General features: G+C 40.4%; 10 protein-coding genes, 1 non-coding gene and 1 pseudogene across 20 annotated transcripts; 5 read left to right on the top strand and 7 right to left on the bottom strand.

Moving 5' to 3' along the window:
• Positions 1 to 43535: 43535 nt before the first annotated feature.
• Positions 43536 to 48618, top strand: LOC115680852 (protein TIC 22, chloroplastic). Of its 3 annotated transcripts, none has more exons than XM_056311981.1 (9): positions 43541 to 44046; positions 44125 to 44187; positions 45977 to 46051; positions 46472 to 46516; positions 47051 to 47110; positions 47221 to 47292; positions 48012 to 48047; positions 48141 to 48314; positions 48411 to 48618. In XM_056311981.1, exons 1-8 carry the CDS (start codon positions 43624 to 43626, stop codon positions 48231 to 48233), a joined length of 867 nt encoding a protein of 288 aa, XP_056167956.1. In that variant the 5' UTR covers positions 43541 to 43623; the 3' UTR covers positions 48234 to 48314; positions 48411 to 48618. The 3 variants fall into 3 exon arrangements, with proteins under 3 accessions (XP_056167958.1, XP_056167956.1, XP_056167957.1); XM_056311982.1 differs by having other exon boundaries at positions 48141 to 48318; XM_056311983.1 differs by lacking the exons at positions 47221 to 47292; positions 48012 to 48047; positions 48141 to 48314; positions 48411 to 48618 and having other exon boundaries at positions 43536 to 44046; positions 46892 to 47111.
• A 2402-nt stretch (positions 48619 to 51020) lies between these two features.
• On the bottom strand, positions 51021 to 51093 carry TRNAR-CCU (transfer RNA arginine (anticodon CCU)). Its single transcript has one exon. It is a non-coding gene; the product is annotated as a tRNA-Arg (tRNA).
• A 1208-nt stretch (positions 51094 to 52301) lies between these two features.
• On the top strand, positions 52302 to 57235 carry LOC115680822 (protein WEAK CHLOROPLAST MOVEMENT UNDER BLUE LIGHT 1-like). Of its 3 annotated transcripts, XM_056311393.1 has the most exons (4): positions 52302 to 52547; positions 52667 to 52711; positions 53839 to 54637; positions 55087 to 57235. In XM_056311393.1, the coding sequence occupies exons 3-4, from the start codon at positions 53870 to 53872 to the stop codon at positions 56947 to 56949; spliced, it is 2631 nt and encodes an 876-aa protein (XP_056167368.1). In that variant the 5' UTR covers positions 52302 to 52547; positions 52667 to 52711; positions 53839 to 53869; the 3' UTR covers positions 56950 to 57235. The 3 variants fall into 3 exon arrangements, with proteins under 3 accessions (XP_056167368.1, XP_030460525.1, XP_030460527.1); XM_030604665.2 differs by lacking the exon at positions 52667 to 52711; XM_030604667.2 differs by having other exon boundaries at positions 52302 to 52711.
• A 429-nt stretch (positions 57236 to 57664) lies between these two features.
• Positions 57665 to 61389, bottom strand: LOC115680823 (protein CYPRO4). 2 transcript variants are annotated; one of them, XM_056311394.1, is made up of 3 exons: positions 59629 to 61389; positions 59283 to 59367; positions 57665 to 58221 (listed from the first exon to the last, which is right to left on the bottom strand). In XM_056311394.1, the coding sequence occupies exons 1-3, from the start codon at positions 61302 to 61304 to the stop codon at positions 57940 to 57942; spliced, it is 2043 nt and encodes a 680-aa protein (XP_056167369.1). In that variant the 5' UTR covers positions 61305 to 61389; the 3' UTR covers positions 57665 to 57939. The 2 variants fall into 2 exon arrangements, with proteins under 2 accessions (XP_056167369.1, XP_030460528.1); XM_030604668.2 differs by lacking the exon at positions 59283 to 59367 and having other exon boundaries at positions 59628 to 61387.
• Positions 61390 to 64787: 3398 nt separating this feature from the next.
• LOC115680807 (BRI1 kinase inhibitor 1-like) lies at positions 64788 to 66466 on the bottom strand. The gene has a single exon (XM_030604646.2). It carries the CDS (start codon positions 65953 to 65955, stop codon positions 65104 to 65106), a length of 852 nt encoding a protein of 283 aa, XP_030460506.1. The 5' UTR covers positions 65956 to 66466; the 3' UTR covers positions 64788 to 65103.
• Positions 66467 to 68932: 2466 nt separating this feature from the next.
• Positions 68933 to 75441, bottom strand: LOC115680881 (probable protein phosphatase 2C 12). 3 transcript variants are annotated; one of them, XM_030604719.2, is made up of 10 exons: positions 75290 to 75441; positions 74502 to 74822; positions 73612 to 73783; positions 73193 to 73346; positions 73001 to 73064; positions 72615 to 72722; positions 71382 to 71507; positions 70036 to 70271; positions 69668 to 69870; positions 68933 to 69563 (listed from the first exon to the last, which is right to left on the bottom strand). In XM_030604719.2, the coding sequence occupies exons 2-10, from the start codon at positions 74697 to 74699 to the stop codon at positions 69529 to 69531; spliced, it is 1296 nt and encodes a 431-aa protein (XP_030460579.1). In that variant the 5' UTR covers positions 74700 to 74822; positions 75290 to 75441; the 3' UTR covers positions 68933 to 69528. The 3 variants fall into 3 exon arrangements, with proteins under 3 accessions (XP_030460579.1, XP_056167747.1, XP_056167746.1); XM_056311772.1 differs by having other exon boundaries at positions 73304 to 73346; XM_056311771.1 differs by lacking the exon at positions 75290 to 75441 and having other exon boundaries at positions 74502 to 75060.
• Positions 75442 to 82630: 7189 nt separating this feature from the next.
• LOC115680804 (B3 domain-containing protein At5g42700) lies at positions 82631 to 85982 on the bottom strand. Its single transcript, XM_030604640.2, has 7 exons — positions 85707 to 85982; positions 85505 to 85600; positions 85040 to 85071; positions 84758 to 84920; positions 84349 to 84555; positions 83791 to 83887; positions 82631 to 82895 (listed from the first exon to the last, which is right to left on the bottom strand). The coding sequence occupies exons 1-6, from the start codon at positions 85845 to 85847 to the stop codon at positions 83840 to 83842; spliced, it is 687 nt and encodes a 228-aa protein (XP_030460500.1). The 5' UTR covers positions 85848 to 85982; the 3' UTR covers positions 82631 to 82895; positions 83791 to 83839.
• A 2521-nt stretch (positions 85983 to 88503) lies between these two features.
• On the bottom strand, positions 88504 to 91348 carry LOC115680897 (uncharacterized). The gene is made up of 5 exons (XM_030604737.2): positions 90941 to 91348; positions 90720 to 90848; positions 90441 to 90605; positions 89659 to 89964; positions 88504 to 89104 (listed from the first exon to the last, which is right to left on the bottom strand). The coding sequence occupies exons 1-5, from the start codon at positions 91214 to 91216 to the stop codon at positions 88964 to 88966; spliced, it is 1017 nt and encodes a 338-aa protein (XP_030460597.1). The 5' UTR covers positions 91217 to 91348; the 3' UTR covers positions 88504 to 88963.
• Positions 91349 to 114540: 23192 nt separating this feature from the next.
• On the top strand, positions 114541 to 117848 carry LOC115680793 (patatin-like protein 2). 2 transcript variants are annotated; one of them, XM_030604629.2, is made up of 7 exons: positions 114541 to 114723; positions 115068 to 115249; positions 115379 to 115571; positions 115707 to 115868; positions 116586 to 116891; positions 117080 to 117252; positions 117383 to 117848. In XM_030604629.2, the coding sequence occupies exons 1-7, from the start codon at positions 114613 to 114615 to the stop codon at positions 117441 to 117443; spliced, it is 1188 nt and encodes a 395-aa protein (XP_030460489.1). In that variant the 5' UTR covers positions 114541 to 114612; the 3' UTR covers positions 117444 to 117848. The 2 variants fall into 2 exon arrangements, with proteins under 2 accessions (XP_030460489.1, XP_030460487.1); XM_030604627.2 differs by lacking the exon at positions 117383 to 117848 and having other exon boundaries at positions 117080 to 117369.
• A 2152-nt stretch (positions 117849 to 120000) lies between these two features.
• LOC115680794 (patatin-like protein 2) lies at positions 120001 to 122555 on the bottom strand. 2 transcript variants are annotated; one of them, XM_056311205.1, is made up of 7 exons: positions 122251 to 122555; positions 121827 to 122014; positions 121519 to 121705; positions 121266 to 121427; positions 120874 to 121176; positions 120530 to 120702; positions 120001 to 120387 (listed from the first exon to the last, which is right to left on the bottom strand). In XM_056311205.1, the coding sequence occupies exons 1-7, from the start codon at positions 122380 to 122382 to the stop codon at positions 120309 to 120311; spliced, it is 1224 nt and encodes a 407-aa protein (XP_056167180.1). In that variant the 5' UTR covers positions 122383 to 122555; the 3' UTR covers positions 120001 to 120308. The 2 variants fall into 2 exon arrangements, with proteins under 2 accessions (XP_056167180.1, XP_030460490.1); XM_030604630.2 differs by having other exon boundaries at positions 121833 to 122014.
• Positions 122556 to 128017: 5462 nt separating this feature from the next.
• On the top strand, positions 128018 to 129886 carry LOC115664262 (GDSL esterase/lipase At3g27950-like; annotated as a pseudogene).
• Positions 129887 to 138599: 8713 nt separating this feature from the next.
• LOC130138162 (uncharacterized) lies at positions 138600 to 139505 on the top strand. Its single transcript, XM_056311336.1, has one exon. The coding sequence runs from the start codon at positions 138600 to 138602 to the stop codon at positions 139503 to 139505; it is 906 nt and encodes a 301-aa protein (XP_056167311.1).
• The last annotated feature ends 2865 nt before the right edge of the window (positions 139506 to 142370 follow it).

The raw sequence follows: 142370 nt of genomic DNA, 5'->3' as shown, positions 1-142370 counted from the left end.
CATTATGTACTATTTAACTTCTTCTTGAGTCGTACCAACTAGTGTCAAGCTCCATTGACGGTGACCAACTTGATGCCGTGTATTAAGCTACAATTGAAGCTCTTGATGGCTATATTTGATGTCAAACTTGACGATAACCAGATGCTGAATTTGACATTGAGATCTAAGGAGTTGTATAGTGATGGTCCAAGACTTAGATTAGGTTGTCGATGTTAAATATTTATGTATTAAACCAAGCTTTCATCCAACAGTTTAAATTTTTAAAGCGTTGGGCAGTGGTCCCCAAAAATCTTACATAATATCATAGCAGAAGATCCTAAACTTTAAATTTTTCTAGACCCCTTATTTGCCTCCCAATTATATATTTCCATGTCATAGTCTTAGGCCAAAATCCATGGGGTCAAAGTTCAACCTATGGGAAAGGGGGTGTTAAAGTATTTAAATATTAAAGGCTGCGGTAGGGACAATTGTGCTAGGCTAATTTTCTCGTCACTGAGGTAGTGGTATCAACGAAGCAGCGTGCACTAATAGGCGATGTTAGCAGCACGTCAAATGCGACGGCTAGGAGAGGTAGAGAGCTGGAAGAGACAAAAGGAGGGGAAATTATTGGGCGAGTATAGTAAATATATTAAATTAAATCTGGACCGTTAAAGATGGTGGATCTTATATGATTTCCACGTAGATCCAATAGATCAGATGGTTTAGATTCAGTTTAGGATGTGTACTAGATTTATGGAATACTTACTTCGAAAACTAGTTAGAGGTTTGATTGTGGGTCATTGATGGAGGAGGCTAGGATTTGTATGACCGCTTCCCCTGCTGCCGAACCTGCTCAAGGCACAGATGGTAATGCTGGAACAGAACAGAGGGGGAAAATGCCTTCCCTTTCTATTCCCCCTTCTGGACAGAGTCGAAGCCGTAGTAGAGGCCGTTCTAAGATTAGGAGCAGGTCCCTCAGGCGTGCCCATTTTCGAGAGTCCTCTGATCGGCCTCAACCTGACAATGCTGGAATGTCCAATGCGGTTGGACAGTTGCCCAACAAATCCCAAGGGCAGCAACCTCCTGCACCTAAAACCAGAACTTGGGCAAATGTTGCTAGAGTTTTAACCAAAGGGTATAGCCTAACTTATATACCTCCAAGGGTGGTGGATGGTGAAGAGATCGTGGATATCACTCCAGATATAGCAGCTGCTGAGAATCCCATATGGCTGGAATGTGTTGTAGGTCAGTTTATAGGGAAGAAAGTCCCCTTCAAGCTGACTGAAGAGGCTATAAGGAAGGCATGGGGGGATAAAGTTGCTGAGATCAAACTACATGAGAATGGGTTTTATTTTTTCCGTGTTCCTGATAATGAATTCCGCAGAAAGATCATTGACTCGGGGCCGGTGTCCATCTTCAGCTGTACTATGTTATTACAACAATGGCACTCCAAGCTTAAGCTCAAGAAGGGAGCTCTGGATACTATCCCGGTTTGGGTAAGACTTAGAGACATTCCTTTGGCCTTATGGTCTCCTGTTGGCATTGGTAGCATAGCCAGTGCTATTGGCAAACCATTGTATGTGGATATTCAAACTGAACAGATGACCAGGATCTCATTTGCGCGAGTATGTGTTGTAATCAAAGCCACCAAACCAAGAGCTAAACATGTTAAATTCTGATGGGATGGTGAGGTGAATACTATCAATATTGAATATGAGTGGAAACCTATGGCTTGCGCCTCTTGCGGTATTTTTGGGCATAAAGAGGGAGCCAATGGGTTTGATTGTGGTCATGTTCAGTCCACTAATAAGACTGCTACGCCAGGCCCTTCACACTCTGTTCGTAAGTCTGGTCAGGATGTGCACCTCCAAAGGGCTGAAGGGTGGGTTCAAGTCCATTCCAGGAAAGGTAAAACTCCGGCTACTGAGCATGCCCCTGCTCCCAGCCTTTGCCCTCCAGCGACTACTGAAGATCACGATCAGCCCCCTCCAGATTTACTGGTGCCACAGAACTCGGTAAACACAGAATCAGTCTTCGCTCCTGATCCTGTTCAGCTCCCCCCCTTGAAGGCTACTGTATCCGACCATGTACCTCTGTCTCTCCGGCCAGCACAGAATTCTGAACGGACAGATTGCAGGGCTGTTGATCCGTATTGCTCTATGGAACCCGAGAGAGAAGCCAATGAGATGGGGCCATCCCAAGAAGTTGAGGCGGGCCAGAGTCAAACCAATGCTCGAAAACCATCTGGATGTGCGATCGGCGGTCTGGATCCTCTACCCACGCCACAGGATTCCACTGAAGACTCCTCTGGTTCCCGAGTAGAACTAGAGGCATCTAGTGCCTCAGAAGACAGACTGGAAATGGAAGCTGCTGCTATGTCCCCCCCCCCCCAACACTAGATCTCGCACGTTTGCATCCAGTGTCTCTGAGGATGTGCCCAAACCCTCTCCCGGTTCTACACATAGCTCGAAATGCCCTATGAGTGTTCCTAGCCCGTCCTCCTCAAAAAAGGAATCTAAAAGGAGGAGGCCAAGGAAAGCTCAGAGATAGTTTTTTCCCTTTCTTCCTATATGTTTTTTGGAATATGGAATATCAGGGGGCTAGTTGGACCCCTTAGGCAAGCAGAAATTCGCTCCTTTATTAGGAAGAATCATCTTTGTTGTATTGGTATAATAGAAACTAAAATCAAGGCTTCTCGGTTTATTGAGATATCTAAAGCCCTTTTTGCTAACTGGAATTGGATGTCCAATTATGAATTCTCTCCCCTTGGAAGAATATGGCTTGGTTGGGACCCAAATGAGATTGAGATGGACCTCCATTTCTCCTCTTCTCAACTAATTCATGCTCAAACAAGGTTGCTGCACATTAATGAAACTTGTATGCTCACAGTAGTATATGGAGAACACACCTTCATGAATCAAAGACAATTGTGGGCTGACCTTATTCAGCTCTCCTCATGTGATCTCCCATGGCTTGTTGCTGGGGATTTTAATGCGATTAGAGATCCAGACGATAGAGTGGGCAGTTCCACCCCGTGGATTCCAGCTTTTGATGAATTTAAGGAATGTCTCGATCATGCGGGACTGGAGGATCTCCGTTATGTTGGTTGTAGATACACGTGGTCGCACTCCTCAGGTGCCAACCGGAAAATGCGTAAAATTGACCGAGTACTTACCAATGCTAGTTGGTCTCAAATCTTCTCCTACTCGGAAGCTAACTTCCCTCCACCCGGTATTTCGGACCATTCTCCTATGGTGATCAAGATTGTTCCACCGTCTACTTCGAACAAGCCTTTCAAGTTTTTCAACTTTTGGGCTTCTCATCCAACGTTTCTGGATCTAGTCACTCAAGTTTGGGATATGCATATTGAGGGTACACCTATGTTCAATGTTTGCTGCAAACTTAAAGCTCTTAAGTCTAAGCTGAAACATTTGAACCGTTGTTCCTTCTCGGATATTTCCACAAGAACAGAACAGGCTAGATCGGACCTATTCATTGTTCAGACGGCCTTGGACTCGAACCCCTTCGACCAGAGCCTTCTTGCAAGAGAAATGGAGCTTCAAAGAATATTTTCCGACCTAAGACTTCAAGAAGAATCCTTTTATAGGCAAAAATCCAGAATCCGTTGGATTAAGGAAGGGGATATGAATACCAAGTTCTTTCACCACCATGTCAATCATAGACGTCTTCATAATAGAATTTTGTCCGTTTCATCAGACGATGAGGAGTTTATTACAGAACCATTGGCGGTTAGAAATCATATAGTATCTCACTTTCATCAACTACTCACCGGCAGCTCTTCCACTGTTCAGACCTCAGTCCGGGAGGTGAGTGGTTTTATTGACAAGACCTTAGATGAAAATCAGCAGCTATTCTTGTCACAACCAGTAACTGATGAGGAAATTAAAGCCACACTTTTTTCACTTGCCAAAGGCAAGGCTCCTGGGCCAGATGGATTCAATGTTGAATTTTTCAAACTCACATGGGAGATTACTGGCCCTTCAATCTTGAGGGCGATCAAGAACTTCTTTGAAACCGGCCGCATGCTCAAAGAGATTAACAATACCATATTAACATTGGTACCGAAAACCCCCAATGCGTCGAGTATGACTGATTTCCGACCAATTGCGTGTTGTAACACCCTTTATAAATGCATATCCAAAATTCTTGCAAAGCGTATCGCGCAGGTCTTACCTTCGATAATTGGACCGCCCCAAACGGCATTCGTCCGAGGTCGTAGAATAAGTGACAACATTATGATCGCCCAGGAGCTGTTTGCGGACTTCCACCATGAGGCTTACCTTCCTAAGTGCGCCATCAAGGTGGACTTCCAAAAAGCATATGACACGATTGAGTGGAGCTTCATTCAAAAGGTGCTCGCAGCTTACAAGTTTCCGGAAAACTTTACTAAGCTAGTTTCGGCCTGTATTTCCACCGCCAAATTCTCAGTTGCTATAAATGGGGAGCTTCATGGATTTTTTGCTAGTACCCGGGGTATACGACAGGGAGATCCACTTTCGCCGTACTTATTTGTCTTAGCTATGGAAATCTTATCCGGTATGCTCAGAGATAAAACTCATAATCCGGACTTCAAATGGTTCTGGCGTTGCAAGAAAGTGCGAACCTCCCACGTCCTTATATTCGCACAAGCGCACTTGAGATCTATACAACTAATCAAGGAAGCAATTGATTTGTTCTCGAATTGGTCTGGTCTAAGACCAAATGCCAGGAAAAGCAATATTTACCTCTCGGGAGGGAACCCGGAGTTACATAGTGGCCTCCTACTTTGCCTTGGTTTTCAACAAGGATCTCTTCCCTTTCGATACCTAGGCGTGCCTGTCATATCCTCGAGGCTTCGTAAAGAGGATTGTAAATGCTTGATTGATTCCATAACGTCGCGTGTCCGATCTTGGACCCATCGGTTCTTGTCTTTTGCGGGCCGTCTACAACTTATTCGATCAGTCTTGCATTCTATCCAGGTGTATTGGGCCACCATCTTCTCTCTTCCTAAATCGGTGCTATATGGTATTGAGGCCATTTTGAGACAATTTCTTTGGAAGGGCCCTAAATTAGGTTCGGGTGGCGCTAAAGTCGCATGGGATACGGTATGCCTTCCTAAAGAAGAAGGAGGTCTTGGGATCCGCAGACTTACTGAATATAATAGAGCTATGATGCTCAAACACATATGGCTTCTTTTCACCGATAAGGAGTCCATGTGATGCAAGTGGATACACTTGAACTTCATAAAAAGCTCTAACTTCTGGATTGTTTCTAAGCCCACTTTTTGCTCCTGGACGTGGAAGAAAATCCTTGACCTACGAGACTCTGCTCGAACTATTTTTCGATGGAAAATTGGTCATGGTCGGTCGGTCTCATGGTGGTTTGATTGGTGGCACGACAAAGGCCCCCTATACCTTCTGTTCAGTGATGCGGACATTTATCAGTCTCGTATTCCCCGGGACACATCTGTTCGGGCCTTTTATGACTCAGTATGGAAGCAGTCACATACTTTGGATACTATATTGAATTGGACGGAACCTCCACCTATTTTTGAGGATGACATTGAAGATGAGCTGATCTGGGCTCCTCAACCATCCTCTACCTTCTCGGTGGCGATAGCTTGGAACCATATAAGAAGAAAGGGACTCCCCGCTCAGTGGCATTCCTTCATATGGGATCATCATTTTGCTCCACGCCACTCCTTTCTTCTATGGATAGTTTCCCTTGGTAGATTGCCTACACAGACTGCGCTTATTCATAATAGCAGGATTGATTCCGCTCTATGTGCGTTTTGTGGTACTACTCCGGACTCAATCAACCACCTCTTCTTTCAGTGCTCCATTACAAGAAGCTTGGCGTTTTTTTGGGCAACTAAATGCTATCTTCCATGGCGTAACCGACCATGGCATGAGCATATAACATGGGCAATGAAGGTTTGTGGAGGATCATCATTTGCTCATCGTCTCTCCAGGTTCTCATTTGGAGCCCTTTGTCATATAATATGGACTGAAAGAAACAACTCTATTTTCCGAAACAAGAGTACTTTCATCCCTGGTATACGCAATCATATGATCAAAGTGGTGAAGGATAAAGCCTCAACCCTTGGAAGAGTTGCAGACACACCATTGAATAGGAGATTACAAAGGAGTTGGGGGCTCTCACCATCCATTTTTTCTTAAATGGGCTGGGTTGGCTTTCCTTTGTATAGCTTTCCCTTGTCTCCTTTATGTTTTTGTGGTTGAGCTTTCCGTGTTCCTTTGGCTTGTACCTGCTTTGTTGTTTGTAGGTCTTTTGGTTAGCCTTGTTGGGTGACCTTCTTCCCCCTCTTGTTCATTCGGGGCCCTGGGGTGTCCCTTCTGTCTTGTATAGTCTTGCTGGACCTCTCTTGACCCTATATGGACAGGTTATGTCCTAATAGGGTCAGGACTTGGTTTGAGCTTTAGCTTGTATCTGGTGTTTGAGAAAGTTATATATACACTTACCTTTACCAAAAAAAAAAAAAAAGACAGGACATTTGATGGATCAGAATTGTGATTTCTATGAATGCGTGTTTTTATCACAAGTGGATGATAAGAAAACAACACAAATAGCCGCCATGCCATTGGTTAGAAGCCTTACTTGGCTACCTAACAGGAGCTTAATCATTAGTCACTCAAAAATCTAAAATACTATTTACACATGCATGGATTAGACTGTCATAACATATCATATACAAAAGAAAATTTACATTCTCTCAAGTTATCCTTCGGACTTGTTTTTCCTGAGATAGAGATCCTCCAAATATAAGAGCCGGAGTGGCATCACAACTGCACCCGACGGCTGGACAATTCCATGTATCTCTTTACTTAATCGAAGCTATTGTTTAACTTCTTCTTTTTGCCTTTAGGTAAAAGTTGAGACACGAGAGGGCCTCTAATAAGGGTGTATTTTTTTCACGTAATAAGAATGATTTGAAAAAAAAAATTAAATGATCGCTTGTATCACATACAAAAAATATGAACAAAAAATAGTTGGACCTAAATTACTATCAATAAAGAGAACATTTTTCATTGATTAATTATTTCAAGCGATCATTTTTAAGAAACAATTTTTCAAATCATTCATTTTCACGAAACAAATAAAACCAAAATGTTGGAATCCCTACCCAGCCACCCCTTCCAGGCCTAGCATCTTTTTGGTTTGTGGTACTTCTCTTAGATGGATAAACACGCTATAGTGGAGATTCCTTTGACAATAAATATTAATCGTGATCCTTGAAGAAATTATTACTATATATCACTTATATGCAAAATGATAATGCCATATCGTTAATCTATTCAAGCATACTTGCTAATCATGGTAAAGAGCTAAATATATTTTATGTGATCAGACACACATGGTAATGACACGTGGTATAATCAACCCATCAAAAGTGAGATACATACACATATTGCACCAAGTAGAATAAGATTCATAGCATGCCGGTCATGGTGATTAATCGGTACATCATATCGTCACTCTTACATAATGTATCCGTCACATAAAATACCTTTTTTTCTTTGATGACTCCCATTATTTGATCAGTCTTTCGCAGTAACTCATCAATCCTCACCCATATCAGGTGGACTTACTTGACACCTAGGATTTCCTACTTAGTAGATGTCATTCTTGTTTGGACTAGACATGCATTTGAGTTTTACCATTTTCATCTTTTTAATCTTTGTATACCAGAAGGAAAGTGTATATAGTCAATGACAAATTGCATGTATAAGGTGAGTGAAAAATAAATTTGTCCATCAAATATCTTCTATTACTGTCCTTTAAAAGAGAGATTTCTCCTTTCATTGTCACTTGAATATATAGAATAAAGTTGTATAATTTGAAGGCTAAAAATTGTGTGGCCGTCGAGTTTAAACTACCCACTATCTTTTAAATTTAAAAAAAAATTATCCACTAACTAAACAAATAAAATTTCTCGTATTACTTTTTAATCCCCTCGATATTGGTATAATTGGTTGGAATAATATAGATAGATTTTCGGCTAAGGAATTGAAGGGCACAGTTCAAATCCAATCAACAGCGTGCAAAACTGTCTATGTCAGGCCCCCCACATGGGTTAAAGGCCAGAAATAAAACGTTCATAAGACTTGTAGGGTTATCTAGCCAAAACCTAGGCTAGCCGCACCTCTGCATTTGTCCACCTAAAAACAATGTGTGGGGTGAGCATAACGCGCCTTCATTCTTGAGTTAAAAGGGAGATATTGACATGTCTAATTATTGCATATCACATTGACTCAAGCTTTTATTCTGTAATGTACTATAAAAATAACAGTTGCGATGCACATGAAGAGAAATGGGGAAGAAAATTAAGTTAGTAAAGAATAAAATAATATCTAAGGATCTTGATCTATTTATTTAATCTAATTTTAATTTCCGTAAAAGAAACAATAAGTACTTTTGAAATGCTCAAACAACATTTTGAATTCAAATATAGAAAGTAAAAGATTCAACGATTTCTTGCCGAAAATTTTGATTATGATAAATTATGATTTTGTTCATCTATAGTTATGTGTGGTCACCAAGCATTTTAAATTTGCATGGATCTCTCACGGAAATCTTTTTAGTAAATGTTTGCGGTTGAAGTGGCCATTAATTTGATTAATTAATAGTGTAGATATGTTGATGAGCTCAGTTTGCAATCCCTTCTGGTGAAAATTTTATTATTTATTGTTAGGCCTCTTTCTCAATTCTACCAATTCATATCAAATCATTTGGTTTGAATATATATCCTAGCGTGTATTGACGTTAATAAGACTGCATAGATACACATGATTTGTGCTATCGTCACATAATAAATACGAAGAGGAATTCCAGATAGTTCCCTCAAGTTCAATCCCATCGATTATCCTCCGAAGTTTTCTTTCCGTATCTAATGACCTTCCACTCCGGTGGTGTCTGAATTTCCAGCCGGTTTTGATATGGTTGATAATATGTCTCGAATTTAAGTCCATAAAAAGAAAACCTGATCTTAGGAGGTTTCCTACTTGAGTACTTTCCTTATTTGAATAAGTTTCCTAAAAGTGGTTTCCTATTTTGGAATTAAAATGAGAGCAAAAGAAAGAAGTATTAGCCTTTTAGCTCTGTGAATTTTTTGAGTGGGTTCCTTGTGAGAAATTGTGATATAACACTTGTGGTTTGTTTTGGATGTTAGTTAGGGCAGTGAAACACTTGAGCGATTGAGCAAGTGTAAACTCTGTATTCATAGTGAATTTCTTGGCAATTGGCTCTTTCCGTGGATTAGGTATTGACACTCAAAACAAGCCATGAAAATCTCCGGTGTCCTTATTCTTACTCGTAGATTTCTCTAATAATTTCTTTTGCTCGCGTTATTCTTGAATTGCAGAATCTGTTGATCTCCGCATTGCTTCGCATTAGATTGTAACTGGGGAACATCAACCGAAACACACCCTTTCTAGCATCAAACAAACCAAAAAAACAAACAAAAAATTCTCACGAAAGAGAACACCTCCACTTATCATAGTCGAGTGAGAATTAAAATGCAGTTTCACGTAATATAGCCGAACCAAAAGGAAACAAAGAAAGATGGGCACGAGATTATTTCGTTCACAAAAAGTTGAGTTGTACATGAGGGTTGAGCAGCTTCTTATGAGGGGAAGCTTTTGATACAGTTAGGACTCGACTACTTTGCTGATTTTTCTCTACTACACATGAAAAAACTGCAGGACCCTCGAAAAACCAGAGACCAAACCAAAGCTGAAAAGCTCAACGTGAAAATAGCGTGGAAAAAAGAGGATTACCACATGTTACACATGATGAGACATCAAACGTTGTTCTCTAACACAACTTACGGGACACAACAACGATTCAACCATGCTCAAGACAGAACTGCAGGAGCAAGTCTAGCTCATGCTCACTTATACACCCATCTCCATTCTCATCGGCGCGGTGTAACGCGAGAATGGCCTGCTACCCAGGTGCCAGCACGCCGAGGTTCTGGAAGGCAGTCTTGAGCTTGGCCCAGTTGAGCCGACCATCTCCGTTGGCGTCGCAACGCCGAAAGAACTCCTTCAGCTTCTCGATGGAGTCAGCCAAAGGAGGATTTCTTTTCTTAGGCAGCTGCACTACTGCACGAGCCATATGACTTAGCATTCTTCTTTCTTTTTTGGTTTTTGGGTCTCTTTTTGGCTCAGGGTTTCTGGAAAGAGAAGTTGTTCTCTAAGTTTGGGATGAATATAGGGGACTTCGTTAAAGGGTCTCGCTTGTGAGGGCTTAAACAAGGATTAGGGAGCATTTATAGACAGGGGACGTGTCCTATAGGCGTCCTACTACAGTGCCTATTGCCTAACTTCATATGTACATGCCCTACAAGGTTTTTTCTTTTTCTATTTATTGGTAAAAGTGAGAAACAGAAAAATGTCCTGCAAGATTATGAGCGTCGAAGGCGCGAGCTGTTGCAAGAGAATAAATAATGCCATCAAGTTGACATGATTCATAAGTGCAAAGTAATTAGAAAAAAAAGTGTGAAGATTAGGTTGAAGAATGCAAAGTGTTGGTTCGCATTTTCTTTTTGCTACAGAAAAAGGTCAATTAAGAGAATCCTGAAAGTAATATGTAATCTCTTCTTTGTTGCATTGCCCATCATAGACATTAGCCAAGAGGAATCATCACGATCATATGAAGGCAAAAAGGAAATCTCATTTAAGAGATAAATTGATAGATTCAGAATGATCGTCTGAAATTTTGGATGAAATCTTCTTCTTTTTTCAAAAACGTAGGAACTGTTTGATACGGATAAATAATTAATCCGTGCAAACTTTCAAGGTGTAAGGTTTAGTAGCTAAGGATTTCCCAAAGTTTGATACTAGTTATTGATTAAGCACATGGCTTATTTAGGTACCATCAGTTAATGTATTTTTTCAATTAATCAATCTTCTGTTGGTGTGCACCTACTTAAGTACCAAAAAAGTCATAAACATATTGCATTGATATCAATTCAGCCTTAAACATTTCAATTGGACCGATTTAGTACTAAACATTTTTACATTGGTACCAATTCAGTTCATCCAGCTAATTTAGACCGGAAATCGCTAAAATGGACCAATTTAAATATTTTTTTGAATTTTTTTCTTTTCTTTTTTTTCTTCTTTCCTTCTTTTCTTTTTTTCTTTCCTTTCTCTTTTTTCTTCCTCTGCCAATCGCCAGCCACTAGCGAGGGTGAGGACGAGGGCCGAAGAGGGGACCCTTGCCTAGCCCTCACTGGCAGATTTTGCGAGGGGACCCTCGCCCAACCCTCACCCAGCCCTAGTCTACTGCATCTCACCAAGGGCTGACATCCACCGGCCTGGGACTAGCTGGGGGTAAAAGGGAAAAAAGAAAAAAGAGAGAAAAAAAAAAAGAAAAAAAAAAGGAAGGAAAAGAGAACAAAAAAAGCAAAAGAAGAATATTAATAAAAATATTAGAAAAATATTTAAAAATTAAATATATGTCCACGTCAGCACCGATCATGCCACGTAAAACGACCGGTGTCCACTTTAGTAATTTCCAGCCTAAATTGATTAGATGGATTGAACTGGTACTAAATGTGAAAAGGTTTATGACTAAATAGGTCCAATTGAAAGGTTTAGAACTGAACCGATACCAAATATGAAAAGGTTTATGACTAAATAGGTCCAATTGAAATATTTAGGACTAAACTAATACTAATGCAATAAGTTTATGACTTTTTTGGTACTTTTACCAAGATATTGTATATGAGTATTAAGGAATTAAAACTCCAAAGGGCACTTCAAAAGCAGTGTCAAATATTGTGGAAACTCATCGTGTAAGAGCAACTTGTGCAGTACGAGAATCTCTTCAAAAGCAATAGACGATTGATTCCTTGATTTTTCAAGTGGTGGCTTGTTACCACTTTATCTCAATTATTTTAGGTATTCGTTCCCTCGAACGGGGGCATGTTTCCTACTTATCTATTTCGACGATCGAATCTAAAGCGATATGTTAATACCTTTTTACTTTGTAATAGGAGGTTCGGAACTGTTATGGTGCAAAAACTCCATGTCCAAGGATAGCGGAAATGAGAATATATGCTAGTCGAGTAAATTCCTAAAGTCGATCAAAGTCCAAAAGTAAAACCTCATCTTTTGACTGAATTCGGCAAAGGGAATAATGACATGCACCCTTCACCTTCAAGTTCCAACATCTAGGGATAATCGGTTCCTGATCCGGTCCCCGGTTCTCGGTGGATTGGTCCTAGAACCAAGAACCGGACCGGACTGGTCCAATGGAACCGGTCAATTTTTTTTGTCCACTACTTGATGTCATCTCTTCGTGCCCCCCACCACTTTTTTAGAAAAAAATCTTAGTAAAAGAACCCTAACTTTTGCAAGCATGAATGATCAAACATCAGCAATAATCATCAAATTGAAAAGATGAACCAAAAAACGTATTTGACTTAGGGTTTAGTTCACATTTTACTAATTTTTTGAAGAAATAAAAAAATATATGTAGTCAGTCCGGTCCGAAAACAAGGTCGCCCGGACACTGGATCCACTTTTAAGAACTGGGAACCGGACCGACACTCTCGGAAACCGGACCACACCGGCCAGTTTAGTCCGGTCCGGATGGTTCTCGATTTGGGCGGTTAGTTTTGTACACCTTTATGAAGAACATATTAGTTTGCACTAAAAAAAATTCATTGATTCACAAATGAACGTACTCCAATTTTTTATTACTTTGAAAAGGTTTTTTAAGATTTTCGATGTTTATAATCTAAGGTGCTCGAGTATATTAATCATGAATAGATTTTGTTTATGACAATTAATCTCACTTTAAATTGGTAAGCCACGTAAAATATCCCATGAGCCGTATGTAAATCCAATGTTCTCATGTGTCCTCTCTAAAAAAAAATTACATGAAATTACCCTAGTACTTTTAGATGATCTGACATGTTCGTCTACCATGTTACATTTTGAACTTGTAAGGTCCTTGGAGATTATTGCAAAGAAAAAATAATCGAAAATAGATAGAACTTGAGGAGTTTATGTTGACCTACAGACACTTCGTGTAGTCAAGATCGTGCAATGCGGAAAATTTAACGACGATATTTTTCTCCATCCCTAATTAGAGAAAATATATGCAAACCATGCTTTCTATTGTTGGTTTACGGACATGGACATCATAGATCGCGAGGAATCCCTAGTTCAATCTTCTCTTGCACATTCAAGATCTCATAGGAACACGTGGCCAAGTCTTTAAGAATGATAACGATCATGTTAAAGTTCCCAAGAGATAAGGATTTTGAAGTGGGATTATTGATAACAAAACGACAAGGCAAAGGCAGCAGCATAGTGTAACTCTCAAGTTTATATGGTCCTAGCACTTATTGGTTAGTTACTCTAGAAGGGGAATGCCAAAGCATATTGTCGTTATAAATCATGAGTTCCTCTATTGATATTTTAATATATTGAAAACTATACTGTAAATATTTATTTTCTTTAGATCCTCTTTTTAACTTTACTTTTCCCGATGGCCACTTGGAGTGAATCTTACACATACAAGTTCTATCAACCGAAAGCAAGTAATTTCACCTTGGCTTTTGAGGTGGAATCGCATAAAGCATGGACACGAGGATCGGGCTCGTCCTCCCTAAGTAGCAAAATCTATCCCAATCCCTAAGTCCGGATGCCTACCTCCAAACGGATCACGGTTGCCGAGCAATCTACCATTATCATGCGTGCACACGTAAGATCTAATGCATCATCCATTACGCGATCAAAAGAAAAGTTATTCTGTTAATTTTTTTTCCAGTGGAGTCTGGGAATCAACTTGTCAAGAAGCAGTGAAATCCACTAATATAAATCCCACTCAAAACTACTAGTTTTCAAACGGTTTCCATATTTTGATCGGTTTTTTCCATGTTCAAAATATGTCTCGAGTTTGATCACGTAAAAGAAACAGAAAATTCGATCCAAGTAAGTTTTCTAGTATGAGTAGGTGTTCTAGTTTGAATAGGTTTCCTATGAAGGGGTTTTTTTTACTTTAGATATAAATCTTTTCTATATAAGAAGTGGGTTTTGTTGGCCACGAAAATGGCACGCCCTGGATCACCATAATCAAAAACCGAAACACGTAAATGGAGAAATTATCGATTTGTGCACCTAGTTTGGAATCCATCGAACTTGACGCGGAATTTGTAACGGTTTCTGAACACGAACTCAAGTACATCTCCCTTATACCCTTCGTCGGACACTGGCCTAATGAGATTGCCACTGACGAGAAGAAATTTCTCTCTAGATCCGTATGTAAGTTAGATTGTGCATCATGAGGTTAAGAGAGGGACTTGAGCGCTATTTATAGAGTTTTTTTACCACGGGCCCTCTCATTACTGGCCGGGCCGTATTCGGCTCACACTAGCCAGTCCCATATTAGACTTATTAAGAACCCACATATCTTACCTTTATTAGACCAAACTAATTCAGTTAATTTCAATTAATGAAGCCCACATTAGAAAATTCTTACATTCTCCCACTTGGGCGATATTAATTGAAACAGAACTGTGTGCAATCCCTTATGTTGGTCTAGAAATTATTCTTAATAGTCAATCCGATCCCATAAAGTCTCGAACATTGAATCATGGTGGTAACTGCATGTACTCACGCAGAGCCTTTCATGATCACAAGTGCTTTCAACTTTACTGATATGGATTCAATATGGTAATGTGGTAAATGAACAATACCTCAAATTAAGTGATACTTCATGTGTTGTCCATTTTGTCAGTCCAAATTCTCTCTCCTCAAGTGTCACAAAACCTAGTGTGTCACCAAAGAATATCCTTCATAGTTCCAATGAACCTACATATGTCTTACCCTTATAGTCAACTATTCATTATGTGTAACAAGACATATCGATAAGGCTAATACCAAGAATGCCCCTAGCCTGTACTCAAGGTTTACACACTGCCTCGAGATTTTCATCAAATATATATGTACTCAACGTGATAAAATTACATTCACAAATACCTCATTGAATGCAAAAAGTTGATACATATCCAAATGCTACAAAATGTGACAAAATCATATACCAATTTCATAAGAGCAACACAAAACTAAACAGCTCCCACTAATTAACAAAATCTCATGATACTCCTAAGCCCATGTTAATGACATGTCGATCAAATACACAAGGGCGAAGGCCTTTAGTTAGTGGATCTACAATCATATCATCTGTCGAAATGTGCTCTACTGCAATGTTACCATTTTGAACTGTTTCCTTTATGATCAGGAACTTGACCTCCATATGCTTAGACCTCTTGAGACATCTGTTATTGTTGACAAATAATACTGCAGCTTTATTGTCACAATACAACTGTATGGGCCTATCCACAAAATCAAATATGGTCAATTCTCTAATGAGGTTCCGGAGTCAAATAGCCTGAGTAGAGGCCGAAAAGCATGCTACGAACTCCGCTTGCATGGTAGAGGATGAAATGGATTTTTGTTTCTCGCTTTTCCATGATACTGCAACTCCCGCTAACAGAAAGATATATCCTGTTGTCGACTTATTGTCATCCTAACAGCCAGCAAAGTCTGCATCCGAATACCCTACTAGCTGCAGGTCCTGAACATGTTTATAAATCAGCATATAATTTCTTGTCCTCTTGAAGTACCTCAAAACCTTCTTGGCAGCAACCTAGTAATCGTGTCCTGGATTTGACTGATATCTGCATAGAAGTCCTGTTGCAAAAGCAATATATGGTCTAGTACATACTTGAGCATACATAATACTCCCAAGTACACTAACATAAGGTAAATTCTTCATTTGAGCTTTCTCAAAATCTGAATGAGGACACTATGACAGACTCAACTTATCACCCTTAATGACAGAGCAATTCTTGGCTTGCATTGCTGCATGTTGAATCTTTATAAGATATGATCAACATATGCCCTTTGAGATAAACTCAATAGTCGGCGAGAACAATTCCTATGAATCTCAATGCCAAGGACAAAAAACGCCTCACTAAGGTCCTTCATATCAAAGTTCTTTGACAATATCCGCTTTTGTCTCATGCGGTAAACCAAGGTCATTGCTCGCAAGCAGGATATCATCCACATAAAGTATAAGGAAAATGAATTTCTCCCACTGACCTTGCAGTATATACACTGATCTACTTTGTTCTCAACAAACCCAAATGAAGTGACAACACTATGAAACTTCAAGTACCATTGTCTAGAAGCTTGCTTGAGACCATAAATAGACTTTTTCAATTTACATACAAGCGTACCTGAATCATCTGCTGCAAAGCCTTCGGGTTGCATCATATAGACTTCTTCATTAAGGTCTCTATTGAGAAAGGCAGTTTTAACATCCATCTGGTGTAACTCCATATCGAAATGAGCTACCAATACCATGATCACTCTAAAAGAATCTTTAGAAGAGACTGAAGAAAAGGTTGCTTCATAGTCTACTCCTTCTCTCTGAGTGAAACCCTTAGCTACCAGTCTGGCTTTAAACTTCTCAATCTTTCCTTTGGAATCTCTTTTGGTCTTATATACCCATTTGCAGCCAATAGATCTATGACCTTCAGGTAATTCAGCAAGTTCCCAAACACCATTATGCTTTATAGACTGCATTTCATCTCTCATTGCATCTAACCACAGTTCTGATTGAGGATAAGAAACAGCTTCTGCATAAGTCACTGGATCAGTCACAAAATCGATATCGTAGTCTTACTCTCCTATATAGACTAAATAGTCCGGTGGTATAGCTGATTGTCTCTCCCTAATGGATCTCCTAACTGAAATAGCAACATTCTCATCTTGCACCTGAGAGGCTTGAGGAGCTTCATCAGGAGCTATCTCAGCAACAGGATCCTAAGCCTCAACAGGTTCAGTCTGTGGTGTGAAAGTCTCCATAATTATCTGTATGGGAGGAGAAAAAGATATAACATTACCCACCGTACTATTATCCTCAATAGTCTGTGAGCCGCTGCTTTCTTCAGCCACATTAAACTCCAGAAACTTCGCTATCCGTAATTCCACAATTCTTGTGCTTCCATTGGGATTATAGAACCGATATCCCTTTGAATGATCCGGATAAGATACAAAGTAACACCGAGTGGTTCTAGAGTCCAGCTTATTTAATGTTGGATTATATAACTTCACTTCTGCAAGACATCCCCCCAAACTTTAAGATGGTTTAAGCTAGGCTTATGTCCAGTCCATAACTCAAAAAGAGTCAATGGGACAACTTTAGTAGGTACACGATTTAGAATGTACAAAGCTATTTTCAAAGCTTCACCCCACAGAAAATTAGGTAAGTTTGTTCTACTAATCATACTCCTCACCATTTCCATAAGGGTGTGATTGCGCCTTTCGGCCACACCATTCTGCTCAGGACTTCCGAGCATAGTAAACTAAGCCACTATCCCAGAATCCTCCAAGTATTTGGCAAATGGCCCTTTAAGCTGTCCAGCATCGCCGTGCTTGCCATAATACTCTCCACCTCGATCAGATCTAACAACCTTCATGACCTTTCCCAACTGTTTCTCGACTTCAGTCCAAAAAATCTTGAACTTGTTAAGAGACTCAGACTTTTCCTTAATCAAGTACAGATAGCCATATCGGGAATAGTCATCAATAAATTTGATGAAATAAAAATTTCTACACAAGGTTGCCGTATAGGGTCCACAAATATCAGTGTGAATGACCTTCAACAGGTTAGAACTTCGGACTGCAGTTTTCTTCCTTATCTTGGTCATTTTACCTCTACAACAGTCTACGCATGTCTCTAGGTCATTTTTAAGAGTAGGTAGGATCTTAGTTTTTATCAGCCTTTTTACTCTATCCTTAGAGATGTGACCAAGTCGTTTATGCCACAATGCATAAGACTGTTCCTTAGGTAGAGGTCTTTTGGAAATAACTTTTTCAGCCGTATAAGCGACATATATGTTATTGGGAGACAAACACAATCTGTATAATCCATTGGACATATTGCGGTACCCAACCTTATTTGAATCATGAAACAAAGAAATAACATTGTTCTTGATTTCAAAAGAGTAGCCATACACGTCCAAACACGATACGGAAACTAAGTTCCGTCTAAAAGAAGGTACATAGAAAGTGTCTTTTAACATCAATCTAAAACCAGAATTTAGAATTAAAATGACATCTCCCACAAACACCACGTCGACTTTCTCGTTGTTTCCCACAGTGAGTCTTGATTCATCCTGATTTGGCGTCCTCCGGTTTATAAATCCCTATATGGTAACCGCAACATGATTAGTTGCACCGCTATCTAGCCACCAAGAACTGGATGGTGCTTCTGATAGGTTGGATTCACAAATAAGTGCTAAAGAATCATTACCTGCAAGCTCACGTTTAGATAACCAAGCCTTAAACTTTCCACAGTCCTTCTTTATGTGACCTTTCTTCTTAAAAAAAAAAAAGCAACGATCACCATCCTTCTTGAAGGATGTTTTCTTTGGACCTATATCGTTAGATTGACCAGTAGTTTCATGAGTACCTTTATGAGTACGATTTCTGAACTTCTTATTCTTCCTCTCGTGGGAACCAGAAACATATAAGGCTATATGCCTTTTTTCCTTCTTAAGTTTCTCTTCCTCTGCCACCACCCTAGCTATCAAGTCATTAATCGACCAAGTCTCATTTTGGGAATTGTAATTTGTCTTTATAATCCCAAAATCAGGTGGAAGGGTGTTCAGGGCTTGATGCACAATGCAAGCATCAGGAATGGAAACATTAAGAGATTGAAGCTTCGTCTTTAGGTCTACCATCCTAAGGACATAATCTCTAACCTCAGTAGTACCATCATATTTCATATTGAAGAGCCTTTGAAGAAGTGTACCAACCTCAGCATTAGATGAAATGTGGTTTCTAGCCTCTAAGACTGCCATCATTTCCTTAGCATTATAGTCAGCTGGCAAATCACTTTTCAAGTGTTCTTGAATGGGTTTCTTTATTGTCAATAAGCAAATTCGATTGCTCTTTTCCTAGGTAGCATAGTGCACTTTCTCAGCTTCAGTACTGGTGGCCGTGATATCTGCCGGCTTATCCTTTGTAAGAGCAATGTGAACATCTGCCAGCTCTATTCCAAATAGAAAATCTTCTTTCCATTTCTTAAAATTCAACCCAGTAAGGACCTCAATGGAAATGGAATTGCCATTTATAGAAAAGGTGACTGGAGAACAAACAAACAATACAATCAGCATCATGTGAGTACTTATATAGAGAGTTACATACATCATCACATAATCACCTTTGGGTAGAAAATATGACATGCAGTTGTACACTCTCCACATGACAGCGGCCATGAGAATATATTCTAATCTTTTGTGAAATCACCACCTTTGGGTGTATGAACTACTAAGATCAGTCATTCCTCAAGCACATGCCATACATGTATTCCTCTATGAACCAATACAAAATCACCTCCTTTGGAAGTATGACCACGCATTAGAACATGAGACATCCCACCACAACATGAGACCGATATTAATCCAGTCAAGTGTGCCACTTTGGTGGTCACTACCCAACTGAATCCTTGAAAATCTCTCATACCAGGGATATGAGCTTTATGTATCACATTCACTATATACAGGTAATGCTAGACGTAAAGACAGGGGCGTTTATCTCTGAAATTACATGTCATGCTAATTATATTATTCTATTCATTGATAGACAATGAATTACACTCTACACAGTCCTTATGTGGTGATATACATGTGAGCTACCATATGCATTTCCGAAACCACGGAGAAATACAAGAAAATACGCAAAAATACCCTAAAAACACGCATATATAGGGTTTTGTACATATTTTCACATATGTAAAAGCTTCAAACATGTAAAATAAATACACCCCAATGTAGAGAATCTCGATACGAGCGCGTCGGTACCAAGTACATCCCAAACGGACGTCGGACGCGCTGTCACGCGCCGCCAGAAAGCGCGGCGCGTGCGCGCATGTTCAGCTAGTCAACCGGTCCGACCGGTCAATGGTCAACGTATTGGTCCGACCGGTTGACCGATTGGGGTCAACAGTCGAGTTGGGTCGACATTCGGGTCGGATCATGATTCGGGTCGGGTCAAGATCCGGGTCAACCCAGATCCGCGCCCCCGCTGATGTCATGCTAACATCATGTCAGCGGTTACCGGCGGGCAAACATGCCGGTTCGTCACGGCCGCACGTGTCCATCACACGCCGCTGTGCCCACGGCGTATGTCGACGCGTGAAGGCCCGTGCGGAGTCGCCTGGTGATGTGCCGCCCGTCAATCTTCTCGTCTCGATGAGTAGATTCCAAATATGCAATAAAATTCAACTTTTATCCGACCAAAAATTCTGAAAAGTGGCAAAAACCTCTCAGCCAGGATGAAAACAGTCTTAATCTGCATGTTTCAGTTCTAATCTATGGTAGGCTCTGATACCACATGTTGGCCACGAAAATGGCACACCCAGGATCACCATAATCAGAAACCGAAACACGTAAATGGAGAAATTATCGATTCGCGTACCTGATTTGGAATCCATCGAACTTGACGCGGAATTTGCAATGGTTTCCGAACATGAACTCAAGTGCATCTCTCCTATACCCTTCATCGGACACTGACCTAATGAGATTGCCACTCACGAGAAGAAATTCCTCTATAGATCCATATGTAAGTTAGATTGTGCATCATAAGGTTAAGGGAGGGACTTGAGTGTTATTTATAGAGTTTTCAACCACGGGCCCTCTCGTTACAGGCCGGGCCATGCTCGGCCTACACTAGCCAGCCCCATATTAGACTTATTAAGAACCAACATATCTCACCTTTAGTAGACCAAACTAATTCAGTTAATTTCAATTAATGAAGCCCACATTAGGAAATTCTTATAGGTTTTCTTTGTGAATTGCATCGAAGAGGAGCTTTTGGAGTTCAAGTCGACAAATTTTATGGTAAGATTTGTAAATTCCCATTGTGGGGGCTTAACATTATGTGAGTTATTGGTGTAATTATGGCTAGAAAACACTGAGGGTGTTTGAGTGACTTGAGTATGGTTGCAATTTACATTATATCACTTGATCTATAATTGAATCCCATGCTCTCCCCTTGGAGTAGGTCATGCCGATGGAATCACATAATTTTAATGTCCAATTTATTTCGTAGTTTGTATTGTGTGATTGCTTGTTTTTCCTAGCAATTGATATCAGAGCTAGGCTCCATTGACTTAAAGTGAATGGATGGCAACAGCAAAAAGAAAAATGAAAATCGACTAATTTGATGGGAAGGATTTTGGTTAATAGAAGATGCCGTTTGAGCAATTTGTACCGAAGGAATTTACATTTATCCATGTCAAGTGAGAAGCTAAAGTCAATGAAGTGAGCTGATTGGGATTTGGTGGATAGACAAGCATTGGGCATTATTCAGCTGACATTGGCTCATAACGTCGCATTTACTATCGTGAAAGAAAAGACCACCGCGGGACTAAAGAATGTCTTATCGAGCATGTACGAAAAACCACATATGATCAACAAGGTCTACTTGACGTAAAGTTTGTTTCACTTAAAGATTAGCGAAGGTGTGTATGTTTCATTGAATTTAATATGGTCGTTAGTCAAATGGAAGATTGACCTAGATGATGAAATATGTGTTTTGATTATATTATTATCATTACCTAATGGTTGGAATATTGCTTTTACTACTATTCCTCTTGGCCAAAAAGCTTAATGTTAAATTAAACATGTTATTTGATCCTGAGTAATGACATATGTAAAAGAGAATCTTGTTAACTCATGCCTCTTGGTTCAGTAGGTGACAATAGAGAAAGAACTAGTATTTGTATTAGTAGGAGTGTAAATTTGAACATATGACGTTAATCTATGACTAATGGCGTTGTCTATTGGAATTGTGTCAAGAGGGGGCATCTTACAAAGGATTTCCTAAAGCTGAAGAACGAGAAGGTTAAGGAAATTAGAGTTGAGTCTACAAATGATATTGTAGTTGTAGTTGACAGTAACTTGGATAGTGTTGATTCCATTTTGCTACGTACACCAGACAAGAACTGATTTACTACTTATCATTGCATGAATAATGGTAAAATGCAGTTGGGGAACATGCTAAGTGCGATAATTTGAGTGTTATGATGTGAGAATCAGAATGCATGATGTTATCAGGAGGACACCTACTGGAGTTAGGCATGTTCTGCAATTGAAGAAGAACCTACTTTCCTTGAGTGCTTTGGATTTAGCTACGCGTGATTATACTTTGAAAAGGTGGAGTTCTGGAAGTTGTTTCACGTTCCCTAGTGATAATGAGAGGAGTTAAGCACATTGGTTTATATAAGCTTTAATAAGAATATGTGAGGAATTCTACCATGGAGACATTAGATGCATCTATTGGAGAGTCTGCATTGGCATATGCATTTCGAGCACATTGCCAAGAGGAGCCTAAAAGTTCTAAGTGAAAGATTGTGTAATTAGGAGGTTAAATAATTGAATGTATGCAAGTGCGGTGATTTATGCAAACGATGAAAAGTCTAGTTTAATATGACTACTTGATCAACTGCAGAGATTGCAGAGCTGATTCACCTAGATGCTCGCAAGGCGCCACAGTTTACTTTGAGAAAGAGTGTTAGATTTATGCTAATAGGTGTGGATGACTACTAGAGGAAGACCTGAGTGTTTGTGTTGAGGCACAACTTTGATGCCATTGCAAGGATCAAGTAGTTGAGCGCTTTGATTAAAACAGAGACTAGTAAGATAATCAAGCATGTTCAGACTGACAACGAGTTTTGCTCAAAGTTGTTAAATGTATTCTACATGAAAGTAGAAATGGTGAGGTGCCGCACTAGTGCTAGCAAACCACAATTGGTTGCAAAGTAAATAGAACGTTACTAGAGACAACCAATAAAAAAATTTTAGTATTGGTATGGCTAAAACTTCTAGCAGATGCGCTAAGTATGGCGAGCAACTTGGTGCATAGATCTTCCATGATTGCAGTAAGATGTTCGACAACCAAAGAAGTGTAGTCAAGTAATATTGTTGATTATTCCGTTCTTAAAACATTTGGCTGCGCTTATTATGTTTAAGTGGTCCCCAGAATTAAATTCACATGATGTCAGCAAAAAAATTATATTTGACCGTCTCCAATACCTCCGAGTAAATATGATTGTGACATTGTTTACATGGATTTGGACAGTATCCAGCTTAAGGTGAAGTTGCAACTAAAAACTCTTAAGTTATGAGTGCTTGTAAGGTAATTGACACAGATGGTGCACATAGAAAAATGGAGCCTATAGAGCCAACAGTTATTGTAATTATGGGTTTGATAAGGTGTGTGTTCAATTTCCTAGAAGATATAGATACAGCAATAGTTTTGCTTTTAATGTGGTAAAGGGGGTTGGATATGTGAATTCTTGTGGAGTTGTAAAAGGTATATATGAAATTGGTACTTTGATAAGATCCACGATTATGATGATGTTCAACCACGGGTTGGACTTGGAAGATGTGCGTGGCAGTTGAGACCATAAGGGGCTACGAGAGAGGTATAGAGAAGTTCAAATTCAAGCTTAACTATTGTAACTTTGATCAAAGATCGAGCGAAGGTGGAGATTTTGTTGAAAATGATGTCTCGACATAAAGCACATAAAGAAAGGGCTAATTCCAAAAAAAAGGCACAAACTTTAGGTCAAGTGATAATTATGGCCCCAACTTTTTTTTTGTCTTGTAAAAAAGCACCAACTTTAGGTCGAGTGACAATTCTAGCCCCAACTTTTTTTTTTGTCTCATAAAAAATCACCAACTTTCACACTTATACAAATATCCCCCCTCCCCCCAATTGACTCTCTCTGTGAAGTCATCCTTGTTTGAGAAAAAGGTTACAGTCGTGAGCTTGGCGGATCTCATCCATGGCATCTGTCGACGGGCGGTGGTCTACAACTTCAAATTATGACAAAATAACGAAGTCTAACCAAAGAGATTCAATCTAGAGATCTTTTTTACTTGCCGATGAAGTGAAGGAGACGAATAGTTTCGCCTTTATTCTTCAAGTTGTGGCTCAGAAAAGAAGACAATGAAAAGTGCTTCAAATCCAGTCAGCAAGCCATGTGGATTTATTGCTAAGATGGAATAGTCAAGTTCGATAATCAATGGTTCTAAGTCAAGGGGGGCCAGATTTGGGATAAGAGTGATAGTTTGCGATTTTTTATGAGATAAAAAAAAGTTTGAGCCAGAATTGTCATTATCATTCAACCTAAAGTTTGTGTTTTTTTACGAGACAAAAAAAAGGTGGGGCCAAAATTGTCACTCGACCTATAGTTGATGGGTTTTTTTGGAATTAGACCCATAAAGAAAACAAGAAACCCGATCCAAGTAGGTTTCTTGAAAAGGGGTTTCTTCCTTTGAATCAAAATCTTTTCCACATAAGAATTGGGCGTTATCGTGAAATGTATCTAAGAGAAGCATTTGGTGTTTATGCGATGAATCTTGTCATAAGATTTGTGAATTTCTTTATGAGATTGAGATATTTTTTTTCAAGGAATTACAATAGCTAAATACTATGCGAGTTTTTGAATGTAATTGGGGGCTAAGAAACATTTAGAGTGTATGAGAGACTCGAGTATGGTCATAATATTTATTGTATCGTTTGATGTATAAAAAATCATGTTCTCTCCCCGTGGACCTGGTCGAACCAACCGTGCCACCTAAAACAGTCGTCTAATTTATTTCGGCGATCTGTTTATTTTATTATCTGATCTCTTGTTTTCGCAGCAATCCGCCATAATATCCACGGAATCAATCTATCCAATATTTGTTTTTAGTCAAAAGTGAGACTCAAATAAAGCCAAATTGACAGAACAAAGGAATGAGCAAAGATGACTAACAAGAAGTTGATTATAATATATTCATTAGTCTACATATCATAGCAGATCAAAGTGATCATCGGTTAGAAAATTAGGGTTTTCCAGCTTCTTATGAGGAGAAGCTTGTAAGAGAGGAAATAGATTATTTTCCTCTTATCTCTCCACAACAAATAAGTGAGCTGCAACCCTAGAAAAACCCACCATAAAAAAAGTGCAAATTTAAAAAAAAAAGGAGAGAAGATTATCAGAAAAGGAGAACCTCACAGAACAAGGCATAGTATAGCACTACTTATCCATCACAACAACATAGCCACTTTCAACAGCATATTTCATGAGCCCGCCCAGCTCATGCTCACCAATGCATAGATCTCCGTTCTCATCGGCCCGGAGCACCGCGCGGAGGGCCGGCCAAATTGGCGCTGTCGCTCCAAGCTTTCTGAAAGCCCTAGTGAGCTCACTCCAGCTGAGTCGCCCGTCTCCGTTGACATCGAATTGACGAAAAAACTCCTTCAGGTTTTGGTCTGTATCGGCCTTTACGTTCTTGTGCATATGATTACCCATTGATTTCTAGCTGTGGGTCTTGGGAAACTTATTCAAGACAGCCTCTTTTGTACGAAGAGTTGATATCTATAGGAGATAATTTTTTTGTTTTTGTGATTCGCAGTGAGGAAGTAACAGAAGTTGGGTCTATATATAGTGAAGGACTTTGATCTGTAATAGAACAGTGGTTCGCTTTGTTCACCTTTACTCGGGAGTGATGAGTGCTTGTAGTTGAAGATAATGTGGTTGCCTTTACTAGGCACCCATTATCTAGAGAACTTTTCACTTTTCGGATTGATTCGGATAGGAATGAACAATGCCACGTTTTTTAAGATTCTCTGAGAGCAATAAGCTCCATCTTCATTAGCACCAGTTACTGTCATCGACTTATTCTTTTGGGAAATACAATGTAGATTGATTCGGGTTAATAGTAGATAAAATCAATCAAGAAAGATTTTATTTTCTTGAAGTGTAGGATCACCCCGATAATATCAAGGAGTTTTATCTGGTATACTGCTGTTGTCAAATACATTTTATATATTCACTATTGGATGGATGTCATCTTTACTTGGAAATGGTTGTGTAATCGGATTCGTCCATGTTTCTTAAAAATATTTATGTTACCTAATTCAAACATGCGTGGCCCCTTTCAATGATGAATGTGTAAAAGAACTTTTATAACAGGACCTAATAATAATTTATGAAATCAAAAAGTGAGACATAGATCTTTTCTTGGAAAAGGAGACCACAAGTGTCGTAACTTTCGCATGACGCTCACTTGAGAACCATTATTTTTTTTTTCAATTGTATGAGTGTCATAACTTATTTATGACAGTCACTTGAATACTATAACTTTTTTTCGATCATTTTAGTGTTATATAACTTTTCAGTTAATCACTTGAATACTATATGAATTTTAAATTGATTACTTTAGTGACAAATGATATGCCACGTCAAATTTTTAACACTTGGTTGAGCATTTTTGAAAATACGACACTCAAGTGATCAATTAAAAGTTATGAGACTCAAGTGAATTTTTTTAAGAAGCCATGACACTCAAGTGCACGCATGATAACCATTCTGTTTCTCTGTCTTTTTGTTTTTTTATTTTCGGGAATATGTTTGAAATAGAAATCCATTTGGTAATGCAATTTCATTTCTCTATTTCTAAAACAAATTTTGATTTCAAAAACAGGTTTGAAACAGAAATGAGAAGTAATAATTTTCTACTATTCTATTTTTGGAACAGAAATGAGAAATAAAAACACTTCTCATCGCTTGCCCTCGCTACTAACCAGCCGCCCACCCGCCGCCTGCCATCGCCCCCTGTCGATCACCGTTTACAGCCACCCGCCTCCTACCATCCGCCGCCGCCACCCAATGCCGACTGCCTCTCGCCTCCCGCCACCATCCGCCATGGCCCACCGACCGCCTCTTGTCGTCTACCTCCTGCCGTCCGCCACTACCCACCACCCGCCGTCCGCCTCCCGTCACCATCCGCCGGCCATCGTCCGTCGTCACGCACCGTCCTCCGCCTCTGGCCATCTCCCGCCGCTGCCCACCATCCTCCACCGCCCAATGCTTGCTGCCTCCAGGGGCCAGCCACCCGAAAGGAGAAATTTTGTATCGTTATCAAAAACGTATTTTTGCTCAGAAACTCGTCTAGGAAATAAAAACAAAAATAAAATGTATTTCTAGCTAGAAATTGATTTCTGGAACATAATGGTTATCATTCGCGCCCCAAGTGGCCAAAAAAAAAGTTATACCACTCAAATGAACGCGGTTCGAAAGTTATGACACTTGTGATGTCTTTATTCAAATCTTTTCAATACTTCTTAAAATAATTAATCTATTGTCTAGAAATATATTCTCGACTCATCTATGTAATCATATATCAGAACAAACCAGTTAAAATTGTTGTCATCGTTATTTGCCATGTGAGCTCCTAAAATGCAAGGAATGTGTTTCTTCCACTCATATTTTTGTGAAATGCGGTGAAGTTACTGCATTACAGTTTTGTGTATTGAGGAACAATCGCACTCGAATCCCGACGTTGCGGCTTGCAAATGCAGTGCAAATTGCCAGCTTCAATAATAATAACATGATTTAAACCAGACATAACATTCCATTGCTTAAACAAAAGATGCCTAACTTATTCATTTACATCAAAACAAAAGGCATTACTTCAATGGATGAGTTTTACATCAAAACACTTCCCCCTTCCCACAGTACGTAAACACCATCACAAAACCTAAACGTCCCAAGCTAAACCTACACTTCTCTAAACATAAACATCACAAACCCAACCCTAGAGACCACAGACCAAAGTGATCTTAAACCAGATCTAAACCTACAGATCTATCAACAATCTAGGCTCTTAAATGAGAAAAATCACTTAAGAGTGCACACAAAATACATCAATATCCAAGTGTTCAGATCGAGGCCAACTCGATTTCCATTTTTTCATTAGACAAGTGAGACCCACTCTGCACAACCTAGACCGGACAAAGAAGCCATGCACAACTTGAACCGCAGGAAAAGAGAAGCCGTTGTCCTAATACAAGGCAAGTAGGACTGACATTTAACCTTTCATCAGCTACACAAAAGATTTGCAAATTATCTTTAGAGATAAGTGCACTAGAAGTCCTAAAACTTATTACTTAAGTGCAATTGGGTCCTAAAACTTTCAAAAAGTGCAAACAAATTCTAAAACTTGTTAGGAAAGTGCACTTGAGTCCTAAAACTTTCAAAAAATGTAAACAAATCCTAAAACTTGTCACGAAAGTGCAAACAAGTGCTAAAACTTTCAAAATGTACAATCAATGGAAGGACTTGATTGAACCAATTTGACAAGTTTTAGGACTTGTTTGCACTTTCGTGATAAGTCTTAGGACTTGTTTACACTTTTTGAAAGTTTTAGGACTCAAGTGCACTTTCATAACAAGTTTTAGGACTTGATAGATGATGCACAGGTAATATGCATATCGTGTCCCAACAGGATCGTCGAAAGCAAGGAGCACTTGACCTCTACCAAGGATGAAAAAGATGTTGGGCACAAAAGGTGTCTATAAGCTAGAAGGACTTAAGTAGAAAGTGACCCAGTCATAGAACGGAAACTTCGTGATGACTTGGATGGACCAAGGAAAGTGAACAGCTGAAAAGAACCAGAGTTGTCATTATGCTCAGAACTCAGAAGGACCAGATTAGTCGGTGAGCGATCGTTTTCCAGTGAAAAGCGTGAAAGGATTGGAAGGACTGCTGGTAAAAGTAGCTCCTGCTATCGAAATAGTAGAAGACGGGTGACCTACTTCTACCACTTAGATAAGAAGACCTAGACCTCTTTTAAATTTATTATATATTCAAATATTAGGAGGCGCGCAATTGTTATGCTATCAGATCTCCATGTCCAAGAATAGTGGAAATGAGAATTTATGCTAGGCAAGTAGATTCCTAAAGTTGATCAAAGTACAAAAGTAAAACCTTATCTTTCAAGTGAATCTCGAAAATGTGATAATGGCATATCCATCGCCTTCAAGTTCCAAGAAAATATGTTAGTTTGATGTCAGAAAATTCATTCGTTCACACATAAACATATTTCTGTTTTTTGTTACTTTGAAAAGTTTTCTTAAGATTGTTAGCCCAATAGATCTTTATAATCTAAATTTCTCAAGCATATTAATCATGAATAGATTTTGTTTATGGCAAGTAAGCCCACTTTAAGTTGGTAAGCCACGTAACATATCGTGCTAACCTTATGAACTGGGTGAAATGTGAGGTAAAACCTGGGGGCGGGTAAACAGGAAATTATTTGCACTTGGTGATGTTAGAACCAAATATACATTGCATGGACAAGTTTCTTTTTTTTTCTAACTATTAATTAACACTCGCTTTTCAAGCAATCCATCGATTTTGGTCAGATTTTAGGTGGTGGCGGTCATGTCCAAGCCAAGAGCGACGGTGGCGGGAGGAGGCAATGGCAGCCATGGGCGGAGCGAGGATCTCCTTTGGTGAAGGAGGAAGATGAAGTAGAAGGGAGGAAAAGAAAAAATGAAAAAAACCAGAAATTCATTTTGAGCTTGTAACCAGAAATTAAGGTACTATTGTCATGCAGCTCCTTGGAGTTTACAGCAAACAAAAAAACCAAAGACTAAAATTATCGAAAATAGATGGACCGTATAGAGTTTATGTCGACCCACGGGCATTGCGTGTGGTCAAGATCGTGCCAAAAGAGAATCACGTAAAACTTTAAAGGTTAATATTTTTTCTCCATCTATGATTAGAGGAAACTTTCTCAAAACATTTATTTAATTGGTGGGTTACAAGCATGATCATTATAGAAAATTGATGATATTTTGTCGAGGAATCCCTAATTTAATCTTCTCTCGCACATTCAAGATTAACATCGAATTACATGGCGAAGTCTTTAAGAATAGTAACTATTTTTATTTCTCTTTGTTCCATTTTGTTACTCTATTGATGTTTTAAAATGTGGAAAACTATATTGCAGATATATAATATATAGGGAATCTTATCCATGCAAGTTTTATCAACAAACGAGCTTGGAGTAATTTCACCTTGGAGTAGGAGATGAGTCGCAGAAAGCGTGGACACGAGGATCGGCCTCGTCCTACCAAGGTGGGAATATATTCCAATCCCTAAGTCCGCGTGCAACCTCCAAACGAATCACGTTTGCTGAGCCATACATTATCATGCGTGCCCACGTAAGATTTAATGCATCATCCATTGCGTGATCAAAAAGAAAATGATTAATATCACGAAAAACCCCAACTGGTACACCTATAATAAATTTACCTCCAAACTAATTTTTTGACCACAAAAAACTCCAAACCAGTACACCTATGATAAAATTTACCCTTCGTTAGTTTCCATTAAATTATACCGTCAAATTTCTGAATTGGATGACACGTGGCAGTTGACGGGTGTACCAGTTTGGTTTTTACCGTCCGTTTGTCACAGGTGTACTAGTTTGTGATTTTTCATAGTATTAATCCAATTTAACAGAGACTAAAATAGAGTAAATTTATCCCAACTGTATCAGTTTGAGGTTTTTTGTGATCAAAAAATTAGTTTTTGGTAAATTTATCATAGAAGTACCAGTTTGGGGTTTTTCTTGGTCAAAAAATTAGTTTGAGGTAAATTTATCATAAGTATAATAATTTGAGATTTTTCGTGGTATTAACCAAAAAACAAGTTTGTTGTGTTAAACTTTTTTTTCCATTTGGCATGAGAATCATCATATAAGGAGAAATCCACAAATAAATCCCACTCAAAACCACAAGTTCTCACGCGTGTCTCTATCGTGATTGGCTTCATCCTTATTGTAAATATGTCTCGAGTTTGAACCCGTATAGGAAACATAAAATTCAATCTAAGTAGGTTTTCTAGTTTGAGTAGGTGTTAAAGTTTGAGTAGATTTCCTAAAAGGGTTTTTCTATTTTGGATCCATATCTTTTTCTAATAAAAAGTGGGTCTTCTTTGTAAATAGTATCTAAAAAGAGCTTTTGGTGTTCAAGCCGATAAATCGTATAGTAAGATTTGTGAATTTTCTTATGAGATTGAAACACTATATGAGTTATTGGGTGTGATTAAAGCTGAAAAACAATTAGAGTGTTAGAGTGACTCGAGTGTAGTTTTAATCTCCATTATATCACTAATCTATAGTAAAATCATATGCGTCCCCCTTGAAGGAGGTTACACCGACCAAACCACATAAATCCAGTGTCCGATTTATTTCGTCATTCTATTTATTTATTTATTTTGTTTGTTTGATTTTTTTTCCACAACAATGGATGTCAGAGTCATGTCAAGACCCTCTTAGAGGTGAACCACAAAAAAAAAGTTAATGAATTACTAAGTCAAAGCGCGGACTTTCCTAAGTCCCTACCAATCGCAACTTTAGAGTTTTGATGTAATTTATTAAACATGCAAATCAATTTAATTTGGAATCACCGCTAATCTATTAAGGCGATTAAAAATCCAAGTAAAATATGGGAGAATATTTTACTTTTGCGAACCAGAAATTCATTGATACAGAGACTTGGTACCGCTGGATAACGTTTTCAGTACCTTTTCTCTTTATTCAAAAATGTTTTGCAAACAATATCGACCAATTTTAATCTTAAACCACTAACATGTGAGGGTGATCATGTGGATGCGCAGACATTAATTTAGCCCCCAATAAATTAAAGTAATAAATAAATTGCTCAAGAAAATGAAAGAACATCAATGTGCTAAGCAAATCAAAAGTGGAGCTCCGTCATGTCCAATGCATGAAGTATTCTACAAGATGTTAACTACAGACCAAATAATGTATGCATGACCTAAACATAATTTCTAAATAAGGTGAATGTGAAGCTGAACGGTTCGACCCAAAAAAAAAGTAGAACGGTCTAAGAGAGTAGGAGTTTGGGAAAGTGAAAGGTGGGGAGAGTGAGTTCAATGAGTCCCAATGAGAAAGAGACTGTTTTTTTATGTGATTGACATGGATTTACATCAGAACATTAGTCTCTCTAGTTCTTCTCGCAGACAATGGCCTCTTCTGATATTTAACCTACTTCATGAAATAGAGTTGCTCAATCTTTTCTTAGACCTTTCTCTATCTAAGATTTGGTAAAGGGATAATGATACAAATGTTCATTGAACTTTGGCCTAATTGTTGGCCACGAAAATGGCATACCCAGGATCACCATAAACAGAAACCGAAACACGTAAATGGAGAAATTATCTATTCGCGTACCTGGTTTGAAATCTATCGAACTTGACACAGAATTGACGACGGTTTCCAAACACGAACTCAAGTGCATCTCCCCTATACCCTTTGTCGAATACTGACCTAATGAGATTGCCACTCACGAGAAGAAATTCCTCTCTAGATCAGTATGTGAGTCAGATTGTGCATCATCGGGTTAGGGGAGGGACTTGAGCACTATTTATAGAGTTTTCGACCACGGGCCCTCTTATTACAGGTCAGGGCCGTACTCGGCCCATACTAGCTAGCCCCATATTAGACTTTTTAAGAACCCATATATCTCACCTTTATTAGACCAAATTAATTCAGTTAATTTCAATTAATGAAGCCCACATTAGGAAATTCTTACTTTCTCCCACTTTGGCGATATTAATTGAAACAGAGCTGTGTGCGCACCCTTATGTTGGTCTAGAAATTATTCTTAATAGTCAATCCGATCCCATAAAGTCTCAAGCACCGAATCATGGCGGTAACTGCATGTACTCACGTAGAGCCTTCCATGGTCACGAGTGCTTTCAACTTTACTAATATGGATTTAATATGGTAATGTGGTAAATGAACAATACCTCATAATGAGCGATATTTCATGTATTGTCCATTTTGTCAGTCCAAATTCTCTCTCCTCAAGTGTCACAAAACCTAGTGTGTCACCAGAGAATATCCTTCATGGTTCCAACGAACCTACATATGTCTTACCCTTATAGTTAACTATTTCTTATGTGTAACAAGACATATCGATAAGACTAAGACCAAGAATGCCCCTAGCCTGTACTCAAGGTTTATACAATGCCTCGAGATTTTCATCAAATATATATATGTACTCAACATGATAAAATTACATTCATAAATACCTCATTGAATGCAAAAAGTTGATACATATCCAAATGTTACAAAATGTAATAAAATCATATACAAATTTCATAAGAGCAACACAAAACTAAACGGCTCCCACTAATTAACAATATCTCATGATACTCCTAAGCCCATGTTAATGACATGTCGATCAAATACACAAGGGCGAAGGCCTTTAGTTAGTGGATCTGTAATCATATCATCTGTCGAAATGTGCTCTACTGCAATGTCACCATTTTGAACTGTTTCTTTTATGGTCAGGAACTTGACCTCCATATGCTTAGACCCCTTGAGATCTCTGTTATTGTTGACAAATAATACTGCAGCTTTGTTGTCACAATACAACTGTATGGGCCAATCCATAAAATCAAATACGGTCAATTCTCTAATGAGGTTCCGGAGCCAAATAGCCTGAGTAGTGGCGGAAAAGCATGCTACGAACTTCGCTTGCATGGTAGAGAATGAAATGGATTTCTGTTTCTCGCTTTTCCATGATATTGCACCTCTCGCTAACAAAAAGATGTACCATGTTGTCAACTTCTTGTCATCCTGACAACCAGCAAAGTCTGCATCCGAATACCCTACTAGCTACAGGTCCTGAACATGTCTGTAAATCAGCATATAATTTCTTGTCCTCTTTAAGAAACCTCAAAACCTTCTTGGCGGCAACCCAATGATCGTATCCTAAATTTGACTGATATATGCCTAGAAGCCCTGTTGCAAAAGTAATATCTGATCTAGTACATACTTGAACATACATAATACTCCTAAGTGCATTAGCATAGGGTACATTCTTCATTCGGGCTCTCTCAAAATCTCAATAAGGACACTGTGACAGACTCAACTTATCACCCTTAATGACAGGAGCAATTCCTGGCTTGCATTGCTGCATGTTAAATCTTTCTAAGATACGGTCAACATATACCCTCTGAGATAAACCCAATAGTCGGCAAGAACGATTCCTATGAATCTCAATGCCAAGGACAAAAGATGCCTCACCAGGTCCTTCGTATCAAAGTTCTTTGACAACATCTGCTTTGTCTCATGCAGTAAACCAAGGTCACTGCTCGCAAGCAGGATATCATCCACATAGAGTATAAGGAAAATGAATTTCCTCCCACTGACCTTGCAGTATATACATTGATCTACTTTGTTCTTAACAAAACCAAATGAAGTGACAACACTATGAAACTTCAAGTACCATTGTCTAGAAGCTTGCTTGAGACCACAAATAGACTTTTTCATTTTACATACAAGCGTACCTAAATTATCTGCCGCAAAGCCTTCGGGTTGCATCATATAAACTTCTTCATTAAGGTCTCCATTGAGTAAGGAAGTTTTAATATCCATCTGGTGTAACTCCATATCGAAATAAGCTACCAATGTCATGATCACTCTGAAAGAATATTTAGAAGAGACTGGAGAAAAAGTTGCTTCATAGTATACTCCTTCTCTCTGAGTGAAACCCTTGGCTACTAGTCTAGCTTTAGACTTCTTAATCTTTCCTTTGGAATCCCTTTGTCTTATATACCCATTTGCAGCCAATACATCTGTGACCTTCAGGTAATTCAACAAGTTCCCAAACATCATTATGCTTCATAGACTCCATTTCATCTCTCATTGCATCTAACCACAATTCTGACTGCGGACAAGAAACAGCTTCTGTATAAGTCACTGAATCAGTCACAAAATCGATATCGTAGTCTTGCTCTCCTATATAGACTAAGTAGTCCGGTGGTATAGCTTATCGTCTCTCCCTAATGGATCTCCTAACTGGAGTAGCAACAGTCTCATCCTGCACTCGAGAGGCTTGAGGAACTTCATCAGGAGCTGTCTCAACAACAGGATCCTGAGCCTCAACAGATTCAGTCTGTAGTATGGGCATCTCCATAATTATATGTATGGGAGGAGAAAAAGATATAACATTACCCACCGTACTATTATCCTCAATAATTTATGAGTAGCTACTTTCTTCGGCCACATCAAACTCCAGAAACTTCGCTATATGTAATTCCACAATTCTTGTGCCTCCATTGGGATTATAGAACCAATATCCCTTTGAATGATTCGGGTAAGATACAAAGTAACACCGAGTGGTTCTGGAGTCTAACTTACTTAATGTTGGATTATATAACTTCACTTCTGCAGGACATCTCAAACCTAAAGATGGTTTAAGCTAGGCTTATGTCCGGTCCATAACTCAAAAGGAGTCAATGGGACAGCTTTAGTAGGTACACGATTCAATGTACAAAGTTGTTTTCAAAGCTTCACCTCACAGAAATCAAGTAAGTTTGTCCTACTAATCATACTCCTCACCATTTCCATAAGGGTGCGATTGCGCCTTTCGGCCACACCATTTTGCTCAGGACTTCCAGGCATAGTAAACTGAGCCACTATCCTAGAATCCTCCAAGTATTTGGCAAATGGCCCTTTAAGCTGTCCAGCATTGCCATGCTTGCAATAATACTCTCCACCTCAGTCAAATCTAACAACCTTTATGACCTTTCCCAACTGTTTCTCAACTTTAGTCCGAAAAATTTTGAACTTGTCAAGAGACTTAAACTTTTCCTTAATCAAGTACAGATAGTCATATCGAGAATAGTCATCAATAAATGTGATGAAATAAAAATTTCTACACAAGATTGCCGCATAGGGTCCACAAATATCAGTGTGAATGACCTCCAACAGGTCAGAACTTCGGACTGCAGTTTTCTTCCTTATCTTGGTCATTTTACCTCTACAATAGTCTACGCATGTCTCTATGTCATTTTTAAGAGCAGGCAAGAGGGAGAAGAACACTAGAAGTGCCAAAACTTGTGTACGGCGCTCACTTTAGTGCCAAAAGTTTTCGCCGGCTCACTTAAGTGCCAAATTGGAGAAAAAACGATCACTTAAGTGCCAATGGCGAGAAATTCTGACCAAATTAATACATGGCTTTTATAATTAAAATTTTAATCTTAGTTGGATTTTTAAAAAAAAAAATAAGTCTACGTGGCATTTCCATATGTACATTTAGATTTTTTAAATATGTTTTCTGATTTTTTTCCTTCTTTTCTTTTTTTCTTCTCTCTCTTCTTCTTCTACCTCCGGTCACCGGCGGTGACCGAAGACCGGCCACGGCCAGCCGCCTGGCGTCGCCCGGACGAGGCCGACGTCGCTCGCCACAGGCGAGGCCCAGCTAACCCTCGCCTGGGCGAGGGCGGGCAAGCCCCGGCGAGGGTCGACCTAGCCTCGCCTAGGCGAGGTCGAGCCCTGATGAGGCCATGGAGGCCTTGTCGAATCTGGCGAGGGGAGCCCTCGCTAAATCCGATGAGGTCGCCGTGGCCTCGTCGGGGCTCGACCTCGCCAGGGCTTGACCTCGCCTAGGTGAGGCGAGGTCGACCCTCGCTGGGGCTCGCCCGCCCTCGCCCAGGTAAGGGTCAGCCGGGCCTCGCTTGTGGTGGGCGACGGCGGCCTCGTCTGGGCGAGGCCAAGCTACTAGCCGAGGCTGGTGGCCGGCCTCCGGTCACCGGCGGTGACCGGAGGTAGAAGAAGAAGAAAGAGAAGAAAAAAAAGAAAAGAAAGAAAAAAAAATAGAAAAAATATTTGAAAAATCCAAGTGTACATGCTAAACTACGTCGTTTTGATGTGTACATGCTGACTAAATCCTCCGGCGAGCCACATCAGCTTCAAAAATTAATAAAAAAAAGTGCAACGTCGGATTTTCGGCCAAACTGACCGGAGTTGGCACTTAAATGATCGTTTTTCAAAAATTTTGATACTAAAGTGATCCAAAACAAACTTTTGGCACTAAAGTGAGCGCCGTACACAAGTTTTGGCACTTCTGCTGTTCTTCACCCGCAGACAGGATGTTAGTTTTTATCAACCTTTCTACTCTATCCTTAGAAATGTGGCCAAGCCGTTTATGCCACAATGCATAAGACTGTTCTTTAGGTTGAGGTCTTTTGGAAACAACCTTTTCAACCGTATAAGCGACATATATTTCATTGGGAGACAAACACAATCTGTACAATCCATTGAACATATTACAGTACCCAACCTTATTTGAATCATGAAACAAAGAAATAACATTGCTCGTGATTTCAAAAGTGTAGCCATACATGTCCAAATACAATACGGAAACTAAATTCCGTCTAAAAGAAGGTACATAAAAAGTGTCTTTTAACATTAATCTAAAACCAAAGTCTAGAATTAAGATAACATCTCCCACAAACACCACGTCGACTTTCTCGTTGTTTCCCACAATGAGTCTTGATTCATCATGATTTGGCGTCCTCCGGTTTATGAATCCCTGTATGGAAAACGCAACATGATTAGTTGCACCGCTATCTAGCCACCAAGAACTGAATGGTGCTTCTGATAGGTTGGATTCACAAACAAGTTCCAAAGAATCATTACCTGCAAGCTCACGTTTGGAGATCCATGCCTTGAACTTTCTACAGTCCTTCTTTACGTAACCTTTCTTCTTACAAAAGAAGCAGCGGTCACCATCCTTCTTGAAGGATGTTTTCTTTGGACCCATATCGTTAGATTGACCAGTAGTTTCATGAGTACCTTTATGAGTACAATTTTTGAACTTCTTATTCTTCCTTTTGTGGGAACCAGAAACTTATAAGGCTAGATGCCCTCTTTCCTTCTTAAGTTTCTCTTCCTCTGCCACCACCCTAACTATCAAGTCATTAACCGACCAAGTCTCATCTTGGGAATTGTAATTTGTCTTTATAATCCCAAAATCAGGTGGAAGGGTGTTCAGGGCTTGATACACAATGCAAGTATCAGGAATGAAAACATTAAGAGCTTGAAGCTTTGTCTTTAGGTCTACCATCCTAAAGACATAATCTCTAACCCCAACGGTACCATCATATTTCATATTGAAGAGCCTTTAAAGAGGTGTACCAACCTCAGCATTAGATGAAATGCAGTTTCTAACCTCTAAGGCTGTCATTATTTCCTTAGCAGTAGAGTCAGCTGGCAAACCACTTTTCAAATGTTCTTGAATGGATTTCTTCATTGTCAATAAACAAATCGGATTGCTCTTTTCCTAGGCAGCATAGTGTGCTTTCTCAGCTTCAGTACTGGTGGTCGTGATATCTGCCGACTTATCCTTTCTAAGAGCAATGTGAACATCCGTCAGCTCTATTCCAAATAGAAAATCTTCTTTCCATTTCTTAAAATTCAACCCAGTAAAGACCTTAATGAAATGGAATTGCCGTTTACAGAAAAGGTGACTGAAAAACAAACAAAAAATACAATCAACATCATGTGAGTACTTATGCATATCACATAATCACCTTTGGGTAGAAAATATGACATGCAGTTGTGCACTCTCCACATGACAGCGGCCATAAGAACATATTCTAATCTTTCATGAAATCACCACCTTTATGTGTATGAACTACTAAGATCAGTCATTCCTCAAGCACATGCCATACATGTATCCCTCCATGAACCAATACAAAATCACCTCCTTTGGGAATATGACCACGCATTAGAACAGGAGACATCCCACCACAATATGAGACTGATATTTCTCAAAACCAGTCAAGTGTGCCACTTTGGTGGTCACTACCCAACTGAATCCTTGAAAATCTCTCATACCAGGGATAGGAGCTTTATGTATCACATTCACTGTATACACGTAATGCTAGATGTAAAGATAGGGGCGTATATCTTTGAAATTACATGCCATGCTAATTATATTGTTTCATTCATTGATAGACAATGAATTACACTCTACACATTCCTTATGTGGTGATATACATGTGAGCTACCATATGCATTTTCAAAACTATAGAGAAATACAAGAAAATACGCAAAAATACCCTAAATTACGTGTATATAGGGTTCTATACCTATTTTCACATCCTTAAAAGATTCAACCATGTAAAATAAATATACCACAATGTAGAGAATCTTGATACGAGCGTGTCGATACCAAGAACATCCCAAACGAACCTCGAACGCGCCCTCATGCGCCGCTCGAAAGCGCGACGCATGTTCAGCTGATCAAACCGGTCTAAACCACCGATCCAACCAGTTGACCGATCCAATTAGTCAACGGTCAACAAACCGATCGTGTCAACTTTCGGGTCGCGTCACGATTCAGGTCAATCCGGATCCGCGTCCCGCTGACGTCATGTCAGCGATTACCGGCGAGGAAACACGCCAGTTGGTCACGGCCGCGCGTGACCATCACGAGCCGCCACGCCCACGACGTGTGTCGGCACATGAAGGCACGTGCAGCCTCTGCCGGTGACGTGTCGCCCGTCAATCTACTCGTCTTGACGAGTAGATTCCAAATATGGAATAAAATTCAACTTTTATCCGACCAAAAATTCCGAAAAGTGGCAAAAACCTCTTGGTCAAAACGAAAAACGGTCTTAATCCGCATGTTTTAGTTCTAATCTATGGTAGGCTCTAATACCACATGTTGGCCACGAAAATAGCACACCCAAAATCGCCATAAACAGAAACCGAAACGCGTAAATGGAGAAATTATCTATTCGGGTACCTGGTTTGGAATCCATCAAACTTGACGCGGAATTGGCGACAGTTTCCGAACACGAACTCAAGTGCATCTCCCCTATACCCTTTGTCGGATACTGGCCTAACGAAATTGCCACTCACAAGAAGAAATTCCTCTCTAAATCCGTATGTGAGTCAAATTATGCATCATCGGGTTATGGAAGGAACTTGAGGGCTATTTATAGAGTTTTCGACCATGGACCCTCTCATTACGGGCCAGGCCGTACTCAGCCCACACTAGCCAGCCCCATATTAGACTTATTAAGAACCATATATCTCACCTTTATTAGACTAAACTAATTCGATTAATTTCAATTAATGAAGCCCACATTAGGAAATTCTTACACTAATGTACAATATGCTTCCTTAACTTTTAATTCGTTAAATGTAATCCTTGAACTTTTAGTGTATGTTCATTTAGTCATTGAACTATATGAAAATATTGAATATTCTCGTTCCATTAATTTAAGTTCAGGGACAACATCAAACATTTTCATATAATTTAGGGACTAATTGAAATTGTACCAAAAGTTCAGGGATTACATTGAACAAATTAAAATTTTATGGACTGCATTGCATATTAAGCTTAAGTTTAGAGATCATTTGTGTAATTTTCCCCTTCGTCAAAGCAAAGAGAAGATGATCCCAGAATGATGTGTAGAAAAGAGAAAGAATAATAAAGATGAGTGAGCTTGAAAGGTTATGGATATAAAAGACTCATCTTCTCCAATTTAAGAATTTATCTTAGTAATAGACATATATATGTTACACAAACGAATTGCATCGGTGCCTTCAATTTTTACGGTCACCTAACCTCATGGCAGTAGGAACTTCTGGTTCATGCTTAATCACATCCCACGTAGCAAGCTCGTTTGCTTGGATAAACACTTCCATTCTCTATTTCTATTATCCATAATTGGTTCCATGAAAGTGAGGTGGCCAAAAAACTGAATGTCCTTCGCAAAAGGAAAAACCCATAACGTTAGCCATAAAAGATCTTTGTGCTAAAAAATGAAACACAAGTAACAAGCAACAAGACTTTGATACCGATTGTCAGGGTTAATAATACAACTTAAAGGGGTGAATACGTTATTTTAGAATAATGAAAAACTTTTTGCGAAAGATAACAAGATAAACTTCATTAGCGGCAGAAATCAAGTGCAGTCCTACTGATGAACATATACTGATAATAATGAACAAGTAATGTTGATATTGAAGAGATGGAAGATAGCACACCAAGATTTATAATGATTCGGCTTTATCCCCAAGCCTACGTTCACTCTCAACACTAACAGTCGCAACATGACTGAAATCCACTAATAATCTTCAAGATAAGTTACAATTAGCACTACTGCTCCTATCAATCTATTGATCACCAATACACAGCTACTATCAACAAAAATAGAGCCAAAAATGACATTCAAAGCAATAGATTAGTTTTGTTCGTTTATACCCAAACCCACTATTTCTTTTGGATTAAATATATAGCCATCTAACCTTGTATGACCGTTTACAACTCAATTCCATCAAGTAGCCATTGGTTCTACTGTTATCAGCAGCCAAATGTCTCTTTGATGCTCATAATCGTCAAAATATCTCTCTAATAGTGGCAATTTCCCGAAACAGTTAGTCTGCTATTGTTAGAGTTTGTATTTTACTCATAACTGCCAAAACTGCTTTGATTCCATTTTGGTGCTCTTTTTGCGAATTCCAAAGCTTTGTCAGTGGCTATTTTCGTCTTGATCAACATACCAATCATATGAGCAAGTGACCAGCAAGTTCATGACTTGATATCAGCACAATCCATTACCCATAATTAGGATATGCTCATTATCATCAGTCTATTAGAATTGTCCACGGTCAAACCATATGGAATGACTTGCGATCAATCATCCAATAACCCTTCTGAGTATGTCTGCTTCCAAAGACTTCTAGTTGATGAAAAATTGACCATGGTAATTCAAGTTTTCATGAAATCCTCATCATATTAGAGTTGTTATCCTTATCTTCGCCAATCTTCATTTAACTCACATGGGTCATCAATATCATCATAATCTTCTAGCTCATGTGATAGAGAGAGCTGCTCGTGCCAACAATCTGCTACTCCTAATAATGATCCGCTGCTCCTAATAACTACTCTATCTTCTATCTTCTAGTCCTTCCAAGCATATTGGCAATTCTGACTCTACCAAGTTGTTCGTCTTCATGTTCCTTCTAAGGTTTACCGAATATCCTCATTCTGGGCTTGTTCACCATCGCCAGGTCCATCCAACTATTCACTCTATCTTGGTACCTCTAAGTTATCACAAACATCCTCGTTCTTCCCGACTTTTTCACCCTCAATTAAGATCCTTTTAAATGTTCACTCTATCTCAAGGTACTTCTAACTTGTAGACATCTCGACGCCCAATACATTGTTCATCCTTGATATCGACAGAGCACTCTTGGCAGTGGCAAAGCACTTTCAATATTAGCTCATCTGGTGTTGATTATGACATCATCTGCATATTGCCTTGTGCACATATCATATGATATTACCGGACCAATACACATATTATAGCGTTTGATAGTTTTGTCATCCTCAAATAACATAGGTGATTTTCCCAACACAACTAAGTTCCTCTACCTTCAAAGACTCCAGTATATTTGCATATTAGTTAAAATAAGAAATGTTTACTGATTTTTCCAGGTTGAACAATATATTGTCAAAGAATAACAACAATACTATACATGGTCTCAAATTTCATCGACAAATTTTTTTTAAAATTTGCTTGATAAAAAAAAATCAATCCCTTAATATCACAGCTTCACAATCTCCCTAAGAAAAATGTAAGAATTCTACAACTTGGCTTTCCCCCGCAAAATTTACTCCACTCAACAAGGCAAATGGAAGCTAACCAAGTCCCATACTGGATTGAGCCCATGGGGGGCTTTGAGATGTCTCTTTGAGGAATGCAATGCACTACTAGCCCAATTAGAAGGTGTCTCTCTGGCCCATTGCCCATGGGAAGCTAACCAAGTCACAGACTAGAACGCCAAGTCCCACCAAAAAGGGACCCTCCCCTCCAATTGGATGTCTAGATCACCCCAACCTCTTTGGGATTTATTATGTATTGACTTTTGTCAACTTTGCTAATTTGGTACTGCTTTTGAATGAATGAAATGGCATTTGTGTTTGACCAAAAAAACGAGGCAAATGGAAGACAGAAAAACACTACCAACTTCACACCATTAGCTTACATTCGAATCACTTCCATACAATTTGAAAAGTATGTGCAACTACAAATTAACAATACTCGGAGATTCGGAGATCGTAGCAAAGGACTTAGCTTCTTGATTTAGTGAGAGAGATGTACAGACTGAACATCGACGAGCAACAGCGATGGCTTCAATTAAAGGGCTGGAGCGAGTGTAACTTTTTCTTTCCATTCAGAGAAGATAATTTTTGTGAGGGAAATATTTAAAAGTGTTTGAAAAAGATATAGCAAAAGGAAAGGAAGAGAAATGTGCTTTTTTTTTACAAAGCATCAAAGAAGAAGAGCAAAAAGAAGAATATATCGTGGACTTATCAATTAAAAAAAGGGAATAATGACACAAACGGTCTCTAAAATTTTCCCTAATATGAAATGTAGTCCCTGAAATTTTAATTTGTTCAATGTGATCTCTGAACTTTAACTCAATGTACAATGTGATCCCTGAACTTTTAATTTGTTTGGTCACATTGAAATTTGCATATAGTTTAGGGATTAAATTGAACATGTACCAAAATTTCATGCATAATATTGAACAATTTTAAAATTCATGGACCACACTGCACGTTAAGCAAATTAACGTCATTTTCCATTAAAAAAAATGAAATGATTTGATTTAGGTTAATTGGGCCTGATTATTTGACCAAAAAAAACTTGGGCCTAATTAACGCGCGCTGCTCGACCACGCCATTCCAGACGCGTCATCGCTGGACCGTCGTTTAGCTTCACACGTGTGCTCCGGTGACGATACCAAAACCTCAGCGTCCTCTCTCTCTCTCTCTACCAGTCTCGCTCCCTCTCTCCGTAGCACAGTGCCGACAGCCAAAGGCTTGCACCGTCTCGCCGTCGACGATGGAGTCGCCTCCGAAACCCTGCGCCTCCCGGAACCCCCTCCTCTCCCTCTCCGCCTTCCTCCACCAGCACTGCCTCCGCCTCGGCTCCGAGCTCTCCTCCCGCCTCGACGAGACCAAGCGCCTCGCCGTAACCCTAGCCGCCAGCTTCCCGCCGCCGCCGCCCCCGCCGCCGTCGCCGCCGCCGGCCCCACGGCGCCTCCTCCGCGCCCTCCCCGCTCCGCCGCCGCCGTTCGCGTCCGTCGCGCAGGCCAAGGCCGCCTCGTCACCGGCCTCCGGCGTCGCGAGGACCCTCGCCGGCACGGCCGTGTATACCGTCAGCAACTCGAACAACGAGTTCGTGCTTGTCTCTGATCCGGATGGAACCAAATCGATAGGACTCCTTTGCTTTCGGCAGGAGGATGCGGAATCATTTCTTGCTCAAGTCAGTGTGCTCTACTGTTCAGTTCACTTTCCATCTTTGATGCATTGCTCAATTGAGTGAGTTTTACCGAAATTCCAGGTTCGGTTGCGGAGAAGAGAACTCAAAGGTCAGGCTCGGGTTGTTCCCATCACTCTTGACCAGGTGATTGTTCCTTCACTATCTAGATCGTTGAATTTTCTGTTTCTGTGGATGACTACGCATTAGTCATTCGAAGAATGCTCTTGTAAAATTGGCTTATTGCTCGAAGCTTTGACATATTACTGTATCGTGCATCCGTGAATGGGGAATTGTTGTAATTCGCCTGCCACCTGAACCTAGTATAGTAGTTTTTTTCTAAGTAGCACCGACACCGACACGCGACACGACACAACACGTCATTTCTCAAAAGATAAAGAATTCCGACATGTTGGGACAAGTATATTAATTATATATTTTACGTATACATGATAAATTATCATTTTTATGATTCCATAAATAAATAAATAATAATAAAAAGGAGTGTTTGACACCGACATGGAGGCCCCCGGAGAGTGTCCGTGCTTCCTAGGTTTTTTTTCATTCCCCTTTTTTTGGGTTTCTGCTAGGTAAGCAAGAATTCATTGAGAACAAACAAATGGCATAGGTAGCTTGATCATACTATGAACCAAGAACAGCATAGAGTTCAACTCCAGTTAAGAGACCTGAATATCCCAAGAACTACAAATAGCTTTAGGCCTATCTTTGACATGTAATGTAATGATTAATATTGTGGAACAGTTTCGTTGATTTTTTGTGTTTTTTTCATTCTCGAATATGCGATTATATGAAGCTATTTGGTGAGTAGCTGCTTCTTTTCATGGTTGTGTGACAAGTACTGTTTGCCACTATGGACTGCATAACTGCTGCTTGTTCATACAAAAGGTCCATTTAGCAAAAAAGGAAATTGTGATCACAGTCAAATACTCGTATTGCTATGTGAGGTGAATAAATCGGTATCACAAAAGCGTATTTTAGGCAAATGAAGTTGCAGATTGAGATTTCCTTACGCGGCGCTAGCCCGACCATGTGGATGCTACGCCCACACACATGTATACATACATGTATACATATTAAATACATACCTATCTGCACGAACACAGTGAATGAATGATGATCTTGGTTTTTGGTTCACCAATGCCAGCCAGACATCCTAGAGTTGCTTTCTTTTTATTTGCATTGCACGGACATGCAAATTTGAAATATCATTCCAAATCTGAAGAGGACAAAGCTTTTAAGAATATCTTATAACGCTGTGGCCCCTTGCGGAAAGTTTCGCAGACACTGATTGACGCTAAAGACATTTAATGGTTGTGCTTTTCGATTTTATATCGGCTGATTATACTTAATCAGTCTTTCCTTTAGATATGTACTGCCTGATTATGAGTAGTGTCTTCACAGAGAAAATTTACTGGTTAGTGACTGCCCAATAGTAGCACATCCTTATTGGGCGGACCTGTCTATAGTTGTAATTTTTTTACTCGAATATAATTGAAGAATTATTAATTGTAACACGGTAATTGCTTTGCTGTGAGCCATGATGTCGATGTCGACAACTGTAAATTGATTATTAACTTCTAGAATGGTATCTCCTTTTTCTTTTTTACTATTGATGATTAAGCTCGGATTTCAAACGACGCCATGAATCTTGTGCTAAATGTTTACCTCGCCCTATAAGGCTCCAATTTCATTGCTCTCAATAAGCATCATGGTAAATGCGGATAATAGGTTGAAATTTTTGACAACTCTCTATCTCTTTCTCTGCACAAGGGTATGTGTGGTGATGAAGCCAATAACTGCTTTTTTAGTGCAGCTGCTACATCTGTCTAATTGTTCAATTTTAATTCATCATGTTACGGACATATGCTTTGGCATTCTTTTTCAAATGTTTTTCTTTACCTCGGTCAACTTTTAGGTATACATGCTAAAGGTGGAAGGAATTGCTTTCCGGTTTTTGCCTGATCCAGTGCAAATAAAGAATGCATTAGAGGTCAGTGGCAACTTTAATTCAGTCCAGCTTGTTTGTACAATATGCCACTCCACAATTGAGCTAAACCATGTTATTATGTGCTCTGAAGTAAGTGGGGATCTTATGTAAAATTCCTGAGAGTATTGACTAGAATATGTTGGGCTTTTGAGCACCACTTTTGACATTTGGCTATTTACTGGAGAAAATGACCTGGCATTGAGCATGATAAATCAATGCAAACTCATCTTTAAAAGTTAAAAGCCCAAACTAGCTTTAGCCCTCAGAATTTGCCTTGAGCCTTTTCTTAAAGTGAATAAATGTAGTAGTGCAGGATATTGTTATACAATATTATGCTATTGTTTGTCCATAAAAAAAAATTGTGAAATATACTATTGGCAATAAATATCTGATGTGCTGACTACAATCTCAATTGATTGGTAGATGAAAGCAATGAAAAATGGGTTTGACGGAGTCCCAGTTTTCCAGGTACGCTAATTGCAGCCCTTAATCTGTTGGTTCTCTTAGGACGCCTTTTATAAGCTTGATATGTCTACATGGAGAATTGTGAGCAACATATGCCAATAAAGTTTTTTGGAGAATAGGTATCAGTAGTTACTTGTCATTATATGTCAGCTGTTTTAAGGCTTAATTAAGTTTGGTTGAAAGCAACTTGAATTAATTAATACTCATGAGCCTGTGAAGAGAATTGTACTTGTGGTGGAACAAGTATTAGCCTGAAGTAATGATGCAATCTTAGAGTCATGAATCTTTGAAACTATCTTTCTAGGAAAATCAATGTCTATTTTGTGTGAAAGAGTAGATTCCTGAGGATCTTAAGAATCCATACCTTCCGGCCTCTAGTTCAACACCACCTGTAAGAAAAAACATGGAGATATTTGGCCTTACGAGGACTATGCCTTCAACTGCTGTTGCGTGACCAGGGTTTACGTTGGCATAAGTAAATGCGAATTTAGAGTTAGCTATTGGTAGTGCCTTTTCTCATCTTCTTGTGCTCTGCAGTCTGATCTTTTGGTTGTCAAGAAAAAGAACAGACGTTTCTGCCCAATATATTTCCGGAAGGTTAGTTTGACATGTCCTCTCTTAGTCATGTTATTCTTTTCTTAGTACAAGAACTTTTGCTATCACAGTTGTCTGAGTACATGATCTATATGCATGACATGGTGATGCAGGAAGATATTGAAAAGGAATTGTCAATGGTCTCCAGGGCATCAAGAGGAGCAGGTTTATCTCAGCATATCATGGTATCACTGACTAAGCTTTTCTAACTTACTCTGGCTTTCCCCATACTTTCCTTAGCTGTTGTGATTCTATGATTGTGGTCAACCTATAAAAGGAGATTGCTTCTGTGGAAGAAGCTCTGGATGGTTTAAATCTAGGTTAGATCCTTTTCAGGGGTGCTCTGGTTTGTCAAATTGTGTGCCGATACTTCCACTCAACAGTCATAAACTGTTATATTCTACAAGCATGTTTTCTTTCCTTGACTTCATCTATATTAAAGATTTTTAACAACTTGCGTCTGAGGATGTGAAAATGGAGATGTATATATGAAGTGTTCTACTAAATGTGTTAGTGCTGGCATGCACCTTGTATATCTTGTAGATGTTACTTGTGATTGTGTCACTTAAATTGGTGAAAAGCTTGGGAATAACTTTTATTTTAGTGGATATGCTAAATTGTTTGTTATACATCAATACGTTGGAGATATGGACTCAGCGTCTGTTGAAGATGCAAGATGGTAATCACTAATGCCCATATTTCAATGCCATTATTATTGCTGTGATCAAGGAAGCATTGCCACACTGGAAGTGATCTGCGATATTGGAGTGTTGCTTTTGATTGCTCACGAGTCATGACTGATTTTGTTTCCTTCCCTAGAGAGGGCTTGCTGATTGCTTTCTTTCTGATGTAATTTCTTAGTTCATTCTTATTTTGTTTACTAAGTGGCATACTCTTTTGACAGGTTGGAAGTCTAGAAGATGTTCTCAGAAAAATGGAGGTAGAATACCGATTGCTTAATTCCTTCGATAAATGCATGCTTGAAATGAAAAACAGACGGGATTTACTTGGAAGACTGTTGTGAATGATACAGATGAGTGAGAAGAATTCAGGATGGGAAGATCTGATATTTATTCCCCCAGGAAAAAGCCATTCTCAACACATCCAAGAAGTGGTGAAATCATAGTGATTATGTGCATTCCTTCTACTGACCATTTTAGGGATCTGGAAGCAGACATTCTTTTGGTGTTCCCAGACTCCTTATTGAGTAGGTTAAGGATTAGCTCTCTCTCTCTCTCTCTCTCTCTCTCTCTCTCTCTCTCTCGTACACATCTCATACGCATGTTCCTTATTTGACACTCAGATGGGACTGGACTCCACCGAGGCTAAATGGCGCAGGAAATCGTCGCTTGGAGAATGATCAAAGAGCAGTATAGGTTAAATGTGAACTGCCGAAAAATGTCAGAAACATGTGGGGGTACTGTAAAATGGAACTTGTGCAATGCCTGTGTACAATTTGTTGGAGGTTTTCTGCCCACCCCTTTATGATCTCTATAGCGGTGTTTTCTACACTCTTGTGCCAACGATATCCTCAAATTTTCTCCTATACCCGTGATTCGATATGATGTTCTCTTGGATGAATCGCTGCAATTTCTAGCGTTGGTACATCATATGAAAGTAGTGTTATCGTTGAAAATTTGTAGCTAATCAATAGCAATAGTCACAAATGAAACTTTTTTTTAAATGATATACAGCCAAAGGGGGAAGGTAAACATCGTAATATTCGATGTTGCTGGATCTTCATACGATGAGGAGAATACAGGAGCTTGTGCCTCAGGTGAGCATGGTTCGGGTTGAGTTGGTACAGCACCTAACATAGATACTAGCCCAAACAGTGTTGGTCTCCACTTTTTGGAATTGGAGACTGATCCTGTTGAACCTGAGATCGAGGACTAGACCAACCCTATGGGTACGGTTCGATTCCAAAGTCAACCCGAGATCAATTGATTTTTTTATATTTTATTTTTTTGTATTTCTCGAAAGAATCAACGTACTATAGGAATTTTTCATAGCCGCTAAAATTAGAATAAAAATGTGCTCATGCTTTACTTAATGATCAATAATATGTGGCATTTTTCATTCTTGAATGAGTCTTTAACTATGCTCGTGCCAGAGCTGCTGAGATTATCAAACTCATCTTTGTGAGTTGAATTAAAAGCCCATAATGCCAACATGATTAGATCCACAAATTCAAATCTTTGTTTCGAGCATGAGAAGAGAAATTCCAATATTACAGATTCTAGTATGGACCCTAGTTTTGTTTTGTTTTTTTTTTTTTAGCATGGACCCTAATTTCAAGCCCCATTTTGTTTTTGTTTTTTCAAATGTTAAGATGTTTGTTCAAGTTAATGGTATTCATGTTGAAGTATCAAACATTAATAAAAGGAAATTGTTAATATGATTGTCGACGAAGATGCAAAATGAATGTAGCCATTCAAGTTAAGATTATTGGCCTATCTTTCTCTTAGAATTGAGTATGGAGATACTTACCTTTGATTTACAGATGTTGACAGTGAACGATGATCAATTTAAGTTAGTGACATCTTGGAGTCTTTGTTTCTGATGATCGGCAACGGCGAAGAATAAACGAGCAGAGAGAGAGAGAGAGAGAGAGAGAGAGTCATTGCAAGAGCGAGAGAGAGAGAGAGAAAGAAATCGAGCCACTGAGAGCTCGAGAAGATCTGAGATTAAGGGAGAGAGTGAGAGTGAGACTCGAAGAGGGATAGGAAGAGGGCAAAAAAAGAGGATGGGCTAGGCACTTTAGGTTGTATACCTAGGGTTCAGAAAAAAGAATGTACAGAGTTGGTCCGGGTTGGCTCAACCTTAAAGCCTCAGGACCAAGTACCAACCAACACAATATAAATTCCAGCAACTCCAAGATCGGGGACCGGTGCAGTCCCCCTAAGAATCGAATTAGGACTGGCTGAGTTGGATTAGTCCAGGGTCGGTCCAAAGTCAACCCTGTACCCTAGACCGGATGCTCACCCCTACGTGTACCGTCAATCATGACCATCAATAGTATGAGAGGACACCATGTAAATAATTTGTACCATTTTTTAACATAATCCATAGCTGCTAACAGTAAAGACAGCGTTGTCAAATAATCGAAAATATTGCACTAAATTCGGAAGGATATAATTTCATATGATGTACAAAATGAAAATGGTATGTTTGTTTCATTGAAAAGAATTTTTATAAAAATATTTTGTAGATTTTACAACGTTTGGAACCCAAAAATTGGTGAGTCAAGCAAAAAGCATTTTCAATGAAAGAAAATACTTGCGGTTAAAATCGGGAATGCGATTTCTCATTTCTAATAAGAGGAAGATGGTTTCGGTAGCTAAAGTTCACGACGTTACAGGCCATATGACATCAAAGAACTTCAATCAAGCTTAGAGCATCAATAAATCTCTCTCTCTCTCGCTTCAACTTTTACAAGTATAAATTTACCCCAACGTATCAGTTTGAGATTTTTTGTGGTATTAACCCAAAATATTTTAAGAAGTAAAATACAAAAATCGAAAAACTACTTCCCAATCATTTTCATGCTCACAACCAAATAACGGAAAAATCAATTACTTTCCTTGAAAATGAATTTCGGGTAAACCCATTTCCTCTAACATATTATTTTCCATGAAACAAAAGCACCCTATGTTAGAACCTTTACTGCATTTTGCCACGTTATGTACGAAACAAAATGAGATAATTTGGAACGTTATAATCATGACATGATTCTTGTGTTCGATTCTTACTAAGAATACTTTTTTCCCCTTTTAATTACAATTTCCTTAAACGAGATGAAATTGAATTGAAATATTATGTTGTTGTGATTATCCACTGTCGATCTGACTGAAAAAAGAAAAATTACAGAAGAAGAACAGCAAAAGTCAAAACACCGTGGCTTCTCCGGTAACGCGCCAGGTAGGGGTCGAACCTACGACTTTCTGCTTAGGAAACAGACGCTCTATCCACTGAGCTACAGGCGCTGATGATGACACCAAGTTTAGAAAATTTATAATAGTATTTATTTTATTGAATCGCTAACATGTAATGTCTCAGCATGACTAAGAAATTGTCGTGATCATCAAAATCTTGCTGCTTCTCGAGTTTGATCGCACGATTCGACTCTCTATAGGAATTCATGTTACCAGATTCGTGGACCGAATACTTTTCCTTAAGTGATATGTCGTTCGGCGGGAAAGAATCACGAGATGAGTTGACACGAGTTTACGACGAAGATACTTAAAGTCGACATGCTCTTGGGGAATTCGATAAATAGCCCGGAAACTGGTTGACCCGCTTTAAATCCAATGAAGAAACTGATAAATCGACGCACTCTTGGAAAAAATCCCGAGGTGCATAGTGGATGATAGAAGATGCACATTCATTCGGCTGATATACTCACAACGAAACAGGTACCTCGTCATAACTAATCACGTGCATCGAAGTTAAATATAGTTCCTTGCAACAATAGCTTATATACTATTACTTCGCAGAATTACCCACTAAATCCCATCATATCATCTATATGCCAAGGCCACGGTGAAGAAATCTAACTTATTTAAGCCCCGTTTGTTTCGCGAAAAATGAATGATTTAGAAAAACATTTTTCTTAAAAATGATCGTTTGTTTGTACCGCTTACAAAAACGAACGAACGAAAAATATTCTCATCGTCCACGATAATGTTTAGACATGGATTATTGTTAGTAATGAAAACATTTTTCATTGACTAATCATTAAGTGATATAAGCAATCATTTTCAGGAAAATACTTTCAAAGTTACGCGAGACAAACTGTTTAGATAAATTTAGAGAGAAACCAATATCGAAGGTATCATTTATCGGATGCGCTCTCTTTTTTCCTAGACTATTATATGCCCTCCCTATTATTGGTGATGGACCCAAGAATTATAGCTCGAGTCATCTTTTGTCTTGTCTTTGGGTGATAATAGACTTACTAATAAATCATTGAAAGTTCGTTACCGTTGCTTGCCTATGTTGATCTATCCCTCTTGGCTGACAAATTGTGGTCAAAACATCAAAGGCTTGTCTTCTTGGATCCTGTCTCCTCGCATGAAAGAAAGGACTGATCTACGTGCAGCCAAATCGCTCCATTTCCCTACATAAGATGCATAAGGACAAAATAAGAACAGACAGGAAGAAAAAAGAAAAACAACTAAAACAAAAGCCAAAATCTTGAGGTTGGGAGAGAGTCAGAGCGTACAGATAGATCTTTGTCTGTGGGAGAAAAGGTGGAGCTTCACCGTTATTTTCTCTTTCTAATTTAAGCATTCTCCTTGGAATCTCACAACCTTCTATTCATAGTCTGTGAGGAACCCATTTTCCATTCTTTCATTTCATTCTCTTTTGAATTCTCACAAGAGACTCTCTTGATGCCCGTTCTGCTGTACTGGTTTTCTTGTTTCTTCCTCAATTCTGGGTAACGCTCTTCTGCCTTCTCTCTGTTGTTGTCTTTTGATGAGGAGCTCGTGCTGGAATGTTGGATCATTGCTTCTGTGAAGGACTGAATTGGACTTTTCTCGATTTGATTTGGGCCAGATACAAGCTCCATTTGTGCATTTGGTTTTGGAAATCAGATTCTGGGTAAGACCAATTCCGGAATTCGATCATTTTTCGCGTGATTTAGGGAATCTATGTCGTGCTAATCTTTCTAGCTTAAGGGTGGTTGGGGTCATGAATGTCGTTTGCCATGGAAGCCAAAATTATCTTGATGAAGCTCGGTGTGGTTCTGCTGGTTGAAGGAAGCACTCCAATTGTTTTACTTCCGTTGTTCATCTTTCCGAAACTTATCAGCCACCACACTCTAATGGAAATTTTCTCCAAATGCATATGAAGTTTGGATTTTGATCCATTTCGTATCTACCTCATTATGGCGACTAATGATAAACCTGAGAAATTAGGAAATATATGAACCTTTGTTGTCCCAATGTACACCTACCATAGAGGATGATTATCATAATAAAATATGTGAAAGTTGAGATAATTGATCTTTCGATTGTGCTGCTTTCTGAAATGTTAAGTTGCTCGTGCCATTGAGTTATGCCCTGATGTTCCTTCCCATGCTGCAAGGTTGACATGTCTTGTTCGGAGTTCTTTTTGAAGAAAGAGTTCTGGCTAAAGGTGGCTTGAAACTTTTTAAGATACTGCATCTGTCAAGTGCTCTTACGATGCCATCTTCAGGATAAGCTAAATTGCTTAGTCGGTATTTACGTCTTGACAATTCGAATAAAGACTCTGCTCTTGAGACTTTTTCTTCTTATGTGCTTATACATGCGTACTTGCGGTGAGGAGATATTAAAGATTGCAGATTGAGGAATTTAAACAGGAAGAATTAGAGACGACTTCCAAGTGCTCTACAGATCTAGGCATTCAAACATTTGCAGTAACAGTTGACCAAACGAAAAACATTTGCAGTGATAGGCTTCAAAAGCAGGGATTTGATCGATTTGACATGTTAGGATAAAGGATTTGTTGGGCTGTTGAACTTGTGCGTTTATCAGGCATTTAGGAGCCACTAATCAATGAGCATAAACTGACAAATGGCCATAATACAACTTCCCTGGGAGACCAATCATTTGGACTTTCCAGAATTCGTCTGAGATTAATCATTATCATCGTGCCCATTCCAGAACTGCCTCATTTAATCTCGCCTAACCATATTTTGATTCTCGCCTGACAATTTCAACTGCTGGTTCCATATAATTCGATAGGCACATTTTCCCGCAAGGCTGCTCTGTTTGAATGGAAGAAGTCGCCGACAAGATGCCTTCACCTAAGGCTGAGTCCAAACCATCCACCAAGAATGACCATTTGGACACTGAAGCACAAGAGGAACCAAATGCGGAGAGGAAAGTGGAATCTGACCCTAATATGCCAACGTTGGAAAACGTTGAGAACCTTCTGGTCCGCAATGGTTCAGATGACAATACCTCAGGACATAGTCAACATTCAGCAAGCGGCTCTGCTTCAAGCCCTCCAGTTAAAGCTGATGAAGCAAAATTTGACCAGGAAGGCATCTTCGTAGAAGCTAGAACAACTGGTGGCGCACAAACCGATTTTGATGGCGCTCCACAGGACCTCATCATGGGAGGAGATGAAATTCATCCAATGTATGAAACTAAGCATGATGATCCTCGTGCAGTTGCAGAGGATCCTAATACTGGAGAAGTAACAGATCCCTCTAATGGAGAGAAATCTTCAAACAGCAACTTAATGGCACTCGACTGCATTCCAGTCCACAACTTGAGAATGAACCCTACTTTTGAAATGGAAGGATCTGAAGGAGAACGCCATTCGATAGCTTCCAATGATGTCTCTTTTCCCGCTCAGGATGTGAGGAGTGCCATTGGTGACACGTCGGAATTTGTCGATACTTCGGAAAATGTTACAAGAGTTGAAGAAGGCAGAGGCCTTATCGATACGGCTGCTCCATTTGAATCAGTGAAAGAAGCAGTTTCCAAGTTTGGAGGAATTCTCGATTGGAAAGCTCATAAGATCAAAGCCGTGGAGGTACTTGAAACTTTTGCATTATTGTAGAGCTCCTCATTTTCATCTTCCGTATGACTATATGCTATAACCGCGGAGAAAAATTTTCTTCAAGCTACATTGCATAATTATAGTTGCTTCCTTCCTTTCAATTATTTGCTTGGCCATGTGAGATATCTGTGGTGAGACTTTTTATATCGACACTTCCACATGGATTAGCTCTTCATATGATGGCACATAGACGCTATGTGGTATTCTGTGCTAGTCTGGATTCTTTTTCAGAGGAGAAGATTTGTACAATTTAGTTTCAATGCAAATACAATTTGTGTCTCTGTTGGCTTTAAGAGGGCCGTGTCTTCTTTTTCTTTTTTTCCGTTCTCTAATACTCTCATAGATAATTAAATTCTGTTCACTGGAGCCTCATTTAAATCCACAGCTGCAATAATTCCCATCATTTAATTCTTGTGATGCAGAGACGCCAGTTTGTCGAAGAAGAACTCGAGAAGGCACAGGAGGAGATCCCCATATACAGGAAACGGTCAGAACTTGCCGAGGAGGAAAAACTGCATGTCCTAAAGGATCTGGACAACAGTAAGAGACTCGTTGAAGAATTAAAGCTCAACCTGGAGAGGGCACAAACCGAAGAGTATCAGGCAAGGCAAGACTCGGAGCTTGCTTTGCTCAGGGTCGAAGAGATGGAACAAGGGATTGCCGAGGAAGCTAGCTATGCTGCCAAGGCACAAGTGGAAGTAGCTAAAGCTAGACACACAGCCGCAGTTTCAGAGCTACAATCCGTGAGGGAAGAGTTAGAAGCCCTCGCAAAGGAATATAGTTCTTTGGTAGAGGAGAGAGACATAGCCGTAAAGAAAGCTGAAGAGGCGGCTCTCATGTCCAAGGAAGTGGAGAAGATGGTGGAGGATCTCACTATTGAGCTAATTACCACAAAGGAGTCCTTAGAGTCTGCACAAGCCACCCATCTAGAGGCGGAGGAAAAACGCATAGGAGCCGCTATGGCCAAAGAACAAGATTGTCTTAGTTGGGAGAGAGGACTAAAAGAGGCAGAACAGGAACTCCAGAATCTGAGCCATCAAGTTCAGACAGCTAATGATCTTAAGTCAAAGCTCGACGTTGCCTCAGCCTTTCTCCTGGATTTGAAAGCTGAACTGGCAGCATACATGGAGTCGAAATTGAAGCAAGAAATGGAAGCACAAGCAAGAGGAGATTTGGTGGAGGGGGACAATAGAACTCATGCCAATTTGCAAGCAGCGGTTGCTTCTGCGGAGAAAGAACTTGAGGAGGTGAAGCTTAACTTGGAGAAAGCTATTGTGGAAGTGAACTGCTTGAAAATCGCTGCTGCGGCATTGGAATCGGAGATGGAAAGCGAAAAATCAGATCTTGCGAACATTAGACAGAGAGAAGAAATGGCAGCAGTGGCTGTTGCATCCCTCAAGGCAGAGTTGGACCGAACCAGGTCAGAAATATCTAAACTCAAGGAAAAGGAGGAGGAAGCCCGACAGAAGATGGTGGAGCTTCCCAAGCAATTACAGAAAGCAGCGCAAGAGGCCGATCAGGCCAAGTGGCTCGCTCTGCTGGCTCATGAAGAGATGAACAAGGCCAAGGAAGAGGCGGAGCTAGCGAAAGCTGGGGCAACAACGACGGAAAGTCGATTACAAGCTGTTCTAAAAGAGATTGAGGCTGCCAAAGCTTCAGAGAAATTGGCACTATCTGCCATTAAAGCGTTGCAAGAGAGCAAATTGGCTCAGAGCAGCGATGGTGTGGATGAATCCCCAAGGATAACAGTTTCTCTCGAGGAGTACTACGAACTCAGCAGACGGGCGCACGAGGCAGAGGAGCTGGCGAACATGAGAGTGGTAGCTGCTATTTCCCAAATCGAAGTGGCCAAGGAGTCGGAAATGCAAAGCTTGGAGATGTTGGAAGAAGTGAATGACGAGAAGACTAAGAGGAAGGAAGTGTTACGAGACGCCATGGACAAGGCCGAGAAGGCCCAGGAAGGAAAGTTGAGCATAGAACAGGAACTGAGGAAGTGGAGGGCTGAACATGAAAATCGACGCAAGGGAAGTGAACCAAATCAAGGAGTATCAACCACAATAAATGGTTTCGAAGAGATGAGAGAGTCCCGTAACTTTATAAGGATACCTGAACCAGCTGTTCACGCCAACTATATGCCAAGTCCATCGCCATATGTGCATGGGAGTAGCACCGAGCCTGAATCCTCCCTCGAAGTAAAGGCTGTGAAGAAAAAGAAAAGATCGCTCTTTCCACGGTTACTACTGTTTTTGGGCAGAAGAAAGGCACACTCATCCAAGTCATCATAATACTCCTCTGGTACATCTTTTCTTTTTGTGACTTTCAGTTCAGGCGGGCAATTTTACTAGGGAGACCTCTTGAATTTAGATGTTAACTGCATATCACTACACAGTAAATAGATATACCTTGGCCTCCACAGGACTTATTTGCGACAGGTGGTTGTGTTGTAATAAGCAATCAGATTATATCTGATATCTGGTTGGCAAAAGAGATGCATACCACAGCTTTAGTCCTGTCTATATTGTGATTTAGCACCACTTGGAGTTGTGAATTGCTGGAATCAGTTTCTTAGGAGTCTTAGCCTGCTGAGTCAAATTGGTCGTATCTCATCCACATTGTTCGCCTGGATAGGGCATAAAATAAAAAATTTGGCTCGCTCGGCTAGAATGAATCTGGCAAATGGCTTTGGCACATTTGAAATTATACATTTTCGATCTTCTCACAGAAGACGAACTTAAATTGATTCATTGTCTAGACTCATGTAGGTGCTCCTCATATGATGGGTAGGGTTCCATTTGTCTCAGTTTAGAGAGGACTTTCATCAAGTAGATCTCTTGCGAAAACACAAACGTCTTGATACACCAAAGATAAAACAATGCCAAACAGGGCTTGTTCATTAATTTCTTATTGGCAAGGTAATTGCTAGCAAAACTTACTATTGTCCAAAAACCTTCGAGAAGGGGACAGAAACAAGATAAAACAACTAAAAGAGGCAGCCACAAGTAACATCAAGAGTACTTATGCTAATGAAATAGCAGTTCCTTAGCATCTTTCATTCCACCACTAACACTAACAAAGTGCAGTACTGCTATGACTTCCACAATGATATATTGTTGCAGTCAAACAGGTACCATATTTGGAGTACGACAAATCAAAGTGAAAGAACTACACTTTCAGCAAATCACCTACTGAACTATTTAAAGTAGTACATTTTAAACCTAGCGACAAAAAGATGAAAAAACATAGAGAGACTAAGCAAGAGTCAACGCCTTGCCTTATCAGCGACGACTGGATATGCTAAATGAGCTGACTTTTAGCGGAGTTGCAATAACCAGAGGAGCCTCGGGAGAGTCTGTGACTGCAAACTTGTCATGCATAAAACGACTATCGACTATGGACTCATCTTTAGGGACTATTTTATAGCAATAGCAGCTCTTCAGGCCTTCTTGATGACGATAACACTCGTGAGAGCCATTTTTCACCTGTTGGAAGTTCCATATCACGCTAAATTTCCCCACGGTGGCAACCAGATGACGCTCCTGCTTCCCATTCTCAGTGACCTGGCCATTTTTTTGTATAAAACGCCATGGTTAGAGCAATCAGTCCTTTTATAGCGAATCACTCGCTGAGATAGCTATCTCTTCTGTGAGATGCTTACAATAACAGCCAGATTTCTTACACCATGTTGTTTGCACAAGCAAGAGAAATGACATGTACTTCGAAAAAGAAATTGGAGAAAATGCAGAGCTTTATAATACCCAAAACATTTTAAGAAAAATAAGATTGCGCATTCTGCATGGCTTGATAATGCATGAGTAACAGCCCGAAGAGTTTAGAGAAAATGAAAACTAACATCCCCGACTTGGAAACATCAGTTCAAAATCTTGGCAATAGGATCACACTTTATCATTTGTCTGATGAATGAGCAGATGCAGAGATGCTATTCAATTGCACCATGAAATTGACAAAACTATTCATGACTTTGAAGAATATTGACTCAAAGGCATCTAATGTAGCCTTCCATTAAAAACACTCGTGACATAGTAAGTAATAAAAGAAAATAAAGGATTTAGTGGCCAAACCAAATTTGGATCAAAATTTTGTAGATGAAACTGGAAGCCCGAGGTACTGATTACTTCATAGAGATTATCAATGTCATCTCACGGCATTCTAATGGCAACCCTTCAATATAACATATCCGTCACAGAATATCCATAACCAACAGAAATCTAGCATTGAATCTTCTAGAAAATCTTTAACAGAAGAGAATCTTAAAGGATAATGCATGTACTTCCTGCGATGAATAGGAGATCTTCTTCTTCAATCTTAGAAGCCTCTGAAGATGCGCCAGATGTGAGCACTTACTAGAGTTGTCAAATTTCTGGTCAATACTAAACCTCACATTCTTCCAATTAAGCACTAACAGAATCTCTAAACAAACAACCATAAGGTTCATTAAAACTGTATTAATTGACTTATCTCATGAAGATGCACAAGCTAGAACATTCAAGTAGATCCATCCGCATTCACCAAACCCGAATACAACAAACAATCAGCTAGATTTTCATAATGTGGATATTGTCTCAAAAAGGACAATCACGATACTGCTGCGAGTAAGAACCTGAGCATAAAACAGTATGAACTCAAACCTCAAAAGTCCAACCCAAATTACAAGACTGTACGCATCTAATATGTCAATGTATACCGGCATCAAAATTAATAACTTAAAAAAATGGGCACATATATTATAACCACTGAAGCACTAAACAGCATATTATGAGTCCTAGGAACTGGCACAACGTCGATCCACAAATTATCAATCAAAGATTGCAACAACTTAACTGTTTTTTTTTTTTTTGTAAGATGTGACGCATAAACAAAATGTAAAGGACGCCGGCATGACAGATTAGCAGCTTATATGCAAATTAAATGGTGGCACAAAAAACATAGGGGACATTAAACGTACCCATGAAAACTGACCGCCACGGAACTTATTATCAGCTCCAGCTAAATGTGAATCCAAAGGAGTCAGCTTCAACAATCGCGGAGCAGAGATTCTATTTCCCATTCGACCATTAAAACCAGTCTTTGTTTTGCCATCCTTGTCAGTGAAGAGAGTGCATATGAGAATCAGATATGTGTCAGTCGTGCCCAAAATCCACTTTCCATCAAAAGTTACATCCACGTGAGTAATAGGCGAGCCAAGGCCAGGGAAAGCAGTCTTTGCCTGTCTCATCGAATTGATTGAGTACAACCTGATCTTCCCATCAAGAGAGCCGACGGCAATGGAACCATCACCAGTAGTGGCAAAGCATTGAAAGTTTGTTCCTCTGGAGAACTGATGCCCTTGTGTCCAGTTCAAAACAGGAGTATTTGCATCAGCAAGATTCTGAACCAAACCTTTCCGATCTCGCATGTCCCACCTACAAAGCCTGTTATCATCGAGACCCAAGAATGTTGACCCCGTGGGATCTAACTGAGCCCCCTTACTATCATTTACAATATCTCTCATGGTAATATCAGTACCATCCTTCTCAAACCTCCAGTCTGAAACAATCTTCCCAGTCTCGATATCAAGCTGATGTATGCCCCTAGCATGGGGCTTCCCTTCATTAATTGGACTCATCAAAAGCATATTAGTCTCAGCCTTCATAAGAAGAGCCTTCTTTGGCGTGGAATAGGTCATACTTAATCCATTCCTATGACTACTCCCGCTATCGAAATTGACGAAAACACCTTTTCCATGGATTCCGTGGCTGAAATTCTTAACCACCTGAATACCCGAATCGCCCACCAGGAAACTATTATCTAGCGCACCCAATGCCAAGCTCTGTATCCCCCCATTCGCGGCCTCCTCGAATTCCTCCCTCAGATCCTGACTCGGCCTAACCGGAGTCGCCGACCCCGGGCTCCTCGACAGACTATCCTCCGCATCCTCCCACATCGAATCATCCGCCGCTTCAGGCTTAGCCCATCCCATGAAATCCTTCCCGTACACCTTGACCCTGTTCTCTTCCGTCGCCTCGTACCCATAAGTATTCTCAAACAGACAATCCTGGTACCTACCCATAAAAGCCCTATAATCCTCATTGCTAAAGAACTTCACCGCCCAAACACCCCCCGCGACAAAATCGACCCGCCGCTGGTCCCCGAAATACTTCAACTGCATCCCGGCGCCAACTCTTGCCCTGACCTTAGACCCAATCTTCAAAACCCACCAACCCTCTCCCCCATCATCTTCCTCGTCCTCCTCCTCCTCCTCCTCGCCATCGCTCTCGCCCTCGCGGCTAGTCCTCGCGAACCTGTAACAAGCGAGCTTTTCGGAGATGACCCATTTGGCCTTCGGCGTGTTGCCGCCGATGTGGAGGTAGAGCTTCACGGCGTTCTCGAGATTGGGCTGCTTCTTCTTCGCCGCCGAGGAGGAGGAGGAGGGGGACGAGTACTTGAGCTTGAGGGCCTTGAGCCTGGCCTCGACGTCGTCGAGCGAGGACGACGGTGACCTCGCCGGCGCGCGGTCCCCGGAGGATTGCTCCCTCGCGTCCTCGTAGGCGTCGTCTTCTCGGTCGGATCCGTGCCGGCTCCGGGCGTCCTCGGAGTCGGAGTCGGAGAGATCAAGATCTCCGCGGCTCTGGCCGGCGCCCATCTTTTCGGTTGTCCTGACTGCTTCGTCGATTCAACGAAGAAAGAGATGAGCTTAGCGCGCGCGCGAGAGAGAGAGAGAGAGAGAGAGAGAGAGGAATGTGTGAGAAGAGCGGGAGGTTTGAAAATTTGAAAATGGAGCGGCGTGCGATGCGGCTTTGGTAATGGTAAATTGGTAAGGTCTCTCGCTTTCGTTCTGTGTTAGGTTTTTTTTTTTTTAAGGTTGACCCGAGGTTGTGAAGGAGAGAGAGAGAAACGTGTGGGGAAAAAGTAGGTCAGCCCATGTAGGATTTTTAATGCGTTTGTAATAATAATGCGTACCAAACGATTGGATCCGAACATATCCTTAAAAGGCTCGAACAGAAACAAATGAAGGGATTCTCCGGTAAGGTGGAAAGATCTTCTTGTAAATTCTTTCCGTATTCCCTCTCTCCTTCCGGGAAGAAAAATATCGAGAGGAAACTTAAGAAGGCCTTGGGTGGAGAAAGGTAGATTTCACGTCGGCTTCAGCTAGTTATCGTCGAGTAGGCGGGTATACTAGCCTCCCCGCGTCTGGGGTGGCAGGGTGAAAAATGGAGCGGCGTGGGATGCTGTTTGGCAAGGTCTCGCTTTCGTACGTGTAGGTTTTTTAGGTAGGGATAATGACACAAACAGTCCCTGAATTTTGGCTCAATGTGCAATTTGGTCCCTGAACTTTTAATTTGTTCAATGTAGTCCCTGAACTTTAAGTTAATGTTCAATGTGGTCTCTAAACTTTTAATTTGTTCAATGTCATCCTTGAACTTTTGGTACATGTTCAATTTAGTCCCTGAACTATATGAAAATGTTCAATGTAGTCCCTGAACTTGAATTAATGGAAAGGACTGCATTGAACATTTTCATATAGTTCAGAAACTGAATTGAACATGTACTAAAAGTTCAGGGATGACAATGAACAAATTAAAAGTTTAGGGACCACATTGCACATTAGATTAAAGTTTAGGGACTACATTGAATAAATTAAAAGTTCAGGGACCAAAATGCACATTGGGCCAAAATTCAGGAACTATTTGTGTCATTTTCCCTTTTAGGTTGATCGAAGGCTATAAAGAGCAAGAACGTGTAAAAAAGCATGTCAGCATCACCTTGAAGCTCAGCCTTGTTAGGTTTCACGCCTTTAGTCATAGGTACTAGATGGGCCACAAATCTCGGGACATCCGCAGCGACGACGGATTCACACAAAACGAGCGAGAGTTATGGTTCTATTTGAATGTTGTATCACGAGTGTCGGGTGCCTCACACGATAAAATGTCGTAAAAAGGTCGCGGCGCTCACCGTGCTTTCCCAATCTTTCGCTCGTCAAATTTTCGGGGGGCCAAAAGTCCTCCACTTGATATCTATATTGCCGTCATAATAAATCTTAACTATTGATATTTTAGTCGCAAATTAATATATAATCTTAATTATTTAAAATGACGGTTTGGAACAAAGTATCGAAATGAGACACGTACAGAATGGAAGGTGTCATCCCTAAATAAGGATAGTTTCGTAAGGATGAACACGAGGTTAATTCCAAAAAAAAGCACCAATTTTAGGTCGAGGGACAATTCTGACCCAAACTTTTTTTTGTTCCATAAAAAAGCACCAACTTTAGGTCGAGGGACAATTCTGGCCCGAACTTTTTTTGTCTCGTAAAAAAGCACCAACTTTCATTTAAATCCCAAATTTGGCCCCCCATTAATTTTCTGTCTGAAGTTACCCTTGTTTGAGAAAAAAAGTTATGGTGGTGAGCCTGGTGAATCTCTTACATGGCGTCTGTCGACGGACGGTGGTCTACAGCTTCAGATTACGACAAAACGACGAAGTTTGGCCAGAAAGATTCAATCTGGAGATATTTTTGACTTGCTGGTGAAGTGAAGGAGACGAATAGTTTCACCGTTATTCTTCAAGCTGTGGTTCAGAGAATAAGACAATGAATAATGCTTTAAATCCAGTCAGCAAGTCACGTGGATCTATTGCTAAGGTGAAATAGTCAAGTTGGAAAATCAATTGTTTTAAGTCAATAAGGGCCAGATTTGGGATTTAAGTGAAAGTTTGTGCTTTTTTACGAGGAAAAAAAAAAGTTCGGGCCAGAATTGTCCATCGACCTAAAGCTGGTGCTTTTTTACGGGACAAAAAAAAAGTTCGGGCCATAATTGTCTCTCGACCTAAAGTTGATGCTTTTTTATGGGACAGAAAAAAGTTCGGGCCAAAATCGTCCCTCGACCTAAAGTTGGTGCTTTTTTTTTTTTTAATTAACCCGATGAACACGGGACAAGGGAATCCATGCCCGCAGATGAAGGTAATCATTGGGCAGGTCCGAAAAGGCCCAAGCTAGGTCCACCCCTAAATGTTTGCCCAAGCTAGGCCCATCTTAAAGTTTTATATATGAATCTTTAGGGTGGGTCGAGCATTACTTGGGCCCAATAGGGACGAATCGGTTTCTTCCCACCAAATGCATTTACCCAGGCCCGTCCAAAATGTGTTAGAGCCCTTGAGGCTCGAATTAGGCTTGAGCAGGACGAGCGTGCGAGCCATCAGGGCTTATGATTTGGTTCGGTCTATTCGAAACATTAGCAATTTTTCTTCGCGGATTGCCCGCCCCCTTGGAAATTTTAGCAGGGCATACGACAGGACGATATGACATATGCGCTTAGTTCAATATGATTCTTAATTGCAAGTAACATACTAAACTACAGATTATTACAAAAGTATTACTCGTTATAATAAACTACTCTCCTTGATTTAAAATTAAGGTAAAAACGAAAATATTTATCATTAGAGCATTATGCAAAAAATTTAAAATAACTTAAAAAAGTCATGGAATTCTTTAACTTGTAACAATAAAACATAAAATGAAAGCTTATTATTCTGTTAATACTTGAATAATCTTTTTTTTTTATCATAATTTAGTTAAGGGTTTGTTCGATAATTAAGAACTCTCAAGCTTTTCTCCTTTGGGACAGATCTAGCTTACGACTATTAAGGTGTGTTAAAAATTAGGAATATTCCGTCAAAATATCCTGTTTGGTTCTTAAAGTTGTTTTTTCTCAATTTTTCCTCTATAAGAAAAATGAAATTCTAGAATTGTCCCGGCTTTCTTAAATCTTTTCAATCTAGTCCCTAAGGAGAATTCTTTATATTGACTGCACTAAAATTGTTTCAAGTGGAGGAATACCAATCAAGATCTCCTGAAAAGAAGAGACGCAGTATGATCTCATTCTCACGTAAGTACTACGATGCACTGTCACCATCTTCACCTCTGCAACCGCAAAGTCCGAAACAACAAGAGAGCATAAGTCAATGCTTGATTTTCCACGAAACAAACGGAGTACATGTCTTACATAGGTACAGTAGCGGAGAGGTTCGATCCTAAATCCTATTGTACTATGCCTATGTTAAGGTACTTCTATTTTCGTGGAATACTAAATCCTGTGAAACTATTTAGCACTTAACCGAACGCCCACGATAACCAAACTCCCAACAACGATCTTGAATCTCAAACTTGCTTGATTTACATCGTATGGAAATGGATTAAAACTAGTGCAACTTAGGAATCCACTTTGGAACGCCGACGCGTTAGCCAATCTAATATGCTGCCCTAACTTTTCAAATCAAGTAGCACAAATATAGACATGACCTGCTTAAGACTAGAACACGAGGGGGAAGTACTCCCTTAGCGAATCTCCGAATTTACACATGTATGGCCTCCTTCTACCAAGAACGAGAGGAGGTGAACTTAGTTGAGCTCGACACAGCGATTTTTGACATGTCCAAGCACAATATCAGGTATTGTGCTTTTCTTCCAGGGCCATGGAGCTTTTGCAATGAGCAATTGCCGCTTGAATCGCCGCCTGCAACTCTTCCATGGTGCTACGATCAGTTTCCGTCTTCGCAACAAGGCGAAGACCATAATTTTCTGGGGATGCCATCATCGATCCCGGGACAGAGAAACTCGCTTGCATATTCGTAAAGCTTGAACTCCCTGAAAACGTGTCAGGCTCCGGATCGAACCCAATATCTTCTTTGCTCTCTCCCAGCAAAAGCGAATCGGTCATTCTGGATTCCCTCTTCAAGGCCTTTCTGAGATGATCAAGCTTTAACCATCTCTTTCTCTTCTCCTTGCTATCTCTATCTTCTCCAGATTTATGTCCTTTTGCCGACCTCAACGATACGAATGAAAAGAAGGACAAGAATTTCTTCCTCCTCTGCATCACGCCTTTAATCTTGGTCCACTGAGTTTTCTCTCCGCTGATGACCGTGCTCTCGCTGCCGCTGGAAGTATTACTGCCTCCGATGGTGCTCCGATCATCCGATTCCCCGACAGGGTAAACCAAATGGTTGAAAGGGCTTGCGGGACGCGGCGGCGAGGTAAGTGGAGAGAGGAGATGAAGAGGAAGCAAGTGGCCATGGAAGAAAATGTCATCTGCCGGTGATAAGTCGACTGCCACTGAGGCTCCACGGGGGACTCTGGTCGAGGAAGGGCTTAGAGAGATTGCAAAGGAGAACTCAGGAGAAGATGATGGTGAGGAAGGCGACGAAGATGATGACAATATAGTAGCGGACGTTGGTGAGTGTTGTTGTGATTGTGGTCTCCCTTTTCTTGCTTTCAGGTTTTGCTGTTCATGGATTTCCATAACTTGAGACCACTCTAGTAGAGATTCTTGCGGGGTCTCTTATGTTATATTATGCAACTGAGAGAGAGAGAGAGAAACCTTTCGAATACAGTCATAGAATAAGACACTTTAATACAAAAGAGATGCAAGAATGCAACACGTAACGAGCTTATTATTGTACCATTCTTTTGGTGGAACGATGTCAGTAGACTTATCGCAGCACTTCGAGATCAAAGGATGTTGAAAGTTGCACGATTTAGATGAAGGTGGGTCCTCAAGCTGCAAGCCAGGTTGGTACTGATTTCGGGAAACTCAGATCGCAAAAAGATCCAAAATTGACTTGAAAAGTTTTGCTCGGACTGTCGAAGAAGGTGACTCGGTAGTGCATCAGGTATGTGTCTTATCGCACGAGCTAATCTTGCGAGAATGTCAGGGCCACAGAGACAGAGATGTGCAGGTTGCAGCAGCACACGTTTCAAGAGGAATCTTTGACAAAAGCGCGGGCGAGAATAGAGACGCCCCTCTTGCCGTTTCCGTGAATTTCCACACGAGAGGATCGCAATCATGCCGATAAAAAGGCGCTTTCGCGCACTGTGCCGACCCGTGTTTTGTCAACGAGAGAGATAATGCAAAGGGTCCATGATCCACAGGAAGAGAAGTTTTTTCTAAACTTAATGGACCTTATGGAGCTAAACAGATCTCCCACTTAAGCAAATGTCGTCACCATTTGTCAAAAAGGTTCCATCCTTATCCTCAGCGAGGAGGATCGGTCACTGAATCATGACGACCTGCTCGCGAAAGGGCAACAGAAGCTGTAGCTATCTGCGTTCATACTCGAGAAGTCTACACATCAACAGGAAGGGAAACGAAATGCCGTGAGGGTCTGGAACATGTCCAGGGTCCGTCCATTCCTGCGAGGAAGAAAACAAGAAGCGCTTTGGATTTGAATGGACTTTAAAGCGCATGAAAGACGGGGAAATCTTGATGTTAGGTCAGATGGTGGCCCCGGCCATGCACGTGTGTAATGGTAACGCATCGAAAGCACGGAGGAAACTTTTGCTCCCGAAGTCAAAGCAGGGTCAGCATAACTCCAATCATGGAGGCACTTGTTGCCGTGGAAAAGATGGTGAGATTTTTCCTCCATCTTTTTTCCAACTTCATCAGTGAGCCACTCGAGTCGTTCCATCTTGAAACTGAGGCGGACCATAATAGGAAACCACCAAACAAACACATCAAAGTGACCCTCGAACTTTTAACATTGGACTTTTCTCACCGTCCTGTAAAGTGTGGAACGCGAAAAGAAAGAGCATAGACAACATACGAGGGAGGGGGTGATACGATAGATTATAGTTGGTCGTGGAGCGGATGTGATGCTCGATATATTGTTGGGAGATAAATCCCCCAATCAGAAGCAACGGAACAGTGTTAACGATTTCGAGATATATCGTAGCATGGTTCGTGGCAGTTGAAAGAGCGCCTGCCGCCAAGAATTAGTCGTTGAATGTCGATGTTTCACGAGCCAATTCAGGGGCTTATTAATCCTGTTTCACATCTGAAAGGGAACAAAAGATTTTCCTACTATATGATCAATCTTTTGAAGCGGATAGCATACGTAGATGTTACTCGATATTGAGCCTTCCTAATTCCTAATTGTTGTCAGTGGAAATGCCACTCTGACACTCCGTTATCAGGCACGCAAACGATACAGCAGGGGTGTAAACGGTTCGGTTTGGTTCGGTTTTCTCGAAAAACCGAACCGTTAGGTACGCACCCTTGAACCGAACCGAATCTCGCTCAAACTGAATATGAACCGAACCAAAAAACCAGTTCGGTTCGGTTTGGTTCGGTTCAATTTTCGGTTTTTTCTGCACACAATATCCACGCCTAGAGATGCGTCAGCCAAGCATTTCCACAGGCACCTGGCCGGCAACTCCCCGCACGCAGAACCCGCTTCTCCGGCATTCACCCAGAAGCAGCTGAAATTCTCTCGTTCCAGCACACAATTTGGAACCAGCTTGCAAGAAACAAAACAAGCCCATCTAGAATTGATCTCGGCTGATCTCAAACAACGACGAGAAGCACGAAAATGGAGGCAACAACGCGAATCGGAACGAGAATTTCTTGCTCGGTGGAGTTTAGAACAGCCGCAAACCCTAACCTCAATGCGCAGGTCGTTGCCCTCCCCCTCATCTTCACCGTCTGCCACGTCAGGGACCCGAATGTCCGGATGAACCGGGTCCAGATCCCCTAGCTTGCCCAGCTGGTCTCGAACGGGACGGCGCTCGCCGGCGCCAACATCACCGCCGTCGCTGACATCTCCGTCAAGAACCCGAACGTCGCGTCCTTCCAGTACAGTGTACAGCGGCTCCGCGACGGAGATATCGTACGGCGGGGAGGTCGTTGGCAAAGGCAAGATCCCGGCGGGGAGGGCGGCGGCGCGGCGGACGAGGTGCGTGACGTGACGATGAAGGTGGTGCCGGCGAGGATCGCAGTGGCGCCGAGGCTGAGCGGCCACCTGGCCGCCGGGAACTTGACGATGGAGAGGGGATTTGAGCCAGAGAGAGGGGATACACACTTTTAGGGTAAAAACCGGAGTTATTTTTTTAGTTCTGTTCGATCCGAACCGAATCGAACCGAACTGAACTAGACCGAATTCAAAAAAAAAGAATGGTTATCTGAACTGAAAACCGAACCGAACCGAAATGCATCAAATTTTCGGTTCGGTTCTGACACCCCTACGATACAGATGCTAGGCGACGGACAACATTACTAGTAGTGTTCGATAAATGCTCTTCCCAGATTGAGAGAAGCTGTATTACATGAAGAGAGGACAGTAAAATGGGGAAAATAACAGATGATAAACGTGCTTTGATGGAATCGAGTTCATCAATTTTGGATTGAACAATGCATAAACAAATTTCATGAATTTAGATGCCCATAACCCTCAAGCTAACTGGCCAAGCAACAGAAGCAGCATTAGTAGAATGGACGAGAGACCTTCAACAGCCTGATTTCTATTCAATGAAAAAATGTCACTACCCAACAAAGTACATACAGAAGCGCCTCTTGCTGGGAAATATCAATTCCCCCCATATCTATTCCACAAACTGACTTCCCTACTTCTCAAAGAAGAACAAAACACCAATCATTCAGGAAGCCGACTGGGCATATGAACCCTCATCAAGCCCCCTTTACGTTGATATTACAGTGGAGATGGGTAAACTTGAATGTTAGCTCTACAATTGGAAGAAACCGTGTACAGCAGAATGAATTCAAAATCAAAAAATTAATTACCTCTGACATGTCATTAGGACAGCCAAACTTATGACAGCTGTCCACATACTGTGCAAAGAGGCTGGTATCGTTCGTCCCTTGGTTTTGAAGTCAGAAACTGGATATTCAAGAAACTATCAACACTCTTGGTCTTCTGATTTGGTCCTTGGAACCTTACACTGAGCTCCCAATGAGCTCGGAAGTAAAATTCAAAATTCACCAGGTGAACGCTCAAAGTGATACTGAAGGAAGTTAGCTCATCTCCCATTTAGCATATACTTTCGGACATCTGTCAGTCACTCGCATAGTCAAAGGGGCTCGCTAATCACTTCCGCTACTATGTCTAGATGACCCATCTGAAAGCAAGTTCAAACAAAATGTGACAAAAAGGGATTCATTAATGCTATCCAGCAATTTGTCAGAACAGTAATTAGAGCTAGGAGCGCAAAGGAGAGAGTACCTCCAAATGGTCTTCTCCCTTCCATGGCTTCTTTTTTCTCTTGGCAACTCAAGCAAAGAAAAGGTCCATCCCATGGTCTCAGTTTTCCTGGATTTGATGAACCAGCATGTATGGATATACCCTCTCCTGGCTTTAGCTCTACTTGACATACAGCACACATGAATAGCCTAAACATGTTGCATAGGGGGTATTTTGTATCTAGCCTGCAATTTACAAGCATTTCTTAGTCAGAGTCACATCGGCCATTTAACTGTCAAAGGAACATCTATACATCATGCAATCACTGTTAGGCATACAAGAGTGGTCCACTAAACCATTGTCAAAAAATATATATTGTCATGACTGAAAGTGTAGTTCATGGTGTAGACCTTTCTGAGAGCATTGCGGATCCGTCCTCATATAACTCCTCCACTACATCTGGCTCAATATATTCTTGATCAATCTGAGAAGATGATTCGGATGACTTTTTACGAAACATAGACTTGAATACTCCTTTTCCTGGCTTCTTCGGTGGTGGCAAAGGAGCCATTGGTTTCTCTTGTGGTAATATATCGATAACAATGCATGTTGTATCATCTCGAAGTCCTTTTTCATGTAAAGATTCCTGTAATAAAAGAGACCGTGAGTTAACATCTAATAGAAAGTACATCAAGCTATGTCACATACCAGATACAATTTCACCACACAACATTTACCAAAAACAAATTAAACGGTATCCTATTAAGTAGGGTTAGCCATATGAATTCTTCCAATGCTATTGCACTTACTTTTGTATCAAGACTTCCGTAAGATCTAAGTGGTCCATATCTTTTCTTATAATCTCCTTCCACATCTTTTTACGTCTTCCCTCTTCCCATTTAACCTAAGTCTCCATCTCATACCCACATCTCCTCACTAGAGCATCTGAAGGCTGCCCGTTTCAAATATATAAACCTTGTCACATAACATTTACCATGGAAAAATTAAAAAGATGGGGCGACATTGCAACTAACACCAAAGGTCAAGGTTGTATTTGCAATTGACCCTAATTCCAAAAATTTGATAAAAAGTAGAGAGCCCGTTGACGAATCAAAACAAAAAAGAAAAGGTAATATTTATTGTACAACAATTTTACTCGAGCAAATATAGTCACTGGCCTGGGATAAAAACAATCACAAGAATCAGATAATACAAGAGTAACTTGTGTATGTCACATTAACATTTATAATAGAAAATATAATTTGTTTATATTCACTGAGAGGGTGCAACGAGGAACTCTTCTGAGTTCACATTGCAGTATGTATGGACTGCATTTACACTTACTTGCAATCATTCATCCAGACCATGTTGCCACTAAACTTTGAGCCAGTTTCAGACAGAAAATATGACAATTTTTCTTCTCTTCACAAGCCCTTATCTTTATGGTTCGAAAGGCATTATATGTTAGTTACACAGAATCTTCTCATGTTTAAGTTACATCAATGCAAAGGTTTTGCATGCAGCGTGTAAACTTGTTGCAGATTCTGACCTCTGACTATCATTTTGCAGTATGGATTACTAAAAGTTACGTTTTCCTTGGAAATGTGGGTACAGTAGAAACTGGAAGCATCAGCTGATAAACATCATTTTTGTGGGCACATAGCACTTAGAATTGTTCAATAGGCACATAGCACTAATTAATTTAAACAAGAATAAGTAAAGAAATCTTTTGGTGGAAGTTGGACTGCAATCATACTTTGACAATCTGCGCAGCGGCAGCATCTGGTGGCATCCCACGACAACAATCAAGTGCTGCCTCTGCACTTAAAGCATCCCAAACACCGTCACTGGAAATAATTATCCTACCTCCAGCAGTAGATAGCTGCAAAACTCATTTAGACAGAAAGAAAATGAAAAACCACCATGGAAAATGCATGGCACATACTTTATAATGGTCAATTAGAAGGCTAAGCATGCTTTATAGTACAGTTTAGTGGAAGTAAAGGGGAAAGAGGACAGCTTGAAAATGGACACCCCAAGAAGCAAGAATTCAGTCTACAAGAGGATTATGGAGAAAGAAAAGGTGATGCCAATAGAAAACAATGATGGCATCATGAATTAATTGGCCAAAAAATACAATAGTTCTATCATGAGAAAAACTCAGTGAAATACCTTTCCTGAAAATGAGGTAATGGTGTCTTTTGGGCAAAAAACAGAGATAAAAGTGTTCTCAAACTCATTAATTATAAGTTTTGACACCTAAGGTCGCGACAATAAGCATGATGAAATGGTGGCAAAGCCAACCAATCCACAGAGAACATTACATTCATTCATAGACAGCCTCACAGTTAGATGCTTCCTCTCTTTATCCCCACAACTTTGAGGGCAAGGCGGGGGGTGTGTGTTACAGAGAGAGATTCCTATTGCTGATGGAAACTTAAATTTTCAGCCAATCCTTATAGGTGATAGATATAAGTGGTCGACAGTAGGGTTTGTTGGAGCCTTAAGTAGTGGTTTCACAAATCTATTACTTTTGTTCTTAGCTCATCTTTTGTACTTTAATCGGACTTGAACAATTGTAGAATAACTGTTTGCATTATATGGATGAAACACGAGTTAAACCTCTTTCACATGGCTAAGTTAAATCCTCCAAGAAAGCATTCTTTTAACTCAAGTCTTCTATGAATGAGTCACCCACCTTCCCAGCAGATATGTCTGATGATCGAACAATGTGGAGTCAATTCAACCACATATGCATCGAAAACACATGACTATATATAATAAGAATGGAAATATAGCAGTATCAACAATACCTACACCAAATAAAGAATTCTTACACGGAAAATCCTCAGAATTCTATGTAATAGCTAAAATTAGGAGGACAAGCGTGCACAGAGAAAAGACAATAAACATTGAGCACCCAGCCAGAGCAGTAGAACACCTTAAACTGAAAAAGTTAAAAAAAAGTTTTTTCTTATTAAAAACAAACCTTCACTTGCTTTACATAAGGAACAGGAACAATGAACTCGCCCACATCCATATCTCCTATAGATCGGGAAAGACACAAGCCACCAGGCCAACATCTCAAAGGACCAATCTACAGAAGAAGTACATGAGGTTAGTCAAATTAATTACAGAGAGTCCTTCAAAGCGATGCATGCTAGTAGTCCATAAGGGGAACCCCTTATATGGAAATATTAATCCTAAAAACGAAAATCTCAATTTACACCAAATTTGATGTTTCATAGTTGCAGTTCCAATTAGTGGGCTGCCTTCATATTAGCAAGACATATGCAAAGACACACTTGCATTCAGTTTACTGCTTTTGGTAATTGCACAAACACAATAAAGAATGACAGACCGAAGGGACCTTACCTCAGCACCACCTCCAGTGTTAAGCCGACCCACTTCACCTCCACTTGCAGTAATGCGAATCCTCCTAAGATACCATCGACATTGAAATTAGACAAAAAAAAAAAAAAAGAGGCAGAGGTCGAGCAAGGATAGGTACATTATTCCAGCAACATGGATGACAGTAAAAAAAATTTTAGTTCTGTTTAAACATACTCCTCTTCGTTGCACTCAAGCCGATGGTCTGCTGATAAATAGTAGATAGTTCCTTCAGCGGATTCAAGTATACAGCGAGAATCACCAACAGAGGCAACGGTTATAACCCACCCTTCAATTATTAAAAAGGTGACAGTAGTTCCTGAAGTTTGTGCTGCAATATAAGGACAAAAAGTAAATATCCCATCTCATTGTATCTCTCGAACAAAAAACAAAAAGAAAACGGCACTCTGCAAGTCCAAACAGATGATAACATGATCATATCTCCGTCATGAAAATAACGCCTTAGCAAAACCCTACAGTACATAATAACCATAAGGTGAAACCTTGTGGCAGACAAATTAGACTACAATTGCAAATTGGGCCTTGACTCCACAGATTGTTGAACACTTAGATTTACTATTGGAAGAAACTCCTACCTTTCTCTTGCAAGTCTTTATCTGTCTTGACAAAGCCTGCCACAAGGGCTCTCGGCAGTGCAGTTACCCATTCATCTCTATTAAGATCTGATGGCATCGCTGCTAAAACATTATTGAGGAGATTTTCCTTCGAATAGACAGCAGCGGCAGACCCATTATGTCCATCAAATAGCTGCAAAATGAGAAGTCGGAAGGATATAATCAGCAACTTGATGGTTGTTCATCTAGAGCAGCTGTTCAATTCTCAGGTTTCAACAAATAAAAGAAGAATCCAGGAATCTATATGGACCCTGAATACCATTTCCAAAACAAAAGAATACAAACTCAAAAGGTATCAGCCAAGATGAAAAGTTCAAAAAAAAAATAAAAGGTATTTCCGTGGCTTTCAGGTCTTATCTGCCTAAGAAAATAAAGAGCACGAGGAAAAAAATGAAGCGAGCATGGACTAGAACATCCCAGAAATTGGATTCCCTCTTGAAGTTCAGTTCAGTTCTCATTCATAGTTGTCACCTAACAATGAACCTCACATATGAAGCAAAACGATACATAAAGCCGAACTCGCGGGCTAAAAGAGAAATTGACCAAATTCAGTTGGCTACCAAGCAGGACTGTGGGCGAGGACAAAGTTCCATCTTCCAATAGACGACATCCCTTTGGTCCTGCCTGCTTATCTTCCTACTTAATACTGCTTCTATTATCAGACTCATGCGCGTTTTACAAGAACAATGACTAGTACAGCAGATTTTCACCTATAAAAGAAGTAGAAAAAAGGAACAACAAAGCACCCTAGATCAACCCACACGGGCTAAATGAAAGAATCAAATATGCAAACGCATGCATCGGAATAATGTATCGTCGCGAATGCACACGGATGACGAAGAAACACATACGCCGAAAACAGAATAGGTAGTGACCCCATCTCCAACAATTCTTTGGCACTCGGTCTTGAGCAGCGTGTAGTCCTCCCCTTTCTTGCTCTGGCTAGCCTGCCCGTGCACAATCTCCGGCCTATCGATCTTCTCGTTGGCCAATTCGCGCTTGAGCAGCACTGAGAGTGGCACCGTCTGATGTTCACTCCTGGCGGACATCGTCCTCCGTCTCTCCTCCCGAAAATTCTCACACGGTCAGGTCGGTCGGTCGGTCGGTCGGGGGGCCCGGTAACATCCACCGGCCTCCTCAAAATTCCGTTGTTCTCCGCCCACGAGCAGCTCCTACAACACCAACAACAAGACAAACACGATCAAACAGCTAGCACGCGCGACTCGCCGCCGATCTATCAGATTGACGAAACGACCCCGGCATTTCCCGAGAACGCCATCCCCGAGATCTCGAAACACCAATGCCCGACGAAACCACGCGCGACTCTCCCGATTCGACGATCAAAGCGCGGACGGCCGACGGGAAACCGCGGCGGCGACGACGATTCGCACGACGGCGCGCGTCGACCGTTCCCGCGAGCAACGACGGGATTGTTCCCCCGGCCACCGGGAAAAAAAATCCAGAGCCAAATGCAGCGCGCCGCGGCGGGCGGCGGCGGGGGACGAGCGCCGAGGAAATCGAAGATCAAAAGCGCGTCCCGGAGGGGAAAACGACGACGACGAAGAAGAAGAAGAAGAAGAAGAACGCGGAGAGGAGAGAGGGGAGAGGGAGGGAGGGGGAGGAGGGACGAGGCATTTACTCGGCCGATTAAGCGCGGGCGGCGGCGGCGGCGGCGAGGGAGGCGGTGGCGGGGCGGCGAGGGAGGCGCGGCGATCGAGAGACGCGGATCCCGGCGAGCTGCAAATATTCCATCGGTTTTAGAGAGAGAGAGAGAGATCGAGAGAGAGAGAGGGACGAAGCGCAATAGAAGCTGCCTGTACTGTGGTCGTTTTGGGCTATCATTATGTCCTTCACGGGGGCCGGTTCCGATGACGTGGCGTGTGGGGGCGGGTGGGGTGGGGGGCCCCCGAAACGCGCCCCGTTTTGGTCGTCGTCCAGGCCGTTTTTCCGTTTTTCTCCTCCTTGCGGGAGCCAGAGCTGGGCTGAGCTGCTTTGACATGTTTTTTTTTTTTTGTCTTTTTTTTTTTTTTTTGGTTAGGAATGGAAGTTGAGGGGACAAGGCGTGCGTGATTTCGGCTCCACGGTAACTATTGTGAGCCTGCAATAATTTGGTTTTTCTTTTGTTTTTTGGATAATTAAGGAATTTTTTTTTTGGCGTGTCGTATCTCTAACTTTTGCTCCGCCTCTTACAGAGCGCGGAGTCGAACCCCGCATCTGTCATACTAGCGTCACCACCTCCGATCAATTTACCAGCATAGCCGCATGTCTATTGGCAATAATTAAGAAATTGACAATGCCCCTCACCCTCCCCTTTTTTTTTCTCGATGAAACCTTCCTAATTTGTGTACTTATTTCCATCCGTGGATATTAATGTTCATTTCCGAGCAGAAGAAAAGGAAGGGTATCAATTTCGTATATAGTCTAGATAAAGTTTTCTTTCTAGATACATCATGTCGGACGAACATTATATACATATGTATACATGGTAAAAGTATTGGCCTAAAACCATATGAGATCGATAATATATCTATGATCATCTTCCGAAGATTTGATAGATCATACGCATCCATAAGATCATATAACTAAGAAATCAAAAAATTGCTTGCCATAAAAGTCTATACTTATATAATTTTTATTACCATATTGTCATTGATTAAGGAATATGAACCAAATAATTGGAACATATAGAAAAAGGTAATATTTAGGGTCGGTGATTTGTTTTTTATAACGTATCATATCACATTCATGTCAAATATCTGAATAAAGTACGTATTATCAATCGCCTCATAATTTTGAAAATCCAAGTACTATATTTTTGTTCGAGTTAACATGGAATAACATTTACTTAGATTTATTATAGAAATTTAGTTTAAAAAACGTTCCTAAAATAAGCAATCTAATGATATTAATAAGGGTTATTACCACGAAAAGCCTCAAACTGATACACCTGTGACGAATTTACCCAAAATTAATTTTTGACCACCAAAAGCCCGAAACTGGTACACCTGTAACAAATTCACCCTCCGTTAGTTTCCGTTAAATTTTACTATCAAATTGCTTAGTTAAATGACACATGACAGTTGACGAATGTATCACTTTGGGGCTTTACCCTCCATTTGTCCTAAGTGTACCAGTTTGTTATATTTTTTTTTTGCATTAGTTCAATTTAATGGAGGATAAATTTGTCACAAATGTACCAGTTTTGGATTTTTGGTGGTCAACAAATTAGTTTTGGGTAAATTTGTTACAGGTGTACCACTTTAGGGTTTTTCGTGATATTAATCCTATTAATAATGAGAGCATTGTCGAAATTAATAACTATAATAAACACACGAGGTGGGGCGGGTGAGACCCGACCCATGTCCCGTAGCTGTTGGGCAAGTCCTTGTTGGTCATCAGCCAGGGGCTACTTCATCATCCTTTTGTATCGAAACATAGGGTGCGTTTGTTTAAGGGAAAGTGTTTTCTGGAAACCCGTTTTCCGGACTTTCACCCGTTTGGTTCGCCGACAATGATTAGTCAAATGAATACACTTTCCGGTCAAGGAAAACATTCATATATAAAATTAGGAAAGTGAATTCCCTAATCTAAGAAGATGAAAACATTTTCCGGAGTTGTTTCCCTTGACTTTTTTAATATTTTATTCTTTTCTTTCTTTTCTTTTTCTTTTTTATTTTTAAAAATAAAAAAAATATTAAAATTTTCGAAATTATTTTTTTGCCTAAGATAAAATCATGGAATTGAAATCATTTCCTAAATGAGATCCAAACACCAAAAAACATTTTCGATCACATATCATCAAACAAAGAAAAATTAATTATTTTCCTGGAAAATGATTTTCCGGAAAACATTTTCCAAAAACGTTATATTTTTCGTGAAACAAACACACCCATAGTGTCAAGTCGAGATGACTAACGCGTTAAGATATTCCATTAACATACATAAGCATGTCATAAAAATGGGTCAAAAAAGTCAACCTAAACATAAACCGGGCTGATCTGTTCGGTATTCACGATGCCAACACGATCAAGGTCAATGATGACATCCTTAATTACATGTTATGTAGATATTTCTGGTCACATATAGCATCTAAATTACACCATGATTTCCCAATTTCCTAAGGATTAATATTAAAAAAAAACCCCAAAACTGGTATATCTGCGACAAATTTACCAAAAATTAATTTTTTGACCACCAAAAATCCTAAACTGGTATACCTATGATAATAAGCTAAATTTTTTACTATCGAAAACTCCAAACTGGTATATTTGTGACAAATTTACCTTTCGTTAAATTGAATTAATACCATAAAAAAAACCATAAACTGGTGCACCTGTGACAAACGAAAGGTAAAATTCCAAACAGGTACACCTGTCAACTGCCATGTGCCATCAAACACAGGAATTTGATGGTCAAATTTAACGGAAACTAACGAAGAGTAAACTTGTCATGAATATATCAATTTTGGATTTTTTTGTGCGGTACTAACACGTTTCCTAATCACGACATTGCAAGCGCAACTCGAGCAATGCACTCGATGCGTGCCATTAACTATTTCTTCCGGGGGCACGAAAAAAAAAATAAAAAAATAAAAAATGAAAAAAAAAAAAAAAAAAAAAACAGAGAGAAGAGAGCCAATCAAGCAAAGTGGGTCCACGATACGGAACGCGCCCCACCACCACGCCATATCTCGAAAAGGCCCGACTCAATCAGCCAATCAAGGAACAGCTGTGATTGGTTGGTTTTAGTGGATTTCCAATTAATCTCCTCTTTTATTTATGTATATATATATATATAGAAGAAAATAAAATAAAAATAAATAAATAAAAAATAATACTTTATCATATAATAATAATAATCTAATGTCAAAAAAATCACAGGCTGGCGCCGGTCAATCGAAGGAGGGCCAAAGCGCAGAAGCGCACGACGACAAGCGGAGCTCAGTCAATCACGACCCCCTCCCCACCCTTCTTCCTTGTACAAACGAATTGGACAAAAACAATAATAATAATAAAAAAATAAATTATTATTATTATTATTATTATTATAAATTGCCGGTTCTCGAATACCAACAATTTTGTTTTCTTGTTATGTCGTGCTGACAGAGACATCACACCCAATAAAAAAAACAAACATATTTCTTATTTTTTATTTTTTATTTTTGGCGTGCGTGGGTGACAGCTGGAAAATCTTGTGGGTTGCTCACAAAGCAACGAAAGATTGTTGGACCGACCCTCACGTTATCGTCATCGACGACGACGACGGCACCCCGAAACAGCGCGTCACGTCGGCTTAAGTTACGAGGATGTTTTCGCGTGCCGCGACCGATGATGACCCCGAGTTGTTCTTTCTCTTCGCGAGCATCATCGTCGTCTTGTGCTAATTTTTATTTTATGACTATTCTTGTCGTGACGGTTTGGACCTCGTCGTGTGCTCTTTTCTCTAGGGCGACGCCGTTGCCTTTTCGTGGTTGGAAAGCATGGGAGGTGCGACCGGCGATAGCGGCTCACTGACCCCCCCCCCCCCCATGTAACACCGATGACCCGACGTTATGAGATCTGCGAGCTCGTCAACCCCCGCCCCCCCCACATCAAGACGGTAGGTAATAGCCAGGAAGTTACTCCATTTTAAAATATGCTGCAGCTAGGCAACGTAACATGGCCGTTTAACAGCTCGCTCGCGACATAAAGTCGTGATTTCGCGGGAGACAAATGACCCCTTTTATCACCAATCAATACGCCGGTGGTACGTATTAGCCTGCTTGAAAATTCAATGGCTTCTTGTTGCATCCCGGTTGGTGACTTGACACGTGGACTTTTTTTTCCCCGGCGGAGGAATGCTGGTCAGAGTCATGCCTCGTGCCGATCGACTACGTGAATCATACGTGAATCATACTTGATTTCTTTCAGCAAAGATCAAGTAAAAAAAATTTTATTTACTTTTCACCGTCAGTAGACCTGGTAAAAATTTGTTACACCACCTTTTCACCGGTGCAGCGAGCCAAAATTTTATTGCTTTTTGCATCGGGTTCTTGCGCATCGGGACCGTGTCCTCCTTTCCAATCCGGAAGCAAGTCGATATTAGGAGATTCGCGTATAGTTTACTTTACCGCGCGCACGTCGGCTTATACCTATTTAAAAAGTCTCGGCGCGCTTAGTAAGGCCTCGGGGGCAAACGCTTCCATATCGTCGACAGGTCGTGCCGAGTCGGAAGAGGAATCGAACTCGAGATCTCACGTAACTTGAGGTGCGAATTCCCCAATCGATTATATCCCACCTCCGTACAATTCTTTTATCCCCTTTTTAGAAGGCTTAAAGAATGAGTTAATACCATGAAAATCCTCGAATTAGTATATCTGTGATAAATTCACCTCAAATTAATTTTTTGACCACAAAAAACCCCAAATCTGATACACCCATGATAAATTTACCCTAATTTAATTTCCGTTAAATTTTACCGTCGAATTGCCGAGTTGGATGATACCCGATTTAGGGTTTTATCCTTCCGTTTGTCACGGATTTACTAATTTATGGTTTCTCGTGATATTAATTCAATTTAACGAATATTTAAATTTGTCACAAGTGTACCGGTTATAGCTTTTGGCGGTCAAAAAATTATTTTGGGATAAATTTATTACGGGTGTACCGGCTCGGGATCGTTTCGTAGCATTAACCATCTAAACAATAGGGTTTTTTTTACTCAGTGGGGGAAAAGAAATAATACTAAAAATTTGGGATAATGGTGGGGGGGCTTTTTGACATTTCACGTCGGGGGGGGACCCACATTTACCCGCTGCGTTCACCGCAAAACCCCACTCCCCTCCCTCCCCACCCGGAATCACCGGCGCCAATCAAACCACGCAAAATTTGCAAAGGGGACCACGCCCCAATCGCATCACCTGGCCCACGACCGGCACCCCCACCCGGCGCGTGACCGCACACGAGGGGAAGCGCCGTGGCGGCGCCGCCAGGGCGGCTCCGGCGGGTTCCGATCCGGATCTTGAGCGAGATGGACGGAGTGATCCGTAATGTACGAGACGGAATCGCGGGATATTGGGCACGGATGGATCCTCGCCGTCTTCTTCCTTTCGGAAGATACGGAGGGAAATCGGGTGTAAAATTGACAAATTGTGAATTGCACGTTGCACCGCGACATGTATAAACGTAAAGAAGATAGCGAAAAGGGGAGTGTTAGTGTCCGGTAATTGATTTTTATTTCGTGGGGACGATGGAATGGCATCCTTCCTAGACGAGTTTTGATGCGCCAGACTTAGTTCTTCACCTCCTTGATCCGATCACACTATAGGTCATTCGCGTCGTGACGGGGGCAATTCATGAGGAATTGCTCATTTTTAAATATCCAGCGGCTCCATTGAGCGGGAACGGAACTCGAGGCTTCATGCTTCTTGAATTCGTTACTACTTCTCATTATCAGATAGGCGATCGAGGAAACCCCCGCACATTATCTTTCCGCCGAATCGAATAAGCATGTTCTTTCACATGAATTTCACGGATACCATCAAATCTTATGTGTAAACACATATTATATGATATAGTGTTACTAGAAATTTCCTTGCCATCGACATATTTTTACTAAATTACGTGATTAAAGTGTATATGATACAAGTTAAAACTAAAAAGGTTAATACCACGAAAAACTCTAAATTGATACACTCATGATAAATTTACCCCAAATTAACTAAAAATCTCAAATTTGTACACCTATGACAAATTTACCTTCCGTCAACACGTGGCAGTTGACGAATGTACATGTTTAAGGTTTTTTACTCCGTTTGTCATATGTAAATCAATTTATGATTTTTCATTGTATTAATCCAACTTAATGGAAAATTAATGAAGGGAAATTTATTACAGATATATTAATTTGGGGATATAAATTTATCGCAAATGTATTGATTTGGGATTTTTTATGGTATTAATCTTAACAAAAAGCGATCTCGGGCTTATGACACGAGACGTGCGTCACGTCCGTGCAAATCGTCGTCGCGGCGCGCGCGAGAGGTTGGATGGTCCTTCTGGGAGGCGATCACAGGACGAGAAAGAGCTCTCGCGCTGGCATATCCGTGTGGACCCCCACCCCGGAGCGGCCAGGTAAGACGACGACGAGACACCCAAAAAAACCTCGCCGCTCGCCGGAGGAGATGTCTCGGGGCGTTTCATCTCCTGTCGTTCTCGCAGCTCTTGGCCTCCTCAGCCTTCGTCCCATTTCGTTCCCAGCTTTTTTTGCGCACAACGTGAGAGAGACGCTTTGCGCAGCAGACGTTGCTGTCTGCCCTGTTCGTCACGTTTGGTCAAAGCCTAAGAGGCTCGAGCACGCCACAGATACGATCTTTAATTTAACGTGTCGATGCTCGCATTGCCCTCCCGTCCTTGTTGGGTCGGTATCCTTTTCTTTGTCTAAACGAATGGCGAAACACCGAATCCAGAGCATACTCACGTCTAATTCACTGTATCATTGACGGGTCTGAGACGGTTTTCTCCTAATGTGTTTTTTTTTAATGGGCATTATTAGTTTATAAGCACGCAAAGATTGGTGGTGAGCACGCACGTTCTTTGTCCCCCTTAGCTGGAAAAGCGAGCGGAGCTTGGCCATTTGACAAGCTAAGTGGAGCTATCGAAACAGCCTGTTTCTTTTCCCCCCACCCCCCACAAACTCACCGCATTCTCAGGGCACGGGCAAAGCAGAACGCGGCGGTCAAACCCGGGTTTGTCTGTTGCATCATGTTCAGGACTCGAGAAATGCAGATCAAATGGTTCTCTCCTATTTGCATCCGCATGCATGAATCTAGTAAGGCATTACAATTCTGGTGAGATCTTCTAGGCTGTCGGACAAACTCGCGTCGAGATAAGGCGCCTGTGAATCCAACACCAGTTCTCGAGGTAGCAACTTTAGATTGAGGCAAGTTTGCACCTGTCTATGGCGATGAACACAGAAAAAAATCCACAGAAAAACAGAGGAAGATGCAGAACTGCTGCTGCATTGAGTGTTTTTAACCGTTTCTTGCTGAACTGCAGATAGACTAGACAACCGCCAAGCATAGCACTAGTATGATCAATTAATTACAAGCAAGAAACAGACCTACAGCACCGCAGATTCACTAGCTAATCTAATCGATTGGAATCTATCTCTAGATTAAGTTACATTTCGCCTCCTGTGACCAAATCGGGAGCAACCCAATGGCCAAATCTCATAGCCCAGGATGACCTTTCAATGCACCGTGCAACCTGCATCAGAGAAACACATATCAACAGTGAGAGAGTGTGTGTTTTTGTTTTTTTGGTAAAAATGAGACTTTTGTATTCAGGTTCAAAAGTTTGCTGAAGTGTAGGAAATTGATACGAGTGTCAAAGTCAGGCTAACATTAAGAACATTGACAAGGAGAGAGCCGTTCAACATGCAGCAAGTTCAGTCTAGGAACAAGGTTTCAGACTTAGAAAAAAAACATTAATTGAAGTTCTAAGCAGCTGTGGCTAAACTCCATTGGAACATATAGAGCCCAATATTCACAACTACCTGGGGGGGTTTACTTGATTTCCAGCAAAGGTGGGAAGAATCCCGTATCATGGGGGCTCATCCCAGGTCATCTTCGGTTGGTAATCATAGACCCAAAATGATCAGATTGTCCTCATGATTTTTTAAAACAAGTTAAAGCAATAGAAAAAGCTCACGACTCAGTTCAGACACAACCATCCATCATTCCCATCACTACCCCTGATACAAAGCATACTTCATGGAGGAACTTCAATTTAACGAGTTCTCATGTTTGAAAGGACTCAGAACTTTGAGGTTTAAAGCACTGCAAGAGGCTTTATGGAGGAACTTCAATGAAATGAATTCATATGATTAAAAGAACTAAGCACTTTGAGGTTTAAAACACTGTAGGAGGCTTTGCTTTAGAAACTGCTTCTGCTTGTCTGAAAGGAGATTTTTTTTTCAAAGAGTGTGAAAACACACGAGTGAAATCTAGTTTGGAGATGCTAAAACATAATCAAAAGAAGAGCTGTCCATTTGTGACTGACGACTGGAGATTGGTCACTAAACTTCAGAGAAACATCCAAAGAATGACCACAAGCACAATACTAATATACTCTATAGGCAAGTGGTAAACTCGCTACCTACCATTATATGTCCAAAATCCGACTGCAGAGCAACCATGCTACTAATCTACCTAGGGCTCCTCACTCTTGTCGAATCCATTCACTCGTATGATGTAAACCTGAAAATGAGAATATAAATGGCACTTCACTTACATGGCAGCCAAATAATATAGCACCATTCAGAAGGAAGTAAAACATCCTAGGAAATGATGCACATGCCATTCACGGTTAACTTTGTGTTTATAACAGGATATGGTGATGGCTATTTGTACTGTGGAATGCCAAAGGCACATCTCCCCTTAAATCTATATTTATGATCTTCTTAAGTCCTTCTGAATTCTACAATCTATTAAAGACACATGGGACAACTTATTCTATAATCTATCAATGTCTGACAAAAGAAAGAGATGATAAAGAGGCATACCCGAATTAGCAACACTAACACGTAAGTATAAATTCAAAGGTGCGCTTTATTTTAGTGCCTTCTTAATGAACCAACTTACTAGCTTGACTGTGACAAAAAGGTTAGGAAGCAAGAAAACTGACTTTCAAGTCTCAAATACAGTCTCATCATTACTACCTTCATTGTGGTTGGTTTAATTAACTGGAAAACTACAGCATCTCCATCAGTTAGCTCATGAGCTACAGAGAACCCTTTCCATCCTCCGCTGAGTCCCGTCTTCCGCGCCAAATATATCGTAGGGAATTCTTCACCATCTTCGTCGACCAATGTGATGACCCCGTCATTCTTAGGAAGGCTCGTCTTGCAAAAGTGGACGGGAAGGCCCTGCAAATGAAATGACATGAGAAAAAGAGAAAACCAAATTGTCGATGACCCTTACCAAAAAAAAAAATTGTCGATGAATGTTGCAAAATCCCTCCTCGATTCCAGGACGCCACATCTAACGAATGCTGCAGACGGTACAAATAGCGCAAAGGGAATCGAAATCAAACAAAATCGAAGTGGCAAACGAATTAAACTTTGTTACCAGCCAAAAACCACCAGAGACATGAGATGGGAGCATGGCTTTGACTAAGGTGGGATAGTGAGGTCCCAGAGTGGACTGCAATTCCTCCGCCTTCTCTATTGCATATTCCCTGGCCTCAGCAGAGGCATACACCAGGTTGAGCGGATCCCTCCTCCTGTAAATCCTATCGATTTTCATAAACCATTTGGTAATGTTAATAGCGAAATATAAGGACTTTTTAACATCTTGGAAATCATTTCGCAAAGTACAACGAAAAAAAAAATGAAGGAAACGATAAAATACCTTCTGGGCACTGCCACCCGATCAATCACCACCTGAACCCAAGAACAAAGTTTGAAACTTTATGATCAATACCGGCTAAAAACCGCACCAAGCAATCCTTACTAAGCCTGATACGATCGAGTGATTTTCTTCCGTGAAAAAAGAAATGCAAAACTAAGAAAAGGGTCGAGCATAGAAAAACTTCTGATTTGAATTCTTTTTTTTGATCGGGCACTGCCACCCGATCCATCACCACCTGAACCCAAGAACAGAGTTTGAAACTTTATGATCAATACCGGCTATAAACCGCACCAAGCAATCCTTCCTAAGCCTGATACGATCGAGTGAGTGAAAAGAAATGCAAAACTAAGAAAAGGGTCGATCGTAGAAAAACTTCTGATGTGAACTCTTTATTCTTTCCAATGTCCCAAGACCCGATGAAGCAAACAAGAGTTCCGCAAAAGAAGCAGAGTCTAATGGAGTGACCTCTCTGTAAACGGGGGCGGGCTTGTTCGCGACGCGACCGGACCTCCTCACCACCACCACCCGCTTCTCCACCGTGCGTGGCTTGGACTGCTTCATCTGACAAGAGTGACCCGAAACAGAGTATGAATAGCAGAGAGAGAGAGAGAGAGAGAGAGAGAGAGAGAGAGAGAGAGAGGGTGGGCGAGAGGGCATTAGGAGTTACAGGGGTGGAGTTGGGAGAGCAGGAGTTGCGGAGGGATTGAGAGAGCTGGGGGAGATTGAGGGCCTCCATTCGCTTCTTGTTCTCCTCCAGCCTCTTGCGGCGGCACTCCTCGTAGGATACCTTCGGCTTGGCGGCCACCATTTTGCCTTGCTTCCTCTGCTCAGTTCAGCAAGAGATTTGGAGGATGCGGAAACGAAGAAGGAAGAAGCAGAAGGAGAAAGAAGGAAAAAGGATACGATGTGATGAGGAGAAATGTGCAGAAATCGAGAGTTTGAGAGCCAGTCGACCGTTGGGTGGGCACTAATCCTTGAATAATCTTCCTCTTTTGGTCAGGACTAGGATAAAATCAAATGTTGTCAGAATAACTTTCTTCACATTCTCTCTCTCTCTCTGTTTCCCCGTTTGTTTGGTTGCGTAGTGGTCATTGAATTATGAAAAGATGACAATAACCATCTCTAAATTTGAACTATCCTTGAATATTCAATCTGGTCCCTCAACTTTCAATTTATTTAATTTAGTCCATCAACTATTCATAAATGTTCAATGTCATTCTTTGATTTTGTTCACAAATTTTCATAATCACACTATTGCTCTATTAAAATAACTTTTAATTTCAATAAACTAAATCAACAAAAAATATACGATCATTTTATTGCCTTTTAACCTTTTTGGCCTTTATAAATGTTACAATAGTTCTATTTAAATATATTGTATCTTATGGTCTCGATAGTAGGAGGTGTAGAATCTCATTTAGAGAAGTATCAGGGACCAAAAGTCTTTTAATTTGTCCAAAAATCCAGGGATTGCATTGAATAAATTAAAAATTCATGGTCCATTTTGCACATTGGGGTAAAGTTCATGGATCACATTGAAAAAATTAAAATTTTAGAAACCATGTTTCATATTGAGCCAAAGTTTTGGGTACCATTTATGTCATTATCCATTTTTTTTCTTTTATTTTACCTTTTATTTTTTTCTTTCTTTATCTTTCTTTCCTTTCTCTTTCCCTTCGCTAGTCTCTAACTTCCGTGATGGCCGACACCAGCCATCGGTGACGCCCTCCCGAGCATCGGGCATATTTCCTCTCACCGAATCTAGCGAGACGCGGCCCTGTCCAGCCCTCGCCAAAGGTCGGCAGGCCCTCGCCCATTGCGACGAGCGGAGGGAAAAAAGGAAAAAAAGGAAAAAGAGAAAGGAAAGAGGAAAAAAGAAAAGAGAAGAAAAAAAGAAAAAAATTTAATAACAAAATTCGAAATTTTTTTTTGAAAATTAAATAAAATGTCCACATCAGTGCCAACCGTACCACATAGGCCAGCCCACGTTTATGTCAGCAATTTCTGATCTAAATTAGCTGAATACTAATGGAAAAATGTTTAAGACTAAATTGATCTAATTAAAAGATCGATAACTGAATTGGTACCGATGCAATAGTTTTAAGACTTTTTTGGTACTTTTCCCTTTTCTCCCATAATCACCTTATTCTGAAAGGAATTATGATCATTTGTAGGGAACTGGAGTACATGAAATCTTCAATCGGACCTGGCTACTTTTACTCTTAACTTGATTAAAATCTTGCCGATCACGCATTTGGACTATTTAAATTTGAAATACTTGAAATTTCCATGATACGAAAAAAAAATCGACAAGTTCATTCATTTAAAATGTCTTGATATTTGAATAATATTTGAATCTTGACGAGAAAACCAAAAAGCATTTTTAGCTTTTAGTGAAGCCGAAGCAAAAAGGCCTATCATTTTCGTGACAATGACTAGTAATTAAATGGGATAATTATACATTTCGTACCTAAATTTTTTTAATTTGTTCAAATGTGGTCTATGAAATTTAGACTAATATACAATGTTGTTCCTAAAATTTGATTTGTTTAACATTGTCATTGAAGTTTTGATAATCTTCAATCTAGTTCATGGACTATGTGGAAATATTCAATGCTGTTCTTTTATATATTCAAGTTAACGGAATTTGTTAATTTGGCTTTTAATCCAGTAAGTTTGAACGGTGCGCAAAAAAACGTTACAAGTGGATTATCTATGTAAATATTTAACTCAAATCAGAATGTAATAATGTACGTCATCAAATAACATGAGTAATCGTTTTTCCAAATTGAACAAATTAAAATAATTAGTATATTCTAATATGAGTTGAATATTTAACATGAATGATTCATACGTATCTTTTGTTTTGGTCAACTGTTCAAACATTATCGGATTGAAAGCCAAATTGGTAAATTCCATTAACTTGAATTAAAAAAAAAGACAATATTGAACATTTTCATGTAATCCAAGAATTATATTGAACATATACAAAAAGTTTAGGAACTACATCAAACAAATTAAAATTTCAGGGATCACATTATACATGGGCTAAAGTTTCGGATTATAAGTTCATGAACAACATTGCACATTGAGCTAAAATTTAAGGATTATTTGTGTTATTTTCCCTAATCAATTTGATGCGGCATAAGAGATTATATGGGGCTTTTCTCAACGAGCTTGACAGTAAGAATCGACAATACATGTACCTTAAAAATCACAAGTCAATCGAGTATATCAATTTCCCGAGCCAAAAACCATATAGCTTTTACCTAAAGAAAATCTGACTAAAATTTGCATACATTTTTTCCAGACAATTTCTTACCTAGATAAATGATATTACCAAGGGGATTCATGTCTTTATCATTTTAAGTTTGGGCGTCGATCAACAGATCTCCCGATAGCTATCTCATCTCATACTGAGTTTATTGGTTCCAACAAAACGACAAGCATTCTTTACGACGACATTTGAGTCCAAGATTGTCTCATATTTATCAAAATACTAAAATATAGCCTTACATGATACGAAAAGCATCTTCTTGCTGCTAGAAAATACGCATCCTCAGCATGAAGCGTGAACTCCACTGGCTCAGTTACTAGAACACAAGAATAACATGCCACAGAATCATCTCTTCCCACCTCAATCTCAGTGGCTGTCAACCAGGACATGATGTACTTCCTAAGACTGAGTTTCACTATTCACAAACCATCTCTTTCTTGCGAAGACATGGACCAGAATGTCCTCTACTCCTCCTAACCTCTTCAATTTTTGCATGTTCGATAAGCGCTCTTAATCATCTGAGGGGCAAAGATTACAGCGGAGATTCAGGAAGGCTGCACAAGAAGCCCTTCAAGTGTTTGCCATCTCTATCAGCCATAACAATAACGAGTAGCTTTGTTATTCTTTTGATGGAAGTCCCCTGTTTTTCAGTATTTTATTAAACCCAAGCTCTTCAACCAAGGAAGCATCTCTTCAACCCCTTCTCGCAGGCTTCTGGGCTTATAATCAAGCTCAACTTTGGCCTTGTCGCAAGAATAGGCCCACTGATGTCTCAACACTTGGACAGTCTGCAAAAGGAAACGCACTTTTGAGAACACTCTTCACAAATAATAATGCAAGAAATATGGTATATAAGACTAATTTATATAATTTATTTACGAAGTGTTGTGGCTTATCCAGCCTCAACACCACAGTAGAACATCAACAAAACAGAGATGGGGCTAGAATCCGCTACTTGGAACTATGCAGTGACGCATCAAGCAGGTAGTTAAACATGACTGAGAGACTTAATGCGACAAGCAATGCTATATACACTAAATCCTCAATGAGAGTTGCTCACTAGGTAACTTGGAAATGCAGATAACATTGCTTGCTTGAGAGTTTAATCATTTCTTAATAAGTGGAACCCACAGACAAAATATGTAGTTTGGTTCACAGAGAGGATATAAGGTTGCCCCCGACAGTCTGTCGACAGATTTTACAAGAGCTCTTGGAATGCCTAGGATTTCTCAAATGCAATACTCTTAACACCCTCAACAAGAAATGCCCAAAAGGGTCACATACAGCCAGACAAAGTGAGGACTTCAGTTTAAGCAGATCCAGTAGAAGTGATGAAGCTTACCGGAGGGCTAATAAGTGGAAGCTTTCCTGTAATCTTGGAGAAGAAAACTGACACCCATCCATACATGTTAACCATCCATAATGGGATATTGAAACTCGGCCTCTTCGTTCCAGTTATAATGGCAGCCATGTCAAAAACATGCACGAAGGAAGCATTTTCTCCTGTAAGTAGATATCTTTCACCAGGTCGACCTCGGTGCAGTGCTGCAATGTGCCCTTGTACGACATCTTCAACATGACTGAAAGAATACTTATCACTACCATACCCCACGTAACCAGGGAGCCTCCCGTTGAAGCGTTCAATCAACTGAACAGGAGAACACGGGGAATCAAATATCAATTAGGACAGATAATTATCCTAAGCCTATTTCAGCACTCAAATCATTGACGTCATATTGGGTGAGTTCCAGTCATACAAACCATAATCAGGAGGTAGAGTGGAAAGGAAGAACCATTTTGCAACTCACGGCAGATTCATACGCATTAGAGATGGCAATCAGTAAGAAGACCAGATTAATATCATCGGCTAACAAAGCTATATCAGACTAACTATAAAGCCTTCCAAGAACTAGATTCTCTTCCCCACAACAAACCATAATCACACACCGGCATTTGGTCAATTCAGCTACCGAATTCGAAGACCGACAGCTAACCAGCTTCTGGACCTAAAACTTTGACAAAATGCTCCATTCATCATCAATACTATGTACCCAAAATCAAATGGCACCGTCAGTCTAACTTTAAACATGACCCAGAGATCAGGCTACAGAGGTTTCACTCTACCAATTGCGCGACGACATTGCCGGCCGTGAGCTTGCCAGTGCCGTAAATGACTCCCGGATACACCATCACTATCGGCAACCCCTCCGCCGCCGCTTGCCGAGCGATCTTATCCGCGACGAGCTTCGACTTCTCGTACTCCGTGCAGAAGAACTTCTCGTGATGGACCTGCCATCGCAAACACAAGCTCTGATGCTACCAAATCGCTGATAGGGTAAAAGAAAATCACACTATCAGAAAACCCAGATCGCAGAATCCAATCGAATCGAAGCGGCGCGATACTTGGCTCTCGTCGGCGACGTGTCCGTCGGTGGGTCCGAGCGCGAAGAACGACGACGTGTACACAATCTTCTCGACGGACTTCGTCTCCCTCGCCGCTTGCAGCACGTTCTTCAAGCCTCCCACGTTGACCTATCGAAGCTCCACAACTCACTTCATTCGAACAAAACTTCGAAGAACTCAGTGGAAAGATTTTGCCGATTCGAGAGATCGTTCTGGCTCACCGAGATGAACTTGGAAGGATCGGGAATCCAGGGCTCGACGAGGGCGGCGGCGTGGAAGACGGCGTGGCAGCCGGAGGCGGCGTCGAGGACGGAGGGGTAGTCGGTGACGTCGCCGTACGCGAGGTCGAGGGCGCCGCCGTGCGCGGCGGGGGGAGGGAGGGAGGAGAGGTCGCTGGTGGGGCGGACGAGGGCGCGGACGGAGTGGCCGTCGGCCAGGAGGGCGGCGCACAGCCTCCCGCCGAGGAAACCGGTCGCGCCGGTCAACAGGATCTTCATCCTTAGTTCCGAACCCCTGAAAGTCAACGCTCCTAGCGTCCCCTCGGAAAGGCGAACGGCGACTTCAAGAACCGCGCGGCGAAAGGTGCACCGGTGCTGTGGCGATGGGAATACTACTTATGCTGAAACATAATATTTTTTTTTTTATCAAACAGAAATTGAAAGAGTTTAATAGATAGAAGAGATGCAAATCGGATTTATAATGGTTGGACCTTCTTCCGGCTCTAACAGTCTCGATAAGACTAGACACTACCGTGTAATCTTTAAAATGTTACGATTTTATACAAGATGTTTCTTTTACTCGAAGTTTCGGGAGTTGTCCTTTACATACTTGAGCACCTTTCATTAGGGCTGTCAAAATAACCCGGTCAAACACGATCCGACCCGACCGGACCCGACCCCACCCGACTAGACCCGAAAATTTTCATATTGGATCGGGTTGAGCCTCGGCTTGTTTGGGTAACAATCAAAACAATACCCAATTGTTTTGGGTTTATTGGGCTCGGGTATCCAGCCCAACCCAAATAATGAAACATCTCTCTTCCACATCTCTCTCACACGCTCTCTTGCCTCTTCTGGGTAGGTAGGGTTTGTTGCTATCTGCTATTCCTGAGGAGGCGAAGTCGATTCCGAAAGGGGTCATGGCCGAAAGAATCACAGGGAAGGTCAAGTGGTTTAGGCTGCGCATGGCAACCATTTTGTGCCCGGGAACAGATTCTGGTCAGAAATGATTCTTTTTGATTTTGTGCCCGGGAACTGATTCTGAGCATTTGAAGGCGTTTGGTAACGGCCCAAAATTTTTATTCCTGAAATAGTAAAAGAACAGAAATGCGTTTGGTAACGGCATAAAATTTCTTTTTATTAATAATATTTTAAATATTTAAATATTTTTTTCTTCTCCTCCTTCTTGGCCATGGCCGGTAAAATATTTTTTAATTAATAATACTTTTATTAAAAATAATTTTTTTATTTTTTTTGGCCATGGCCGGTAAAAAATTTTCTTATGAATAATTTTTTTATTAATAATTTTTTTAAAATATATTTTTCTAAAAAATATTTTATTGAAAATATTTTTTTCTTTTTTTTTGCCATGGCCTGGTCGCTGGCCATGGCCGATAAAATATTTTTTTTATTTTTTTATAATTTTTTTTATTAATAATATTTTAATAAAAATATTTTTATTGAAATGTTTTTTTATTTTTTTTGCCATGGCCTGGTCGCTGGCCATGGCCGGTAAAATATTTTTTATAAATAATTTTTTTATTAATAATATTTTAATAAAAAATATTTTTATTGAAAATATTTTTTTTTATTTTTTTCGCCATGGCCTGATCGCTGGCCATGGCCGGTAAAATTTTTTTATTAAAATATTTTAATCTCGCAAGATACGGCGAGGGTGGCCCTCGCGCCGGACATTATTTTCTATTATAAAAAATAAGAAAAAGAAGAAGAAAAAAAAAACTGATTCTCATTTTTGTTCCCAGAATCAAGAAGCTACTTTTTTTTTATTCTTGATTCTGCTCCAAAACTGATTCTGGGCACAAATTTGCAAGAATTTGTGCCCAGAATCAAAAAATTAAACAAACGGATTTCTATTCCCAAACTGATTCTGGGAACAAAAGAACAGAATCAAACACTATTTGGCAAGTTGCCATGCGTAGCCTTAGCGACCAGAAGAACGGCTCTGAGAATCTCTTCGTCCTCCAGTCCTCCATCCAGTCCGAGGGCTTCTGCAGCCTCGCTGAGGGCGAGGCCGTCGAGTTCTAGATCAAGTGCGACTCGTTATCCTCATCGATTTCAGGACTGTCGAGGATTCTTTCCTTTGGTTATTTTCGGTCGTCCAACGTCGGTGAATGAAGCGTTATGGAAGCTGAAAATCGGAGGTTATATGTTCTATTCATCTGCATTTGCTTATGTTTGAAAAGGGTTTAGTCTTTTAGATTTGAAGGTAGGTAAGTGGAGCGATTTTTTGCAATCTTTGAAATCATTGTCAATAATTTTCGAAATTCTGCATTTAATGGAGGCGTTTCAGCTTCTAGTGTCTTCTTCATCCTGGTTTATGTCTGTTTCAATCCAAAGGATCCTTAGTTACAGCGGGGGCAGTTACAGCGGGTCGACTACGGTGGTGGCGGGGGAGGAAAAGGAGGAGGCGGCTGTGGCCAAGGCCGAGACGGAAGCTGCTGTAACTTAACATTAATTTTAAATTAAAATATGAAACACGAAACCCGACCCAGCCCAGCCCGACCCAACCAAATCTGATCATGCAGCTGTATCTCGTTTGGGTCTTGTCTTGGGTCGGGCCAAACACATATGTTCATTATATCGGGTCGGGTCGGGCATCATGAAAACCCAACCCGACCCATTGATACCCCTACCTTTCATGACTCTATACCACTCTTTTTCTAGATTACAAATATCGACTCTTAACACATAGATTTACAATAAATCACTCTATTTCACACAAAAGGAGAGAGAGAGAGAGAGAGAGAGAGAGAGAGAGAGAGAGAGAGAGAGAGAGAGAGAGAGAGAGAGAGAGAGAGAGAGAGAGAGAGAGAGAGAGAGAGAGAGAGAGAGAGAGAGAGAGAGAGAGAGAGAGAGAGAGAGAGAGAGAGAGAGAGTGTGTGTGTGTGTCTACGAGCTTCGCCAACCGCTTTGATCTATTTGTAAAGGCTTCCAAGCTTCAAAATATCCGTTCCAAGCTTTGTTTGCCGTTGGTTTGCTTTTGCACTTTGCCTAACATCTTTCCTACTTTCACAAAAATAGCAAAAACTATTTTTGGAGTGCGTTTAGTTTGGCTTTGTAAACGGATCTTAGGAAAATGCAAATGCCTTTGGCCACCCTTAGGGAAATACAAATTGCATTTGATAAAAAATTCTTTGTAAAACTACTTTGACCTAAGTAGTGTTTGGCAAATTTTTTTTTGCAAAAGGCTTTTAGGTTTAATTTTTCTTTTTTTAATTAAAAAAATCAAACCCTTCCTCGGCTCCAGCAAAGGGCTAAGGCCGCTGGCGAGCCTGATCTGGAGTCAGCAGCTGTCGCCCGAGGTCGTGCAACCTAGGTGGCCGTCATTGGGGTCGCGCGACCCCAGGTGACAAGCTTTAAGGTGGCATGACCCCAGAAAGGGCCACCTGGGCGGTTGCGCAACCTCGCCGGCCGAATCTAGCCTTGTGAGCCCTCGTCGACCACCCTCGCACAAACAATATGAACAGTCACAACTAATAGCAAAACCGAAAAATTAAAGAATTGGCAAGGTTAGTTTGGGAAGAAAAAAACTAATTTCAGCATTCGGCCAAATATTGAAAGCTCAATGTTGGTCCCTAATAGCATTGGGCTTTCAACTTTCCCAATACCATCATTTGGCCGAAAAGCCCCTTAAAGAGGCTTGCTAAATACCCTAACATTTCCCCAAGGAACTTTAGACATCTAAAGCTGTCCCTTGGGAAAACTGAATCAAACGCACCCTTGGTTCACTCCAAATTGCTTTTGGCGGATTACAACATCTGAGGACAATTGTGAAAGACCAATTTGAGTCCAATTCAAATTGATAAAGATCTGGATCTTACCACTAAAGACCATAGAGGCTCGTATGTGGAGCCATCTACTTCGTTTGCTGCTTCTGTGAAATGGTCATTTCTACTTTTCATGAATTTTCGCCGTATGGCCTGTTCAGACCTTTTTCAAACAAGTTGTTTTAAACAAATCGACATGCCCATGCTTTATAAGTTATGCGTCTCCATCCAAGCTTTGTCCAGGGTCCTTAGACACATTTCCTATCGTATAGCTTGTTCTCCTTCTACCGGGCCAAAGCCTTTTCCATGCTTTAGATGTCTTTTTGTCAACATTATTTGCATAAGATTTTTATATATAGAAGTTTTGCACACTTAAATACACATATAAGTAACATTTGATTATTTTCTCATTTTCAAAAATAAGAAATTTCCTAAAAGAGTATGTTAGAACGTTCTTATTATCGTAATCATTTTACAAAAAGAAATTTTTTTTTACTCTATTAATTAGATTTGCGCATGTTGACATTTAAATTTTTCCGATCGGTATCCCAAAGAAATACTGCTAATTATGAAAGATTGCAAAGACTTAGGTCAATTAAGTTTGACCGAAATTAAGCTCGGTCGGATAAAGCTCGGCCCAGTTCGACCACAAATCGTGGTCTTCCCTCCATAGCTGAAATTCTCATGCCACATGGCGCCTCCTCATTGGACACCAAATTTTCACCATTGTAAGCTTGCCACGTGTCATCCTGTTACAAAAACCCTAAGAAAGAATAAGTACGACTCGCGGCTAGAAAATGACGGAAAGAGAAAGATGGCTCTTTCGGATATAAAAAAAAAAGGAAAAAAGGGAGGAATTATAAGATTACATTTTGATTTTCGAGCTTGCTCTTTTAATTTTCGAGCTGAGATTTTCTAAAAGAGTATGATAGAGGTGACAACGGAGGCGGTTACTGGAGGCGATGTGCCGGAGGATATGAAGCACCGACACGTTGGGGAGGCGACTGTGTCGGTGTTGGACACGTTTTGCGTGTCCGACACTCGGTCAACGCGGGTCAAAGATCTGACATGCAGTCAACGCGCCGGACACGCAAGTCCAGAATCCTGACATGCGATTTCGACACGCATGAGGTCAATTTTATAAATTTCCAAAAATTTAGGAGTCAAAATGTAAATTTATAAAAAAAAAATTAAAAAAAGAAAGGAAGAAAAGGGAGAAAGCTTCTCAATTTCTCAAATATGTCGTGCTCTAAGCCCTTCACGCCCTTCATACTCTGCATCTCCATCTCTCTCAAATTTCCCACGACCCGACGACGCTCGATTCAGCGGGTCTTTCAAGAATCGCGAGCCAGTTAGACGCTCGAAGTTGCCAAAGTCGACTTGGTCCTTCAAGAATCGCTCCTGAGTTCATTGAGCCAGCCGGATGGTGCGACCCATTTCTGATTTCTTCGAAGCTCAGAAGAAATTTGTGCTTTGTCGGTGAGTCGCCTTGCTGTCTCTTACTTTGTTTCTCTGGTTATCATGCTTTGCTCTGTCTCTCTGGGTTATATTGCTTTAGTCGCCGAAGTCGACTCGGTCCTTCATGTGATATTGTACCTCTAGTTATTGTGCTTTGTCGGTGATCAAGTTCTGTCTTCTAGCCTTAGGCTAAGTGATGAACTCCTCAAGGCTCAAAGAGCGAGTGAATTGAATGCATTACTCTTGCATTGGATGACAAATTATTTTGTTCTTTGGTATAATCCCATGTTATACCCAAGATATCATAGGGAATAAAATCTTGCAAAATAGCAAAATCGATGATTTAGACAAAGAAATGTTTGAGTATTGCATCATATTTACTGGCTTCTTTTGTTTTTTTGTCCTTGACTCCTTGTTGAGAAACAAATATTCTAATGTGTTGCTGCTCTCTGAACTTTGTAGCTTCTCTGAACAGAACATAATCTATAATTGAGAGCAAAAATTGATGTGCTTATTAGTTATTATTATATCAATATGTGTTTATTTGTAGTATGTATTAAATTTATATATTTCTTGTAATTGTATTTTTTGTATAATGATTTCAAGCATGGATAGTAGCACTTCTAGTACTCAAGGGCCTACATCTACCAATGAAGATTCTAATAAATCACTATGGAGGTATATTACTAAGTTAGCTACTCATGGCGATGCGGGGGAAAATTTGACTAGGAAATATAATTTTTGCAAAAAAGATTTTAGGAGTTTATACACGAGAGTTATGGCCCATTTATTGATGATAAGTGGAAAATGAATTGAAAAATGTGGAAAAGTAGAAAAAAAGATCTTTTGGAGATGGAAAGATTAGATTAAAAGGTCAATACTAGAATAACGAATCTTGCGCCTAAAAATATATATTTGCCTCCTTCAAGTTTTTCACTTGGTGGTGGTGGTGGGATGGATTTATCCTTTAACTCCAAAAAAAGAAAGATTGGAAGTGGGAGTGGATGATTACTTGAGAAGGCATTCAACATGACTCCACGGGAACGTTTAGATTATGATATTGTTAGGATGTTTTACTCGGCGGGCTTGCCGTTTAACCTAGCAAAGAACCCTTACTTTCAATCCGCTTTTACTTATGCCGCTAATTATAATATTATGGGGTATGTACTACCGAAATATAATTTGTTGAGGACCACTTTGTTGCAAAAAGAAAAGGCAAATATTGATAGGTTGTACGCACTTATTAGAGACATGTGGAGGAAGAAGGGTATAAGTATTGTAAGTGATGGATGGAGTGACTCACAAAGGAGATCACTTATTAATTTTATGGCGGTGTCGAAAGGAGAACCTATGTTTGTAAAATTGGTTGATTGTTTGGGAGAAACAAAGGATATGCATTTCATTTTTAATTTGTTGAAAGAAGTAATCAATGGGATTGGGCATGAGAATGTGTGATGCAATCCACATTGAAGACCAACTCACTCGGCCAAGAAGATCAGCCCGCATTCAAGCTCGTCGAAAGTTGCCGATTCGATGAACCCGCATTCAAGAGCCTCTTGTTGAAAGTTGTCGTTTCGTTGAACCTGCATTCAAGAGCCTCTTGTCGAAAGTTGCCGATTCGATGAATTTGCATTGAAGAACACAAAACGCTTGAGGAGACACCTTGGGACAACCATGAAGACGTTGGAAAATGTTTCGCTCTTAATAGCTTCTAGTTTCTATGATCTTTAATGTTTTCTAGTTTCGATGTTCTTTAATGCTTTCTAGTTTCTAGGTTTTGACTTTAGTATTTTCGTATGCGTTTGCTTTTCTTTCTTTGGTTAAAAGGCCATCAAATTTCTGTAAATGGGAGACGAATTTGATTAATGAAAATTTTGCATCAAGTAATTATCTTGAACCTTGAAGAGTTCGTACCCCTGAAAATCTAGAAGAGTTTTCACTCCATCCTTGAAGAGTCGGAGGTTTTCAAATTTGCATCCTTGAAGAGTTGTAGTCATCGATCTAGAAGAATCGGTGCCCTATCCACTTCCTTGGAGGCCTGGAAGAGCAACCAACGAAATTCTATCTTTTCCTCTGTTTTGTCCATTTACATCCGTCCACTTCCACCCCGATTTCACCCTTCCTACAGTGCTTATTTGAGAAAACTCAAAACAGAGAAATTGTCAATCCAGAAGTCTTTGTTCATTTGGCCGTGGAATCAGGTCATTCCGATCTGTATCGACGAAGTTACATCCATTTTCCCGAGCTAGCGCAGGATTATAATTACTGTTCGTCCTGTTCCGCGTGTGCAAGTCACTCTTCCGATCCTAACGTTCGAGTAGCCTACACCAGGCTGCATCAATGTGATCCAAGTAACTACGGATAATGCTTCAAATTGTAAGGGAGCGGGACAACTCATTGAGCAATAATTTCCATCTATTATTTGGACACCTTGCATATCTAGTTTTAAAGAATATTTGTAACGCAAAAAATGTGGAGATCAATCAAGTAGTTTATGAGGTTTAGAGATTGTTGATGAAGTTATGCAAATCAAACATTTCATCATGACCCATTCCACGAGATTAGCAATATATAATGAGTTTGTTAACTTGAAGTTACTTTCCGTAATGGATACACGTTTTGCTTTGATTATTGTGATGCTTCAGAGGTTTAAGTTGATAAAAAGTGATCTTCAAAGTATGATTATTTGTGACAAATGGAATATCTATCGAGATGATAATCAATGGAGGGCTAAGTTTGTCAAGGAGAAGGTGTTGGATGATTTTTGGTGGGATTCAATTGATTATATACTTTTCTTCAGGGCTCCTATTTATGACATGCTTAGAATTTATGACACCGACAAGCCTTGTCTTTACTTAGTTTATGATATGTGGGATTCAATGATTGAAAAAATGAAGAGAGCTATATATATGCATGAGGTGAAAAGGCTAGATGAGGAGTCCACATTTTATAAGGTGGTTCATATAATTCTTATGGATCGTTGGATGAGGAACAACACTCCACTTCATTGCTTGGCACATGCCTTAAATCCTAGGTAAGTTCTAAAGTTTTATGAGATTATTTCTTTATTAGTTATTCTTTTTTTGACATGATAATATAATACCCCTCTTACTTATTATGAATTTTTATTTTTATTTTATTTATTAAATAAGGTACTATAGTGATCAATGGCTCAATGAAGATCCTACTCTAGTTTCTCCATTCAAGGATAAATAGATCAACCAAGAAAGAAAGACTGAAATGCATTAGGAAATACTTTCCTAACTTGGGTGAGAGCAACAAAGTGAATTTGGAGTATGTAGGTATTGAGTGCAAAAATGAGGATTTTAGAGATTTTGATTATGTTCAAAATCGGTATTTTATGAATCCTAAGGCTTGATGGGCTGATCATGGTGCATGTGCACCTATGCTTCAAAGCATAGCCTAGCTTCTTACACAACATTCTTCTTCATCATGTGCCGATAGAAATTGGAGTACTTACTCCTTTGTGCACTCAGTGAGGAGAAATAAGATACCACAAAACGTACAGAATATTTGGTTTTCGTTCATAGTAATTTTTGTCTTCTATTAAGAAAAAATCCACGATATGCACAAGAAAAGATCAAGATGTGGGATATTGGCAGAGATGCATTGGACACGTTTGAAGATGTTGGAGTGCTTGAAGTTGCGAGTTTTTCACTTGATGAGCCGGAGATAGAGCCCGTTGTATTTTTAGAAGAAGTAGATAATGTAGATGAATGACTTCTTATTATATTTGAGGATGAAGTGTGGATTATTATTTTTTTTTGACTTTTTGTTAAATGTTAAATTTAATGGTGGTTTGTGGATTGCTTATTTTATTTTCTCCAATTTTTATGGATTATTGGAATGGAATGTAGTTGAATTTGTCAAATTGAAACAATGAATGATATTAACAAAAGGTGGATTATGTTATGAAATACATGAATGAATATTCATTATATTCAACGTACCTATTATGGTACATTTGTAATCTACATACATGAATGTATATTCAATGTACCTATTATGGTACGTTTGTAACCTACATTCTACGTACAATCTCCAATGAATGTTCATCTCCCTATTCAATGTATGCATTCAATATATTGACATTAATGATATGTGCATTCTTGTTTTCTTATAAATAGGAGTTTAGTTTTGGTCATTGTGTAAAGAAAAGAGAACATAATGAAAAGAGAAAATATATATATCTTTGGTGTTTATCTGCATTCTCTACTTAATCTCTATTCTCTCTATTATATACTTGCAACGCAATATTTTACAACACGTCATCAGCACAAAGATTTACCAACTGAGTAAATAATTTTTGCAAGGTAAGTGTTCTTTTTTCTTTCATTAATCAACTTATACTTCATCTTCTCCTATCAATTCTTCATTTTTCTTTTTCTTGGCCTGAAGCCAATTTCCAATCTAAAAGTATCCTTCTACTCCTGAAGTGGCGGTGGATATTAGGAAATCCTTCTAATTAATTTAATGATTCATTTGTTTTGCAAGAATTATGGCAAATATTGAAAAGCCCAAATTCCACATCTTGGAAGTGAGTGGAAATAAATATCTATTATGGTGCCTTGACATGGAAATGCACCTCCAAGGGCAAGGTCTCTCTAATGCAATTATAGAAGACGGAACCTCAAATGCAAAAGATAAAGCAAATGCACTGATTTTTATTCGTCGTCATTTGCATGAGAGCCTGCAGACTCAATATTTATCCGTTCGAGACCCTCAGACCCTGTGAAAGAGGTCGAAGGATAGGTATAATCATACCAAGACTGTTATCCTCCCTCAAGCACAATATGAATGGCAAAATCTCAGATTGCAAGATTTTAAATCAGTGTCTGACTATAACTCCGCTTTATTTGATATTGTTTCTCGGCTTGAGTTATGCAGTATCAAGCTCACTGATGCGGAATTGTTAGAGAAAACTTTCTCCACCTTCCATGCTTCGAATATTGTATTGCAACAGCAATACCGGCAGCGTCAATTTGCCACGTACTCTGAATTAATTTCTGTGCTCCTCACTGCTGAGCAAACTAATGAATTGCTGCTCAAAAATCATGATCTTAGACCCACTGGGTCAAAAGCATTGCCTGAAGCACATGCTAACTCTGAGAAAAATACTAGCCATTTTAAGGGCTATAAGCGCAAGCAAGAGCATAATCCTCGAAAGGGTGACAAGAAATTTAACCGCCCTAGGAAATCTAACTTTGGTCCGAATCATGACAAAGAAAAGAAGCAAAAGAAGGTGACTAATGAAAGTATTTGCCATCGTTGTGGCATAACTGGGCACTGGTCACGTACTTGTCGTACGCCAAAGCACTTTGTTGATCTATACTAGGCATCTTTAAAAAATAGGGGCAAGGGTGGTGAATCTCACGCCATTGAAATTAATCCTATTGCCATAACCACTGTTGAGGCCAACAATATCTCTGTTGATGGGACTCCTCTTGCTCCTGAAGAAGCAAATGCATCCTTGGATGTCTCTGATTTCTTTGAGGACCTCTGATTACTTTGATGAAGCATCAGACTGGTAGATAACAACTTAGACTTCGAATTTTATGATTCTAATAATTTCTTTTCTAGTTGCTTTTCTTTAAATGTATTACCTTTTATTGTTCTTTAATATGGTTATGCAATGAAATGCTTATGAACCTGATATAATATTTATTATTTTGAAATTTTATTTGACCCTATAACTAATATGAAAATTTTATGATACTTGACACCTGAAGTTGTCAACATAAATTCAAATGGAAAATACCGAGAAAAAGGAAGATGTTTGTTTGCTTGATAGTGCATCAACACATACCATATTTCGTAGTAGATACTTTTTCTCGAGTATGACATTGCGTAAGACACATGTCCATACAATATCAGGTCCTATTCCGATTATTGATGGTTTCGAGAATGCCACAACTGTTTTGCTAAAAGGCACCATCCTGCATATTGAGGATGTGTTTCTAAGCAGTAGATCAAAAAGGAATCTGCTTAGCTTCAAAGATGTACGCCGTAATGGGTACCATATTGAGACTATTTATGAGCGAAATAAAGAATATATTGGCATTACCTCTTATAAGATGGGCCTGAAAACCATCCATGAGAAGCTAGAAGCTTCTTCTATGGGTTTGTATTGTGTCATGATTAAGGACGTTGAAACCTACTCCACCATATCCTGGAGATTGGTAAACCCTAATCAGTTTGGATTATGGCATGATCACCTTGGTCACCCTGGCGCTTCAATGATGCGTAGAATAATTCAGAATACAAAAGGGCACCCTTTAAAGGATACAAAGGTATTGTTGTCCAAAGATTATAATTGTGAAGCTTGTTCACAAGGAAAACTCATTACCAAACTTTCTATAACAAAGGTTAATCTTGAATCCCCTTTATTCCTGCAAAGAATTCAGGGTGATATTTATGGACCAATACAACCACCAAGTGGACTATTTCGATAATTTATGGTACTAGTGGACGCATCTTGTAGATGGTCCCATGTTTGTCTATTATCTACGCGCAATGTCACCTTTGCTCGTTTACTTGCGCAGATTATAAAGCTCCGGGCACAATTTCCTGATTATCCAATTAAAAGCATAAGGATGGATAATGCTGGTGAATTTACATCAAAAAGTTTTGATACGTATTGTGCTTCACTTGAAATCGAGATTGAGCACCCGGTCGCATATGTTCATACTCAAAATGGATTGGCAGAATCCTTGATTAAACATATCCAAATCATTGCCCGCACTCTATTATTGAGAACGAATCTCAACGATACAGCATGGGGTCATGCAGTAGCCCTAATAAGATTGCGCCCCACTGCTAGTCTCTTACAATCTCCCATTCAAATGGTTCTTGGTTATGAACCTGATATTTCACATTTACGCACCTTTGGTTGTACAGTACAGGTGCCTGTAGCACCGCCAAAAAGAATGAAAATGAGTCCCCAATGCCGTTTGGGTATTTATGTTGGGTTTAATTCACCGTCCATCATTAAGTTCTTGGAACCAACTACTGGTGATCTTTTTACTGCCAGATTTGCAGATTGTCATTTCAATGAGACTATGTTTCCATCAATTGGGACACCTAAAACTGATATGGCTGCGAAGCAAAAATCAGTTAAGGTTTTCTCCTGGAATGAGAAAAATTTATCTCAATTAGACCCAAGAACTCCTGAGTGTGAAAACGAGGTGCAGTGCATAATCCATTTACAGGCTATGGCCAATAGACTTCCTGACGCATTTAATGATGCTACTAAGATAACGAAGTCTCATATTCCAGCTGCAAATGCTCCAGCTAGGATAGCTGTTCTCGAAGGACAAGCTAAAATGGATCAAAATCCCCCACACTTGAAACACGGTAGACCGATAGGATCAAAAGACACTGTTCCTCGAAAACGAAGGGGAAAGAATCAGGAATCTGCTCCAGAAGAGCCTGGTGTTATGCTTGCTCCCAAAGAGCTTATTGCCCCTGAAGAGGCACAAACCCATGAAAAGATCACCAACCCTGGGAATACTGAAAAATCCCATTACATATTGTAATGAGATTTGGGATCGGAATGAAATCATCATTGATTATGCTTTTGCATTCTTAGTTGCTCATAAAATTATGGATGATGATTGTGAGCCGAAATCTATTATTGAATGCCGTCAGAGGCAAGATTGGTCTAAATGGGAGGAAGCAATTAAGGTTGAATTAGCTTCCCTAGCCAAACGAGAGGTTTTTGGACCCATAACTCGCATCCCCGATAATGAAAAGCCCGTTGGATATAAATGGGTATTTGTCTGTAAACGAAATGAGAAAAACGAGGTTGTCAGGTATAAAGCCCGACTCATTGCCCAAGGATTCTCCCAGAGACCTGGGATTGATTATGATGAGACATATTCACTTGTGATGGATATAATTACATTTCGTTTTCTCATTAGCCTGGTACTATCTAAAAGATTGGAAATGCGTCTTATGGACGTTGTGACGGCATATCTATATGGCTCATTAGACTCGGATATTTATATGAAAATTCCCGAGGGATTCCAAATGCCTGATGCATGCACTCCCCGCAACTTATTCTCAATAAAATTGCAAAGATCTTTGTACGGGTTAAAGCAATCCGGTCGCATGTGGTATCAACGCCTAAGTGAGTACCTAATTAAGGAAAGGTACAAGAATGATCCTATCTACCCATGCGTGTTTATTAAGAAATCAGAAACCGGATTTGCTATTGTAACAATTTATGTCGACGATATAAATTTAATTGGAGCTCCAGAAGAGTTAGCTAAAACTACTGAGTATTTGAAAAGGGAATTTAAAGTTAAAGATTTGGGTAAAACCAAACTTTGTCTTGGTCTATAGCTTGAGCATAAAGCAAATGGAATAATTGTCAATCAATCAGCATACATTGAAAGATTACTTAAACGCTTCAACATGGACAAGGCTCACCCATTGAGCACCCCTATGGTTCTAAGGTCTCTAGATCCCCAAAAGGATCCGTTTCGTCCTAGAGAATCTGATGAAGAGATACTTGGTCTTGAAGTACCATATCTCAATGCAATTGGGGCTTTGATGTACTTGGCACAATGTACGAGACCAGATATCGTTTTTGCGGTAAATTTATTGGCACGTTTTAGTTCTGAGCCAACTCGGAGACACTGGAATGGAGCTAAACATATTTTTCGTTATCTCCGAGGAACCATAGATTTGAGATTATATTATTCCAAGGATTCCACTACCTCTGGTTTAGTTGGATATACTAATGCTGGATATAGATCTGATCCACATAAAGCTCGCTCTCAAACTGGTTATTTATTTTGTTATAACGGCACCGCCATTTCTTGGCGTTCTACGAAGCAATCGCTAGTAGCTACATCTTCCAACCACTCTGAGATTATTGCTTTATATGAAGCTGGAAGAGAGTGTGTTTGGTTAAGATCCGTTATAACACATATTCACAATTCTTGTTGTTTAACACCGGTTACAAATTCTCCCATTATATGCTGCTTGTGTTGCACAAGTTAGGGGAGGATATATCAAAGGTGATAGGACCAAGCATATCTCGTCGAAATTTTTTTATACTCATGAATTCCAAGATATTCGACAAATTGATGTTAAGCAGATTCAATCCATAAATAATCTTGCAGATCTTTTTACCAAATCATTGCCAACGTCAACTTTTGAGAAATTAGTATATGGCATTGGTATGCAGCGAGTTCATAAGATGCAAGATTGACTAGCTCTAGTAGTGGCTATATAGCTCAAATTGAGGGGGAGATATTATGATCTATGCATTGCGCTCTTTTTCTTTCTGTCCGATTTTTTTCCATAGGGTTTTTCCGGCTTAAAGTTTTAATGAGGCAATTAACGCATCTCCAAAAGGGAGAGATCTTAAAATTTGTGCTGTGTACTCTTTTTCCCTTTTGTCCGGTTTTTGTCCCACTGGATTTTTCCTGCTTAAGGTTTTTAATGAGGCAGTATCATTCAATGCACACTCATAATATAATGAATACAATGAATATTCAAGGGGGAGTGTTATGAAATACATGAATGAATATTCATTATATTCAATGTACCTATTATGGTACATTTGTAACCTACATACATGAATGTATATTCAATGTACCTATTATGGTACGTTTGTAACCTACATTCTACGTACAATCTCCAATGAATGTTCATCTCCCTATTCTATGTATGCATTCAATACATTGACATTAATGATATGTGCATTCTTATTTTCTTATAAATAGGAGTTTAGTTTTGGTCATTGTGTAAAGAAAAGAGAACATAATGAAAAGAGAAAATATATATATCTTTGGTGTTTATCTGCATTCTCTACTTAATCTCTATTCTCTCTATTATATACTTGCAACGCAATATTTTACAACAGATTACTGTTTTTAGTGTAAATTCGTTATAGGCTCTTTTTTTTTCTTATTATTTATTTGTGGATTTGAATCAAATTAATTTATCATGTATATATAAAAATATACATTTAATATGCAACGTGTTCCAAAGTATTGAAATTCTTTATTTTTTGAGAAATAAAAAGTTGCGTGTCGTGTGTCAGTGTTACTTAGGCTGGTGGCGGTGGATTTGAGCTTGGGATCGGCAGGCTTTTGGGAGAGAGAGATTTTTAAGAGAGAGAGAGAGAGAGAGAGAGAGAGAGAGAGAGAGAGAGAGAGAGAGAGAGAGTGGGCTTTTGTGCAACATGATGGAGAAGAACAAAGAAGAGAGAGGGGAGCGCTTTTTCGTGCGCGCGGAAAAAGAATAGAGAAGGACGCATCATTTAATGAAGAGCGCTTTTTCTCCCTGATTTGGCCGATGCATGGTGACGTGGAGTGGCCGTTCCAACTAATATTTTCTTGGGGGGGGGGGGGGGGGCTTCGTGCGAATGGAGGAAGAAGAAGACAAGCAATAAATGAAGAGAGAATGTAAAAGTTTGAATGAGGAAAATGTGAGACCTAGCCACCGCGTGTTGACCATTGATTGGCTAGCGCACGGTGGCGTGGAGGGGCCGGCCTACCAATATTTTCTCGGACTTCTTCTCATCTTGAAGATAAAGAAAAGAAAAAGATCTCAACTTCATCTTCTCCTCCATTTTCCACCGACAACCATACTCACCGCCACCAACTTTCGCAACCACTCTCTGTCGGTAAGTATATTTGGTCGAACTTCATCCCCACACCTACATTCTTAGACCGACTAGAATATTTCCGGTCATCGGCTAGCAGGAAGCTCGGCCACAAAATCGAGCATCCTCTCTTGGAACGACCATCTTCCTTCCTCCGAGCCATTGTCGTCAAATTCTCTCTTGACACTGCCTTTATCGACGTTCGCCGCCTCCAAGCCACGCCTCGTCCTGCTCTACTTTTTCGAGAAAGAGTGGGCGTAGTGCTGTGCACTTGCTCGGTCTTCCTTCTCTAGCTATTATATGTCCCGCCTACGTCGCGAGGAACTTATAGCCAAAAACTCTACTTAAACTGTTAGATGAATGTGTGATTTATTATTTAAATATTCTAATACCCCCTCACGCATAGGCTGTACTTTGGCCTTCGCCTTAAGCGTGGAAATATACAATTAAGGAGGCAAATAGGAGGCTGGAAGATTTGAACTCAGGACCTCCTATTCTAATACCATGTAAGATTATGTAGGACCATTACCAACTGTTCTAAAAGTTATTAGAATAATTGGTAATGGTCCCACCAAATCTTACACATCCTACTTTCGGTCACTTTTGGAAGAAAACTTAAACCTGTTGTGTCCAAAAATCTGCTACGTATGTGTTGAGTTTGTGGCGGGGTTGATGATTTAAGTTCCAAGTAATGTTAGTCATAGTAAGCTTGAATTGTTGCTTGAATTTTGTGCACAAATGATCCAACTGATTCGCCCACCACTTATTCGATGAAACGCATGTACTGAATCCATGCCGATTTATCTCCCGGTTGTGGATTATTTTGAGCGCATATCAGTAGGCTTTACTTGATAGACACCATTTTGGTGGTTTTTAAGGGTAATGATTTCAACTGTATTTCATCATTGTTGAGAGCATGGCTTACTCCATCTTTCCTCTGTTTTGTGTTGTGCGTTTCATGTAATGATCGATCGACGATGGCCTTTTGGTGAGACAGATGACCTAGAGATCATCCTCAGTGAAGTTTGTGTCATTCCTCCGTTTACATCCTATTTTCTTGCCCACATGCTGTATTTTCTTGCAAATCGATGAGCATAACAATCGGACGATCGATCGATAGTTGGTGGCTGTGGTAACCGTCAAGCAATGAATGAGGATGAGCAATGGTGACATGGAGTATATTCAACAATAATGTCCGGAAGTTTTTGTTCATTGAAGTTTCAGGTATTGTCCGGATTCAATAGTCCCAGATGTTTAAAGCTTCTTGATGAGGAGTAGAGGTTGGAGCTCCGATAATAGGAAGGGCACGAGTGATAACCATTCGTGCAAGCCTTGAAGTTGACGTTGAAGTGTCTAAGAGTAATGAGCTTTGGGGGCTTAACTAGGTACGGTGGACTTTGGGCTTAATGAGCTTAGGTTTAATTCGGCTTGATAAACTTAGTCTTGTCTTGGTTATTAGATTAGTTTTGGGCTCTACTCGCTGCAATTAGGCTTGGGCTAAATCTGGTCTATTAAGGTCGTGTTTGATTTTCTTCCAGAAAAATTAAGCTTAATTCTATGAGTTGAGCCCAATTTGTTTTGTTAATTCAAACATCCTAATATGGAGAGCCCAATAGTCTTACTGTCCATGGCCCAGACCAGTGAGTCTCGGCAGCCCTAGTCCCTATTTTCGGAATTAAAAAATATATTATTAATAAAAAAAATAGAAAATGGTTAGAAATAAAGACCTTCATTGGGCTGTTAAATTTTAGAGTTATAATTAGCCTACTTCCGTAGGATAATGTCCCTTTAGTTTAGGGGTCTTAGTGAGCCCATTGTATAAGTTTAGTCTTAGCATATTAATCTTTTCGAGGTGAAATAACTTAGATATGAATTTAGTTCGTGGGAAGCATGTCTTGGGGCGTATGACATAGCCATTTATTTTCTGTACCTGACGAGTATTGGGTTTTCATTTCCACACTTTTATTTAGAAGCTTTTAAATACTTGAGTGTTTAGTTTTTAGCACTTTTAATGCATTGGTTGTTCTTTTCCTTTCTAGATTGATTTCGACTAGCTTAGGATCATAAATGAACCCCTCCAAAACATTTGCATGATCACTTAGCAATGTTAATACCTTTAGGATCATAATTGGTAAAAACAATGCATGGCCATTTAGATGATAACTTTCCAAGTTAGAGGTACCGAAATGGCGTTAATAGAAATGCTAACGTAATCAAGTTGTGTAGGAAATGTTGGTTTCTAGCCAATCTCAAATGGCTAGTGGCAATTCCTAAAAAGTACTTAGGTTGTTAAGAACTTAAAATGAAATTCAATGTCACGCGAAGTATGGACTTAGGAGAGCTCGTGCCTAATTAAGGGCTAGTCAAAACCCCTAACCCTGTCTTTTCCACTTTTGGACGGAAAAGAGAGGTCGCAACAACGCACACGCCAAAAATTACAAAACACCAACATGGTGCGTGTGTGGAATCTAGTCTAATTTAAAAAAAAAATCAATAAACAAAAGGGTTTCGTTATGAAATAACTTAAATTAACTAGACCATTGGGCTGTGTTTGGTAGTCTGTATAGGATAAAAAAATATCCTATCTAATGGTTAGTGACGTTTTCTGGACCGAATATACCCGTATAAAATGCCGAATAAGAAATCAAGGTTAGAGGGTTGGATAAATCCGGATTATATAAAAAAGTTACAAAAAAATCTTAACAAATTTCTTCCAATCATGGAATGATGGAGTCCGGTTTTGTAGATCACCGCACAAGGACCACCGCCACGACAACCAAACACTTCCAACCACCGTGCAATTATTATTGTATCCGACCAATGCCAATTGTCATTGCCGTCCAATCGATTGTCCTCCGACGACTATCGAACCGAACCGACTATTGTTGATGAATGATCCAAAATCGACGGACCAACTTAAAAACTCGTCTTTGAAAATGAAGTTTTGGGCGTTTGTATGATGGTTTTGAACAGTGGGCACCTGATTTGCTGTGATGCTTCGACGTCCAATCCTGTCCTTTACTCAGATCTCAGACTTTGTGTTGACAGCGGGAAGATTTCAAAGAAAAAGGAGGAGGAGGAGCTCATGTAAAAACGATATTTGGAAGATTTCTAATTTCACCTTATCCTATTTTATCCTATCCCAATCCAAATTCAGATGATCAAACGCAGCCTTGGTTGTAAAGATCAGGCTAAGATCTTAGACATTCATCATGTTATGTGCAACCTCCCGAGAATGAAATAACTTCATTTTCCATTAGAAACTTCAATTCTAAGTTTTGCACATATAAAAGGTACAGAAGAATAGAAAAAGTCAAATATTGGGAAAAATTAAATTACCCTTTTCAGGGGGGATAATGTCCCTAGCGTCCATCTACTTTCGTCTCAAAATCAAATCCGTCCCTTTTTTTTTTTTCAGTTCAAAAACATCTCTCTACTTTGTAAAAGTTGCCACCGAATTGCTCTCAAATTGCAAATCCTCCTCCTCTTCCTTCAAACCCACCAAATTCGGCCAAAAATCCATGAATATACCCTGCAACAATCTAAAAGATCACGATTCCTGAATTCCCCACTCATGATCACCACTCCTTGCACCCATAGCCGTGAGCTCAAAGCTCGTGTAGCCCTTGCCGCAAGCTCCCGTTCTGCAAGCCCCAGATCTTGCAGCCATGGCAGCTTCGAGCTCGAGAACTACAAGCTGCGAATCTCGCGGGCTTGGCCATGTCGACATGAGAAGAGCTCGAGCTACCATGGCTGCGAGCTTTAGATTTGGCGAGCTCCATATCTGGCCATACAACCTCGATCTTGAGCAGCCATGGCAACATGCTTAGAGCAGCTGCGAGGGATGAAGATCGATTCATACTCTCATCAACCCCATCACAAACACTCTCGAGTCAAACTCCCATCAAACCCCCGCTCAGAAAGGCATTCTCTTGGTGTCCTTTTCTATCTCAATCCCAAATCGCATGGCTGTGTACACCTTTAATTTTTTCTCTCATGCAAATATAAAAAGCAGCACACACTTACGTACCCAGTTAACTTCACCATTACACGGGCAAACCTTGCACCATTGCACGAATGGTGGATATCCTCTCTCTCTCTCTATCTCGATTAATTCTCCTTTAGTTTTTAAGTTGTTTGATGTTGGGCCATATGATACTTTTGAGCGAACCATGACAAATGCTCCGCGTTCATTTCAGCAATTTAAAGGTCCCTATCAGCAAAAATTGATTGGCCAAAGAAAAAAAATAATGGAATAACATGAGATTTTATATAAAAAAAAGAGAGTACATGGACAATTTTGAACAAACAGAAAGTAAGTACCGAGGATGGTTTTGAATTTCAGGCAAAGTAGAGGGATCATTTGTGACATTTCATTTTTCTAGGAAGGGTTTAGGAAAATCTTGAAAGAAGATTTGCGTGCAAGAAAAAAAGTTCGTTCGGGCCCAAAAAAAATTTGGACCCCGATCTCGGAAGAAATCCAACTATATTAATGAATCGTTTTCTTTTCGAACAATGACAATTGTCTCTTAATATGATATTTGATATCATCCTTGAGTTTCAATTTCTGCGATTAGGTTCCCAAATTTTTGTTCAATTTGTAATAATGCTCATGAGCTTTCAATTATTTCGCCAAGGTCTCTGAATTATCTTAAAATGTTCAATTCCATCGATTCATAAAAGAAAAAAAACTTTCAAATCAGGAAAAACCGACTCAATACATACCAAAAGTCCCCCCCCCCCCCCCGCCTCTTAAGACCCCAAGTATGTTGAAGCATGAGGCGAGCACCTCCACGCGAGCGAGCGCACTTGACACCTAAGTTTACGCGATTTTACCAAATTGTTATGATATTTTACCCTCCATGAATTCCTTTTATGGTATGCTAGGCATATTCTTGGACTTTTTAGAGCTTCTCCACGAGGAGCTTGGCGGGCCTCTAACGGGCTTACTTGCGGAAACCCCATAAACCCCTTATTCGGAGGAGGGCAATTCCTTGGAAATGGTGGTCACCGGGACAAGCCGCCAGTGGTTCTCTATTGAAATTTTAAAATGTATAGAATTTATTCTTCAAGTACTGTTTCACCCTCCCGCAAATTACTCATGAGCTTTTGTTCTCCTAACATCAATTTGGACCCCACATGTTGTCTCAACTCTTTCGTTTCTACTAAAATCCTCGTGGAGATTCATATTATCAAAGAAATGTCCCCGCCTCCTCAAGCTCTAGATACAGCCAGAGCCATGGAAATTCAACCATTTCTGGCTTGAAAACTTGCGTTTCGCTACTCCCACAAAACTGACAACCGTATTTGGTGAGTCGCCTTTCCAGAAATTCGAAGTTTGATTTTCAATGACTTTCTGGAGATTCAATCTCGTCATTGCTTATGATGCTACAGGAGAGTGGCCGCCGGACAAATGCAAAGAAGCCGGATCAACACACCTTACCTTATTATATCGGATTATCTATTTATTTATTTATCTCGCATACGGCCCGTCTATAAAGACAGTCCGCGTAAACCAAACTTTTTATGGATATTAATTACTTGTTTACCAAGGCTTTAATTTGGTTAATACTTTAATAGAATTTGACCACGTGGGTGATTTGTTAATCGAATCAGTCGATTCAACGTGACCTTGCTCCCATGCATGTTGACCTGCATTCTCCATCAGTCAGACCTACAATTCTCCAGTTGAATGTCGAACCCGTGGTTTTGTGCAACTTCCATTCCCTCGATGCTGGGCATTGTCTTGTCTTTTATTGTAAAACAAAAGGAATCTTAGAAATTAAGGATTAGAAACATATTGAGAATAAGGGAGGAGTTTGTACTAGGGGTGTGCAAATGAACCGAAAATTGGACCGGACCAGAACCGGCGGTTCCCATGGGGAACCGGTCCCGGACCATGCTCAACCCTAGTTTGTACATAGGAAGAATTGCCCTTCAGTAAGACCTGGATGTGAGCAACTGGCCGATTCAACCCGGGACGAGACTCAAGGGTTAATATATCATCGCAATTTCCTTTCCAGTATAAAAAAAAAGGAAAAAAAAATGCCATCTCCCCTTTTTTTTTCTAGTAAGGAATGAGCTGCAAGACTTGAATCTTCTACCAAAATAAGGGAAACAAACGTTTCACACGAGATCTATCACTATTAAGACTATTATTTCATACGGCCTTGAAAAAACTATACCAATTTAGATTTTACCATGGTCAAGGCTCGTGTTATAAAAGTTCGATTTTTACACGAATTATCTTCAAAATGCCGTGATTTATATTTTTGTGCCAATATCAACATTGTGGCTTTAATGCATATATGAGGCATATATCCATTATGAAAGAACTTTATCACCCATTGAAGTTATAATCCATTTCTTTATAAGGTAGACGAATAATCTTCAGTTCCATAATCTTTACGATCTCTTTCATGTCTCCATCTATTGAAGGGTGGGTTTGACTCAAATTACGCCAAGGAGAAATTGTGATTTTTATATACTAAATCTACCGCATAATTTAATCAATCTCGGGTCAAATCCACGTTTTTAGACCGGGTGGTGTTGCCCCTCCCGAGGGCGCAATCATCTCCCCGGCTTGGTTCTAGCCTGCTCATTCGGTATTATGCAGAAGAAAGAAAGGTAACTTTTGCTCTCTCCCCAAAATTTAAAATATTATTTGAACTTCTAAAAATTAAGAAAAATAGTATATGTTAATTTGTGTAAAAATTAAGAAAAATAGTATATGTTAATTTATGTTTCAATATTTATATACTGTGAAATTTTCGGGTGTCTTGAATGGAAAAAAAAAATCAAAGTGCTCGAACTACAGTATTTTTATTAGGGTTAATATTACAAAAAATCTCAAATTGGCACACATGTGACAAATTTATCCCGAACTGATTTTTTGACCACAAAAAATTCAAAACTGGTACATTTATGACAAATTTACCCCGAACTAATTTTTTGATCATAAAAAACCCTGAACTGATACATTTGTGATAAATTTACCATTTGTTAAATTGGATTCACACCACAAAAAATCACAAATTGATAAACTTGTGAATAACGGAGAGGTAAAATCCAAAATTGGAATATTTGTCAATTGCCACGTGTCATCTAACTCAGAAATTTGACGGTGAAATTTAACGGAAATAACGGAGGGTAAATTTGTCACAAGTGTACCAGTTTGGGATTTTTCCTGGTATTGACCCTTTTTATTATGCAAAAAGGAAAAAATAAAAATCAACCAAGACAAGTAATAGCATGTTATGATTATCCTCCTAATTGCAACTCTAATTATAAGCTAAGTCTCAAGATAATGGTACGCTAATGGTTATGAAGAGGCCCTCGAATTATCTTGTAAGCGATATGTCTGCGCGACGTGGCCAGTATACCTTCAACAATTAGTCTTTCCTATCTTCTTCTTACAAGGATTAGCATGTCATATCTTTCATGCCTAAAGCATGTGTATTCTTAAATGTGGTTCTACGAAAATGATTAGCATTCCACGTCAATCCCATATCAAACAGAAAAAGACAACAACTAAACAACAGGCAAAAGAATATATCTTAATCAGAGGTAAATTTGAGACCAACATAGCATAGACTTTGGGAAACACTCCGAATTGGTCAAATTGTCAAAGGGATTGAATGGAAACAGGATTAATCAGGTTAATCTATAAATATACTGCTCAACACAATCAAATTAACCACTTCATCCAAGAGCTTCAAATCTCTCTTCACCAAGCCTCTCAAAAGAGTTCAAATTCTTCTGCTTCGTTTCTCCATCTTTTGGCATCATCAATGCAGCCTCCTGCTCATGGGAAGTTGGTCACCATTCTAAGCATTGATGGTGGTGGGATCAGAGGAATTATTCCTGGTATAATTCTGGGTTTCCTAGAGACCGAGCTTCAGGTAGCTACACTTCGCAATAATTAATTTTTGTCATGTCGACCGTTTTATTATATGGAATTTCTCCTTTTCTTTTTGGGATAGCACCATGCATATTTGCCAAGGGATTAGGTCATCCTAAGAATGTGCATCTTCTGAATGCATATGTACTCCTAGTAGCTAACTATGCGCATTTGAATTGTACACATCAACGTTCAACTTTGGGTCGAATAGTATGCTCAAGCTAGCCATGGATGCCACCTGACCCGTCGCACCCAAGAAAATTTTTGCCAAGTTGGTTATGTTAGGATCTGGTCATTTACCCCCTGAAAGACTGAAACAAGCTTTTTTGTTATGGCATAATGCAGAAGCTAGATGGAGAGAACGCAAGAATAGCAGACTACTTCGACGTCATCGCAGGAACCAGCACGGGTGGCCTCGTCGCCGCGATGCTGGCAGCGCCAGATAAGAAGAACCGCCCTCTATACGGCGGCAAGGACATCAAGGCCTTCTATTTGGAACACAGCCCTAAGATCTTCCCTCAGCCCAGGTCTTAATAATTTCGTAGCAAATATATTTAATCATATTACATCTCAAGATCAGATCACTAATAAATTTAGAGACCAATCTATCGTTATATTTCACCAACATATGAGTCTCAGCTTCTCTCATGGATCAGATGTCCGAGCATAATGGCCAACACTGTGAGGACGATCAAAGCCATGGCCGGACCGAAATACAGAGGGAAGTATCTACACAAACTTATTAAGGAGAAATTGGGAGACACCAGATTGCACCAAACATTGACTAATGTGATTATTCCAACATTTGACATCAAGGAATTGCAGCCTACAATCTTCTCCAGCTTCCAGGTTGGGTCAATATTAACTCAAAAACCGTACAAAACCCCAAAAAAGTAGCGTTAGGTGAAATACAAGAAGAGTAGCTAGATGACTTGCCCTATGACTGTTTTAATTGATTATCTGACCGTGTTGCGCGAGTTTCAGGTGAAGAAGAATCCTAGCTTGGATGCTTTAGTCTCGGACATATGCATCGGAACTTCGGCTGCACCAACTTACCTGCCAGCCTACTATTTTAGAACTAGGAACCCTAATGGATCAGTCAGGGAATTCAATCTTATCGATGGTGGCGTTGCGGCAAATAATCCGGTAGGCTCATTTGTGTCAGAAAACTTTTACGCTATAATTGCACCGCATAGTATTAGGCAATATGTGTACAATATATGTAGAAAATTTAACAATTTCGAGTTAGTCAAAGTAGAATCTAGTGAGTATTCTTGAACCTACCTTTTTTATTTTGGTAAATCTAAGACTTCCTTAAAATTAGCTGAACATTACATATCCAAAACAGGGGGCAGACCCTCCAATATTATCATTGTTCATGTACTACATTGGTTAGTACAACAATTCGAATTAAAGTCATAAGACAAGGAGGCTCATCAAAAACAACAAAATTGTCCTCTAAATCCTTGCCCATGATCGCAAAAGCATCAGCACAGCAGTTAGCCTCCCCGAACAACGTGCTCATTTTGATTCGTCGTATCTGCCCCATCAATCTCCTGCATTCAGAAAGAAGTGGTCCTAGTAAGAAATTATCATCATCAACCTTACTAAGTGCCCAAACAACATTAAAGGCATCTCTATATGTAAGTTCTGAATGTTAAAAAAAACAGCCAGCTACTGGAGGCCACTAGTTGTCCCCATTCTCGAGTAGTAAGTACTCGGGTGGAATAAAAGAAATGAATTAGTGCATAACAAGCAGTATTAGTAACAATGCAGACATCAAAATCCATTTTGATTTTCCTGGAATTAGAGCAGCATGCCGTGATAATTTGTATTGTTTGTCTTACTATTCATGCATCACAGGCTTTAGTGGCTGTAAGTGAGGTGACCAAAGAAATAAGTGATTCGAACTCGGACTTTGATGTTCCTGATATGAAGCCAACGGACTATACTAGGTTCCTGGTTCTGTCCCTGGGCACCGGTTCATCGAAATCAGAGGAAAAGTACAGCGCCAAGAAAGCATCGAAATGGGGTGTGCTCGGCTGGCTCACGAATGGTGGTTCGACTCCGTTAGTTGATGTCTATACTCAAGCAAGTGCAGACATGGTGGATATTCATCTCTCCACTCTATTCCAGTCTCTTAAATGCAAAAATTATCTCCGCATACAGGTAATACACTGTCTGATATTCATTAAAGTGCGATATTGTACAAATACCGGTATACTAAATCGCAATATTAATACCGACAAAGAAAACACACCTTGAAAGAAAATCAACGGACTTTTTATTTTTATTTTTATAAATGTATGGCATCCAATAAGTGTAATCTGAAAAAGACGAGGTAAAAAATGATGCAGGATGATACATTGACGGGAGATGTGGCTTCGATTGACACGGCCACAAGGGAGAACTTGGAGAATATAGTGAAGGTTGGAGAGGCATTGTTGAAGAAACCAGTGTCAAGGGTGAACTTGGACACAGGGGTCTTTGAGCCTTTAAATCAGGGTACAAATGAAGCGGCTCTCAAAAGGTATTTGTTTAAATGGCTACCTAATTCACTTTATCAACGAATTTCTAGTGACACAACTGATTTTTCCATCGATAATAAATTGGATATACGTTGATCTTTTTTCCTGTTTCTTGTTACCTTCTGAACATAGGCTAGCGGAAACGCTGTCCAAGGAGAAGCAGCTCCGCCGAGGAAAATCGTCGCCTCTGTGAACTATATGATGACGGGTTATTTATGCTACAAATTTACGTTCCTTTTGTACCCAGCATTGCAATTTGTTCCAGGAGATTCGGATGTACAACAATGTTATATCTGTTCATTCGTTTGAAGTTATAGGGACTTACCCTACAATTCGATCTTGACGATATGGAGAGATGTCTAGTTTCTTGACCAATCAAATAATAATCCTTTCAATGGTTCAAATTTTTTTTATCAATAGCGTGCATATGGCATTGTAACTTTCCTATTATAACAACTAGGAGAAAAGAATGGGACTTCAAAACGCAATCCTACGTCGTAGTAGTTGGCAGTAAACTTATGTATATCAGTGTATGCTCTCATCAGATGAAATTGAACCTGCTATATATGCTTGTCAAGATTATTTACTTAATGATGATGAGAATTGTTGGGATTTTGGCATCCAAATCCCATAGAATTGAATGACAAGTGTGTGGATGAAAGTGTCCCACATATGATAGAAGAGGTGATGGGAGATGGTTTATTTTGAGGAACCTCTCAAATGGATTTGGGCCCCAAGGGGTACCCCACTTTTGTGGAAGAGAGAGGACCTACGCCAATTCCCCCGCACGCGCACCGCCATCCGGCTCGGTTCGGGGTCCATTCTTTATCGGTATTTTATTTTTTTCCGAACAGACACGTTGTTAGAAATTAATTAATTAATTATTTTTTGGACAAACAGACGTGTCCGTTCGTGAGGTTCGGTTCGCCCGAACGAAAATCGCTTCGGTTCGAGTGAGCCTTCGCTACTGTTCACAAACCGAACGGGAACCGCAAGCGAGTCTTCATTACTCGCAACTCTTCATTTTCGCCATATACATATATCCGAACAGTTTAGTTCGGACTGTGACATTTCGTGGCATTTATATTCCCGCGAGACATTTTCCCTACGCACTCTAGACATTTTTCACTTCATCATTATCAGACGTGTCTGTTCGTGAGGTTCGGTTCGCCCGAACGAAAATCGCTTCGGTTCGAGTGAGCCTTCGCTACTGTTCACGAACCGAACGGGAACCGCAAGCGAGTCTTCATTACTCGCAACTCTTCATTTTCGCCATATACATATATCCGAACAGTTTAGTTCGGACTGTGACATTTCATGGCATTTATATTCCCGCGAGACATTTTCCCTACGCACTCTAGACATTTTTCACTTCATCATTATCAGACGTGTCTGTTCGTGAGGTTCGGTTCGCCCGAACGAAAATCGCTTCGGTTCGAGTGAGCCTTCGCTACTGTTCACGAACCGAACGGGAACCGCAAGCGAGTCTTCATTACTCGCAACTCTTCATTTTCGCCATATACATATGTCCGAACAGTTTAGTTCGGACTGTGACACTTCGTGGCATTTATATTCCCGCGAGACATTTTCCCTACGCACTCTAGACATTTTTCACTTCATCATTATCATTTTGTGCGATTATTCTGCGAAGTTGCGTTCGAAGGTGTCCTCTGAATACGTACCACTTCGGAGGAACGAGATCCGTTCTATCCTGGGAGACGATTGTCCAATATCCTCAGGTACTGATTGAGGGGCCAAATTCGTCTTAAGGACACGACGTTACTTCGTTGGGCTCGGATCAACATTCTGTTTATTTTTTGTACTGCTTTTAGGTTAGTTTTCCTGACGTTTATTTCAATTTTTGGTATGCGAAATTAGCCGACAACAAGAATGTCAAAATCTAGGCACTGCATGGATTATTTTCACTAAAGTTGGGGGAGTCATTCTCCATTTGCGGTCACAAACTCTCTCGTTGATAGTAAAACCCTCAACTTCAGTGAGAATCTTAGGTTTGAGACTCAACAAAAGCAGCGAACTGCCGGTGAGAACAAGTATGCTGCCAAGTGCTAGGTTCAAGATTGGAGCAGTAAATCTTGTTTTATTCCACAAGAACCTTGAGTATTCTTAAATTTGGTTCATCCGGATAGCAAACTTCAACGTTTGACCTGAAAACTTGACAACCATGATCATTTAATTAGTCAGTGTGTTCGCCTTGTTGAAGGCCTAGTATTTTTTTTGTGGTCTAAAGTTGACGGGCCTAGTTTTGATCGCCACAATTGTGTATTTTCCTGAGGCACATCCTCCGACCATAGCCCCCGTGATCTGAAAATTATACTTTGTGTGTAGGATGGATGACCATCACACTCATTAGAGGTTGCTCGAATAATCAAGGAGTTTAAGACACTATCGTTATAATAAAGCTTTAATAACAAAATTGCGGCTTTTTAATTGAATAATAAGGGAAAACTCGAAAGTTATCTACATGCTTGAACTTGTCCACGTGATAATTTATTGATACATCTCAGCTTATAGGATATTTCACCTAGTAAACATCTAAGATGCATTAGCGGAATCATCTTGACTAGTCCACCTCGTACAGTTTTAAGGGTGCACTTCGTCCCATTTGACTCTGCATTCAGAATTTTTTTGTTGGAGGATTTGCAAGAAGGCTTGAATCGAACCATAAGAAGACGAGCAAACTCCCTTACTATCTAATCCAACGCATTGCTGATACACAAGGTCAACCCGCATCATATAACAGCTTGGTCTTACATAGTTTTGGAGTGGCGAAAAAGCAAATTCTTACAAAGCCTATATCCAAGTTGGACTTACATTGCCCAGCTTTACATGTGGAATCTTTATTAGGTCTATTGACAGCTTAAAAGAAATTGTATGCGATCATTGTCGGATAATACCAACAATTTGGAGTAATAGCAACTAGCAAGAGAAGACCGATACCAGCCAGGTTCTTATTCATAGAGGAGGGATTTCCCTGCTTTCACTGCCCACTGTAAGTTCCACACATAAATGACCGGACGAATAGGATTCAAGTATAGCTTTATACTATGCTTTGCTTGAGAGTTTCGGAGTGATTGGCATGACGGCGGCGCCTCTCTTCCACAAGTAGCTTTGCGAACCTATAAAAGGTGGGAGAGTGAGAAATTTTGTCCATTGATAAGAGCAGCACAGTATCATTATATTGGATTTTCTACTTGTAAAATGAAATTTACATGGTCTGGCAAGCATATATGGCTTTGAGTTATGGAAAAAGACATGTACCTTTTCAGAGCCTGTTCATTAGTCTCCAGCTTTGAGGGCTCCAAGTTACCAGTCTCCAGGTTCACCTTCGAAACTGGCTTCTTCAACAATTCCTCACCGACTTTGACAAGATTGTTCAGATTCTCCTTTGTAGAAGTGTCGACTGTCGATACTGTCCCTCTCAATGTGTCATCCTGCAAGTCCTCAGTTATACTTTGCTGGCAGCTAGAACTATGATTATCTAGGGATGAACATTTTTTCTATCTAATAGACTATATGTTCCACATAAAACTCAGACGAAGAAGAGGCGCAAGAACTACTTTTTTGTATTATGATATTTGGACTTTAAGCCTATCATGAATCACCTGAATCCTGAGATAGTTATTTTCGGAATTAAGGGCTTTGAAAACCACAGAAAGATGAAAATCAACCACGTCGGCGCTTCCTTGCATGAACACATCCACTAAAGGAACTGAATTGGCTCCCATCAACCAACCAAAGACACCCCATCTAGCCACCGACTTGGCCTCATACTTCTCCTCAACCTTTGCTGATCCGGTTCCCACGGATATCACCAGAAACCGGCCAAATTCCGATGCATTTATGGAGTTGTAAGCAGGGGATTTCCTGGTGATCTCTCTCGTCACTTCACTGATGGCGATCAGAGTCTAATTGGAAGGAAAATAGAATACATGTCAAGAAGAAAAATGTGCTGAAACAAAGTTAAAAGGCTCAGGCTTGAGGACATTCAGCGCACCGGATTATTAGCTGCCATACCACCGTCGATGAGATTGAAGTCCCTCAGCGCACCTGTGGAGTCCGAGGTTTGAAAGAAGTGGGCCGGCAAGTAAGTTGGCGCTGCTGAACTACCAATGCAGATATCAGAAATTAGAGCATCGAGTCTTGTCTTCCTTTTCACCTGAACACTCAAAAATAGTGTCAATTGCTTTTCGATCTATGGTAAAGGGTCGCTTTTCGCATTATTACTGTAGAAGAAAATAGAAGTAGACCTCAAAGCTGGAGAAGATAATAGGCTGAAGCTGCTTAATATCGAAGGTCGGAATAACGACATTGGTCAAAGTCTGATGTAGCCGCAGATTTCCAAGCTTGTCCCTCAGAAGGCTGTGCAGATACTTGCCGTCATATTTTGGCCCCAACACAAGCTTTGCCGATTGCGCAATGGAGGAAAACAAGCAGCTATTTACAGAAATGAAATGCAACAGAAAAATAGGACAGTTAGGATTGTTTACTGAAGAGAAAGGTGGAACTAGAATGCAATTTTAAGGTTCAACGTAAAAAAGATGATCTTCGACAGCGCCTGCACCTATTTTGTGGGAATATTTTGGGGCCATTGTCGAAATAAAAGGATTTGATGTCTTTGGCGGCAAACAAGGGACGGTTTTTCTCATTTGGTGCCGTTAGCATGGCAGTCAGAAGTCCACCGGTGCTTGTTCCTGCTACGACGTCAAAGTAATCCGCGATCCTTGCATCCTCGCCATCCAGCTTCTGCATCATAGAAAGAGAACACACGACCAAAATGAAAAGGAAACTTCTATTTTGTCAAATAAGAGCCTGCGGTGCTGTGTCGGGAAGTGCAATAGAAACAATTTCCTTCCTCTCTTTGTTTCAATGTGATCCTCAATTAGCCATTTTAGAAATTGCCAAAACAAATTACGAGTCCAAGTTTCATAGAACACATTCCTCATAAGTAACAAAAAGTGTCATGCCATGTGTATTATGACCTGTAACTCAGATTCCAGGCAAGCTAGGATGACTCCTGGAACCACTCCCCTTATGCCGCCTCCGTCGATGCTGAGGATAGTAATAAGGTTTCCGTAAGTCGGAGGTTTCAGGGTCAATTTTGCGTATTCCATTTCAGCGAAAAAAATTCGGGATTTTGAAGAAAGAAGGCTAATTTTAGGTAAGTGCGAGGGTTTTTCTTTTGGCACCAGCACACAAGCCTTGGATTGGATCTCCTGTCAACTTTATATATACTGGTGATGCAACAGTTATTAAGGTCCTAACTTGTGGTCATTCCTGGAGCATCAGAAACATTGACATGGGACCAATTGATTGTCCAGTTGAGCCATGCTTTGTTTTGCCCTCTTGACGAATTTGGATTAAGCTGGAGAGCACAACTCATCATTTGAAGCTTGAAAGAAACATGAAAGCATTTCCATACGAGGAAGTGCCTTCTGCGTTCCCCAAAAAGCGAAAATGGTCCCTTTGCCAAAAGAATCTGTCCGAGGATTGTTGGTTTTAGGCAGAAAATTAGGAGAATGTTAGGTGAGGAAACTTAGGTGAAGGGATTGGGCAAAGTTCCTTGTGATCTCCATGATAGTATGAGGAGCAAATTTTGTGCGGTTCTTTGATTATGTATGGTGCTCGTGCCGCACTACCAAGCTTAGTGCTTCATTTGCATCCCAAGTTTTCGCAAACGTCATAATCGCTGGCGCATGCCTTCGATCCACTGTGCAAGTGGTGGTGACTCCAAGTCCACCTTCCCCATTACGATTCAGGCTGAAGCTTACGCTCTCATCAAGTCGCCTTTGATTGCAATATCCGGAATTTAGAAATCGAATATGACCCTCTCTATATGCTGTTAATTGTTGGAATACGATCTTGAGTCGCAATAACCTACTTAAACCTATCTTTGAACAATGCAGGACGTTACTGAGAGATGAGAGAGGATTAGTCTGATCGGCCGAACGAAAAATGAGTCGGAAAAGGCTAAGGCCCATGGATATGTTCTTGGATACCCTTCTTGTGAAAGTCCCACAACACATTCTCTTTTAGCGTCCATCATCTTTTGGGCTGTCCATCAATATACAAAAGGTCTATTCAACTTCATATAGGTTACATTTTCTACCTTTGTTGTTCAATAGGAAAAGGATTTTCTCCTGTGGATCCTTGGTGTTCTGGTTACAGGATAACCTCACCACAGGAGAAAAGCTGAAGTTCCCACAAGAGCCTTTGCGGCCTGTTTGTTTGATATATTGAAATGGCAAGCTCCACGAATACGTTCCTTATTTTTGCTAGGCCCGCTCATCCCATGCCCCCAAGTTCTCACAGTATCTTTGTTTTTTCCAAAGAGAGGGAATACTCTCTAAAAGTTTTACATTTCAGGAATCCCAAGGTTTGGATGAAACTAGAGATGAAGCCTTTTAACGGCTTGCTTGGGACCCAATCAAGTTTCATTAGATTGGTGCACAAGATTTGTTACAAAAGAAGCAGTAGACTCTTATTGTGTCTCGGATACTAGCCACTCGTTCAAAATTCCACTTACAATCTGTTACATCATTTTGCAACCTAATTTGCCAAAATCTTTTTGTATACCTAATGGTACTAGTCCCATAATATCGCACGTAGCTTTTCTAATACAAAGTAAACTTTACTTTTTGTGTCCCGGCCGGGATCAATATGTTGATTGGTGGGTCCAAATCAGCAAAGGTAGGAGATGTATGTGCATTCAAATTAGTAGGTATTTTTATCAAGTTCAACAAGTACTTAAATTATTAGCATAGGTCAATGTGTAATATCAGATTATTTTTCTGATATAGTCGAAAAATTTACCTATTATATTCTTTGCTCAATAAGTATTGGGTTTTCATTTCCGTGCCTTTACTTTGAGCTTTAAATATAAGGGTGAACAATTTTAGATTCTGTCCAGATTCAAACTGGAACCTAGAATCGATCCGTCGGAACATGTTTCTCATTTTTTAAAACCTGAAATCTACCGTACATACCTTGGAACCTACAATGTCATAGATTCTAATGTCGGTTCTAGGGTTTACTTGGGAACCGGCCAATTTCCTTTTTTTTTTTTTTTCATTTTTTGTTAAGAAAAATGACAGTGAACGAAACAATAAAAATGAAAGTCTCCCATTTGTCAATGATAACAATCCATAAAAGATGAACACGTAAAATAAAATAAATAATAAAAATATTACGAAAGGCCATAGAAACAACAAAGGATTAGATATGATGCTGAGGCATCTCCAAGTAAAAACCAAAAGGGTTAATACCACGAAAAACTCTAAATTGGTACACTTGTGACACATTTACCCCAAACTATTTTTTTGACCATAAAAAACCCCAAACTGGTATACCTGTGACAATTTTACCCCGAACATACCACAAAAAACCCCAAACTGGTACACATGTGACAATTTTACCCCAACTAATTTTTAATATTATTTTTTTTATTTTTTGAATTTTTTCTTTTTTTTCTTTTCTTTTCTTTTTTTTTTCTTCACTTCAACCTCTGGCCGGTCGCCGGTCCGGCGACCGGCCAGAGGCGGAAGCCGGCGAGGGCCGCCCTCGGCAGCCGCTGGCGAGGGCCGCCCTCGCTCGACTCGGCAAGGGTGACCCTCGCCGGATCTAGCGAGCGGCCCTCGCCGTTGTCGAGCGAGGCGGCCCTCGCCCGGCTCGGCGAGGGCCGTCCTTGCCCGCCCAGGCGAGGGCTGCCTCGCCCGAAGCCGGCGAGGGCAGCCCTCGCCCGACGCAGGCGAGGGTCGCCCTCGCCAGATCCGGCGAGGGCAGCCCTCGCCCGATACCGGCGAGGGTCGCCCTCGCCTGAGTCGGGCGAGGATCGCCCTTGCCCTGGGCGGGCGAGGACAACCCTCGCCCGACGTCGGCGAGGCGGCCCTCACCCGACGCAGTGAGGCGGCCCTCGCCCAATATCGGCGAGGGTCGCCCGAGCTTGATCTGCGAGGCGGCCCTCGCCCGACGCCGGCGTGGGCCACCCTCGCCCGACGCCGGCGAGGGCGGCCCTCGCCGACTTCCGCCTCTGGCCGGTCGCCGGACCGGCGATCGGCCAGAGGTTGAAGATAAAGAAAAAAAAATAAAAGGAAAAAAAATAAATAAAAATTCGGAAAAAAATAAAAAATAATATTAAATTTTAATTCAGGGTAAAATTGTCACATATGTACCAGTTTGAGGTTTTTTGTGGTAAGTTCAGGGTAAAATTGTCACAGATGTACCAGTTTGGGGTTTTTGATGGTCAAAAAAATAGTTCGGGGTAAAATTGTCACAGATGTACCAGTTTGGGGTTTTTTATGGTAAAAAAAATAGTTTGGGGTAAATGTGTCACAAGTGTACAAGTTTAGGATTTTTCGTGGTATTAACCCAAACCAAAACAAATATGTAACTATAGTGATAGCGATCAGAGCCACGATTAATTTACTTAGGCACATTGAATCAGCTACTTCCAGGCCAACAAAACAATGTAGCGCAAAAAGAAATTGTGACTTCTTTGATAATCAAAGGGGGAAGAGGAATGCTCGTCTCAACAAGGTAAGAGATATAAAGCTACAAGGTTCTTTTAAGCTAGCTTTGGCCAACATGGCATAGAAATTTGATTGAACAAGAAATCACAATATCCTCCAAACAGCAGGACCCTCGAACACAATCAGATCCTGTCCAACCATTAAAAACACACATTCATATTACCAGAATTAAACCAATTGATCGGCATAGATGCAACTTGGAGATTCATCCAAAAGCATTGGTATATCAGTCAAGAACATAAATCACAACTTCAGTCTCAGTAAAATTTAGCAAAATCCCGTGGAACAGTCTCAGGTACACATGCACAAATTTAGGGTTTTTGAGGTTCCCGGTTCAGTTCTCAAGAGAACTAGGAACTGAAATGGGAACTGGAGGTTCTTAAAAATGTGGAATTGGGAACTGGACCAGGTCTCACTAGGACCTGGAACTGAACTGGTTTTCCAGTTTCCGTTTCTATCCTGGAACCATGCTCACCCTTAGTGGAGATGTCCTATCATCTCGGACGGAGTATTACAGTTGTCACCAATGTGTGGAGTGGACCCTACTGGCAATTTCTGTCTTTTAAAAAAAATAATTCATATATAAATCACCCGAAAAGATATGTGAGTTTATTTTTGGTTCGAAAAGATATACGAGTTGACAGTAGCACCAATAATGTAGAGGAAAAAGAACTTTGAAAAGGGTCGGGGTTATTTAACAGAAAATAAGCAATCTATTCGTTATTTTTTTAAAGATGATTGTTCTATTGTTTGAAAGAATAGTTAGCGAAAATGTTTTCATTATAAGTAGTGATCTGTACTTGAACATTTTCGTCGATGACGAAATTACGGTTCGTTAATTCATTTTTATGAGCAAATGCCGAAGATGATTTTCAGTAGGATGTTTTTCAAAGCGTCGGTTTTCTGCGAAATAAACATGCCATGTTTTTCTTTTCTTTACGACAAGGGCAATCGAGGCTTTTGACTTGATTAACTGTGCCGAATGCGTGAAAGTAATTCCCTCCACGTATATCTAATTAGGCTCCACCGATGGATACAAGGGTGCACCCAAGATCACTCAAGGCGAGCAACAAAATTTGATGGATCAATAAAAAGATTGACTAGATTAGGGTGTGCCACAACACATTCTATAATGATTTAATAGATGTGTAATTGATCACCAAAATATTTAGGTTTATAATTCGGGCCATCGTTACTTTATTGTATCTAAAGGGGTGTTTAATTGACTCGAAATTTACCTCTTCAACATGATCTGCTGGGCTCCACTTCATTTTCTACGGGTAATTTCAAATTAGAATATAGTAACTATTTTTTGGCGCCTGCTAGACATCCAGTCTTTGTTTGGTGTCTCAATTGCTAACTTATTGTTCTTTTCCTATTGGTATCTTTATTGATTGATTCTACAATGAAAATCGTCAATCATACGCCGCCGCATATGAATAGTTGATTCATGATCATCGATGTATATTAATATTAATAATTCTTTTGGTTGTCAATAATAGCTCACGTATCTAGTGTCAATAACGATTTGTTTTCTGAACAAATTAAGAGAGAGTGCCTTTCCCAATCCTGGAAATGAGTGAATATGCCCCTGTTTAAGTTGTCATTATCAAACAGATCAATGTGCCGAGGTAATTGATCTGCCATCGGTATCATTTTATACCCATTCTTGGCTAAATACGTTATTCGTAGTTTTTGTTCTCTTTTGCATACTTGGGTCAAGGTTTAGGAGTTTCACCTGGTGTAATTTATATTAAAGTACTAGATTAGAAAAAGCTTGCGCAATTTCAAGATAAAGAACTCTTGAAGTTTCTATCTCCCAACCAATTGTCCCTTTTCTCATTAAGACCACAACTTTGCATCGTCGATTATAACCATGCAAGCATGAGACGAAGCATCAAGAAAGATGTTTATTCCAAGTCCAAGCTTGCAATTAGAAAATTTCCTGCGTTTTTATATCACTAAAATCCTATTCAGTACCTTTCAGTTTTGTAACTTTCAGGAGTCCTCAAGTTGTGGGATGGAATATTCTAACCCGTTCTGTCCAATGCCAAGCGGCATGAAACTGGAGACGATTCCATGAACCCAATCATCTTCTAACCCATTGTTCGCCCGTCGCCATCTGCATTTAGCAGAGTATAAATATAGGTCTTGGAAAAGCCATAAGACACATCTACACAAGAACAGCGTGATATCACTAACTTTTGAGTTAGAAAGAACGATGGCATTAGTAAACATTTTCAGCATTTTGGGACTGCTGGTTTCGGGATTGGTAATGACCCAAAGGAACTTGGTGGCTGGCAGTTCATCTAGCTGCAACTTTCCTGCTATCTACAACTTCGGGGATTCAAACTCGGACACTGGAGGCCGCTCCGCTGCACTTACACAAATTCCACCTCCCTATGGCGAAACAAACCTGGGCAGTCCTCCCAAGAGATTTTCCAACGGGCATGTCATCCTCAATTTCATAAGTGAGACTTTTAGCAGACTATTAGAATGATTTCAGTCATTGTTTCTTTGGAGAAGAATATGGATCCTATGACCATACACTGAGGTAAACTTAGTGGTTAATTTCACCGGTCAGGACGAACAGTTTTGATTACTAGAAGTTCACTATCTTGACTAAGAGATGCCTTGATAAAGGTTATTAGAGATTAACATTTGTAAAATATTTGACGCATAATCGGTTTTCTCTGACTTTCTGCAGCTGAAAAACTAGGACTGCCACACGTGAGTGCATACTTGGACTCCATAGGAACAAACTTCAGACACGGCGCTAACTTTGCCACCGGAGGCTCATCCATTCTACCTGGTCCTTTCAGCCCTTTTGATCTGGGGATTGAAGTCTCCCAATTCAAACAGTTCAAATCACGCGCAACGGAACTCTATAAGAACTTGAGTGATTCTTGTGAGCCATTATATCCTTCTTCAATTTTCTGCAGTTCATTAGCCAGAATTATGGCATATCAAGCCAGTAATCCGCATATGCCACTTAATCCAATTTAGAGTCCCCATGATCGCATTTGCTTTAGTTTCTTTGTGCACAAAGCTGAATAATTTTGTAAAGACTGACGATATATCAAAAAATGGCATTAAATTCAGGGACTATCGAAAACTGCAGCAGCATGTCCCTTCCGCATCCTGATGATTTCTCAAAGCCCTCTACACATTTGATATAGGACAGAACGATCTTACATTTGGCTTTCAGAACATGACAGTAGATCAAATAGTCGCTGCAATTCCTGGCATCCTTGACTGATTTGATGCAGCAATACAAGTAAGTTATGGGCAGTCATAGAATATCTGAGATCCATTAAGAGCCTAACATAAATGCACAAACCTTGCTAATTCTTATACTGCTTCCTAAAGGTATTTCCATTGTTTTTTTTCAGCAACTCTATGGCGAAGGAGCAAGAGCTTTCTGGGTACATAACACCGGTCCAATTGGATGTTTGCCTTTCATGGCTCTACCATTTAAATTTAGAAATGGCACCCTTGACAGATTGGCTGCGTTGCTTATCAAAACAATGTAGTTCAAGAATTCAATCAGCAGCTTAAAGAAAGGGTGGACAAGCTAAGAAACAATCTCTCCATGGTTACGTTCACATCCGTCAACGTATATTCAGCCAAGCTATTGCTGATAAGTGATGCTAAAAATCAAGGTAATCTTCTGCATATCAGTGGGTACTAATTCTCTCAGGCTACATCTAATGAGCAGATCCATGAGGTAAATGTGGAGAAAAACTTGGCAATCCGCAAAAACAGGAGGTCATTTTTGCTTAATGGTTCGTAGGCTAATAGTACTGAGGTGTTTAAATTATGTTCTGTCCGTTGATGAAATCTGGTGGCAGGTTTTGTTGATCCACTGAACTACTGCTGTGGTACCTTCGTGCCAACATTCGTGATGTGTGGACTGCCAGCACAAGTAAATGGAACCACCATTCATGGAGATGCTTGTGGCGACCCTCAGGATCGAATTAGCTGGGACGGCATACATTTCACGGATGCAGCCAATTCGTGGATTGCTTCACGCATCCTCACTGGTTCCATGTCCGACCCACCTGCACCAATCTCCAGTGCTTGTCCATAATATACAGCATCAAGATTGAAGACGTCATTTCCAAAAGAAGCAAAGAAAAGAGCACGAACATCTTGCTTTTCCTTTTCTACTTTCTGGTCATTAATTACTAAATAAAACGTCACTCCTGTCGGAGCACATGTCATGTAATATTCACATGGAAAATAATACGAGGGTTGCTTAAAAAATGATGTAGAAAACCAAACCTTATACATGCCCAATATCTCACACCAAGCTAGATATCCAGAAGGGTGTCGCTTTCTAATTATTATATTTATTTTTCTTTAAAAATTATCCAACAGAAATAGATAGCCTATTTACTTCCTCTCTCAACTTTGCTTCATGCCCATGAAAATATGTACATCTTCAAAATCACAGTATCTTGATGCCACCATCTTCTAAGATGAAAGAGTTGGTATCAAGTATAGGTCGGGACTTCCTGCTGCAATCCCTTCCAGCTTCTTTCAACAACTCGGCCAACCTTGGCTTCTAGGCATCCGCATCCGCTGTCCCAAGTTTCTCCTGTCTAATGGCAACAAAATTGGCCAAAATTTCAATCGCGTTGTCCAACCTGTGCAGATTGTTACTGAGGTTAATAAGAAGTGGGGAACTACTCATGAAGAAAGACTTAGTCATACAACAATGAGTTTAATGGTCTTGGGGACCTGATTCTACTGCCGGCTAGATTCCATACTGTTGACACCTGAAATTAATTAGAGATTTCGTTGTGAGGATATATGAATAAAACGACAAGAGATGACATCACCTGTACTAAAATGACAGCTGGTAGGTACGGACAGTCATAAGCGGGAAATTTGAAATTTAGAGAGAGGGGGATAAAAAATGCTGAAGGTATTTTCATCGAAGTATCGACAAGGAGAAGAATGAATATCAAGCTATGAAAGATTCGATGAAGGCCTTTGCCCCAGAAAAGACAGATGTCCAAGTGCTAAAAGTGCTTCTCATCGATGAAATCGATGAAAAGGGTGATGGATGTCAAATCAGAAAAGCTCGATGAAGGTCCTTATTTCTGTTGAACAGGTGTCAGACGGAGAAAAGCTATGAAAGATTCGATGAAAGCCTTTGCTCCAGAAAAGACAGATATCCAAGTGCTAAAGGTGCTTTTCATCGATGAAATCGATGAAAAGGATAATGGATGTCAAGTCAGAAAAGCTCGACGAAGGTCCTTGTTTCCGGTGGACAGGTGTCAGACGGAGGAAAGTTTGATGATGGTTATCGTCTTAAGAGACAGGTGTCAAACGGAGAAAAGGCTTGATGACGATTATCATCCCGAGAGACAGGTGTCAAATGGAGGAAAGGCTCGATGACGGTTATCATCCCGAGAGACAGGTGTCAAACGGAGGAAAGGTTCGATGACGGTTATCATCTCGAGACACAGATGTCAGACGGAGAGAAAGCTTGATGACAGTTACCATTCTGAAAGACAGGTGTTAAATAGAGAAAAGTTCAATGACGGTTGTCGCCTTAGAGAACCAATGGGCTCGATGACGGTTGTCGCTTCAGAGACTAAATGGGCTCAAAAGCAGTTATCACTTCATACAGAAGATAAGATCGATAACAGTTGATAAACATGTGTCATTACATGAACGGTAAATATGAAATCAACGGTAGAGACTGGATACAACACCAAAAACGGTTACCAAGTATATGCTATAAATAGCGTCTGATTATCAACAGAAGACCCCCCCGGCACACATGAACAAAACAAATGTTGTCTTTTATCTTTACTTCCAAGTTTCGCACTTTCAGTTTCCATAGTTATAGTCTTTACTCTCTAGTTTCGCACTTTCAGTTTCCTTAGCTGTAATTGCTCAGGTCTTTGTAAACTTTGGACGCCACCAGCAATTGGATGGATTTGTCTAGATTTTCTGTAAAAATCAAGTTCCTTATTCACGCCTGGATTGCTCCTATCCGGAATTAGATCTAGAACTCAGTCTCCTTTCATTAAGAATTGAAGAACGACTTTCGGTAAATTATATTTCGTCGTGAGGACATTTCCTTCGAAACATAATTTTGGCACGCCCGGTGGGACCTCTTAGATCAATTGGAGGAGTAATAATGGCACGAACGAGAAGTCAGAGCCAATTAGACCAGAACAACAATGTTCCAGGGAGCAGTGCACCCCCGAATCCTGCTGTAGAACGAGTGATACATACATAATCATCAAACGGGCGAACAATTACAGAGCAAGGTCAGGTATGGGAGATAGACGTTCCCAGACACCTTACTGAAGAGCAAAGAAAGCAATTGGAACCAAATCCAGTTACACTTGCTACTATGAGAAGAATCATGGAAGAACAACATAATAATTTGGCTAATCTAGTCACTAGATGCGTGGCTGATACTGTTAGGCCATTGTTTATCAATACGGTTCAAGAGATCACTGGAAGGCCGAATTCATCGATGAATTCTTCTCAACCACAGACTGTCCCAGTCGTACCTCCAGGTGCAGTTGGAAGTCTTGGACAACCTATAGTTACAAACTCTGGCAGTGCAACAGCAGGGCAAATTATGCCTCTTGCACCAGTAAGAATTCTTCAGAGAGGAGAAAATGAGTTAGTAAATCAAACACACGCCTAGTTGTCAACAATTGAAGGTAATGCAGTTAATTCAATACATCGAAACGAGAATATCAATACGGGTCAACTAGCAGCCAATGGAGCAAATTCGTCTGGTTCAGTTCAGACAAATGTGACTACTGCAAATATGGTTCCTCAGCATATTGCTCCGTATCAATTACACGACAATGTGTTGTCCAGTGGTTTTACTGCTCAACCAAGCGTTCCTCAAGGGTTATTCAGGCCAAATGTTAATACGGATAGTCCAGGGAGGAATGTAACAACACCGCAGCCAACACCACATTATCAAGTGCCATAACCGTTACAGCCCTTACCACACAACACAATTCCACAATATCTACAACCACCATTGCAAAACACAATTCCACAATATCCACAACCACCATTGCAAACCACAATTCCACAATATCCACAACCACCATTGCAAAACACAATTCCACAATATCCACAACCACCACTACAAAATCCAGCTCCACAGCATCCACAGCCAGTAGCACAATATCCATTACTACAACCAATACCACAAGCGCCAATACCCCAATATCAGATGCATCAACTTCTGCAACAAAATGCACCACCAGTTGTAATCCCAATAGGACAAAATCATCACATAGTTGATCCAATGTTACGGCAATACGGTGGTGAACCAGGAGTTTTTAGGCAAGTGTACAGGAAGCCCTACCCAGAATGGATGGATACCGTTCCGTACCCAAGGGGGTTTAAGATGTCGGAATTTAGCCTGTTTACTGGCGAAGACGAGCAGTCAACACAGGAGCATATCAATCGATTCACTGCTTTATGTGGAGATGCTACGTATGGAGATCATTGGAAGTTGCGCTTATTCCCATTATCATTGTCCAAAACCGCTTTTACCCGGTACACATCTCTACCGCCTCATTCTGTAACCTCTTGGGATCAAATGGAAATGATGTTTCATAGTCAATTTCAAAGGGCAGTGCCAGACATGTCTGTGGCAGATTTATCAGCAATGAAACAGTATAATAATGAATCAGTGGATCAGTTCATGTTCCGATTTAGAAAAGCAAGAAATAGATGTCTTGTACCACTACCCGAGAGAACGTTTGCTGAATTTGCCTTTAATGGTCTAAAGTTTGCCATTAGAGAAAGAATGGTAGGACATGCCTATTATGATTTGTTTTCATTGACTACCATTGCTGTGAAGCATGAAAACTTTTTGAAAGAAAATGATCGGAAGCATACTAGACATGCGATAAACTTTGTCGATGAAACACTAGTCGATGAAAGCGAATCAGAGTACGCTGAAGTGGCAGTTGCTAAGATGATAATAGAAAAACTGTATACTTGTCCTGCTTTGAAGCCAGCTAAAACAAAAGAAAAGGGAACCGTCATGGTCAAATCAAATGATGTCCAGTATTATTCTTTTGACATAAATAAGGTCGATGAAATATTTGACTTTCTTTTGGCTGATGGACAAATCAAGCTTACTAAAGGCCAAGTTATACCAAGCCCAGAAGATACGAGAGGAAAGAAATACTGTAAGTGGCATCATTCATGGAGTCATAATACAGTTGATTGTATTGTGTTAAGAAAGAACATTCAAGAAGCGATTCGACAAGGCAAAATCAAATTCGCGGATGACAAAGAAAAGGCTCCTATGGAGGTGGATGTTGATCCATTCCCCCTGATGACGGGAATGGTATCATTAAAACCTAAAGGTAGAATGATGCAGCCACACCTATGTGCTCGGTGTAAAGAAAAAATCAATTATGATCGACGAAGAGAGCATCTTTCGAAACAGGATGTTTCACAAGAAAAAACTTTTTGGGATCAATTTGGATATCAAAATTATAACAAAAAGACTGAATATCGGAGTCGATCCTGAAATAGTCAAGACAGGAATGAACGTCCGAATCGGGAGCAAAATGCTCAGGTTGTCGATAATTCGATACAATACCCAACAAAGTGAAAGTCTTTCAGGCAATGCTATGAAGAGGGCGACCCTAGGATTGGAACATTAGAAGAGCCTAGTGGTAAATTCGACTATTATGTTGACTATGGTCTACCTCCTATATATTCAGAGGAAGTGGTTGCAACTGGATGGGGTGAGGAATTCGATGATCCACCTAAAAGAGAGACCAAGACGACCGTAACGCCTCACCGAACTAGGACTTTGAAAATACCAAGCGATCCACCAAAAGATGAATGGTTCGAATCAGGAGAAGTTCAGGGTCCAGGGGGCAATGTAACAAGGACTCAAAAAAGAAGGTTACAAAGGAAGAAGAAGATGCATGAGCTACAAAGACAGGTTAATCAGATTCATATTACTCAAATTCCATCAATGCCTTATAACCCTAAGAAATTCCGAGCTAGGAATTTAGTATGGAAAAGGAATCCTGGGGATTCTAATCAGGATAAGCACAATAATGATCAGAAAAAGGTTAAGACTAATGACAAAGTTGTACTTAGACCTGCCGTATTATCAAGATCTGCTTCACCTTTAAGTTCATGCATGGTTCAAGCTAGACTTCCATTGCAATATAGAGTGACATCTGTAGACTCAACAACCAATGGAGGTTCAATTATTGATGAAGAAGACAAGGCAGGATTTCAATTTGAAAATGAAGAAGAATTAATGGAGTTTGAAAAACCCTCTTACAAAGGATCCAAACATCTAAGGGCACTTAATATAAATGCTAGGATAGATGGCCGACCGGTTTCCAAGGTTCTGGTCGATGGAGGATCCACTTTAAATCTGGTTCCATATAGGTTCTTCAAAAAGATGGAAAAAAGAGATGAAGAAATTATCCCATCGAATATACAATTGTCGGATTTTACAGGAGAAGTAACGGAGGTCAAATGAGTATTTGTGGCTGACCTGACTGTAGGATCTAAAACTTCTAGAACAGCTTTCTGCGTTGTCGAGGCAGATGGTTCATATAATGTGCTGTTAGAAAGAGATTGGATCCATGGAAATCAGTGTGTACCATCGACCCTTCATCAAATGTTAGCTTTCTGGAACGGAAGCAAAGTTGAATATGTTAAAACTAATAGTAAGGCTCATGTGTCATGGGCACATGCTTTAAGGACTGATCGAGAGTTAAGGAAGATGCCAGATGATAATTCATGTGTTATCGAACCACCAAGAATTGATTCAAGGGATGTTGCATTCTGCCGGTTTGACAAGGGAAATGTCTGTTGGATTCCCAAAACTGACTTGGCGGGGTGTTTGGACAAGGTTGTTCATGGAGAACCTTATATTATTAGGCGACCTCAATAAGAGGTATATGGCCTATAAGGCCGAAGTAAGCGGTCAAGATCTTAACGACTGCATTATGGAATTTGAAGACCCCTCAGAGAGGACAATAAACTTATTGAAGCCCAAGACCCGCTAATAGAAGTTGATATTGGAGATGCCCAACACCATTGACCAATTTTCATCAGTGCGTTGTTAGATGAGGTGGCAAAGTCCCAGTTGATTGAGTTATTACGAAAGCATAGAGACTGCTTCGCATGGGATTATCATGAAATGCCAGGATTAGGACGAGATGTGGTTGAGCATAGATTGCCAATTAAGAAAGGATTTCGACCACACAAACAACCACCAAGAAGGTTTGCACCAGAAATTGTGCAGAAGGTTAAAGAGGAAGTTGAACACTTGTTGGCAGCAGGTTTTATTAGAACTGCAAGATATGTCGAATGGTTATCAAATGTCGTACCAGTTAAAAAGAAGAATGGGAAGATAAGGGTGTATATAGATTTTCGTGATCTAAATGCAGCAACCCCAAAAGATGAGTATCAAATACCAATGGCAGATATGTTAATTGACTCAGCATCCGGCAATGAGATTATGTCATTAATGGATGGTCATTCGGGTTACAATCAGATATTCATATCAGAGGAAGATGTGCATAAAACAGCATTTCGATGTTCAGGAGCTATTGGGACGTTCGAATGGTTGGTAATGCCCTTTGGATTAAAAAATGCCGGAGCAACTTATCAGAGGGCTATGAATTTTGTCTTCCACGATATGATTGGGGATTTCATAGAAGTTTACATCGATGATATCATCATCAAATCAGACCAGGTAAGTCATCTAACTTATCTTGAGCGTGCTTTTATAAGGATGCAGAAATTTAAATTGAAAATGAATCCTTTTAAATGTGCTTTCGGGATAAGAGCCGGCAACTTTTTAGGGTTTATGGTTAATCGGAGAGGAATAGAAATAGATAAGAATAAAACTAAAGCTATTTTGGAATTGCCGCCACCCGTAAGTAAGAAACAATTGCAGATGATCATAGGGAAGATAAATTTCTTGCGTCGATTTATTGCTAATTTGTCAGGTAAGATAGAGATATTTTCTCCATTGCTTAAACTTAAGAATCAAGATCAATTCGTTTGGGGGAAAGAGCATCAACATGCTTTTGAGCAGATTAAAAACGGCAAAAGGACACTATTGGTGCCATAACTTGTGTACGGAGATCACTTTGGTGCCATAACTTTTTTTCGGATCACTTTGGTGCCAAAATCGGAGAAAAAAGATCACTTTAGTGACTCCGACCAAAATTCCGGCCAAAAAAAGAGCCACGTCAGATTTCCGGCGAGCCATGTCAGCATCGGAAATTAATAAAAAAAGAGCCACGTCAAATTTCCGGCGGCCATGTCAGCATTGGCACTAAAGTGATCGTTTTTCAAAAAAGTTGGCACCAAAGTGATCCAAAAAAAAGTTATGGCACTAAAGTGTTCTCCGTACACAAGTTATGGCACTTGTGGTGTACTTTTGCCGATTAAAAACTATTTGATCAGTCCACCAGTTTTGATGCCACCCAAGCCAGGTAGGCCGTTGAAGCTTTACTTGTCGACAGCTAACAATACCATTGGAAGCATGTTGGCACAGGAGAATGACAATGGAAACGAGCAAGCAATATATTATCTTAGCCGGATGTTAAATGATGCAGAAAAAAAGATATACTCCGGTGGAGAAGTTATGCTTGTCATTGTACTTTGCTTGTACAAAATTACGTCATTACATGTTGCCAACAACAGTTCAGGTAATTTGTAAGACGGATATTATCAAATATATGTTAACTCGCCCGATTATCAGAGGAAGAATTGCCAAGTGGGCCTTCGCTTTGTCTGAAATACATTTGATATACGTGCCGCTTAAAGCAGTTAAAGGTCAGGTGGTTGCTGACTTTATTACAGAATATCCATGTGCACATCTGGAAGAGGAGAATGTCGAGGGATCGATATAGGTGGTACCATGGATATTGTATTTTGATGGGTCAAGTACGACAACAACATCTGGTATTGGGGTCTTGATCATATCCCCTTAGGGACATCGAACAAAACTTATGTGTCGACTTGATTTTGATTGCTCCAATAATCAAGCAGAATATGAAGCATTAATTGTTGGCCCAAATATATTGGCTGACATGAACGTTAAGTTTGTAAGAATAAAAGGGGATTCCTAATTAGTGATCAATCAGTTATCGGGAAATTATCAATGCTTCAATGAGAATATTGTTCGATACTTCGATATGGCAAAAGTTTTATTGAACGAGTTCTTTGATTATGAACTGGAGCATATAAAAAGAAATGATAATGCGGAAGCCAATGAGTTAGCTCAAATGGCATCTGGGTATAAAATATCAAAAGAATTAGCAAAACTTATTGTTACACAAACAAAAACTTTGCCATCGATAGCCAATCGAATTATGATGATACAGTCCAATAGGGAGCATATCGATGTCGATGAAGAAGATTGGAGGAGACCTATCATTCAATATCTAGAGAACCCAGTTTCTAATGATAAATCCTTCAAAAAGCAAGTGTCGAAGTACCTGCTGTTGGATGGAGAATTATATCGGAAGACAATCGATGATGTTCTGCTTAGATGTTTAAGCAAAAAAGAGTCATTTATAGCAATGGCAGAGGTACATGAAGGAATATGTGGTGCGCATCAAGCAGGTATAAAAATGAAATGGTTATTAAGGCGCCATGGTTTCTTTTGGCCAACAATGACTCAAGATTGTATTGATTATGCTAAAGGGTGTGAGACATGCCAAAAACATGGACCACTACAACATGTCCCTGCAGCAATTATGCAACCCATTATCAAACCGTGGCCATTTCGAGGATGGGCAATGGACATAATTGGAAAAATATATCCTCCATCATCTAAAAAACACAGTTTCATATTGGTTGCTACGGATTATTTTACCAAGTGGGTCGAAGCTGCCTCGTATAAGAACATAACTCAGAAAGTAGTAAAGGAATTTATAGAGGAAAGAATTATTCATCGATATGGAATACCAGAAACAATAACGGCAGATCAGGGTACTGTATTTACTGGTCAAGAAGTTCTGGGGTTTACTAGATCCAGGGGGATCAAGATGCTTCATTCAACTCCTTACTACGCTCAGGCGAATGGGCAAGCGGAGGCATCAAATAAGGTTATTATCAACCTTATTAAAAGGCATTTGGAAGAAAACCCTAGAGAATGGGATTCACTCTTGTCGACAGTATTATGGGCCTATAGAACATCGAGGAGATCAAGTACGGGAGTTAGTCCATACATGTTAACTTATGGCCAGGAAGCTGTGCTACCTGTAGAAATTACAGTACAATCATTAAGGGTAAAATTACAAGGGGGCATGTCCAAGGAAGAATATGACGAATTGATGTATGAAAACATCGATGAATTGGGAGAAAGTAGGGTTATAGCTTTGGAGAAATTAATTGCCCAGAAGAATAGAGTTGCTAAAGCATATAACAAACATGTGAAGGAAAAACGTTTCGATGTTGGTGATTTAGTTTGGAAAACTGTTTTGCCAGTGGGTTTGAATAATGAAAAGTTTGGAAAGTGGTCACCAAATTGGGAAGGTCCATATTTAGTTACACAAGTTTTAAGTGGAAATGCATATCATTTGATGGATATTGATGGGCTTGGAGAAATGCCTAGATCAATCAATGGAAAATATTTAAAGAAATATTATCCTACCATGTGGGACATGAAGGAACATCAAGAAACTGATAATCATTCAACATAATAATAGTCCAAAGAGTCCATGAAACAGGCCGGCAAACAGAATGGTCGAAGGGGTCGAGCTAGCCAAACTTGGAGGTCGGATTTACAGAAATAGTTTAGGCATCATTACATGATCAGTTTACACCGATATGACGCCTAAACTTGTTTACAAAGCTGCACAGACGACTCTCCAGATGACGATTTTCTTCTTCAGCATGGAAGCAGGCAGAAGAGCTGGTGTTCCTGGCCGAATAGGCCTGGTTACACTCTGTTTCTAGTTCTGTGAGCCTGGCGAAGCATGCGTTAGCTTGTTCATCCAAGTAATCCACCAATGACCTGTAACATCCCGAACTTTGGCCCATTTTTGGGATTTATAAAACGTGTAATTCGTCAGTGCGCTTATAATAGAATCTCGCCCGGGAACTGATCACTCTCGGGTTCTTGTTTTTAAAATAGAGATTTTGCTAGAATCGCACTCGATCGAATTTTGCCGTTATTTAGACCCCGAACTTGGCAGTCGATTTTCGGGAGTTTCGGGACTAAATAAATTGGACGGTGTCAATATTATTGTGGCCAGCCTCGAGATTGCCAAGAATAGTGGAAAAGTGAAATTTTGGACCGGGTGCGGATTTAGACTGGTAGACCTCCCTCGTAGTGTGTTTTGAGTTATTTTATTTTGGCCTTTTGTCCTATAATATTAATTAGGATTTTTGGGGACCGTTAGATCATTTTCCGAATTTGAATCGTGACCATTAGATCGATTTTGAGTTTGAACCGTGTCCGTTGGATCGCGCTCGAGTACGCGTTGACTTTTCTTTTCTCTCTCTCTCTCTTCTGCCGCGCCTGTCCTCTCCGCGCACGTCCGCTTCTCCCATCATTTCGTCTGTCCTTCTTTCTCTCTCTCTCTCTCTTTCCTTCTCTCTCTCCTTCCCGTCTGGCCGCGCACGTCTCCCCTTGCCATGCAGACCAACTCCCACCTTCTCTCTCTCTCTTCCTTTCTTCTTTTCTTTTCCTTCTTTCTTCTTCCTTTTTCTCCTTCTTCCTTCTTCGTCTTCGGCCCGACTGGTTCCATTCCCGTCCTGCTCGCCGACTGCAACCACCGCTGGTCGCCCCGTCGCCGTCGCCAGCTCGGCCGCCGCGCCGCGCCGCCCGATCAGCCGCCTGCAGTCCCGTCGGCCGCCGCGTCACCTGGTCACTCTCCTCTCCCCGACTCCCGTCCAACGCAGCTCCTCCCCCGCCTCCGCAGCCCACCGCTCGACGCCGCTCCACCGGTTCGCCGCGCGCGTCGTCTCCTCGCGTCTTCGCCGTGCCGCAGCGTCGCTCGCGGCTCCGTCCAGCCAGCCTTCCTCTCCTCCCCACGGCCAGCGCGGAGCTCGGCTCGCCGCCGCGTCCGGCGAGTCCCAGCCGTCGTCGGTCGTCCGGCCGGAGGTCCCGGCCAGCCGCCCGACACAGGGACGTCGCCGCCGTCGTCCCGGCCGTCGCCTTGCTGCCCCGTCACCACCGGTTCGGCCCCTCCCTTTTTCAGCGCCGTGCATCTTCGCCGGAGCGCCGTCGCCTTCTCTGGTGCCGCCGCCGTGAGCCGCCGTTCCTCTCACCTCAACCGGTCAGCCCCCTCTCCCTTCCAACCCGTGAGCCCCCTTCCCCCTCTCTTCCTCTTTGTTTTGGCCGTGGAAGGCCCTTCGCCGGAGGAGCTCCGCCGCCGCCGTTACTGTTCCGACGCGGATCCGTCGCCTCGCCCAGCCGACCAGCCATTCCATTTCTCTCTCTCTCTCTGACCGTGCCTCTCTCTCCCTCTCTAGGTCGTGGATTAGCTTAGACCGTCGCCGCCGCTCGCGCCGTTCGCCGGAGCCGCCGCCGCCGTTACTGTTCCGGCGAGGGACTGCCGCTGCCCAGCCCCTTTTCGTCGCGTGTTCGGCCCGTTTCAAGCTTAGGTCATCCGGTGAGTTTGACCCTAAACCCTAATTAGGAAAATTTGCATTTCTAGACGGGTTTTAGGGGTTAATTACGGTAATTAGGGGCTAAATGGTGGCTGCCGTTAGGGGCTGATTTTGTGGCGCATTTGGCAACCGAGAGTGATGATTTAATCGAGGTTTGGTGGACTATAGAGTGCTGTGATGTGGCGAAGCATAGATGCCTTGATTTGGGCGAAATTGTGGACTTGGCGGATGAAATTTGTGGACCGTATGGTGGCTGATCTTCTGGCTGTTTCACGGCTTAGTGTGATAATTTTAATTGAGGTTTAGAGGCTTAGATTGGGCTGTTCGATGGCTGGACGTATTGGATTGAATCGGCCCAAGTTTGGAGTAAGTTCGGGTTTAAATGTGGATTATAGTGCGCGTCTTATTTAGCTTTGTGGTGGCTGATTTGAGTGGCGTTCTGGAGAGTTGATGGAATATTTCGAGGATAATTAATGGCCTAGAATTAGTGGACTAGTGGCTGTCCATGGTCGGGTCGTATTGGTGCGAGGCGCGATTGATTTGAGGTTTAGTAGTGTAATTGGCGGAATTATCGGACAGACCGAGTTAGTGATTAAATTGTCCTCGATTAGGAGCGATTCGGCAATGTTGTGACATGTTTAATGTGGCTAAGAGTGGAGTAGCTTGGCGAGCCTCAATTGCACGGATTTATGTTGAGCTAATCGCGTGACTTATATGTGTGAATTTCGTGCCGTGCCAGAGTACTTGATTTGTATTCATGGTTGTGTAGTATGTTGGTTGGGCATATTGAAATGTGGAATGAGCATATTGCGTGCTTTTCGTGTGCCGATGATGTACCATGGCTGATTTGAATTAATTGATTGATTGGGCTTGTGATTCATTGAATTGAGCATATTGTGTTGTAAATTGAATAAGTGGCGTTGTGCAATTGAATGCTCATTGTGAAATTC

The sequence above is a fragment of the Syzygium oleosum genome, unplaced genomic scaffold (assembly GCF_021117445.2).
Source record: "Syzygium oleosum isolate NSW1041296 unplaced genomic scaffold, Sole_v2.1 Sole_v2.05, whole genome shotgun sequence".
Lineage (NCBI taxonomy): Eukaryota > Viridiplantae > Streptophyta > Magnoliopsida > Myrtales > Myrtaceae > Syzygium > Syzygium oleosum.
Note: the sequence above shows the minus strand (reverse complement) of the source record. Positions and strands in the feature narration are given on the sequence as shown.

Bases quoted from the DNA above. Each gene is read 5' to 3' on its own strand.
- LOC115680852 (XM_056311981.1), top strand. From the start codon at position 43,624: ATGGAGTCGCCTCCGAAACCCTGCGCCTCCCGGAACCCCCTCCTCTCC. The intron at 44,188-45,976 runs GTGATTGTTCCT...GTCAACTTTTAG, and splicing joins TTCCCATCACTCTTGACCAG to GTATACATGCTAAAGGTGGA. The intron at 46,052-46,471 runs GTCAGTGGCAAC...ATTGATTGGTAG, and splicing joins AAATAAAGAATGCATTAGAG to ATGAAAGCAATGAAAAATGG.
- LOC115680822 (XM_030604665.2), top strand. From the start codon at position 53,870: ATGGAAGAAGTCGCCGACAAGATGCCTTCACCTAAGGCTGAGTCCAAA. The intron at 54,638-55,086 runs GTACTTGAAACT...CTTGTGATGCAG, and splicing joins ATAAGATCAAAGCCGTGGAG to AGACGCCAGTTTGTCGAAGA.
- LOC115680823 (XM_056311394.1), bottom strand. From the start codon at position 61,304: ATGGGCGCCGGCCAGAGCCGCGGAGATCTTGATCTCTCCGACTCCGAC. The intron at 59,368-59,628 runs GGTACGTTTAAT...AATTTTGATGCC, and splicing joins CGTGGCGGTCAGTTTTCATG to GGTATACATTGACATATTAG. The intron at 58,222-59,282 runs GTTCTTACTCGC...AAAAATGGCCAG, and splicing joins TCATACTGTTTTATGCTCAG to GTCACTGAGAATGGGAAGCA.
- LOC115680807 (XM_030604646.2), bottom strand. From the start codon at position 65,955: ATGGAAATCCATGAACAGCAAAACCTGAAAGCAAGAAAAGGGAGACCA.
- LOC115680881 (XM_030604719.2), bottom strand. From the start codon at position 74,699: ATGTCCGCCAGGAGTGAACATCAGACGGTGCCACTCTCAGTGCTGCTC. The intron at 73,065-73,192 runs GTATGTTTAAAC...ATGGTATCTTAG, and splicing joins CTTGAGTGCAACGAAGAGGA to GAGGATTCGCATTACTGCAA. The intron at 69,871-70,035 runs GTCTACACCATG...TGTAAATTGCAG, and splicing joins TCCGCAATGCTCTCAGAAAG to GCTAGATACAAAATACCCCC.
- LOC115680804 (XM_030604640.2), bottom strand. From the start codon at position 85,847: ATGGTGGCCGCCAAGCCGAAGGTATCCTACGAGGAGTGCCGCCGCAAG. The intron at 85,601-85,706 runs GTAACTCCTAAT...CACTCTTGTCAG, and splicing joins GCTCTCCCAACTCCACCCCT to ATGAAGCAGTCCAAGCCACG. The intron at 85,072-85,504 runs GTCACTCCATTA...TCTTGGGTTCAG, and splicing joins CCGCCCCCGTTTACAGAGAG to GTGGTGATTGATCGGGTGGC.
- LOC115680897 (XM_030604737.2), bottom strand. From the start codon at position 91,216: ATGAAGATCCTGTTGACCGGCGCGACCGGTTTCCTCGGCGGGAGGCTG. The intron at 90,606-90,719 runs GTATCGCGCCGC...TTGCGATGGCAG, and splicing joins ACGTCGCCGACGAGAGCCAA to GTCCATCACGAGAAGTTCTT. The intron at 89,965-90,440 runs GTAGAGTGAAAC...TCTCCTGTTCAG, and splicing joins GCAATGTCGTCGCGCAATTG to TTGATTGAACGCTTCAACGG.
- LOC115680793 (XM_030604627.2), top strand. From the start codon at position 114,613: ATGCAGCCTCCTGCTCATGGGAAGTTGGTCACCATTCTAAGCATTGAT. The intron at 115,869-116,585 runs GTAGGCTCATTT...CATGCATCACAG, and splicing joins GCGTTGCGGCAAATAATCCG to GCTTTAGTGGCTGTAAGTGA. The intron at 116,892-117,079 runs GTAATACACTGT...AAAATGATGCAG, and splicing joins AAAATTATCTCCGCATACAG to GATGATACATTGACGGGAGA.
- LOC115680794 (XM_056311205.1), bottom strand. From the start codon at position 122,382: ATGGAATACGCAAAATTGACCCTGAAACCTCCGACTTACGGAAACCTT. The intron at 121,706-121,826 runs GCGCTGTCGAAG...TTCTGTAAATAG, and splicing joins TTCCCACAAAATAGGTGCAG to CTGCTTGTTTTCCTCCATTG. The intron at 120,703-120,873 runs GTGATTCATGAT...GAGGACTTGCAG, and splicing joins ATAACTATCTCAGGATTCAG to GATGACACATTGAGAGGGAC.
- LOC130138162 (XM_056311336.1), top strand. From the start codon at position 138,600: ATGGACATAATTGGAAAAATATATCCTCCATCATCTAAAAAACACAGT.